At 40.7% G+C, this 140,094-nt stretch overlaps 1 protein-coding gene across 4 annotated transcripts; it reads left to right on the forward strand.

Moving 5' to 3' along the window:
• Positions 1–207: 207 nt before the first annotated feature.
• On the forward strand, positions 208–95,483 carry SEPTIN14 (septin 14). 4 transcript variants are annotated; one of them, XM_082714383.1, is made up of 11 exons: positions 208–251; positions 8,895–9,002; positions 9,710–9,778; positions 18,216–18,336; positions 18,715–18,910; positions 31,928–32,114; positions 34,987–35,148; positions 53,109–53,205; positions 58,973–59,141; positions 63,001–63,133; positions 92,110–95,483. In XM_082714383.1, the coding sequence occupies exons 3-11, from the start codon at positions 9,725–9,727 to the stop codon at positions 92,287–92,289; spliced, it is 1,299 nt and encodes a 432-aa protein (XP_082570509.1). In that variant the 5' UTR covers positions 208–251; positions 8,895–9,002; positions 9,710–9,724; the 3' UTR covers positions 92,290–95,483. The 4 variants fall into 4 exon arrangements, with proteins under 4 accessions (XP_082570509.1, XP_082570511.1, XP_082570512.1 ...); XM_082714385.1 differs by having other exon boundaries at positions 34,987–35,130; XM_082714384.1 differs by lacking the exon at positions 208–251 and adding an exon at positions 1,129–1,145.
• The last annotated feature ends 44,611 nt before the right edge of the window (positions 95,484–140,094 follow it).

Genomic DNA, 140,094 nt, shown 5'->3' on the forward strand with positions numbered 1-140,094 from the left:
CCCCCTCCAATTTCCCCCAGTTCCCTTTTCCTCTCCGTTGGGGAGATGGAGAGGAGAAGATAACTTAATAATTTTTTTTTTTTATTAAACTTGTTTAGAGGAGAGGAAGGTGGTAGAGGAGTAGGAGAACCCTAGGCTCCCCTTGACCCACAAACACAACTAGATAACTATCAAATCATTCTGATACCTCAGAAATTGACCTGAAGACAAACTCCACAGCTAAGGGGAGAGAAAAGGCAACATCAAAGAAGGTAGGAAGTACAGAGATATGGTTTAAGGGTGAAACAGATTGTAGGTGCTGAGAAGGGGAGGGAGCCATGGTCATGGAGAAGGGCAACAGAGAAGGGAACACACACAAGGAGAATGTTTCCCAAAGCTATTGGTTTAGAAGGTGAGAGGGGCTGAATTTCATGAGTTCTTGTAACCAGTGGAGCTTAAATTCTAGTTTATTTTATTTTTTAAAATTAAAATTTAATTTAACATGTGCTGTATTATTAATTTCAGAGGTAGAATTCAGTGATTCATCAGTTGCATACACTGCCCAGTGTTCATTACTTCAATACCCTCCTTAATGCCCATCACTCAGTTACCCCACCAGCCTCCCCTCCAGCAACACTTTTTGTTCCCTATAGTTAAGAGTCTTTCATGGTTTGCCTCCCTTTCTGCTTTCCTCTTATTTTATTTCTCCTTCCCTTCCCCTATATTCATCTGTTTTGTTCCTTAAATTCCACATATGAGTGAAATCATATAGTATTTGTCTTTCTTTCTTTGACTTATTTTGCTTAGCATAATCCCCTCAAGTTCCATCCACAACATTGCAAATGGCAAGATGGAGCTGGTTGGTGCCGTTCCCTACTCCACCCCCTAAGCATAAACCCAGAGCCCTTTATTATTGTATGGTGTCCTCCTTTGTCTCTTTTAACACTCTTTGTTTTAAAATCAATTTTGTCTGATGTAAGTACTGCTACTATGACTTTCTTTTGACATCCTTTTGCATGGTAAATATTTCTCTGTTTCCACCTGCAGGTGTCTTTAGGTCTATAATGAGTCTTCTGTAGGCAGCATATACATGGGTCTTATTTTTTTTAATCCATTCAGTCATCCTACGTCTTTTGTTTGGGGCATTTAGTCCATTTGCATTCAAAGTAAGTATTGATAAGTATGAGTTTATTGCTATTTTATTGCTTGTTTTGTAGTTATGAAGTTTTTCTGTGATCCTTTCTTCTCTTTTTCTCTTTCATCATTTGCTGGTTTCTTTTAGTGATATATTTGGTTTCTTTCTTTTTCTTTGCATATCTTAGTGATTTTTGATTTGTGGTTACCATTAGGTTTGTATATACCACCTTATGCATATTAAGTTGATTGTGGTTTAAGTTTGAACCCACTCTCATTCCTCTCCTCCCCATGTTTTAGGTATATGGTGTCATATTTTATGTACTTTTATTTTATGAGTTCCTTGACTGATTTTGTACAGAAACGTTCATCTTTATTGTTTTTGTGTTTCCTATTTTTATGCTGCCACTTTTTCTTTCTCCTGAAAGACTTTTGTTTATCTGGGAAACTCTTTAAGTCTCCTTCTGTTCTGAATGATAGCCTTGTTGAATAGAGCATTCTTGGCTGCAGATTTTCCCCATTCAGCACTTTGAATGTATCATGCTACTTCCTTCTGGCTTGCAAATATTCTGTTGAAAAAAATCCACTGATAGCCTTATGAGGTTTCCCTTGTATGCAACTGTCTTTCATATTGTTGCTTTTAATTTTTTCTTCTTTCACTACATTTTGCTATTTTATTTTATTTTATTTTTTATTTTTTTAAAATATTTTATTTATTTATTTGACAGAGAGAGATCACAAGTAGGCAGAGAGGCAGGCAGAGAGAGAGAGAGAGGAGGAAGCAGGCTCCCCGCCGAGCAGAGAGCCCGACGCGGGACTCGATCCCAGGACCCTGAGATTATGACCCGAGCCGAAGGCAGCGGCTTAACCCACTGAGCCACCCAGGCACCCTATTTTATTTTTTATTATGTTCAGATAGCCAGCATATAGCACATCATATCTTTTTGATGTAATTTTCAATGATTCATCAGTTGCATATAACATCCAATGTTCATCACAGCACATGCCTATTTTAATTACAATATATCTTGTGGATATGTTTGTGTTGAATTTGTTGGGTCATCTCTGAGCCTCCTAGATCTAGATATTCGTTTCCTACCCCAGATTAGGAAAGCTTTCGGCTGTTATTTTTTCAAGTAAAACTTCTTCCCTCTTTTGTCTCTCTTTTCTTTCTGGGATCCCCATAATGTGAATATTATTATGCTTCTTGGAGTCACTGAGTTCCCTAACTTTATTCTCATTTTGCATAATTCTTCTTTCTCTCTTTTGTTCAGCTTCATTACTGTGTCTTCTAGTTTATTATTTTTTCTCTCTGCTTCCTCTAGCCTATTTATTCCACCAAGTGTATTTTTTAGAAGATTTTATTTATTTATTTGAGAGAAAGAGAGAGAGAGAGAGCAAGAGACAGCACAAGTAGGGGGAGAAGGAGAAGCAGACTCCCCATTGAGCAGGGAGCCTGACGTGGGGCTTGATCTCAGGACCCTGGGATCATGATCCCTGAGACAAAGACAGCTGCTTAGCTGACTGAGCCACCCAGGTACCCCAAGTGTATTTTTTAAAAAATTATTTATTTATTTTGGGAGAGAGAGAGAAAGAAAGTGAATGGATGAGGGGAGAAGCAGAAGGAGAAAATCTTTATGCAGACTTCCCACTGAACAGAGCCCAATGTGGGCTAGTCCCTACAACACATGAGATCATGACCTGAGCTGAAACCAAGAGTTAGACACTTAACTGACTCAGCCATCCAGGTACCCTGCTGTCAAGTGTATTTTTTTAAAGATTTTATTTATTTGAAGAGAGAGAGTGAGAGAGCACAAGCATACACACAAACAGGGAGAGGGACAGAAGGAGAAACAGGCTCCCCACTGATCAGGGAGCACAGTGCAGGGCTCAATCCTGAGACCCTGGGATCATGACCTGGGCTGAAGGCAGACACTTAACTGACTGAGCCACCCAGGTACCTCATCATCAAATGTATTTTTAATTTCATTTATTGTGTCCTTCATCTTTGATGGTTCTTTTTTTTTTTTTTAATGTTTTCTATTTCTTTGTTAAGGATATCACTGAGGTATTCCAGTCTTTCCTTAAGTCCAGTGACTATGTTTATGATAATTACTTTAAATTCTCTATCAGTCATGTTACTTGTATCTGTTTTGCTTAGGTCTCTTGCTGTAGTTGTCCTGTTCTTTCATTTGTGTCATGTTACTCCTCATTTCACCTTCCTCTCTATGTCTGTTTCTCTGTGTTAAGAAAGTCAGCTAAGTCTGTTGCTCTTGAAAGCAGTGGGTGGGATGTGCATTTTTAACTAGGGGGTGCTGGTCCTCCTCCCCCAGGGATACTGCAAAACATGCATAGGTGAGGGGTGCAGTTATAACAAGGTGTATACATCCTCTGTGGCAGGTTGGAAGATACAGTATTGTCAAGGTTTGCACAGATTCTCTGGGGGAGAGGATCCACAGCTCCCAAGTCTGAAACAGGTCTGTTGGTAGAGGCTAGAGCATGGAGTAAGCAAGTTTGGTAGTGAATTCTGGAGCCTTGCTGGTTCTGGAAGATGGCTGTGTGTTTTTGATGAGGAGTAGGGGAGGGAAGTGCCAACTTTTAGCTCCTTTATTCTTGGAGAAGCCCCTCAGTGAACTCTGAGATTAGTCTTCCTCCTGCATATCTGTGGGCTGTTTGTTGTGCTGTTTCCTTAAGGTAAGGGGTTCAGCCTCCTATCATCCTTCAGGCTGTCTCAGAACCAATTCTACTGATTTTGAAAGTTCCAGGCCTTAAGTCCTGATGGTTCTGAGCACGAGAAATTTGGCCCCTCTTATTTTCAAAGCCAGATGCTATGGGGATTTTTCTCCCCTTTGTAGGCTCCCTGGTGTGCTAGTAGTTTTTTCTCTCTTCTCTTGCCCATAGCTCCCTCCCTCTGGTGGTCAGATCTATTGGTATTTGTGTTCTCACCTAGTGCTCACCCTTCCCACTTTCTCTCTCTCTCTTTTTTCTTCTACATTTAGTTGTGGAATTTGTTCAGTCAGTGTTTGGGTCCTTTTTCTGTGTTGTTTGCTCTGATGCAAGAGTTATCTAGTCATATCCATGGGTTGAGGTGGGTTTAGAGTCCTCTTACTTTGCCATCTTCCTTGTAAGCTCCTAAACAATATTTTCTCAAACAAAGGAAATTTGTTGAGAATTGTAGTTTTTCAAACCTCTTAAATGTTTGGCTTAATTAAAGAAAGCTGGTTAAAATTTTTTTTAAAAAGACAAACATAAACATCTTCTGTTCATAAATTGGAAAACTTAATATTGTTAAGATGTAAGTATTATTCAAAATGACCTCCAGATTCAGTGTAATCCTATCAGAATTCTAAAATGTTTCCCAAGGGGTGCCTGGATGGCTCAGTGGATTAAGCCTCTGCCTTCGGCTCAGGTCATGGTCTCAGGGTCCTGGGATCAAGCAGGGAGCCTGCTTCCCTCTCACTCTCTCTGCCTACTTGTGATCTCTCTCTGTCAAATAAATAAATAAAATCTTAAAAAAATGTTTCCCAAAATAAGAAAGGTTGTTCTAAAATTCATGAAGAGTCTTCAGGGGTCCTATAAAGGCAAAAAATCTTGAAAATAGGGAAAGGTTGGAAGCCTCACACTTTCTGATATCAAAACTTATTACAAAGCTACAGTAATCAAACAGTGTGTCATTGGCATAAAGACGAATATATAGACCCATGAGATAGAAGAGGAAGCCCAGAAATAACCACTCACATATATAATCAAGTGATTTTTCAACTACAGTCCCAAGCATACTCAATGAGGAAAGAATGGATTTTTTCAACAAATAGTGTTGGGAAATATGGATGTTCGTATCCCAAAGAATAAAGTTTGACCCTAATCTTTCACCATATACAAAACTAACTCAAAATGGATCAAAGATCTAAATGTGAGAGCTAAAATTATAAAACTTTTAGAAGAAACCATAGGAGTACAACTTCATAACATGCTCTTGGCCATGATTTCTTGCAGTTGACATCAAAAGAACAGACAACAAAAGAAAAAAAAATAAATTGGATTTCATGAATATTTAATACTTCTGTAGATCAAAGGACACTAGTATAGAGTGAAAAGACAATTAACAAAATACAAGAAATTATTTGCAAATCATTATATATCTGATAAGATATAAATATCCAGAATATAAAATCTCCTACAAGTCAACAACAAATAAGAGACAACCACATTAAAAAGTGGGCAAAAGGCTTGAATAGACCTTTCTTCAAACAAGGTATACAAATAGTCAATAAGCATATGAAGAGGTATTCAACATCACCAATTATTAGGGAAATGCAAATCAAAACTACAAGATGCTACTTCACACCTACTAGAAAGGCTACTTCATACCTACTAGGAGGGCTACTACTACTAGGAAGGCTACAAAATGCAAATGTTGGGAATGATGTGGAGAAAAGGAAGCATTTGTGCATTACTAGTGGGAATGTAAAACTGTACACTTGCTGTGGAAAACAGTTAAGCAGTTTCTTAAAAAATTAAACAGACTCACAATCTGATCCAGAAATTCTACTCCTGGGCATATACCCACACAAAATTGAAATCAGGGTCTCAAATAAATATTTGCATTGCAACATTATTTACAATAGCCAAAAAGTGGAAGAGACCTGGTGTCCATTGCCAGATGAATGGATAAGCAAAATGGGGTATATGCATATGATGGAATATCATTCAGCCTTTAAAAGGGTGAAAATTTTATGGAATAAACACCGGTGTTATATGCAACTGATAAATCACTAAATTCTACCCATGAAAGTAATAATACACTATAGGTTAACTAAATTGAATTTAAATAAAAAACTTAAAAAAGGAAGAAAATTCTGACACATGCTACAACGTGGATAAATCTTGAAGATATTATGCTAAATGAAATAATTCAGTTACAAAAGGGCAAATACTATATAATTCCACTTATATGGAATACCTAGAGTATCCAAGTTCTGACATTCACAGTAAGGACAAAGATTGCCAGGGACTGAGGGGAGGGTGAAGGGGATGGTCAGTTGCTATTTAATGAGTATAATCACTTTGAGAAAAGAAGGAGTTCTGGAGATACAATGTGAATTTACTGAAATCTGTTGAAATTAATAGGGTAAATTTTACATCATAATGTAACTATATTCTCACTTAATATAAAAAGCAAAAATTTAAAAGACAGTTCAATGACCATATCTGCTTCTACATTCAATCTCTTGATGTGTTGCCTTGGTTGGTATTTCTGAAGAAAATCTGGTTTCATACACATATGTAGATGGAGAAAAAGGAATCCTTAAGTAATTTTCTCACATAATTGTTAATGTTTTCCTTTGATACTCCACCAAAATGTGATAAGCTAAGTTGCAATGTAGAATCTCAAACAATATTAAAGAACTTTTTGTTTTATTACACTAAAATCTGTTGTTCTATCTCACTCTCCAAATGGATCTTGAACTCATGTATAACTTTGTAATGTAATGCATTGGTCATTTGGAAAATATCTGTTTACATTATTCAACCCAGTGTTTCTTGGCTGAGGGTGATTTTACCCTTTAGGAAATATTTGGCAATATCTGGAAACAGGTTTGGTTGTCACACTCTAGGCTTGTTGCTGTCATCTACTAAGTACAGGCCAGAGATGCTGCTAAACATCTTATAGCCCTTTCACGACAAAGAATCATACAGCCTCAAATGTCAATAGTAGGGAACCTTAGTCTATTTAATGCTGACATACTTCATTATACAACATAAAAATTTTGTATTTGTTTATATCACCACTAATCTTTTAGGGCAAGTTTGTAAGCATTAGGAATCTGTCAGGAAAATGTTGGTGGATAGGAGTTCTCTAGAAACCAAAAGACTAAAATTTTACCATTTGCAACATATTATTTCCAGTTATTTTCCTTCATGTTACAAAGCACATTTTATTCGTTTTCAAGAAACTGTCCTAGAAATAACAAAGCCTGAAAACTAATGTTGTCAGTTGTTTTTTCAATGGAAATTGGTGTTCCTTGACAAAAGGAGTTATTATTTCTCACAATCACATAACTTATTTTACCTAAGACATCCATCACACTTGCATAGTATAAATATTTATGGGTACTCACCTTCTTTTTCTTTTTGCATGAATGTGTGAAGTGACTAACACAATGACTAATCATACAATTTGGTGCCACTGCCAGATTAAAGCAGCACCAGTTTTACCTACCACTGTTTCTGAACCATCAGTGCAAATGTCAGCACATTGGAAAAAGCAAATTACCTTCATATTATTAGAAAAAATTTTGTTCTTTTTAAAAAAAATTTTATTTATTTATTTGACAGAGAGAGATCACAAGCAGGCAGAGAGGCAGAGAGAGAGAGAGAGAGAGAAACAGGCTCCCCACTGAGCAGAAAGCCCAATGTGGGACTTGATCCCAGGGCCCCAAGATCATGACCTGAGCCGAAGGCAGCAGCCCAACACACTGAGCCACCCAGGTGCCCCTACAAAAAATTTTGTTCTTATGGATTCCTTGAAAAAGTATCAGTGATCTCCTGAGTCACAGGGAACGTACTTTGGGAATTTTTGCTCAAGACTTATGTGACATAAGTAAACTCCAATTTGTTTAAGGCACAGTTAATTAGGTTTTAAAATACTAGATAACTTGTATCTCTAGTTTTCAAGACATCTTTTACAGGCTTGCTAAAAAGTCAGCAGTTAGAGATACTCTCTCTGAAAATATTTTTCTCTTTTTTTACAGCTTTGTTAAGATGTAATTGACACATAAAAACTGTATATATTTTAGATATACAATGTGATATTTTGATATACCTATACATTGTGAAGTGATTATCCCAATAAATCTACCATCACCTCACATAGGTAGACCATTGTATGCATGTGTGTGTGTGTGGGGGGTGGACAAACACTTAAGATCTACTCTTTTAGCAGTTTTAGCAAATTTCAAGTATGCAATGCAGTGTTATTAACTATAGTTACCATGGTATTTAGTAGATCTCCAAGTTACCATGGTATTTAGTAGATCTCCAGAACTTTTTCATCTGCATAACTAAAACTCAAAGCTCTTGAATTTACAGTAATATTTCAATTCTGAGAGGATAGGTAGAAGAAGTTAAGAAATAATTTTTTTCGTGGTTTAGATGTTTATTGTTGATTGTAATTATTTTTTTTAAAGATTTTATTTATTTTTTTATTTGATAGAGAGAGATTACAAGTAGGCAGAGAGAGAGAGGAGGAAGCAGGCTTCCCGCTGAGCAGAGAGCCCGATGTGGGACTCGATCCCAGGACCCTGAGATCATGACCTGAGCCGAAGGCAGCGGCTTAACCCACTGAGCCACCCAGGCGCCCTTGTTGATTGTAATTAAATACTAGAAATCACTGCAATGCCCATCATTAAAGTTCTGCTAAATAATATAGAACTTTCATATATACTAGACTAGAGTAAACCATACCATAAAACAGAACACTATCTTTATTAGAGAACATTATTTGTTACAAAGGAAAAAAAATTGAGGTCAGTATATACACAAAAGAGGAATAATCCTCGGGATGTATCAAGTGAAGAAACCATGGTACAGAGCCATTCTTTCATTCTGCTTGCTTTTCTTTTTGGTATACTTGTGTATAATATTTCCTTTTAAATCATGCCTCATTTCTCATATCTTTGTGCTGTACTCAAAAGTAGGGCGGCATGTTCTTCTCAGGCAGTTCTGTTTAGAAATCAGCACAACACGCTCTTTTTGTATCTTTCCTCCCTTTACCACAGTGTTGCAAACACAGCGACTATTTGGTCCATAACTGGGGACAGTAGAAAGAACACCAGCTTTGGATCTGTTTAGACCTATGTCTCCTGCATAATTGAAATCTTGGGCAAGTAAGTTACTTGAATTTTTCTGAATCTGAATTTTCTCTCTTGGCATATGGCAACAAAAATATGTATATATCTATCTACTATGAGGACTAAAGGAGCTGAAGCACATAAGCGCTCAGCACAATACTAGGTGCATAAAGAGCATCATAAATGACAATTATTAATTTAATTAAATGTCTAAGGGACTTGTTTAGATTTTATAAGCTCTTCTTTTCCAATTCTCCTTGAATAAGTACACTGTAACACCCTAGTCTTCCCTGGTAAGCTATTTTTGAAAGTTAAGTAATTCTGTGTTTTCCTGATTCTTTTAAGCACTTTTTAAAGCAAAGTTACCTATTTCCCACCCACATTGTACTTTATTTTATTTTGTTATTCTAACCCTAACCACATAGTACCTTAAAGAAGAATGTTCTCTGTTGTCTTGATTTCAGAAGAGAGTTTACTTTCTTTAGATGATTTTGCATGTTTATGATTTAATGTATCTGTATACATTGTAAGTTAAATATTACATATTATTTATTATATAGAAACCTGTCTAGAAAAACAGCCACAATTTAAAATAGGTCAGTTGTGTGGACTGAAAGCCAAAACCTGGGATAATGTCCTATTAGACTTCCTTATTGATCTAAATTATATTATAGGAATATAGCCTTCTAAAGTAATTTAATTTTAAAGTAATTTTAATACAATTTTTATTTCTTCATTTTCAGCTCTTTCAGCCTGGAATGGCAGAAAAACCAATGTGCATGCCCACACAAATACCCCATGATGAAGATATAGTTGAGTATATCTTTCAAACAGAACTTTCCATTTTGTACTTTAATGAGATTGAATAAATTTGAAATATTGACTCAGTAAAATGATATAGACATAGATGATAAAGGCTCATGTTTGTTATGTTTGCACATGAATTAACTTTTATATTGCTTGGAGTTAAATACCAATAATGGTTTGAATAACCATTGCCTGTTTCTTGAGTTTACAGACCTTTTCAGTAGTGCAAAAGAGTATTCCTATTTAACACCAAAGAATAACAAATTAAAACTCCAGAACTTCCTATTAGGTGAGAAGAATAGCCTTACTTTGATGCAGGTATTTGTGGAACTTTATGTGCTGATAATAAGTAACTTTTAAATGAATTATTCTAGGAAATTTTGGGGTAAATCCTTGCTTATTTCTTTGCTCAGTGGGAGATTGAACCAAGTTTCATTTTAAGATGATCTCTGTACTAGGGATAATATATAATAATTCACATAAAAATTTAACTAAAAAAGAAGAATAGTATGCTTGATGGGTGAAAACTCAGTTTTGAATTCTTTTTGAGCAGAATTTCAAATATATACATGAATATTGATCTATGTTAAATAATGTTCGTTTGTCTTTTTTAAAAATTTAAATTCAGTTAGTTAAGGTTTTTGATATAATGTTCAATGATTCATAAGTTCAGTATAACACCCAGTGCTCATCATATCATGTGTTCTCTTTAATGCCCACCACCCAGTTACCTCATCCCCCTACCCATCTCCCTTTCTGCAACCCTCAGTTTGTTTCCTGGAGTCAAGAGTATCATATGGTTTGTCTCCTTCTCTGATTTCTTCCCTTTCTCCCCACCCCCATTGTCTTAACAACTAATGGCTCTCTTCTTGGTGTTTTCTCTTCCTCTAAACATGCAGGTTTTTCTATATCCAAACTACAATATTTTTCTTTTCCTTCTCACTGGTACTCCTTTGGAGTGAATGTCTTTTTTTTTTTTTAAAGATATTTATTTATTTATTTGACAGAGATCACAAGCAGGCAGAGAGACAGGCAGAGAGAGAGGAGGAAGCAGGACCCCGCGGAGCAGAGAGCCCGATGTGGGGCTCGATCCCAGGACTCTGGGATCATGACCTGAGCCGAAAGCAGAGGCTTTAACCCACTGAGCCACCCAGGTGCCCTGGAGTGAATGTCTTTTTTTAAAAATTTTTTTATTTTTTATAAACATATATTTTTATCCCCAGGGGTACAGGTCTGTGAATCACCAGGTTTACACACTTCACAGCACTCACCAAAGCACATACCCTCCCCAATGTCCATAATCCCACCCCCTTCTTCCAAACCCTCTCCCCCCAGCAACCCTCAGTTTGTTTTGTGAGATTAAGAGTCACTTATGGTTTGTCTCCCTCCCAATCCCATCTTCTTTCATTTATTCTTCTCCTACCCACTTAAGCCCCCATGTTGCATCACCACTTCCTCATATCAGGGAGATCATATGATAGTTGTCTTTCTCTGCTTGACTTATTTCGCTAAGCATGATATGCTCTAGTTCCATCCATGTTGTCGCAAATGGCAAGATTTCATTTCTTTTGATGGCTGCATAGTATTCCATTGTGTATATATACCACATCTTCTTGATCCATTCATCTGTGGATGGACATCTAGGTTCTTTCCATAGTTTGGCTATTGTGGACATTGCTGCTATAAACATTCGGGTGCATGTGCCCCTTTGGATCACTACGTTTGTATCTTTAGGGTAAATACCCAATAGTGCAATTGCTGGGTCATAGGGCAGTTCTATTTTCAACATTTTGAGGAACCTCCATGCTGTTTTCCAGAGTGGCTGCACCAGCTTGCATTCCCACCAACAGTGTAGGAGGGTTCCCCTTTCTCCGCATCCTCGCCAGCATCTGTCATTTCCTGATCTTCGACAAAGCAGGAAAGAATGTCCAATGGAGTGAATGTCTTAATTTGATTTTATTTCTATATCAGTCACACTTTTAAAATCACACTTGATCCACCTTTCATCTTCACTGCTTTTTAAATCACTGTCAAAGTTTTGTTTCAGAAACTAAAGCACTGACTAATGTCCATTCCATATTTTCTTTGATCCCCCCTTTGCATTAAACCATGGTGAACACCCCTTTGTTTACATGATATTAAAATAATAAGATTTTAGAAATAGAAGGGATCTGAAAGGCCAATAGTCAAACTTAAATCTGATATATAAATGCTTGCTATGTATCTTTTAGCAAGTAATCTTACAGGGTCTTTTTTTTGAATCCTTTTACAATTGGCAACTAGTTTATTCTCTCATTTGAATAATTATCATGCTCAAACAATAAGAAAGAGAAGACACTTCTCTCATTCTAGCTTTTTTTTTTTTTAACCTCCTCCTCTTCCTTCTTCTCCTTCTTTCTTCTTCCCAATTCCATATAATGCTGTTTTTAATATACTTCTACATACTTTTTAATGTATATTTCTGAATACTGTGCTAGAAATTGAACTGTTGGGTTAGAAAATATACACAATACAAAATTTGATAGTAATTATCAAATCACTCCATAAAGATATTTTGTCAGTTTGTACTACAACCATCAATACATGAGGATGCCTAGTTTTTTTTTTTTTAATTTTTTGGAATTGGAATTGGATTTTTTTTTTTTAGATTTTTAAAAATTTATTTATTTGACACAGAGAGAGAGATATCACAAGGAGGCAGAGAAGCAGGCAGAGAGAGGGGGAAGCAGGCTCACTGTCGAGCAGAGAGCCTGATGTGGGGCTTGATCCCAGGACCCTAAGATCATGACCTGAGCTGAAAGCAGAGGCTTAACCCACTGAGCCACCCAGGCAACCCTCCCATATTGGAATTTAAAGCTTGAGTAGACTCACTTAATTAAGTGTAATTAAGATGCAGTGTTATATTAGTGTAATTAAGATGCAGTGTAATTAAGATGCAGTATTATCCCTAAAGATACAAATGTAGTGATTCGAAGGGGCACCTGCACCCAAATGTTTATAGCAGCAATGTCCACAATAACCAAAGAACCTAGATGTCTATCAACAGATGAATGGATAAAGAAGAGGTCATATATATGTGTGTGTGTGTGTGTGTGTGTGTGTGTGTGTATACATATGCATACACACACACAATGGAATACTATGCAGCCATTAAAAGAAAGGAAATCTTGCCATTTGCGACGAGGTGGATGGAACTAGAGGGTATCATGCTTAGCGAAATAAGTCCATCAGAGAAAGACAATTATCATATGATCTCCCTGATATAAGGAAGTTGAGAGGCAACATGGGGGGTAGGAAAGGAATAAATGAAACAAGATGGGATCAGGAGGGAGACAAACCATAAGAGACTCTTAATCTCACAAAACAAACTGAGGGTTGCCAGGGCAGGAGGTAGGGAGAGGTAGGGAGGTAGGGAGAGGGCGGTTGGGTTATGGACATTGGGGAAGGCATGCACTATGGTGAGTCCTGTGAAGTGTGTAAACCTGGCAATTCATAGACCTATACCCCTGGGGCTAATAATACATTATATGTTATTAAAAAGATTTTTTTAAAAAAGAATAAAAGATACAGTGTTATATTAGTTTCAGATAAACAATATGATTTAAAAATTCAATACATTACTCACTACTCATAATGATAAATGTACTCTTAGTCTCTTTTATCTATTTCCCTATACCCCCCCATCTTTTTTCTGAGAAACACGTTTCTTCACTGAATTTAAGAGTCTATTTTTTTGTTTGTCCTTTTCTCTTTGTGTGCTTTGTATCTTAAATTCTAAATATAAGAAAAACAATATGGTACATGTTTTTCTCTAAGTGACTTATTTCACCTAGCTTTATACCATCTAGGTCCATCCATGCTGTTGCAAATGACAACACTTCATTCTTTTTCATGGTTAAGTAATATTCCATTGCATATACATATACCACATATTTTCTCCTCCAAATTATTATTTAAATTCCAGTTAGTTAACATACAGTGTAATATTAGTCTCACATGTAGAATTTAGTGATTCAGGAATACAACACTTGGTGCTCATCAAAACAAGTGAGCTCCTTAGTCCCCATCACCTATTTACCACATCCTTCTGTCCAATTCCCTCTGGTAATAATCAGTTTCTTCTCTATAGTTAAGAGTCTGTTTTTTGGTTTTCCTCTCTTTTTACCCCCTTATGTTCATTTTTTTTTAAAGATTTTATTTATTTATTTGACAGAGAGAGATCACAAGTAGGCAGAGAGGCAGGTAGAGAGAGAGAGGAGGAAGCAGGCTCCCTGCTGAGCAGAGAGCCCGACGCGGGACTCGATCCCAGGACCCTGAGATCATGACCCGAGCCGAAGGCAGTGGCCTAACCCACTGAGCCACCCAGGCGCCCCCCCTTATGTTCATTTTTTAATTAAATTCTACTTATGGGTGAAATGTGGTATTTGTCTTTCTCTGAACTGACTTATTTCACTTAGTATAACACACTTTCCATGTCATTGCAAATTGCAAGATTTCATTCTCTTTAATGGTTGAGTAATGTTCCATTGTGTATACCACTTTTTTATCCATTCATCAGTTGGTGGACACTTGTGCTCTTTCTATTATTTGACTATTGTTGATAGCGTTGCTCTAAACACTGGGAGAGGTATAGCCCTTCAAATCAGTATTTTGGTACTCTTTGTGTAACTACCTAGCAGTGTAATTGTTGGGTCATAGGGTAGCTCTATTTTTAATTTTTTGAGAACTCCCATAAAGTTTACCAGAGTGATTTCACCAGTTTACATTCTACCAACAGTGTAAGAGGGTTTTCCTTTCTCCACACCCTCACCTTTTGTTTCCTATGTTCTTAATTTTAGCCATTCTGCTAGGTGTGAGGTGGTATCTCATTGTAGTTTTGATTTGTATTTGCCTATTGATGAGTGATGTTGAACATTTTTTCACATGCCTGTTGGTCATCTGGATGTCTTCTTCGGAAAAATTCTATTCATGTCTTCTGCCTAATTTTAACTGGATTGTTTGTATTTCAGGTATGAGTTTTTAAGTTCCTTATACATTTTGTACCCTTCATCAGCTATGTCATTTGCAATTATCTTCTCTTATTCCACATGTGGCCTTTTCATTTTGTTGATTATTTCCTTTGCTGTGCAGAAGCTTTTTATTTAGATGAAGCCCAATAGTTTATTTTTGCTTTTGTTTCTCTTGCCTCATATCTAGAAAGAAGCTGCTACCTACTGTTAAAGAGGTCACTGCCTGTGTTCTCCTCTAGGATCTTTAAAAAAATATTTTAAATCAATATATAATCTGTTGTTTGTTTCAGGGTACAGGTCTGTGGTTCATCAGTCTTACCCAAGACACAGTGCTCAGCGCAACACATATCTTCCCCAGTGTCCATCACCCTGCAACCCCATCCCCCCATTTACTTACCCGCCAATAACCCTCAGTTTGTTTCCTAAGATTGAGAGCCTCTTAAGTTTGTCTCCCTCTCTGGTTTCACATAGTTTTATTTCTTCTCTTCCCTTATGATTCTCTTGTTTCCTAAATTATGCACATTAGTGATATCATATGATAATTGTCTTTCTCTGATTGACTTATTTTACTTGGCATAATAATCTGCAAAGGAGACATCCAAGTGGCCAACAGACACATGAAAGAGTGCTCAACATCATTTGTCATCAGGGAAATACAAATCAAAACCACAATGAGATACACCTTATACTTGTCAGAATAGCTGAAATTAACAAGTCAGGAAATGACAGGTGTTGGCAAGGATGCAGAGAAAGGGGAACCCTCCTACGTCATTGGGAATGTAAGCTGGTGTAGTCACTCTGGAAAAGAGTATGGAGTTTCCTCAAAAAGTTTAAAATAGAGCTACCCTATGACCCAGCAATTGCACTACTGGGTATTTTCCCTAAAGATACAAATGTAGTGATCCGAAGGGAAACATGCACCCGAATGTTTATAGCAGCAATGTCCACAATAGCCAAACTATGGAAAGAGCCCAGATGTGTCCATTGACAGATGAATGAAGATGTGTTTTATATATATATATACATATATATAAAATACTATATATAATATATAGTGTGTGTGGGTGTGTGTGTGTATATATATATATACACACACACACACATATATATATATATATATATATATATATATATATATCGGACTATTAGCCATCAAAAAATTGAAATGTTGCCATTTGCAATGACATGTTCTATAGTTTTCTGACTACAAATCCTTTGCCTCTTTGGTTAGATTTTTTAAAAAAGATTTTATTTATTTGACAGACACAGATCACAAGTAGGCAGAGAGGCAGGCAGAGAGAGAGCTGCTCCCTGCTGAGCAGAGAGCCTAATGAGGGGCTTGATCCCAGGACTTTAGGGTCATGACCTGAGCTGAAGGTAGAGGCTTTAACCCACTGAGCCACCTAGTTTTATTCCTAGGTATCTTAGTGTTTTTGTTGCAATTATAAATTGTATCAACTCCTTAATTTCTCTTTTTTCTGTCTGATTGTTGGTGTATAGAAATGCATTCTGTGCATTGATTTTATATCCTGTCACATTCCTGAACTCCTGTATGAGTTCTAGTAATTTTGGGGTGGAGTCCTTTGGGTTTTCCACATAAAGTATCATGTCATCTGCAAAGAGTAAGAGTTTGACTTCTAAGCTACTATTTCTTTAAATAAAATTTCTGCCCCTTTTCCTCTCTTTTCTTCTTCTGGGACTCCTGTAATATGCATGTTACTAGATTTGATGGAGTTACTGAATTCCATAAGTCTATTCTTGTGTTATACTTTCTCTATGCTGTTCAGCTTCTTTAATTTCTGTTACTTTGTCTTTTCTGTCACTAATTCATTCCTCTGCTTCTTCCAGCCTGCTGTTCATTGCATCAGTCCTGTTTCCAATCTCATTTACTCCACTCTCCATTTCTGACTGATTCTTTTAAAACTCTTTTCTCTCTGCAGTAAGGGTCTCACTGATCTCTTCTATTCCTTTTTTTTTTTTTTTTTAAGCCCAGAGAGTATTTTTGTGATTGTTGCTTTAAATTCTCCATCACATATGTTACTTATATCTGCTTTGCTTCAATCTCTTGTTGTAACCTTATCTTGTTCTTCATTTTGGATTAATTCCTCTATTTGGCATTTTGTTTAAGTCTTTGTCTTCTTTTTTGTGTTAAAAAGCCCCATTATTTTTCTTGTTCCTGATACTCTCAGGACCCCTGTATGGATTTATGAGGCAGAGTGTCCAGGGTCTGATGCTTCAATGAGTGTTTCTGATTTGTGCTGCATGCACTCACTGTTGCTCTATTTTTCATACCAGTGGTCTGCAGAGGCTATTCTTGCCTGCATTGGTCAGGGCACAGTCTCTGGACAGAATGATTTTAACTAGTTGTGCTCTGGTCTGCTTGGTAAATGAGACCTGATACTATTTCCACTACAACTGAAGCCCTACACAACTCTCTGGTCAGGAGACATGGTGTGGGCAGGGATTTGTGCTGGTCTTTTAGAAGTAGGGCCTGTCACACTGTGCTTGAGGAAAGCTTGATTGAGAAGGGTAGTCTACCAGAGTTCAAGGGATGGGGCTTTGTGTAAGAAAGTTAGGCAGCCAGTGTTGGCACTGTGCTGTTTCCAGCAACTCTGTGTTTATGCTGTGGGCAGATGAGGGAAAAGTCGCCAGAGAGCTCTTTTTTCCCCAGAGATATATTTGTGAACAATGCTTCTTTGGTGTGTGCCTGGAGAAGAGGGAATAATCTCCCCCCATGTGCCCCAGGCAGTCATCAGTGCCCTGTTTCCATGGGATCTGCCCCTGGGTTGTTTGCCTGCCTTCTTTCCAGGAGCAGCACCATGCCCTTGGAGGTCTATCCCAGACAAGGCAGCTTACCTTTAAAACTGCAGGCTTTAAGCCCTGCTGGTTGTAAGAAATCATGAAACTCAGTCCTTCTAGTTTTCCAAGCCCATATCTTTTGCAAAACTTTCTCCTTGTGTGTGCTCCTGTGTGCTCCCCTCTCTCAGCATTCTCTGCAACTTTGGCTCTAATCATATTCCAGCTCCCATTATCTTTTTTCTCCCCTTTATCACTTCTCCACACTTTCTATCTTCTTTGATGAGGCTTCTTTTCTCCCTTTAGTGTGGAGTTGTTCTGTCATTGTTCATGATTTCTGGGGGTATTTAGAATGATTTTTATAGTTATCTATTTGTGTTGGTGAGACAAGATGAGCCTAGGGTCTTCCTACTTTACCACCCTCTTCTTCTTCCTCCTCCAGATTTACTATTTTGTAAGGTGAAAGCAAAATTTATGTGTCTGGACAAAGACTTATTTGCTTATGAATTTACTTCATTTGAATGTTGTCTAAGTTATGATAACCAAATGATAATTCTAATTTCCTTAACATATTAAAATTATATTTTCAAATGATATTACTAATTCTAATTAAAATATTTTATTTTTATTTTTTAAGCCCAAAGGAGATACTGTCCGTTGTTTAACAATGCTTGGTCATTTTGGTTTTGAATGTTTGCCTCATCAGTTGGTGAATCGATCTATCCAACAAGGATTCTCTTTTAATATTCTCTGTGTGGGTAAGTGTCTGACTCTTCATCTGAATTATTAATTAGTTTTCTTTAATGTTCATTTCAACTTATCTTAAGTAGTATAACACTGGTGCTGTTAATTCAAGACCATGTCTGTTGATCTGTGTTTGTTTTCATCATGTTAGTCATACTACCTTGACTTTTTTTTCTTTAAATGTTTCATTGCTCTTCAAAATTGGATTATCTTTGTGTATATATTTTCTATATTATATTAATGACTGAGAGGGTTAAGAGAAGCAAGTATACTTTAAAAGAAATTATAGTCATTGAAATATTTGAGACCCTTTAAACCACTTTAGGGGTTAAGAGTGCTATTTCCTCTCAGCCATCTTTTGTCCCTAGATAATGCATCTATGTTTGTTACAGGGGAAACTGGGATTGGAAAATCAACACTCATTGACACATTATTCAATACTAATTTGAAAGACAAAAAATCCTCACATTTTTACTCAAATGTTGGACTTAAAATTCAGACATATGAACTTCAAGAAAGTAATGTTCAATTGAAATTAACTGTTGTGAAGACAGTGGGATATGGTGATCAAATAAACAAAGAAGCCAGGTTAGTGTTTTCTTATTTTATAAAAGATTTTCTTATTTCAAGAAATTTAGTTTCTTTGTTAATACTTCCTCTGGCTATCTCTCTCCCATCTGCCTCTATCTTCACAGAGCCCTCTTTGTTCCTCTTGCATCTCTTAAGGGCATTTGTTATTTGATATAAGATGTCTCTAGGTTATCCAGGATGATTGTATTTGTACAAACACTCTTTATTTTCAATAAAATTAAATTTACTGGTTTTATGGAATAGAACTCAGACACATCTTTTTGGGTCTCACCATTGAATCCACTGTTCCTAATTTATAAGATAAGATTGATTCTTAAATAATTTCTAAAATGGATCTTTATCATTTATTTACTTGTCTTTGGGATGTCTGGGTAGCTCAGTCAGGTAAGCATCTGTCTTCAGCTCAAATCATGATCCCTGGGATCAAGCCCCATATTGGGCTCCCTGCTCAGTGGAAAACCTGCTTTTCCCTCTCCCTTTGCCCCTCCGTCCCGGCTTGTGCTCTCACCTTCTCTCTCTCTCATAAATAAACAAATAAATAAATAAATAAAGTGAGTTAATAAAATCTTTAAATTTACTTGCTGGATTACTTATTTTCTATCACTTATCCAGCTTATAAATAAATTTATTTTGGTAAAAATTGAAATGCACCAGATGAAATGAAAACCCACTTAGCCAAACATAGGTACTTTGGGCCCTTTCTTTTTCCAACAACAGACACTTCTGTAGGTTTAGTAAGTGTCCTCTCAGACCTCTTGTTGTCATACAACTACTGAATTTTTGTAATAATTAAGATATGTTTGAAATAATACAGAACAAACTTATTTAAACTATATTATGTGTAATTAAAAATGCATACACCTTTATGAACAGGTTAGTAGATAATTCTGAAACATCCTAAACAAAAACAAGAACAAAACCCCCCAAACATTCTATGTAAACACCTTTCTATGCAAATTATGACCTCAGGCATTTTTCTTGATCACAAACTCTCATCAAACTACTAGAAGAATATAAAATGTTTTCCAGTGTCTGAGAAGGAGGAATTAAGAGTTACTGTTCAATGGATATAACATTTTAATTATGCAAGATGAACAAGTTCTTGAGATCTGTTGGACAATAGAAGATTTAACAGTCTTTGTTATGCAAGTAGACCTCCTGTTAATTGTTCTTACCACAATTAAAAAAAAAAAACCCTACAGGATGCTGCAAAAGTATTGCTTAGAGGGCAATTTATAGCATAAAATACTTATATTAGGAAAAAAAAACCAATCCCAAGTATTGTAATTTCCATGTTAATGATGAGGGAGCATGAGGCTGGCTGAAGACAAAGCAAAAGCTGGTGCCTTGCACCCCCCTCTCCATCCGCTCCCCCTCAGTCATATGTGTAGCATCCCTCAGGCAGCCCTGACTGCCATGAACAATAAGCAAATAGTTAACTAGCAGAGCTCACAGTCCTGCTAGACAGGAGTCTCCCTTGGCTTACAACTGTCCTAAATCTCACTAACAAAGATGATTGATAGCAGGATTGTGACATCCCACCAGAAAGTCTCCCAACTATCTTAATGTTAATGGCTGGTCTAAAGACAACATTGATCCAGCCACCAGGGCAAGGCCTCGGGTAGGCCTGGGACATCCTCGCACCTTGGAGGCCCTCTTTAGCATGTGAAAACTCCATTGAAACCTCCCTTCCCCTCACCTTCCCCCAACCACAGGGTACATAACCTGCCATCCCTCACAACCCAGGGCAGCAGCTCTTCCTGCCCATGGGTCCTGTCCCCGTGCTTTAATAAACCACCATTTTGCACCAAAGATGTCTCAAGAATTCTTTCTTGGTCATCGGCTCTGGACCTCAGCCCACCGAACCTCACCTAGGTTCTAGAACTTCATCATTAAGAAACTAGACAAATAAAAACAAATTTACCCTAAAGCAAGAAAAAGAAAGGAAAAATTATACTACAGCAGAAATTGATGAAAAGAGGAAAAAAGGTCAGAAAATCATTTAAATCAGCAAATTAACTTTGCTGGTTATTTACAAAGATTGATAAGAGTGAAAAACTTTAACCAGACTGAGCAAGCAAAAGAAATGAGGAGTCAAATATCACTAATCTCAGGAATGAAAAAGCATACATTATTACTGGTTTTATAAAAATTAAAAAGATAAGAACACAACAAATAATTCAATGCCTATAAAGTCAGCAGTTTACTTTTTATCTTTTTTTTAATTTTTAGGGTGCAAGCTGCTTGGATTTGAATTTAACTTTTTTATTATGTTCACTTAACCAGTGTATAATAAAGTCAACAATTTAGATGCTTTTCATAAAAGGCCTTTATTGTGTTGAGATAAATTATTTCTATACCTAGTTTCATGAGTTTTTTTTTTTAAATTCATGAAAGGGTGTTGAATTTTATCAAATACTTATCTGCAACTATTGGTTATTTGATTTTTATTTTGCAACGTGGCATTTATAAATCAATTTGCTTATGTTGAATGATCCTTGCATTCTGAAGATAAATCTCTTTTTGTCTTCATGTATGATGCTTTTAATTTGATGCTGATTCATTTGCAAAGTATTTCATTGAAGACTTTGCATCTGTGTTCAATAGGGATATGGCGTGTCATTTCTTCTCATTAGTATTAGTATTAGTATTAGTATCAGGATAATTCTGACCATTCAAATGAGTTTAAAATTATCCCTTTAAATTTGTGGAAGAGTTTAAGTATTGGTGTTAATTCTTCCTTAAGTGTTTATTAGAATTCAATATTGAAGCAATATCGTCCTGAGTTTCTCTATGTTGGTAGATTAAAAAAAATATATATATTTTTTCTTTATTTGGCAGAGATCACAAGTAGGCAGAGAGGCAGGCAGAGAGAAGAGAGAGAGAGGAGGAAGCAGGCTCCCCACCAAGCAGATTGTCTGATGCAGGGCTTGATCCCAGGACCTTGAGATCATGACCTGAGCCAAAGGCAGAGGCTTAACCCACTGAGGCACTATGTTGGTAGATTTTTGATTACGTATTTAACCTCATTATTTGTACAAGAACACCTCATTTTACTACTCTTCACTTAATTGTTCTTATCAAATATGTTTTTTTATGTTTCTTTTTAAAAAATTTCTTTTCAGTGTTCCAGAATTTATTATTTATGCACTACACCCAGTGCTCCATGCAATACATGCCCTCCATAATACCCACCACCAGGCTCACCCAACCCCTCTCCCCCCTCCCCTCCAAAATCCTCAGTTTGTTTCTGAGTCCACAGTATCTCATGGTTTGCCTCCCCCTCCTATTCCCCCCAACTCACTTCTCTCCATCTCCCCATGTCCTCCATGTTATTCCTTATGCTCCACAAACAAGCAAAACCATATGATAATTGACTCTCTCTGCTTGACTTTTCACTCATTATAAATCTCCTCCAGTCCCATCCATGCTGATACAAAAGTTGAGTATTCATCCTTTCTGATGGAGGCATAATACTCCATAGAATATAAGGACCATATCTTCTTTACCCATTTGTCTGTTGAAGGGCATCTTGGTTCTTTCCACAGTTTGGCAACTGTGGCCCTTGCTGCTATGAACACTGGGGTACAGATGGCCCTTCTTTTCACTCCATCTGTATCTTTGGGGTAAATACCCAATAGTGCAATTACAGGGTCATAGGGAATCTCTATTTTTAATTTCTTAGGAAATCTCACACTGTTTTCCAAAGTGGCTGCACCAACTTGCATTCCCACCAACAGTGTAAGAGGATTCCCCTTTCTCCATATCCTCTCAAACACTTGTTTACTGCCTTGTTAATTTTGGCCATTCTCACTGGTGTAACAGTGGTTTTGATTTGAATGTAGTTTTGATTTGAATCTCCCTGATGGCTAGTGATGATGAACATTTTTTCATGTGTTTGTTAGCCATTCATATGTCTTCTTTGGAGAAGTGTCTGTTCATGCCTTCTGCCCATTTTTTTGACATGATTACCTGTTTTTATGGGTGTTGCATTTGAGGAATTCTTTACAGATCTTGGATATCAGCCCTTTGTTTGTAGTGTCATTTGCGAATATCTCCTATCTTCTCCCATTCCGTGGGTTGCCTCTTTCTTTTGTGTACTGTTTCCTCTGCTGTGCAGAAGCTTTTGATCTTTTTTTTTTAGTATATATAATTATTTTTATTTAGAAAAAATTTTACAGTTACAGAAAAGTCGCAAAGATAGTTCAGAAAGGTCTTCTATGCGTCTCACCTAGTTTCATTTACTACCATATCTTTTTTAAAATATATATATGTATGTTTTTAAATTATTTATTTATTTATTTATTTAATTTTTTATAGACATATAATATATTTTTATCCCCAGGGGTACAGGTCTGTGAATCACCAGGTTTACACACTTCATAGCACTCACCATTGCACATACCCTCCCCAGTGTCCATAACCCCACCCCCTTCTCCCAAACCCCCTCCCCCCAGCAACCCTCAGTTTGTTTTGTGAGATTAAGAGTTACTTATGGTTTGACTCCCTCCCAATCCCATCTTGTTTCATTTATTCTTCTCCTACCCCCTTAACCCCCCATATTCCATCTCCACTTCCTCATATCAGGGAGATCATAGGATAGTTGTCTTTCTCCGACTGACTTATTTCGCTAAGCATGATACCCTCTAGTTCCATCCACGTCATCGCAAATGGCAAGATTTCATTTATTTTGATGGCTGCATGGTATTCCATTGTGTATATATACTACATCTTCTTTATCCATTCATCTGTGGATGGACATCTAGGTTCTTTCCATAGTTTGGCTATTGTAGACATTGCTGCTGTAAACATTCGAGTGCATGTGCCCCTTCAGATCACTACCTTTGTATCTTTAGGGTAAATACCCAGTAGTGCAATTGCTGGGTCATACGGTAGTTATATTTTCAACATTTTGAGGAACCTCCATGCTGTTTTCCAGAGTGGTTGCACCAGCTTGCATTCCCACCAACAGTGTAGGAGGGTTCCACTTTCTCCGCATCCTCGCCAGCATCTGTCATTTCCTGACTTGTTAATTTTGGCCATTCTGACTGGTGTGAGGTGATATCTCATTGTAGTTTTGATTTGTATTTCCCTGATGTCAAGTGATATGAAGCACTTTTTCATGTGTCTGTTGGCCATCTGGATGTCTTCTTTGCAGAAATGTCTGTTCATGTCTTCTGCCCATTTCTTGATTGGATTATTTGTTCTTTGGGTGTTGAAACTCAACACCTAAGTTCTTTATAGATTTTGGACACTAGCCCTTTATCTGATATGTCGTTTGAAAATACCTTCTCCCATTCTGTCAGTTGTCTTTTGGTTTTGTGAACTGTTTCCTTTGCTGTGCAAAAGTTTTTGATCTTGATGAAATCCCAATAGTTCATTTTTGCCCTTGCTTCCCTTGCCTTTGGCGATGTTCCTAGGAAGATGTTGCTGTGGCTGAGGTTGAAGAGGTTGCTGCCTGTGTTCTCCTCAAGGATTTTGATGGATTCCTTTCTCACATTGAGGTCCTTCATCCATTTTGAGTGTATTTTTGTGTGTGGTGTAAGGAAATGGTCCAATTTCATTTTTCTGCATGTGGATGTCCAATTTTCCCAGCACCATTTATTGAAGAGGCTGTCTTTTTTCCATTGGACATTCTTTCCTGCTTTGTCAAAGATTAGTTGACCATAGAGTTGAGGGTCTATTTCTGGGCCCTCTATTCTGTTCTATTGATCTATGTGTCTGTTTTTGTACCAGTGCCATACTGTCTTGATGATGAAAGCTTTGTAATAGAGCTTGAAGTCTGGAATTGTGATGCCACCAACTTTGATTTTCTTTTTCAATATTCCTTTGGCTATTCGAGGTCTTTCCTGGTTCGATATAAATTTTAAGATTATTTGTTCCATTTCTTTGAAAAAAAAAAAAAGGATGGTAGTTTCATAGGAATTGCATTAAATGTATAGATTGCTTTAGGTAGTATAGACATTTTCACAATACTTATTCTTCCAATCCAGGAGCATGGAACATTTTCCCATTTCTTTGTGTCTTCCTCAATTTCTTTCATGAGTACTTTATTGTTTTCTGAGTAGATTCTTTGCCTCTTTGGTTAGGTTTATTCCTAGGTATCTTATGGTTTTGGGTGCAATTATAAATGGAATTGACTCTCTAATTTCTCATTCTTCTGTCTTGTTGGTGTATAGAAATGCAACAGATTTCTGTGCATTGATTTTATATCCTGACACTTTACTGAATTCCTGTACCAGTTCTAGCAGATTTGGAGTGGAGTCTTTTGGGTTTTCCACATGAAGTATCATATCATCTGCAAACAGTGATAGTTTGACTTCTTCTTTGCTGATTCAGGTGCCTTTAATTTCTTTTTGTTGTCGGATGACTGAGGCTAGGTCTTTTAGTAATGTGTTGAAAAGCAGTGATGATAATGGACATCCCTGCCTTGTTCCTGATCTTAGCGGCAAAGCTCTCAGTTTTTCTCCATTGAGAATGATATTCGAGGTGGGTTTTTCATAGATGGCTTTAATGATATTTAGGTATGTGCCCTCTGTCAGTACACTTTGAAGAGTTTTGATCAAGAAAGGATGTTGTACTTTATCAAATGCTTTTTTCAGCTTCTGTTGAGAGTATCATATGGTTCTTGTTTTTTCTTTTATTAATATATTGTTTCATATTGACTGATTTGCAGATATTGAACCAACCTTGCAGCCCAGCAATAAATCCCACTTCGTCGTGGTGAATAATCCTTTTAATGTACTATTGGATCCTGTTGGCTAGTATTTTGTGAGAACTTTCTCATCTCTGTTCATCAAGAATATTGGTCTATAATTCTCTTTCTTGATGGGGTCTTTGTCTGGTTTTGGGATCAAGGTGATGCTGGCCTCATAAAATGAGTTGACAGTTTTCTTTCCATTTCTATATTTTGGAACATTTTCAGGAGAATAGAAATTAATTCTTCTTTAAATACTTGGTAGAATTCCCCTGGGAAGCCGTCTGGCCCTGGGCTCTTATTTTTTGGGAGATTTTTGATGACTGCTTCAACCTCCTTACTGGTTATGGGTCTGTTCAGGTTTTCTATTTCTTCCTGGTTCAGTTGTGGTAGTTAATATATCTCTGGAAATGCATCTATTTCTTCCAGATTGTCAAATTTGCTGGTGTATAGTTGCTCATAATATGTTCTTATAATTGTTTGTATTTCTTCAGTATTCATTGTGATCTCTCCTCTTTCATTCATGATTTTATTTATTTGGGTCCTTTCTCTTTTCCTTTTGATAAGCCTGGCCAGGGGTTTATCAATCTTATTAATTCTTTCAAAGAATCAGATCCTAGTTTCGTTGATTTGTTCTATTGTTTTTTTGGATTCTATTTCATTGATTTCTGCTCTGGTCTTTATTATTTCTCTTCTCCTGCTGGGTTTAGGCTTTCTTTGTTGTTCTTTCTCTACTCCTTTAGGTATAGGTTTAGGTTGTGTATTTGAGACCTTTCTTGTTTCTTGAGAAAGGCTTGTATTGCTATATATTTTCCTCTCAGGACTGCCTTTGCTGTGTCCCATAGATTTTGAAAGTTGTGTTTTCATTATCATTTGTTTCCATGAATTTTTTCAATTCTTCTTTAATTTCCTGGTGGACCCATTCATTCTTTAGTAGGATGCTCTATAGCCTCCATGTATTTGGGTTCTTTCCAAATTTCTTCTTGTGATTGAGTTCTAGCTTCAGAGCATTGTGGTCTGAAAATATGCAGGGAATGATCCCTATCTTTTGGTACTGGTTGAGACCCAGTTTGTGACCCAGGATATGATCTATTCTGGAGAATGTTCCATGGCACTAGAAAAGAATGTGTATTCTGTTGCTTTGGGATGGAATGTTCTGAATGTATCTGTGATGTCCATCTGGTCCAGTGTGTTATTTAAGGCCTTTATGTCCTAGTTTATCTTTTGCTTGGATGATCTGTCCATTTCAGTGAGGGGCGTGTTAAAGTCCCCTACCATAATTGTATTATTGTCAATGTGTTTCTTTGATTTTGTTATAATGCTTATATGGTTGGCTGCTCCCATGTTAGGGGCATAGATATTTAAAATTGTTAGATCTTTTTGTCAGACAGACCCCTTAGGTATGATATAGTGTCTTTCATCATCTCTTACTATAGTCTTTGGCTTAAAATCTAATTGATCTAAGGATTGCCACCTCAGCTTTCTTTTGATGTCCATTAACATGGTAAATTGTTTTCCACACCCTTATTTTAAATCTGTAGGTGTATAAATGAGTTTAAAATGAGTTACTTGGGGCACCTGGGTGGCTCAGTGGGTTAAAGCCTCTGCCTTCAGCTCAGGTCATGGTCCCAGGGTCCTGAGATTGAGCCCCGCATCAGGCTCTCTGCTCCGCAGGGAGCCTGCTTCCCCCTCTCTCTCTGCCTGCCTCTCTGCCTACTTGTGATCTCTCCTGTGTCAAATAAATAAATAAAATCTTTTAAAAAATAGAATGAGTTTCTTGTAGACCGCATATTGATGGGTTTTGGTTTTTTATCCATTCTGATACCCTGTGCCTTTTGATTGGGGCATTTAGCCCATTTACATTCAGGGCAAGTATTGAAAGATATGAATTTAGTGCCATTGTATTGCCTGTAAGGTGACTATTACTGTATATTGTCTCTGTTCCTTTCTAATCTACCACTTTTAGGCTCTCTCTGCTTAGAGGACCCCTTTCCATATTTCCTGTAGAGCTGGTTTGGTGTTTTCAAACTCTTTCAGTTTTTGCTTGTCATGGAAACTTTTTATCTCTCCTTCTAGTTTCAATGATAACCTAGCTGGACATAGTATACCTGGCTGCATGTTTTTCTCATTTAGTGTTCTGAATATGCCAGTTCTTTCTGGTCTGCAAGGTCTCTGTGGATAAGTCTGCTGCCAATCTAATATTTCTTCCAAACTTCTTTTCTGGACCTGCTTCAGGATTTTCTCTTATCGCTTATCTTTCAAATTTTCCCCTCACAGTCCAGTAGTTTTTTGTCTCCCTTTTGCTCAGCTTCTTTATTCTCTGTCTTTGGTCTTTTATATCATTAATTCTCTCTTCTGTCTCATATCCTAGCAGTAAAAGCCTCCATTTTTTCATTGCACCTCATTAATAGCTTTTTTGATTTCAGCTCAGTACGTTTTATTCTTTTATTTCTCCAGAAATGGCTTTTATTTCTCCAGATAGTGTTTCTCTAAAATCCTCCATGCCTTTTTTGAGCCCAGCTAGCACCTTGGGAATCATCATTTTGAACTCTAGATCTGACATATTACCAACGTCCATATTGATTAGGTCCCTAGTCTTCGGTACTGCTTCTTGTTCTTTTATTCGTGGTGAGTTTTTCTGCCTTGTCATTTTATCCAGATAAGAATATATGATAGGGATTGCATTAAATGTGTAGATTGCTTTAGGTAGCATAGATATTCTCACAATATGTGTTCTTCCAATCCAGGAACATGGAACATTTTCCCATTTCTTTGCATTTTCCCCAATTTCTTTCATGAGTTCTTTATAGTTTTCTGAGTATAGATTCTTTGCCTCTTTGGTTAGGTTAATCCTAGGTATCTTATGGTTTTGGGTGCAATTGTAAATAGGAGTGACTCCTTAATTTCTCTTTCTTCTGTCTTGTTGTTGGTGTATAGAAATGCAACTGATTTCTGTGCATTGATTTTCTATCCTGACACTTGACTGAATTCCTGTACAAGTTCTAGCAGTTTTGGAATGGAGTCTTTTGGGTTTTCCACTGATAGTATCATGTCATCTGCAAAGAGTGATAATTTGATTTCTTCTTTGCCAATTTGGATGCCTTTAATTTCTTTTTATTGTCTGATTGCTGAGGCTAGGACTTCTAGTACTATTTTGGAAAACAGTGTGAAGGTTCCCTAAAAAGTTGAAAATAGAGCTACCCTATGACCCAGCAATCACAGTACTGGGTATTTACCCTAAAGATACAAACAAAGTGATCCAAAGGGGCATGTGCACCCGAATGTTTATAGCAGCAATGTCCACAATAACCAAACTATGGAAGAAGCCTAGCTGTCCATCAGCAGATGAATGGATAAAGAAGAGGTGGTATAGATATACAATAGAATACTATGCAGCCATCAAAAGAAATGGAATCTTTCCATTTGTGATGACATGGATGGAACTAGAGGGTATTATGCTTAGTGAAATAAGTCAGCTGGAGAAAGACAGCTATCATATGATCTCCCTGTTATGAGGAAGTGTAGATGGAACATGGGGGGTTTGGGGATAGGAAAAGAATAAATGAAACAAGATGGGATCGGGAGGGAGAGAAACCATAAGTGGCTCTTAATCTCACAAAACAAACTGAGGGTTGTGGGGGGAAGGGGGGACGGGAGTGGGGATGGGGTTATGGACATTGGGGAGTGTATGGGCTATGGTGAGTGCTGTGAAGTGTGTAAACCTGGCAACTCACAGACCTGTACCCCTGGGGATAAAAATACATTATATGTTTATTAAAAAAATAAAAAAATTAATAATTTATTAAAAAGTACACTTTGCTAAAAGAAGTTAAAGGAAAAAAAAGAATATATGAACAAGAGAATAAAATACTAAAATGGTGGCAAAGACTCCAGAAAAATATGTGTTAACCAAATCAGAAGAGACCCCAAATTGTGGGGAGAAGAAAGGGGGTAAAAAGAAGTTAAAAAATAAAAAAAAAAGAAAAAGAAAAAAGAAAAAATACATATTAGACTGCTGAATAGGACAGAGCTGCCCACTTGATTTTGGGAGCATTTTGCTCTCTTAGAAGAAACTACCTCCCAAAATTTTAAATAAAGAAACACACACACACACACACACACTTTTATTTATTTATATTTATACAAAAATAAGTGTAAACATGAGGAAATGATGGAATGTGACTGTAAAGATGAAAATTTTAAAAAATTCTAAAAAAAAAAGATTTGATATGATAAGTTGGTTGGGAAAAGAAAAAACCAAGAAAGTGGAGATAATTTACTCAGGCTGGAGACTAGAACAAACCCTGTGCTAGATTTAGGGTATATTTTGATCAATTAGAAATTGTATCCCTAAATTTTTTAGAAGAAAAAACCCTATATGTATATAAAAGATAGAGTTAGATACAATGAAGGATAAAATATGACTATAATAACAAAGGTTCAAAATGATTTTTTTAAAGAAAGTTATTGTTAAGATTAGCGAATTAAAAAATGTTAAAAGAAGAAAGGGTAAAGGTTAAAAAATTATAATAAGAAAAAAAATTAATTAACTTTGCAAGACTAAAGAATCAAGGGGAAAAAGCCATGAGTTCCATGATTTGCTTTCCCCTCCTCTGGAATTCTGCTGTTTTCTCTGATCAGTGATCTTGTTCTTGGCTGGATTTCTTGCTGGTCTTCTCAAGGAGGGACCTGCTATAGTGATTCTTAAGTGTCTTTCCCCAGGAAGAATTGCTTGCCCTTGCCAAGGGATGGGCTAAGTAACTTGCTCCGGTTGGGTCTTGGGAGCTTTTGTTCCCTGAACTCTTTCTGTAGAGCTCTGGAGGATGGGAATGAAGATGGTGGCTGCCCTGTCTCCAGCCCAGAGGAGCCGAGAGCTCAGAGTCCCCTCCTCAGTGCGTCATTGGAGAAAAGCGTTCAATCACTTCCATCTCCCTGGTCTCCAGCAGTGCTCTGAGCTCACCCAGCCTGTGACTGAGCTTTTCTGTCTCTGGCACACAGCCCCATTTGGAGTCTCCAAACCTAGCAGATCCCTATTGCTCTTCCAGGGGATCTTCCTGGATCTGCCATTTGTGGGGTCCCTGCTCAAAGGGCAGTGGTCCAACTGTGCCACGGATCACAGTTTAAGGTAACCCTGAGTTGAGAGCTCACTCCTCTGCTCCATCTTTGTATCTGACTTCCCCCCTCTAATACCTGCAAGCTCTGCTACACTCAGACACCCCTGATCCTGATCCTTCTGTGACGCCACGGGACCTGAGACCACCATGTCCCCACAAGGGCTCCACCCCCGCTTAGCCTCTGGAGTGATGTTCCTCAGTGGAGCAGACTTCTAAAAGTTCTGATTTTGTGCTCTGTTACTTCACCACTTGCCAGAAGCTGGCCCCTTCCCCTGCAGACTATCTTCCTCTCACTTTAGATTCACTTCTTGACAGGTCCTACCTTTCAGAAAGTGGTTGATTTTCTGTTTCTAGAATTGTTGCTCTTCTCTTTGATCCCCTGTTGGATTTGTAGGTGTTTGGAATGGTTTGATAAAGATCTAGCTGAACTCCTGCTACCTGATGTCATCTCAGCCTGCTACTGAGATGCCATCTCAGTAGCAGTCAAGCCTGCCATCTTGACTCCTCCCCCCAACCCTCTGGTTTTTAAAACCAAAAAGACGTGGGGATTTGTCTTCCTTGTGTGAGCTCCCTCGTGCAAGGACCTATTTCTTTCCCCTCTCTGCACATGCAGCTCTCTCCCTTCTGTGAGCACTTTTCCTCCACCTTTCTGACCTTCCTAAACTTTCAGATACAGATTCTTCCCCTTCTCCCTCTCCCTCTCCTTTTCCTTTTTCTCCTCCCTGCCTTCTCCTCCCCCCTTCTCCTCCTGTTACTCCTCCTCCTCCTCCTCTTCCTTCTTCTTTTTAAGATTTTATTTATTCCTCTGAGAGAGAGGACAAGCAGAGGGAGGGACAGAGGGAGAGAGAGAGAGGAATAAGCAGTTTTCCTACAAAGCAGGGACCCAATTTTGGGGCTCCATTCCAGAACCCTGGGATCATGACCTGAACCGAAGACTTAACCTACTGAGCCACTCAGGCACCCCAGATGTAGCTTCTCTATATTTAGTTGTGGAATTTGTTTTTCCAGTCTTTGGATCTCTCTCTGATTTGTTGACTTGGATGTGGATGATTTCTATTTGTGAACATGGGATGGGGTGAGCACAGTGTCCTACTCCACCATCATCCCAAGCTCCCCCATATTAATAATTTATTAAATGGTGAAAAGACAGACTATAGGTGTTATTAATCTGTCATTTTAATCTGTTGAAATAATTTTTTTCAGCTATCAACCTGTAGTTGACTATGTAGATGCTCAATTTGAGGCCTATCTTCAAGAAGAATTGAAAATTAAACGTTCCTTCATTGACTACCATGATTCCCGTATACATGTGTGTCTTTACTTCATTTCACCTACAGGACATTCCCTGAAGTCCCTTGATCTATTAACTATGAAGAACATTGACAGTAAGGTGTGTTAGATAAATCCATCAACCTACCAAGATTTGATAATTATTTTGTGATAATATATAACTTGAAGGTATTTACATAGAAGAACTTGTTAATTTTAATATGTTAAAATATATTTTTCTTTTCTTTTTTTAAAAAATGTTTTTATTTATTTATTTGACAGAGATCACAAGTAGGCAGAGAGGCAGGCAGTGGGGGGGGTGGGGGGTGGAGCAGGCTCGCCATGGAGCAAAGAGCCCAATGCGGGGCTCAATCCCAGGACCTTGAGATCATGACCTGAGCTGAAGGCAGAGGCTTAACCCACTGAACCATCCAGGCAACCTCTGTTTCCTATTCTTATAAACACACCAGTCACATTGGATTGGGGCCTATTCTAATGACCTTATTTTCACTTGATCACCTCTCTAAAGAGTCTTTTCTGAGTTACTTGGGGTTAGGGCCTCAACATATGCACTGGGGAGGGATGATACATTGAGCAGGTACTAGCATTTGATAAATTTCAACCTTAGCTTTCCAGAAACATTTAATTAGGTGTGTATTAGGAAAATAAGATAAAGTTAAAAAATTTTAAAATAGGGCACCTGGGTGGCTCAGTGGGTTAAGCTGCTGCCTTCGGCTTGGGTCGAAGTCCCACATCGGGCTCTCTGCTCAGCGGGGAGCCTGCTTCCCTCTCTCTCTCTGTCTTTTTTTATTATTAATATATTTATTTTCAGCATAACAGTATTCATTATTTTTTCACCACACCCAGTGCTCCATGCAATCCGTGCCCTCTATAATAACCACCACCTGGTGCCCCAACCTCCCACCCCCCCTTTCTGCCTACCTCTCTGCCTACTTGTGATCTCTCTGTCAAGTAAATAAATAAAAATATTTTAAAAAAAGATTTAAAAAATTTTAAAATAAAAATTTACAGGTTTTTTTTTATGATTAAAATCATAGAGGTTGTGGCAGCTTTTCCGTATTTTTGAAATTGATTTCATTCTACAGTACTATAAAACAATCCCATTAACATTTACCTGTTACTCCTGATTGTGTGAATCATAAAGTTTTCATGATCCTGGTTAGTGGTCCTATCACAGAGGATTCAGGATTTAATATGTATGTATATATTTTTTCCAGTAGAGGATAAATACATGTGAAAGAAACTTTTATGTCATGAGTTTTTTTTCTACACTTTATTAGGTTGAGGAGAGAAAAAGTTGTAAAATTTTTATCAAAGAAGTCCTGACTTGTGCTATGTATTGTTCAAACTGGAAAGAAATTTTGTACCTAATCTTTTTTTTAAACATCTTAATTTTATTTTTTCTAATGTTTCAAGATTCATTGTTTATGCACCACACCCAGTGCTCCATGCAATATGTGCCCTCCTAATACCCACCAACAGGCTCACCTATCCTGTACCTAATCTTATATGTCACCATGTTGTTGAAAGAAGTTAGATTTCTAGTTAAAATCAAGAGATGGCTCAATTTCTTGATCATTAGGATATTCAATCACTAGGAACACATAGTTTTATTTTTAATTTTATGGGTAGCTGTTATCATCAAAAAATTTCCAGATATAGAAAATTACTTTTTTTTTTTTTTTTACAGGAACATTACATAGAAGGGTGAGCAATGGTGTGTGTGTGTGTGTGTCTGCTGTCTTCTCTTCTAGGTTGCTCAATTCTCTTTGCAATAAGTGACTTTCATCCCTCAAATATGAACACTTAAGGGATTATTAACATGGAAATTTCTACTTGTTATGTGTTAAGGTTTTGCTATCATTAGAAGATAGCTTTCTCAGCAATATGACCCAAAATATTTATGTTAAACTTGAACCTATCTTAGTAGTTGTCTGCTTTTTACTGTAGAAGGTTCTATTTAAGATTCTAAAATTTGAATATCAGTGTTATAGTGAGGCCCTAGATTTGTACAAGGATTTTTTAAAAATGCACTTTGAAGAATCTAAAATAAAAACAATATACCTAGAACTGACTTTTATGCACACTTACAATATCACAGAACTTGACATTATATATCTATGATTTGATAAGATACTTTTACAATAAAAACAGATATTTTATAATTTTGTGTATTTTTAATTTCTACAAAGTTTAATTATTAAAATGTAACTGCATGGAGACAGGAGTGATCATATTGCAGAACTACAAAGAATAGTTTATGAATAAAATTTCAACCTCAAATATGCAATATAGAAATAATACCTTTTTAAAAATATCAAATGATATTTGTGAGCAAGATTTATATATATATATATATATATATATATATATACACACACACACACACACACACACACACACACACATACACACACATTCAGTCTTCAAGGTATGGTAACAAAAAAGGTATATTATTTTTAGGTGGCCTTTGAAAACCACAAACAAATATATCTACAAAGACATGGATTTATGGAGAAGGTGATGAAAATGAAAGAGAATTAACTTAGTATAAATTAATATTATTGTATAGTATTAATTATAGTAATAATGTAATGTATAGTATTAATGTATAGTATTGATGCAAGTTACTCCTGACTTTGAGCACTCAGTTTAAGAAATCAAATTCAATATGAATTAATTTGACTCTCTTATTCTACTATGTACATTTTAATAACTCTAAATGTATGGAAAGTTTAAGATAGTTTGAGAAAATAAATTTGGAACTTCTAAACCTGAATTCTGATAAAAGATTAATATTCAAAAGTACTAATGATTTTGGACAGCCATTTTGTGACAAAGGTATGGTAGTAGCCAGTGATTATCTAGTTATAAAAATTTTACTGTGAGAGATTATGAGGTTTTGACGTAAAAACTCCAGGAATAACAACAAATCCTTGATGGTGAGATTTTGTTTGGCTCTTTATTTACAGGTGAACATTGTACCATTGATTGCCAAAGCAGATACAATTTCTAAAAATGATTTACAGAAATTCAAGTGTAAAATAATGAGTGAATTGGTTAGCAATGGCATCCAGATATATCAGTTTCCAACACATGATGAAACTACTGCTCAGGTGAACTCCTCAATGAATGTAAGATTTTATTTTATTTTTTTAAAATTTTTATTGTGTTATGTTAGTAACCATACAATACATCATTAGGTTTTGATGTAGTGTTCCAAGATTCATTGTTTATATATAACACCCAGTTCTCCTTGTAATACGTGCCTTCCTTAATACACCACCAGATTCACCCATCCCTTCTCTGCCCCCTCCAAAACCCTCAGTTTGTTGGAGTCCACAGTCTCTCATGGTTCATCTCCCCCTCCGATTTCCCCTAATTCACTTTTCCTTTCCTTCTCCTAATGTCCTCCATGTTATTCCTTATTTTCTATAAGTAAGTGAAACCACGTGATCCTTGGCTTTCTCCGCTTGGCTTATTTCTCTCAACATAATCTCCTCCAGCCCCATCCATGTTGATGCAAAAGTTGGGTATTCATCTTTTCTGATGGATGAGAAATAGTCCATTATATATATGGACCACATCTTCCTTATATTCATCAGTTGAAGGGCATCTCAGATCTTTCCACAGTTTGGCTACTGTGGACATTGCTGCTATAAACATTGGGGTGCATGTGGCCCTTCTTTTCACTACATCTGTATCTTCAGGGTAAATACCCAGTAGTGCAATTCCAGGGTTACAGGGTAGCTCTATCTTTAATTTTTTGAGGAATCTCTACACTGTTTTCCAAAGTGGCTGCACCAACTTGCATTCTCACCAACAGTGTAAAAGGGTCCCCTTTTCTCCATATCCTCTCCAACATTTGTTGTTTCTTGCCTTGTCAATTTTGCCATTCTAACTGATGTAAAGTGGTATCTCAATGTGGTTTCGATTTGAATTTCTGGCCAATGATGATCAACATTTTTTCATGTGCCTGTTAGCCCTTTGCATGTGTTCATTAGACAAGTGTCTGTTCATTTCTTCTGCCCAGTTTTGACCTATCTGTATTTTGTGTGTTTAGTTTGAGAAATTCTTTATCGATCTTGGAAATCAGCCCTTTGTCTGTAGTGTCATTTGCAAATATCTTTTCCCATTCTGGGGTTGCCTCTTTGTTTTGCCAACTGTTTCCTTTGCTGTGTGGAAGCCTTTCATCTTGATGAAGTCCCAAAAATTTATTTTCACTTTTGTTTCCCTTGCCTTTGGAGATGTGTCTTGAAAGAAGTTGCTGTGACTGATGTCAATGAGGTTACTGCCTATGTTCTCCTCTAGGATTTTGATGGATTCCTGTCTCACATTGAGGTCTTTCATCCATTTTGAGTTTATCTTTGTGTATGGTGTAAGAGAATGGTTGAGTTTCATTCTTCTGTACATAGTTTTCCAATTTTCCAAGCATCATTTATTGAAGCAACTATATTTTTTCCATTCCATATTTTTTCCTGCTTTGTTGAGTATTAGTTGACCATAGAGTTGAGAGTCCATAACTGGACTCTATACTCTTCCATTGGTCTATGTGTCTGTTTTTGTGTCAATACCATGATGTCTTGGTGGTAAACTTTGTAATATAGCTTGAAATAAGGCAACATGATGCCCCCATCCTTGTTTTTCTATTTTAACATTTTTTGGCAATTCAGAGTCTTTTCTGTTCCATACAAATTTTAGGATTGTTTGTTCCAGCACTTTGAAAAATGCCAATGGTATTTTGATCAGGATGGCATTGAAATTATAGATTGCTCTGGGTAGTATAGACATTTTAACCATGTTTCTTCTTCCAGTCCATGAGCATGGAATGTTTTTCCATCTTTTTGTGTCTTCTTCAATTTCTTTATTGAGTGTTCTGTAATTCCTCGAGTATAGATCCTTTACCTCTTTGGCTAGGTTTATTCCAAGGTATCTTATGGTTTTTGGTGCTATGTAAATAAAATTGAATCTCCAATTTCTCTTTCTACAATTACATTCTTAGTATATAAGAAAGCAACTGATTTCTATGCATTGATTTTATATCCTGCAACATTACTGAATTGCTGTATAAGTTCTAGTAATTTTGGGGTGGAGTCTTTTGTGTTTTCTACATAAACTATTATGTCATCTGCGAAAAGAGAGAGTTAGACTTCTTCTTTGCCAATTTGAGTACCTTTTATTTCATTTTGTTGTCTGATTGCTGATTGCTGTTGCTAGAAGCACTATGTTGAACTATAGTGGCAATAGTGGGCATCCTTGTGTTCCAGATCTCAATGGAAAGGCTCTCAGGTTTGCCTTATTAAGAATGATGTTCTCTGTGGGTTTTTCATAGATGGATTTTATGAAGTCGCGGAATGTTCCCTCTATCCCCATACTCTGAAAATTTTTAATCAGGAAAGGATGCTATGTTTTGTCAAATGCTTTTTCTGCATCAATTGAGAGGACCATGTTGTTGTTCTTTCCTCTTATTGATTTGTTCTATCACATAGATTGATTTGAAAATGTTGAAATACCCTTGCCTCCCAGGGATAAATTTGGTTGTGGTGGATAATTTTTTTAATGTAGAGTAGAACCCTATTACCTAGGATCTTGTTGAGAATCTTGGCATACATATTGGTCAGGGATATTGTTCTGGAATTATCCTTTTTGATGGGGGTTTTTGCCTGGTTTGGGATCAAGGTAAGACTGGCTTCATAGAAAGAGTTTGGAAGTTTTCCTTCTGTTTCTATTTTTTGAAACAACTTCAGAAGAATAGGTTTTATTTCTCCCTTTGATGTTTGGCAGGCTTCCTCAGGGAATCCATCAGGTCCTGGCCTCTTGTTTTTTGGGAGGTTTTTGATCACTTCTTCAATCTCCTTGCTAGATATTGGTCTATTCAGGTTGTCAAGTCTTCCTGTTTCAGTCTTGGGAGTTTATAGGTTTCCAGGAATGCATCCATTTCTTCTAGGTTGATTAAGTTATTGTCATATAGGTGTTGATAATAATTTCTGATTATTGTTTCTATTTCCTTAGTGTTAGTCGCGATCCCCCCTTTCAATCATGATTTTATTATTCTGGGTCCTTTCTCTTTTCTTTTGGATTAGTCTGGTCAGTGGTTTATCACCTATTAATTCTTTTAAGGATCCACCTTCTAGTTCCCTTGATGTGTTCTACTGTATATTTGGTTTCTAACTGATTGATCTCTGCTCTAATCTTAATTATTTCCCTTCTTGTGCATGGGTTAGGTTTAATTTGTTGTTGATTCTCCCATTCTTTCAGGTGTAAAGACAGTTTGTATATTCAGGATTTTTCTTTTTCTCTTTTGTCTGTCTGTCTTTCTTTCTTTCTTTCTTTCTTTTTTTTCTTTCTTTCTTTCAGCTTGGATGGCTATGTATTTCCCCCTTAGGACTGCCTTTGCCCTATTCCATAGGTTTTGGAATGAAGTGTTTTCATTCTCATTGGTTTCCAGGATTTGTTTAAGTTCTTCTTTGGTTTCCTGGGTGATCCAAACATTCTTGAGCAGAATAGTTTTTAGCTTCCAAGTGTTTGAATTTCTTACAAACTTTTTCTTGTGATTGAATTCCAGTTTCAAAGCATTGTGGTCTGAGAATATGCAGGGAATAATTTCTATCTTTTGGTACTGGTTGAGCCCTGATCTGTGACCCAGTATGTGGTCTATTCTGGAGAAAGTTCCATGTGAGCTAGAGAAGAATGAGTATTCTGTTGTTTTAGGGTGGAATGTTCTGCATATATCTATGAGGTCCATCTGGTCCAATGTGTCATTCAAAGCTATTGGTTTTTTGTTGTTGTTGTTTGTTTGTTTGTTTTTGGTTCTCTGCTTGGTTGATTTGTCTATTGCTGAGAATGGTGTGTTAAGATGCTCTACAATTAACATATTCTTATCAATATGCCTCTTTATTTTGGTTAACTGTTGGCTTATGTAGTTGGCTGCTCCCATATTGGGAGCATAGATATTTACAATTGTTAGATCCTCTTGTTGGATAGATCCTTTAAGCATGATGTTGTGTCCTTGTGTATCTCTGACTACAGTCTTTAGCTTAAAATCTTATTTGTCTGATCTGAAAATCACTACCCCAGATTTCTTTTTGCAGTCCATTGACATGAAAGATGGTTCTCCGTCCTTTCACTTTCAGTCTGGATGTATCTTTAGGTTCAAAATGTGTCTTTTGTAGACAGCATATGGATGGGTCATGTCTTTTCATCCAATCTTCAACCCTGTGCCATTTCATGGGATCAATTAGGCTTTTCACATTGATTATGAAAGGTATGATTTTATTGTCATCATGTTATGTGAAGTCCTTGTTTCTACAGATTGTCTCCATATATCTCTGTTCTGTATCACTCTTGGGGTCTTTATGCTTTTATAGAACCCTCCTGAATATTTCTTGCAGGGCTAGGTTAATGGCCACATATTCTTTCAGTTTTTGCCAGTCTTGGAAGCTCTTTATCTCTCCATCATTCTAAATGACAGCCTTGCTGGATCAAGTATTCTTGGTTGCATGTTCTTCTCATTTAGGACCCTGAGTGAGTCTTGCCTTTCTGGCTTTCCAGGTCTCTGTGGACTGGGCTGACATTATTCCGATGTTCCTCCTCCTATGCCCAACAATCTCTTCCCCCTAGCTACCCTTAAGATGGTTTTCCTGGTTTTAAGATTCGTGAGTTTCACTATTACATGCCTGGAGGTTGGTCTGCTTTCCTCGATCTTGGGGACTGATATTCTCTCTGCCTCTAGGATGTGAATGCTTGTTTCATTCTCCAGACTAGGGAAGTTCTCAGCTAGGATTTGCTCAACTGTATCATCTAGTCCTCTCTCTCTCTCCAGCCCCTCGGGGATCTCAATAATTCTGACATTGGAATGTTTCATGGCATAATTTATTTCTCTAATTCTGTTGTCATAGCTTCTAATCTGCTTGTTCCTGCCCTCCTCCTACTCCTTTTCTATCAGTTTGTCTTTTAGATCACTAATTCCTTTTTCTACCTCATTTGCCCTAGCTGTTCAAGTGTCTAGATTAGATTGGGTCTCACTAATAACATTTTAAGGTTCTGCTAGATCAGCTCTCACTTCTGCCCTTAGAGAATCTATGTTGCCACTAATTGTTTTCTCCAACCATCTTCTGGTTACCCTGAATTCTATTTCTGGATAGCCACCTTGGATTCTATTTCTGATACCGTGCTTATAGCCATATCCTTTAGTTCTGTGGCAGATATCACAGTCTGAATTTTTCCTGTGTTGGGGGTTTCTCCTCCTAGGCATTCTGGTGAGGAGTGGTTGAGGGAATGTACAGAGACCAAACTGTTGACCACAACCCAAGCAAGATCCACCTGTTTTATAGAGACCTTAGGGTTGTCGGCCTCTTGTTCTTCTGGCTTGTTATTTGGAGGAGGCGCCTGCTGTGCTGTTACTCAGGCAATGCTGTTTGGGCAGAGTTCCCATGTTCCTTGTTGGAGGAGGGTTGGTCAGGAAAAATCAGTTTTGGGGGGCTTGCTTTCTGGTGGCTTTTCCTGGTGGCTTTCTCTGTCTCTACAAAGCACATACAACACAGAATTGACTGTATTCAAACTTCTGTCTCAGAACAGAGAGATTGTATTCTGTTCTCCAGAGAGCGCTCTAAGCCATACTGACTTTGTTTTTGTCTATGCTGCTAAAAACCTCAGCATCCTGGGTTATATGCCACACAGATGCACTCCCAGTCCTTGCTTCCATGTCCAGACACATCTTTGTCCTTTATGCTTCTAAAACCACCAAATCCTCCCCCAGTTCATTTGCATGCCCCTACAGCTCCAGGTTTCAGTCTGAGGGGCTGCCCTAAGTCCTTTCCATGCCACTACTGCTCTGTGAGCCTGTGCCTGGGCCCCAGTGAGGGACACTTGTGCTCCTGTGTTATTTCAACTTCCCCATAACATGGCTTACACAGACTTGTATCTCCCTGTGTCATACCGTGAAACCAGCTTCCAGAGATAGTCTGTTGGTATAGATCTGGATAATATTCTTACATCTCAAAATGTTCAGGGGTTGTTCAGAATTGTCTGGTAGATATCCAGCTCAATTCAAGGGGCTGGTTGAAATACAGTCCCCTACTTCTCCACCATCTTGCTTGCAAAAAATAAATAAGCAAACACACACACACACACACACACACACACACACACACACACACACACCCCAAAGAGACTTTAAATCTATTGTAGGAAATCTCTTTTCTCTCTTTCCCTTCAATCCCCTCCCCTTCAACTCTTCCTTCCTTCCTTCCTTCCTTCTGTTCTCTCTCCCTCCCTCCCTCCCTCCTCTTTTTCCTTCCTTCTTTCCTTCCTTTCTTTCTACCTTCCTTTCTTTCTTTCCTTTCTTCTCCTTCCTCCTCCACCTCCTCCTCCTCCTTCTTCTTATTCTTCTTTCTTCCCTTCTTTCCTTCCTTCCTTCTTTCTACTTCCTTCCCCCCTTTCTTTCTTGCTTCTCTTCTCCTCTGCTACCTGTCAGATCGCCTCCTCAACAACCCCAGGCAACCACTAATCGATTTCTGTCTGTAGTTGATTGCTCTCTGTTATGGACATATAATATGAAGAGAATTAATGATATTTGGTCTTTTCATGTACTTATTTTATATTAGCATATCTTTCCAGGAGAAATATTTGTTTATATCCATTTTATAAGGATCAGGAAAATGGAAATAAAGATCCATTTTTTTCTTTTTTTTAAATTTCTTTTCAATGAATTCCCGAATTCATTGTTTATGCACCACACCCAGTGCTCCATAATACCCCCCACTAGGCTCACCCAACTTCCCACCTCCCTCCCCTCCAAAACCCTCAAGTTTTTTTCTCAGTGTCCACAGTTTCTCATGGCTGATCCCTCCCTCCAATTTCCCAACTCCCTTCTCTCCAGCTCCCCATGTCCTCCATGTTATTCCTTATGCTCCACAAATAAGCGAAACCATAGTTGATTGACACTCTCTGCTTGACTTATTTCACTCAATGTAATCTATTTCAGTACTCTAACCCCCCATCTCCCTCCAACAATCCTGTTTTTTCCCTATAGTTAGGAGTCTTATAGTTCATTTCCATCTCTGATTTCATCTTATTTCATTTTTCCTTCCCTTCCCCTCTGTTCATGTTTTGTTTCTTAAATTCCACATGAGTGAAATCATATGCTATTTGTCTTTCTCTGACTGACTTATTTCACTTAACATAATACCCTCTATTTCCCTCCACGTCATTGCAAATGTTAAGATTCCATTTTTAGATGCCTGAGTAATATTCCATTATATATATATCACATCTTCTCTATTCATCCATCATTCAATGGACATTCAATAGACATTTGGACTCTTTCCATAATTTGGCTATTGTTGATAATGCTTCTACAAACATCAGTACTTTTGTATCCTTTGGGTAAATACCTAGTATTGCAATTATCGGATTTTAAGGCAGTTTTATTTTTAACTTTTTAGGGAAACTCTGTAGAGTTCTCCAGAATGACCGCACCTGTTTGCATTTCCAACAACTGTGCAAGAAGATTCCCCTTTTTTCACATCTTTTCCAACACCTCTTGTTTCTTGTGTTGTCAATTTTAGCCATTCTGGCAAGTGTGAGGAGGTATATCATTGTGGTTTTGAATTGCATTTCCTTGATGATAAGTTATGTTGACCATCTTTTCATGTGCCTGTTAGTCATTCGTATGTTCTTGGGGAAAGTGTCTATTTAGGTCTTCTGCCCATTTCTTAACTAGATTATTATTTTTGTTATTGTTGTTGATTTGATAAGTCTTTTATAGGCTTTGGATGCTAACCCTTTATCAGATACAAAATATGCAAATATCTACTCCCATTCCATTGGTTACCTTTCAGTTTTGTTGATGGTTTCCTTTGCTCTTCAGAGGCTTTTTATCTTGGTGAAGTTTCAATAATTCACTTTTGCTTTTGTTTACTTTGCTTCAGGTTATATGTCTAATAAAAAGTTGCAAGGTTGGGGCACCTGGGTGGCTCAGTGGGTTAAAACCTCTGCCTTTGGCTCAGGTCATGATCCCAGAGTCCTGGGATCAAGCCCCACATCGGGCTTTCTGCTCAGCAGGGGGCCTGCTTACTCCTCTCTCTCTGCCTGCCTCTCTGCCTACTTCTGATCTCTGTCTGTCAAATAAATAAATAAAATCTTTAAAAAAAAGTTTCAAGGTTGAGGTCAGAGGGGTTTTAGCTTGTGTTCTCCTCTAGGATTTTGAAAGATTCCTATATCACATGTAGGTCTTTCATCCCTTTTGAGTTTATTTTTGTTTTATGATGTAAGCAAGGGGTCCAATTTCATCCTTTAGCATGTTGCTCCCCAGTTTCCCCAACACCATTGTTGAAGAGACTGTCTTTTTCCCTTTGGATGTTCTTTCCTGATTTATTGAAGATTAGTTGACCATAGATTTGAGAGTTCATTCATGGGTTTTCTGTTCTGTTCCATTGATCTATGTGGCTGTTTTTGTTTCAGTACCATACTGTCTTTTTGTTTTTAGATTTTACTTCTTTATTTGACAGAGAGAGAATACAAGCAAGGGGAACTGCAGACGGAGAAGGTGGAACAAGCTCCTCACTAGGCATGGTGCCTGATGCAGGGCTTGAACTCAGGACTTTGGCATCATGACTTAAACTGAAGGCATACACTTAACAGACTAAGTCACCCAGGTGCTCCTGTACCTTAATATCTTGATGGCTACAGCTTTGTAACATAGTTTGAAACCCAGAATAGTGATGCCTCCAGTTTTGTTTTTCTTTTTCACAATTCTTTGGCTATTTGGGGTATTTTCTGGTTCCATACAAATTATAGGATCATTTGTTCTAGCTCTGTGAAAACTGCTGATAGTATTTTGATAGGGATTGAATAGCATAGATTGCTTTGGTTAGTATAGACATTTTAACAGTGTTTGTTGTTCAAAACCATTAGCACAGAATTTGTTCCATTTATTTGTGTCCTCTTCAATTTCTTTCATAAGTGTTCTATTGTTTTCAGAGTGTAGACTTTTTGCTTCTTCAGTTATATATGTTCCTAGGTATCTTATTGTTTCTGGTGCAATTGAAAATGGGATCGATTCCTTGGTTTCTTTATCTGCTGCTTCATTATAGGTGTACAGAGGCATAACAGATTTTAGAAGAAGATGGCAGAGGAGTAGTGGACCCTGGTTTTGTCTGGCCCCTGGAATTCAGCTAGATACCTATAAAATCTTTATGAACATCTATGAACTCAACTGGAGCTCTAAGAAAAGAATTGCTGAAATTCTCTGAATAGAAAAGCAACTATTTTTGCAAAGAATCCTAGGCCATGTATCTGAAGATTAAACCATGGGGGTAGGGGGAGGGAACCTCCATAAGCTGGCTACTGCAAAGTGATATAGCAGTGGAGTGCAAAATCAAAACTTCTAGACATCTGCTTCAGTGATGGGTGTTCTGGTCTGAAAGGCACTCAGGTGGCAAAGCAGGCAGAATCCTAAGTGGAATAGCATAGTCTCAGGATCCCTGGCGTCACAAAAAGAAAAGGGGTACCTGAGGGTTGCAGAGTTTCCAAACACTGGAACAGGGAAGCCAGCTGCAAACAGAGAGGCCAGAAATGGGCTTTCAACTTTGTGTTGCCATAAACAATGAAGCTTGGTCTGGTCAGGCAACCACTCTCCAAGCAAGGGCCCAGCAAGAGGCAGAACTGTGGCAAGACCTTTCTCTAACCCCTGCGAGGAGTGGTGCAGTGCATACCACTGGAGACTCTAAAGTCTGGAGACTCAAAATGGGGTTAGGAGCCCAAGGTAAAGATGCTTGGTCACAGCCTGGGTGAATACAAATGGAAACCAGGGAGACAAGAGTGACTGACTGGTTTTCTGTGAGGACTTATTGAAGAATGGGGGGTGCAGTATTTAAGATCTGGGGCTGGAGATTGAGAGACTGCCATTTTGATATTTATCCTCTAAAAGTGCAGAAATCTTTCAGGGAACAAAAGCCACATAGAACAATCTAGAGGCATTCACACTGAACCCAGCCTCCTAACAAGGACGGTGCAATTCTGAGGAGGCAGACACCTGAGAACCAGTACAACAAATGCCTCCCCTGGAAGATCAGCTGGAACATCCTAATACCAAGAGGTTTTTTTTAAATTGGAAAAAATGTTTTTATTTTTATAATTAAATATTTTTTATTATGTTCAATTAAGCAATATAGTATATCAAAGTTTTTAATGTAACGTTCAGTGATTCTTTAGTCGCGTATAATACCCAGTGCTCATCACAACACATGCCCTCATTAATACACATCACTGGGCTATCCCCTCTCCTCACCCCTCCCTTCTGTAAGCCTCAGTTTATTTCCCAGAGTCCAGAGTTGCTCATAGTTTTTTCTCCTTTCTTATTTCTTCCCACTCAGTTTTCTCTTCCTTCCCCTGTGGGCCTCTACACTATTACTTATGTTCCACATATGAGTGAAACCATATGATAATTGTCTTTCTCTGCTTGACTTATTTCATGTAACTTAATCTCCTCCGGTTCCATCCATGTTGATGCAAATGGAGGGTATTCGTCCTTTCTGATGGCTGAGTAATATTCCATGGTATATATGTGCCACATCTTCTTTATCTATTCCTCAATTGAAAAGCCTGTCAGTTCCTTCCATAGTTGGGCTATTGTGGACATTGTTGCCATGAACATTGGGATGCATGTTCCCCTTCTTTACACTACATCTCTGTATGTGGGGTAAATACCTAGTAGTGCAGTTGGTGGGTTGTAGGGTAGTTCTATTTTCAATGTCTTGAGGAAACTTCATACTGTTTTCCAGAGTGACTATACCAGCTTAAATTCCCACCCACAGTGTAATAAGGTTCCCCTTGCTCCACATCTTCCTCAACACTTGTTGTTTCCTGTCTTGTTAATTGCCATTCTAACTGGTGTAAACTTATATCTCATTGTGGTTTTGGTTTGAATTTCCCTGATGTCTAGTGATGTTAAACATTTTTTCATGCATCTGCTAGTCATTTGTATGTCTTTGGAGAAGTGTATCTTCAGTCTTTTGCCCATTTCTTGACTGGATTATTCGGGTTTTGGGTGTTGAGTTTGAGAAATTCCTTATAGATCTTGGATACCAGCCCTATCTTAATTCGCAATATCTGCTCCCTTTTGTGGGTTCCCTCTTAGTTTTGTTGACCATTTCCTTTGCTGTGCAAGAGCTTTTTATCTTGATGAAGTCCCAAAAGTTCATTTTCGCATTCACTTCCCTTGCCTTTAGAGACATGTCTGAAAGAAGTTGCTGTGGTCAGTGTTGAAGAGATTACTGCCTATGTTCTTCTCTAGGATTTTGACGGATTCATCCCACATTGAGATCTTTCATCCATTTTGAGTTTTCTCTTTGTGTGTATGATGCAAGGGAATGGTCAAGTTTCATTCTTCTGTACATAGCTGTCGAATTTTCTCAGAACCATTTATTCAAGAGACTTTTTTCCATTGGATATTCTTTCCAGATTTATTGAAGATTAGTTGACCATAGACTTGAGGGACCATTTCTGGAGACTCTATTCTGTTCCTTTAATCTATGTGTCTGTTTTTGTGACAGTACCATGCTATCTTGATGATCACAGCACTATTATATAGCTTGAAGTCAAGCGTCATGATGCCCCCAAATTTAGCTTTCTTTTTCAACAATTCCCTGGCAATTCAGGGTCTTTTCTGGTTCCATACAAATTTTAGGATTGTTTGTTCCAACTCTGTGAAAATTCGGCAAATGTATTTTGATAGTGATTGCATTAAAAGCATAGATTGCTGTGGACAGCATAGAAATTTTCACAATGTTTATTCTTCTAATCCATGAGAATGAAATCTTTTTCCATCTCTTTGTGTCTTCCTCAAATACTTTCACAAGTGTTCTGTAGTTTCTAGAGTACAGATCCTTTACATCTTTGGTTAGGTTTATTCCTAGGTATCTTGAGGTTGTTATTGTAAATGGGATTGATTCTTAAATTTCTCTTTCTTCAGTTGCATGTTTAGTGTATAGAAATGCACTGATTTCTGTGCATTGATTTTGTATCCTGCCACACTGCTGAATTATTGTGTGAGCTCTAGTGGAGTTTTTTGGGTTTTCCACAGAAAGTATCATGTCATCTGCAGAGAGAGAGTTTGACTTCTTCTTTGCCAATTTGACTGTTTTTATTTCTTTTTGTTGTCTGATTGCTTAGACTAGGACTTCTAGTACTATGTTGAACAATAGTGGTGAGAATGGGCATCCCTGTCATGTTCCTGACCTTAAGAGAAATGCTCTCATTTTTTCCCCCATTGAGAATGATATTCACTGTGGGGTTATCATGGATGACTTTTATGATAGTAAAGTGTATTTCCTCTATCCCTACACTTTGAAGAGTTTTAATCAAGAAAGAATGCTGTATTTTGTCAAATGATTTTTCTGTGTCAGTTGAGAGAATCCTATGGTTCTTGTTTTTATTAATTTGGTCTATTATGTTGATTGACTTGCAAATGTTGAACTGCCTTTGCATCCCAGGGATAAATCTCACATGGTTGTGGTGAATAATCCTTTTAATATACTGTTGGACCCTATTGACTAGGACCTTGGTGAGTATTTTGGTGTCCATGTTCATCAGGGATATTGGTCCGTGTTTCTCCTTTTTGATGGGGCCTTTGCCTTGTTTGGGAATCAAATTAATGCTGGCCTCATAGAATAAGTTTGGAAGTTTTCCTTCCATACCTATTTTTTGGAACATAATGTCAATAGAATAGGTATGATTTCTTCTTTAAATGTTTGGTGGAATTCTCCTGGGAAGACATCTGGCTCTGGACTCTTGGTTTGAGGAGGTTTTTGATTACTGTCTCAACTTCCTTGCTGGTTACTGGTATGTTCAGATGTTCTACCTTTCCTGTTTCAGTCTTGGTAGTTTATAAGTTTGCAGGAATGCATCCATTTTTTCCCAGATTGCCTAGTTTGTTGGCATATAGCTGCTGGTAATAAGTTCTAATAATTGTCTCTATTTTTTTGGTATTATTCATGATTTCTCCCCTTTCATTCATGATTTTATTTATTTGGTTCCTTTCTCTTTTCTTTTTGATAAATCTAGCTAGTTTTATCAATCTTAGTAATTCTTTCAACAAACCAGCTTTTAGTTTCGTTTATCTCTTCTACTGTTCTTCTAGTTTCTATTTCATTGATTTCTGCTTTAATCTTTATTAATTTCTCTTCTCCTGCTTGGTTTAGCCTTTATTTGCTGTTCTTTATCCAGATCCTTAAGGTTAGCTTGTGCATTTGGGAATTTTCTTTTTCTTTTTCTTTTTTTTTTTTTTGAGAGTGGCATGGATGGCTATGTGCTTCCCTCTAAGGACAACCTTTCGAGTATCCCATAGGTTCTGAATTATTGTGTTTTCATTTTCACTGGTTTGCATGAATTGTTTAAATTCATATTTAATTTCCTGGTTGACCCATTTATTCTTTAGCGGGATGATTTTTAACCTCCAAGTGTTTGCATAACTTCCAAATTTTTCCTTGTGGTTGAGTTCCAGTTTCAAAGCATTGTAGTCTGAAAATTTATAGGAAATAACCCCCACCTTTTGGTACTGTTGCAACAAGATTCATCAGCCAGTATGTGATATGTTTTGGAGAAAGATCTGTGTGTATTCGAGAAGAATAAGTGTTCTGTTGTTTTGTGGAATGCTCTGTATATATCTACAACGTCCATCTGGTCCAATGTGTCCTTCAAAACTCTTGTCTCTTTGTTGATCTTCTGCTTAGATGATTTGTCTATTGCTGTGAGTGGAGTGTTGATGTCTCCTACTATTAATGTATTATTATCAATATTATTCATTGTTTTGGTTGACAATTGGCTTATGTAGTTGGCTGCTTCCATGTTGGGGGCATAGATATTTACAGTTGTTAGATTTTCTTGTCGGATAGCCTCTTTAAGTATGATATAGTGTCCCTCTACATCTCTTACTACACTATTTGGTTTATTTTATTTTATTTTTTGCCCTTTTCCCCCCTTATTGTGTTATGTTAGTCACCATTCACTATTTGGTTTAAAATATAATTCATCTGATATGAGAATTACTACACCAGTTTTGGTTTGTTTTGTTTTTGAAGTCTCCTGGCATGATTAATGGTTCTCCATCCCATCACTTTCAGTCTGGAGGTGTCTTTAGGTTCAAGATGAGTCTCTTGAATTCAGGATATGGATGGTTCCTGTTTTTTCATCGAATTTGAAACTCTGTGTCTCTTGGTGGGAGCATTTGGCTCATTTACTTTTAGAGTAACTATTGAAAGATATCAATTTAGTGACATCCTATTGCCTTTAAAGCCCCTGTTTCTATAGATTGTCTCTGTAAATTTCTAGTCTATATTATTCTTGGGGTCTTTCTTTTTTTCATAGAACCCCCATTAATATTTCTTGCAGGGCTGCCTTGGTGGTCACATATTTTTTCAGTTTCTGTTGGTCTCAGAAACTCCTTGTCTCCGTCCATTCCAAATGACAGCTTTGCTGGATAAAGTATCCTTGGATGCATTTTCCTCTCATTTAATACTCTGAATAATTTGTCAGCCCTTTCTGGCTTGCCAGGTCTCTGTAGTAAGGTCTGACATTATTCTGTTGTTCCTCTCTCTGAGAGTAAGAAATCTCCTCCCCCTAGCTGCTTTCAGGATAGCTTCTCTTTCTCTAAGAGTTGCAAGCTTCACTGTTATATGTCAGGGTGTTGTTCTATTACTGTTGGCTTTGGAGGAGTCCTCTCTGCTTCTTAGACACGAATGCTTGTTTGGAGATCAGGGGAGTTCTCAACTACGATTTACTTAATTATACTTCTTGATCTCTCTCTCTCTACCCCCTCAGGGATCCCAGTAATTCTGACATTGGGACTTTTTGTGGTGTCATTGATCTCTCTAAGTCTATTTCCATGGGCTACTAGTGCCTATTCCTATATTCCTCAGCTTCCTTCTTTTCTGTCAACTCATCTTCTAGATCTTTAATTTGTTCTTCTGCCTCATTTACTGTAGCTGTTAGCGTATCCAGTTTAGAGGACATCTCATTCATAGCATTTCTAAATTCATCCTGATTAGATCTCATTTCTCCACTTAGAGATTCTATATCATCACTAATGCTTTTTTCAAGCTTAGCTATTGACTTCATGATTGCTAATCTGAAGTCTATCTCTGACATCTTGCTTAAATCCATTTCCATTAAATCTATGTCAGAGGACATTGTCTCTGGTTCTTTCCTTTGTTGGGAGTTCCTCCTCCTAGTCATTCTGTTGAGGGATGTTTGAGGAAATGAACAGAGTCCAAAATGTCAACCATGCCCCAAGCAAAATGCACCTTAGAAATAATGTGAAATAGTCAAAAGCTACTACAGATATTCCACCAAAGCCAAGATGGTCCAAATCAATAAAAAAGAAAGAAAAAAAGAAAAAAGAAAAAAAAGAAGGAGGAGGCCTGGAGAGAGATTATAATTTCTCAGGGTGGACACATCAGGGTGATTTGTCAGTTCCTCCTTGATTTTCAGTTTGTGTTTTAGAAGACACTATATTCCAAAATTGCAAAAGACACTATATTCCAAAATTCACTTTAGAAGTGTTTTTTCTTATAGAAAAAAATTTAAATTTATTTTTTATTTTCAGCATAACAGTATTCATTATTTTTGCACCACACCCACCATTCATTATTTTTGCACCACGGTTTCCTCCATGCAATCCGTGCCCTCTATAATACCCACCACCTGGTACCCTGACCTCCCACTCCCCGCCCCTTCAAAACCCTCAGATTGTTTTTCAGAGTCCATGGTCTCTCATGGTTCACCTCCCCTTCCAATTTCCCCCAACTCCCTTCTCCTCTCTATCTCCCCGTGTCCTCCATGCTATTTGTTAAGCTCCACACATAAGTGAAACCATATGATAATTGACTCTCTCTGATTGACTTATTTCACTCAGCATAATCTCTTCCAGTCCCATCCATGTTGATACAAAAGTTGGGTATTCATCGTTTCTGATGGAGGCATAATATTCCATTGTATATATGGACCATATCTTCTTTATCCATTCGTTTGTTGAAGGGCATCTCTTTCCACAGTTTGGCAACTGTGACCATTGCTTCTATGAATGGTGGGGGTAGAGATGGCCCTTCTTTTCACTACATCTGGGGTAAATATCTAGCAGTGCAATTTCAGGTCATAGGGTAGTTCTATTTTTAATTTCTTAAGAAATCTCTACACTGTTTTCTAAAGTAGCTGCACCAACTTGCATTCCTACCAACAGTATATGAGGGTTCCCCTTTCCCTACATCCTCTCCAACACTTGTTTACTGTCTTAATTTTTGTTATTCTAACTGGTGTAAGGTGCTATCTCAATGTGGTTTTGATTTGAATCTCCCTGATGGCTAATGATGGTGAACATTTTTTCATGGGTTTGTTAGCCATTTGTATGTCTTCATTGGAGAAGTGTCTGTTCATGTCTTCTGCCCATTCTTGGATGTGATTATTGTTTGACTTATCTGTTTCTTTCTCTTATACCATGCACAAAGATAAATTCAAAATGGATAAAAGACCTCAACGTGAGGCAGGAATCTATCAAAATCCTAGAGGACAACATAGGCAGTAACCTCTTTGACATCAGCCACAGCAACTTCTTTCAAGACATGTCTCCAATGACAAAGGAAACAAAAGCAAAAGTGAACTTTGGGACTTCATCAAGATAAAAAGCTTCTTCACAGCAAAGGAAATAGTCCAAAAAATGAAGAGGCAACCCACGGAATGGGAGAAGATATTCACAAATGACACTACAGACAAAAGGCTGATATAAAAGATCTATAAAGAACTCCTCAAACTCAACACACACAAAACAGATAATCACGTCAAAAAATGGGGAGAAGACATGAACAGACATTTCACAAAGAACGTATACAAGTGGCTACTAGACATGAAAAACTTTTCATCATCACTAACCATCAGGGAGATTCAAATCAAAACCACATTGAGATATCACCTTACACCAGTTAGAATGACAAAAATCAACAAGACAGTAAACAACAAGTGTTGGAGAGGATGTGGATAAAGGGGAACCCTCTTACACTGTTGGTGGGAATGCAAGTTGGTGCAGCCACTTTGGAAAACAGTGTGGAGATTCCTTAAGAAGTTAAAAATAGATCTTCCCTATGACCCTACAATTGCCTTGCTGTGTATTTACCCCAAAGATACAGATGGAGTGAAAAGAAGGGCCATCTCTACCCCAATGTTCACAAAATTTTTATTTATTCTTCTGCGTTATATTTTCTTTAGATTTTGTCTTAAAGATTTTGACCTTTCTAATTTTACCTCTAGGAATTCATAGGTAATACTTATTTTAAACCAAAATTGATTAATAAAGTAAATACTGTTAATTATTTAATACTTGACATGATGTTTAATGATTTTTATATTTGACATTTCTTGTATATCAGCCCTTCTATTAAGGCAATCTATGTAATTCTGACAAATCATGAATTTATCTTGCATATTTCTGCCATCTTTACATTTGGCTCAAAAGCTTATTTTACTGATGATTATTCTTATTACTTTGCTTATCATCTCCCCCAATCTCCCTTTGGTTTCACATTAATTTTCAGATCCCTCTGACTCTCACTTCCCAGAGTGACCTTTTAATTTTATTTAGAATTCACTAGACATATATAGTATATTTATTAATATACTCTGTATATCCATTAACTAATTATTATAGTTTTTTCTTAATACTTTCCATTTTAACTTGTATACTGGGGTTAAAAGTTGTTTGCATATTATTTCCTCCACATACTTGTGTTTCATGGTAGGAAAATGTGGAAAAAATTGTGTCTAATAAAAATATTTATTTGTATTCCCCACAGCGGAATCCCTTGCTTTAGGCTCTACTCAGTAGGTAGTTTTCATTTGTGTGCATGGCTGGATGATAATGCTTGCAAAAATTAATTTGCACATATTTACTACCAAGTCTTAAAATTCAAGACTGGGTAATGCCTTGTTTGAATAAACTTACTATGATATTCTTGTCTCTATTGATTTCCATAACAGAAAAAAAAAAAAAAACAGAGTAGGTCATATTGTTATAAGGGAACATAACTGAAATTTTTCTTACTTTTAGGGACAACTACCTTTTGCTGTAGTAGGGAGTATGGATGAAGTTAAAGTTGGAAAAAGAATGGTCAGAGGCCGTCAGTACCCTTGGGGAGTTTTACAAGGTAAATGCTATGAAAGTGAGCAGGTTTGCTCTGGAAAGTGTGTGTGTGTGTGTGTGTGTGTGTGTGTGTGTTCTCATAGTCTTAAAATATTTTAACTTGAATCAATATTGGTAGTTGTTGTTAAAGAATAAATGAAGGGTTACTCATGAAGAGCACAAATCTTTTCCATATAAGTGAATTCTTATTTTGACTATAATTCATTCTCATAAGAGTTTCCTAGGTGGTACTTTAGAAAAATATTCACAGATTTTTGTTAGAACCTCCTCATTTACCCCAGTCTGACATATGCATGCTATCTCTCTATGCATACAGAATTGCATTAAGAATGTTGGAAAGTGACTTGAACAAAAGAACTTTGAACAAAATTGAATCATAAATATCAGTGTTTAAAACCTATTGCATAAATAAATTACTGCTTAATTTATAAAGCATTTTTGAGAGGTTACTAGACAAAAAGGATGGTAAACTATTTTTAAAATAAAGACAGGTAATTTACCTTTGGAAACATTATGCTTAAATATTTATTAAATATTATTATTAATTATCTAACATTTAAATATTTAATTTAATTAATATTTAATTTAATTTAATATTATTTAGCTATCTAAAAATTTATTAAATGTTATTATTAGCTATCTAACATTGTGATGGTTGAAATAGTATAAAAGGCAGTCATTTATTCTCTGGTTTATATAGTTGTAATATAAATTATTGGGGATTAGATTATCTCCACTTATACTAGTTTCCAAAATATTGTCTTATTAATAGGTATATTAAAAATTAAATATATGAAACATACTTAAAAACAATATACCTCAATGAATATTAAGTTTGGTTACAGGGGTGCCTGGGTGGCTCAGTGGGTTGGGCCGCTGCCTTCAGTTCAGGTCATGATCTCAGGGTCCTGGGATCGAGTCCCGCATTGGGCTCTCTTCTCTATCTCTCTCTCTGGCTGCCTCTCCGTCTACTTGTGATTTCTCTCTGTCAAATTAATAAATAAAATCTTTAAAAAAAAAGTTTGGTTACAATATCATGCACAATAAAATATATATAATGCTCAGTAGTCTGGATATGACAAACACAGGAGAGTGCCATGTAAATTTATTGATTGATTTTAAATATTGCTAATTTTGTTTCATGAATATGGGATATAAATACTGTTTGAGAACTAAATCATGCATAGTTTTTAATGCCCTCATGGTAACAGGATTTACATTAATGAAATTATTTACTTTAGTGAAATTAGATAACAGTCTTTGTTAGTGCTCTATGAAATACCTTGGGGGCAGTTTGTAAAATGCTAACAATAATTAACAAACTACACTGTACACTAATATGAATGTTAATTCAATTCCTTATTTATTCATTGGCTAATAAATATAAAGCAAATGTCCTTATCCAAAAATAAATTCTGCCTATAATAGATATATACCATATAATCATAGTTACAGTCCCAAAGAATTATATCTATTAATTATAAAAATCTCTTAGCTGTTTTTTTTAGCCTTTTTTCTTTTTTTAAAAATTTCTTTTCAGTGTAACAGTATTCATTGTTTTTTGCACCACACCCAGTGCTCCATGCAATACGTGCCCTCTCTAATACCCACCAGCTGGTTCCCCCAACCTCCCACCCCATGACCCTTCAAAACCCTCAGGCTGTTTTTCAGAGTTCATAGTCTCTCATGGTTCACCTCCCCTTCCAATTTCCCCCAACTCCCTTCTCCTCTCCATCTTCCTTTGTCCTCCATGCTATTTGTTATGCTCCACAAATAAGTGAAGTCATATGATAATTGACTTTCTCTGCTTGACTGATTTCACTCAGCATAATCTCTTCCACTCCTGTCCATGTTGCTACAAAAGTTGGGTATTCATCCTTTCTGATGGAGGCATAATACTCCATAGTGTATATGGACCACATCTTCCTTATCCATTCATCCGTTGAAGGGCTTGGTTCTTTCCACAGTTTGGTGACCGTGGCCATTGCTGCTATAAACATTGGGGTACAGATGGCCCTTCTTTTCACTCCATCTGTATCTTTGGGGTAAATACACAGCAAGGCAATTGTAGGGTCATAGGGAAGCTCTATTTTTAATTTCTTGAGGAATCTCCACACTGTTCTCCAAAGTGGCTGCACCAACTTGCATTCCCACCGATAGTGTAAGACAGTTCCCCTTTCTCCACATCCCCTCCAACACATGTTGTTTCCTGTCTTGCTAATTTTGGCCATTCTAACTGGTGTAAGGTGGTATCTCAATGTGGTTTTAATTTGAATCTCCCTGATGATGAACATTTTTTCATGCGTCTGATAGCCATTTGTATGTCTTCATTGGAGAAGTGTCTGTTTATGACTTCTGCCCATTTTTTGATATGATTGTCTGTTTTGTGTGTGTTGAGTTTCAGGAGTTCTTTATAGATCCTGGATATCAATTTTTTGTCTGTACTGTCATTTGCAAATATCTTCTCCCATTCCGTGGGTTGCCTCTTTGTTTTCTTGACTGTTTCCTTTGCTGTGCAGAAGCTTTTGATCTTGATGAAGTCCCAAAAGTTCATCTTCTCTTTTGTTTCCTTTGCCTTTGGAGACATATCTTGAAAGAAGTTGCTGTGGCTGATATCGAAGAGGTTACTGCCTATGTTCTCCTCTAGGATTCTGATGGATTCCTGTCTCATGTTGAGGTCTTTTATCCATTTTGAGTTTCTCTTTGTGTATGGTGTAAGAGAATGGTCGAGTTTCATTCTTCTCCATATAGCTGTTCAGTTTTCCCAGCACCATTTATTGAAGAGACTGTCTTTTTTCCACTGTATATTTTTTCCTGTTTTGTCAAAGATATTTGACCATAGAGTTGATGGTCCATATCTGGGCTCTCTACTCTGTTCCACTGGTTTATGTGTCTGTTTTTATGCCAGCACCATGCTGTCTTGGTGATCACAGCTTTGTAGTAAAGTTTGAAATCAGGTAACATGATGCCCCCAGTTTTACTTTTGTTTTTCAACATTTCCTTAGTGATTCGGGGTCTCTTCTGATTCCAATAGATTCTTGGATTATTTGCTCTAGCTCTTTGAAAACTACTGGTGGAATTTGGATCGGAATGGCATTGAAAGTATAGATTGCTCTAGGCAGTATAGATATTTTAACAATGTTTATTCTTCTGATCTAAGAGCATGGAATGATCTTCCATCTTTTTGGGTCTTCAATTTCTTTCATGAGTGTCCTGTAGTTCCTTGAGTACAGATCCTTTACCTCTTTGGTTAGGTTTATTCCCAGGTATCTTATGTTTCTTGGTGCTATTGTAAATGGAATCGATTCTCTAATTTCCCTTTCTGTATTTTCATTGTTAGTGTATAAGAAAGCCACTGATTTCTGTACATTGACTTTGTATCCTGCCACATTGCTGAATTGCTGTATGAGTTCTATAGTTATGGGGGTGGAGTCTTTTGGGTTTTCCATATAAAGAATCATGTCATCTGCGAAGAGAGAGAGTTTGACTTCTTCATTGCCAATTTGGATACCTTTTATTTCTCTTTGTTGTCTGATTGCTGTTGCTAGGACTTCTAATACTATGTTGAACAAGAGTGGTGAGAGTGGGCATCCTTGTCGTGTTCCTGATCTCAACAGGAAGGCTGCAAGCTTTTTCCCATTGAGGATGATATTTGCTGTGGGTCTTTCATAGATAGATTTTATGAAGTTCAGGAATGTTCCCTCTATCCCTATACTTTGAAACATTTTAATCAGGAACGGATGCTGGATTTTGTCGAATGCTTTTTCTGCATCAATTGAGAGGACCATGTGGTTCTTCTCTCTTCTCTTATTAATTTGTTCTATCACATTGATTGATTTGTGAATGATGAACCATCCTTGTAGCCCAGGAATAAATCCCACCTGGTCATGGTGGATAATCTTTTAAATGTGCTGTTGGATCCTGTTTGCTAGGATCTTGTTGAGAATCTTAGCATCCGTATTCATCAGTGATATTGGTCTGAAATTCTCCTTTTTGGTAGGGTCTTTGCCTGGTTTGGGAATCAAGGAAATGCTGGCTTCATAGAAAGAGTCTGGAAATTTTCCTTTTGCTTCAATTTTTTGAAACAGCTTCAGGAGAATAGGTGTTATTTCTTCTTTGAAAGTTTGGTAGAATTCCCCAGGGAATCCATCAGGTCCTGGGCTCTTGTTTTTTGGAAGGTTTTTGATCACTGCTTCAATCTCATTACTAGATATCAGTCTATTCAGATTGTCAATTTCTTCCTGGTTCAATTTTGGAAGCTTATAGTTTTCCAGGAATGCATCCATTTCATCTAGGTTGCTTAGCTTATTGGCATATAACTGTTGATAATAACTTCTGATGATTGTTTCTACTTCCTTGGTGTTAGTTGTGATCTCTCCCTTTTCATTCATAATTTTATGAATTTTGGCTTTCTCTCTTTTATTTTGGATTAGTGTGGCCAATGGTTTATCAATCTTATTGATTCTTTAAAAAAACCAGCTTCTAGTTTCATTGAGAAACGTATCAGTCTGCTCTCCTTTGGGTGCTGCAGAGCCCATATAAATTCCCCCTTGGCAGCTGGTAGAGCAGGTTCCGAGTTGCAGTCCCTGGGGATGCAGGATCTTCTGCTTGTACCCAAAACCATGGCAGCAGCGGCTGTCTGGGAAGCTCCAGACCACCCGAGAGGTTCCAAGCAGCGATCACACACTGAGATTTTCCTGCTGGTCCTGGGCTGGGAGTGCCTGGTCTTTCTGGGTCTAAGAGCACCGGGCTTGCACGCACCTCTCTCAGGGGAGGCTGCAGGTCGCACACGTGTCTCAGGCTCCAGTAGCAGTACACAGGTCTGAGAGCACCAGGCTGGGCCTTCACCACACCTCTCTCAGGGGAGGGTGAGGGGCTTGTCTCAGGCTCTGTAACACAGCTCTGCATTCTGCCATCTGGTGAGGCTCCCAGCCCCTCACAGGAGCTGGACCCCACATGTTCTCAGGCATGCTGGCAGCTCAGGGACCAAGACCTGGTTTCTCCACCACACTCTCTCTGGCTCAGCACCAAGGGAGGCTGTCCTGAGTCTGGGGACTTAAGCCCCTGTCCCTAGCCACCCCAATTCCCACAATTCCCCCCCCCCCCACCGCGATCCTTTGCTCTTTCTGAGTGCTTTCAACTAGTCTCCAAGTTAATGCTGGTCCCCAGATGCAAGGCACTTTCATATTAGGGGTATTACTTTCCAAACGGTCGTCTCTGGTGGCTCCCTCCCCCTTTTGTTTATCTTCCGGTATCAGTCCGACATTCCCACTCTGCTTTACCTGCCCACTGGCATCTTCTGCCTCTGTAGAGATCCAGACATGTATAATTCTTTTTTTTTTTTAAAGATTTTATTTATTTATTTGAAAGACGGAGATCACAAGTAGGCAGAGAGGCAGGCAGAGAGAGAGAGAGAGAGGGAAGCAGGCTTCCTGCGGAGCAGGGAGCCCGATGCGGGGCTCGATCCCAGGACCCTGAGATCATGACCCAAGCCAAAGGCAGCAGCCCAAACCACTGAGCCACCCAGGCGCCCCTGGACATGTATAATTCTGATCTCTGGCTGATTTCATGGGTGATCTGAGTTCTTTGGTAGGTAATCAGCTCACTTTGGGGTACAAGTTGAAAAGGCACCTCCTCCTACTTCCCTGCCATCTTTTCTCCCTCTTACTGTTATTTTAATTGTGCTTTTCATGCATACTTTCACTCAAGAATACTTATTGGGTGTCAAGGATTGGTAATGAATGTTGGTGTTTTCTTATTTTTCTGCCTAGTGGAAAATGAAAATCACTGTGATTTTGTCAAGCTCCGGGATATGCTTCTTTGTATAAATATGGAAGATCTGAAAGAACAAACCCACATTCAGCATTATGAACGCTATAGGTGCTGCAGACTGAAGAAAATGGGCTTTATTGATGTGGGTCCAGACAACAAGCCACTTAGGTGAGTGGAGAAGATCCTGTCAGAACAAGTTAATGGGTGATTTAGAAATCCCTAACAACCATGAGATTCAATCATTTGGAATGAGAATAACTGTACATTTCACATTCTGGGTCATCTTGAATTATATGTTTATTAATCACCATAGATGGATAGAGTTATTAGCAGCAATGTAATTCAAGGGACCATTTATATGCTCAAAATGAGTATTCACTATGAATATATGTTGAAATGTGTTTCCAAAAAATATTATTTTGTTTTTATTTTTGTATTTTATATGAAATAGATGTTCATGAAGGAGATTTTCAAAATTGGCAAAGATTAATAAAGATTGGCAAAGGATATTGAGAAGGATGGCAAAGGGCATTGAATGTTGGATGAAGGAAAGAGGAAAAGCAACAGAAATATTGTAGAAGCCAAGTGAAAATAGTTTAAGAGCAGGTGTATTTAGTTATATTTAAGAGGAATAGGATTTGTGCTGCAAAGGATGACAGTGTGGTATGATCCAGGTATATTGATTTTTTAGGTACTTTGAAGACAAACAAAACTGAACTGACTGTCTTTGAATTAAATTTTGAAAGATGTCTGACTTAATTTTTATACTTTTATTTTGGGAGAAGAGATGGACTTTTTAATAAAGATGTGAAAACCAGAATTTTTCTCTCAAAGTCAATTTTTAAAAATGAAGTATAGTTGATACCCAATATTACATTATTCTCAAGTGTACACATAATTATTTGAAAACTTTATACATTATGCTATGCTCACAAGTGTAGCCACCATTTGTCACCATACAACACTATTATGATACCACTGACTATATTTCCTATTCATCCCATGACTTTTTTTTTTTAAAGATTTTATTTATTTATTTGACAGAGAGAGATTACAAGTAGGCAGAGAGGCAGGCAGAGAGAGAGAGGAGGAAGCAGGCTCCCTGCTGAGCAGAGAGCCTGATGCGGGACTCGATCCCAGGACCCTGAGATCATGACCTGAGCCGAAGGCAGCGGCTTAACCCACTGAGCCACCCAGGCGCCCTCATCCCATGACTTTTTATACCATAACCAGAGGCCTGTACCCCCACTCCCTTTTACCTATTTTTGCCAATCTCCCATTACCCTTCCCCTTGGCAATCACCAGTTTGTTCTCTGTATTTATTCTTTTGTTTCTCCTTTTCTTATTTGTTTATTTATTAATTTGTTTTGTTTTTTAGTTTCTACATATAAATGAAATTATATGGTATTTTTCTTTCTGTGTCTGACATTTCCCTTAACATAGTACTCTTAGGTCCATTCATGTCACAAATAGCAAGATTATTTTTTTTAAGGTTGAGTAATATTCTTTACACACACATACACACATACATACCCACACCACATTTTATTTATCCATTCTCCTATTGATGGAAAATTAGTTTGCCTCCATATCTTGGCTATGGTAAATAATGCTGAAATAAACACAAAAATTCATACATTTCACCTATCTTTTTAAATTAATGTTTCACTTTCTTTGGATAAATAACCAGTAGTGGAATTCCTGGAACATATGGTATTTGTATTTTTAATATTTTAAGGAATCTCTGTACTCTTTTTCCACAGTGGCTATACCAATTTACATTCTAGCCAACAGTGCATGAGGGTTCCCTATTGCCACATCTTTACCAACATTTTTAAATGTTTGTCTTTTTGATTCTAACAATTCTGACAGTTGTAAGGTGATATCTCATTGTGATCTGATTTGCATCTCCCTAATGATAATAATGTTGAGCATTTTTTCATGCTTTCTGGCCATCAGTATATTTTCATTGGAAAAAAGTTTATTCATGTTCTTTGCCCATTTTTTATAAGTTTATTATTTTTTTTAGTGTTGAGTCATATAAAATCTCTATATATTTTGGTTATTAACCTTTTTTAAAAAAAATTAAATTTATTTATTTTCAGTATAACAGTATTCATTATTTTTTCACCACACCCAGTGCTCCATGCAATCCGTGCCCTCTATAATACCCACCACCTGGTACCCCAACCTCCCACTCCCCCACCTCTTCAACCCCCTCAGATTGTTTTTCAGAGTCCATAGTCTCTCATGATTCACCTCCCCTTCCAATTTCCCCCAGCTCCCTTCTCCTAAGTCCCCATGTCCTCCATGCTATTTGTTATGCTCCACAAATAGGTGAAACCATATGATAATAGACTCTCTCTGCTTGACTGATTTCACTCAGCATAATCTCTTCCTGTCCCGTCCATGTTGGGTATTCATCCTTTCTGATGGAGGCATAATACTCCATAGTGTATATGGACCACATTTTCCTTATCCATTCATCCGTTGAAGGACATCTTGGTTCTTTCCATAGTTTGGCGACCGTGGTCATTGCTGCTATAAACATTGGGGTACAGATGGCCCTTCTTTTCACTCCATCTGTATCTTTGGGGGTAAATACCCAGCAGTGCAATCGCAGGGTCATAAGGAAGCCTTATTTTTAATTTATTGAGAAATCTCCACACTGTTCTCCAAAGTGGCTGCACCAACTTGCATTCCCACCAACAGTGTAAGGCGGTTCCCCTCTCTCCACATCCCCTCCAAAACATGTTCATCATCACTAGCCCTCAGGGAGATTCAAATTAAAACCACATTGAGATATTACCTTATACCAGTTAGAATGGCCAAAATTAACAAGACAGGTTATTAACCTTTTATCAGATATATCATTTGCAAATGATTTTTTCCCATCCAGTAGGTTGCCTTTTTGTTTTGTTGATGGTTTCCTCCACTGTACAAAAACCTTTTATTTTGGTGTAGCCACAATAGTTTATGTTTGCTTTTGTTTCTTTTGCCTGAGGAGTCATAGCTAGAAAATGTTGGTAAAAAAATGTTAGCCAACGTCCAGGAGATTACTGCTTATTTTTTCTCCTGGGATTTTTATGGTTTCAGGTTTCACATTTTGGTATTTAATTAATTTTGAGGCTCTTTTGTGTATGGTATAAGAAACTGGTCTAGTTTCATGCTCTTGCATGTAGCTGTTCAGTTTTCCAGTACCAGCTATTGAAGGGACTATCTTTCACCCATTGTATATTATTGCCTCACTTGTCATATATTAATTGACCATATAACTATATTATGTTATATAAAGATGTTATATATATAATATATAATAATATATTATATTGTCATATATTAATTGACCATATAAACCTGGGTCTGTTTTTGGCCTCTCTACAATGTTCCATTTATCTATGTATCTATTTTTGTGCTACTACTGTACTATTTTGATTATTTTAGTGATGATTGTGATAGTGATGATGATGACGCCTAGCTTAATTTTATTTTTATTTTTAAAAGACTTTTAAAATTTATTTGTCAGTGAGTGAGAGGCAGAGAGAGGAAAATTGGGGGGGTGATAGGCTGAGAGAGAAGCAGACTCCCTGCTGAGCAAGGAGTCCAATGTGGCACTTAGTCTCAGAACCCTAAGATCATGACCTGAGCCAAAGGCAGATGCTTAACTGACTGTCCCACCCAGGCATCCCTGCCCAGATTTATTTTAAATAAGAACCTTGTAAAGTAGAGGTTTCCCCAAATTTTATTATCAAAAGATGTGAAAAAGTATGATATATTGAAAAATGATAACAAGAAATCACTAATACAGCTGTTTTAAACTTCTACTCTTCTTCAGACATACAATCTATATATTCTTCAATACTAAAACTCCCTTTTTTTACATCTCATGACATAAAAATTTCTATTTCTATACATGAAGAAAATGTTGTTAAATGTCCTTACATGGGACTTAACATACAATATATATTTTTACAGCTTTATTTATATTACAATTTTAATATGATAGTAATAAATTATTTTTTTGTAGTTTTCAAGAGATCTATGAAGCCAAAAGACAGAAGTTCTATGATCACTGTCAGAGGGAAGAAGAAGAACTGAAACAAAAGTTTATGCAGCGAGTAAAGGAGAAAGAAACAACATTTAAAGAATCTGAAAAAGAGGCAAGTATGCTAATCTGGTATAATTTGTATTCATTTTTAGGTGTATTAATATCAAGCATTTATTTGATGATTTTAGAGAATATTTTCTATTTTTCAAAAGATATTTATGATATGATTATCTGTTTTGTATGTGTTGAGTTTGAGAAGTTCTTTATAGATCTTGGATATCAACCTTTTGTCTGTATTGTCATTTGCAAATATCTTCTCCCATTCTGTGGGTTGCCTCTTTGTTTTCTTGACTGTTTCCTTTATTGTGCAGGAGCTTTTGATCTTGATGAAGTCCCAAAAGTTCATTTTCTCTTTCGTTTCCTTTGCCTTTGGAGACATATCTTGAAAGAAGTTGCTGTGGCTGATATCAAAGAGGTTACTGCCTATGTTCTCCTCTAGGATTCTGATCGATTCCTGTCTCACGTTGAGGTCTTTTACCCATTTTGAGTTTCTCTTTGTGTACAGTGTAAGAGAATGGTCGCATTTCATTCTTCTACATATAGCTGTCCAATTTTGCCAGCACCATTTGTTGAAGAGACTGTCTTTTCAAAAGATGGGCAGAAGATATGAACAGACACTTCTCCAATGAAGACATACAAATGGCTATCAGACACATGAAAAAATGTTCATCATCACTAATCATCAGGGAGATTCAAATTAAAACCACATTGAGATACCACCTTACACCAGTTAGAATGGCCAAAATTAGCAAGACAGGAAACAAAGTGTGTTGGAGGAGATGTGGAGAAAGGGGAACCCTCTTACACTGTTGGTGGGAATGCAAGTTGGTGCAGCCACTTTGGAGAACAGTGTGGAGATTCCTCAAGAAATTAAAAATAGAGCTTCCCTATGACCCTGCGATTGCACTGCCGGGTATTTACCACAAAGATACAGATGGAGTGAAAAGAAGGGCCATCTGTACCCCAATGTTTATAGCAGCAATGGCCACGGTCGCCAAACTGTGGAAAGAACCAAGATGCCCTTCAATGGATGAATGGATAAGGAAAATGTGGTCCATATACACTATGGAGTATTATGCCTCCATCAGAAAGGATGAATACCCAACTTTTGTAGCAACATGGACGGGACAGGAAGAGATTATGCTGAGTGAAATCAGTCAAGCAGAGAGAGTCAATTATATGACTTCACTTATTTGTGGAGCATAACAAATAGCATGGAGGACAAAGGAAGATGGAGAGGAGAAGGGAGTTGGGGGAAATTGGAAGGGGAGGTGAACCATGAGAGACTATGGACTCTGAAAAACAGCCTGAGTGTTTTGTAGGGGCGGGGGGTGGGAGTTTGGGGGAACCAGGTGGTGGGTGTTAAGTAGGACACATATTGCATGGAGCACTGGGTGTGGTGCAAAAACAATGAATACTGTTACACTGAAAAGAAATTAAAAAGGAAAAGATAGCTATTTATGATACAGGTTTGAACACAAGCTTTAAAAATTAGAGTCAGCAATTTTATTTTTTTCTAGAATATCTAATTCGCTTTTTTAAAAAGTGAAAACAGTTTTGTAAGACCTATTTACCTTTGTCTTATCTTATAATTTGTATTTTCAAGCATAAATTTTAATTTATAACAAATTCAAGCTACTGACTTCTGTGAAGAGTCATTACTCTCTAACACTGCTGCTGCATTAGAAAATTTTCTTCCCTTTTATAAGTAAGTGGATAAATATTCACTAATATAAGACCTCAAGAACTTTTAGTTGATGAATCATGTGAGTTTTTTTCATTTCTTTATGTTTCCAAAGAAATGGAAAAAAGACTACTTATATAATTTTGATTATTTGCATCAACGCTTTTTTTTTTTTTTTTTTTTTTAAAGATTTTATTTATTTATTTGACAGAGCGAGATCACAAGTAGGCAAAGAGGCAGGCAGAGAGAGAGGAGGAAGCAGGCTCCCTGCTGAGCAGAGAGCCCGATGCGGGACTCGATCCCAGGACCCTGAGATCATGACCCGAGCCGAAGGCAGCGGCTTAACCCACTGAGCCACCCAGGCGCCCTGCATCAACGCTTTTTTAACAAAAATATATTTGAAATCAAAAATATCGTTCTCTCAAGTGAATGTGGTTTTAACTTAAGAATTTAGTTTAAGGGCGCCTGGGTGGTTCAGTGGGTTAAGCCTCTTCCTTTGGCTCAGGTCATGGTCTCAGGGTCCTGGGATCGAGCCCTGCATTGGGCTCTCTGCTCAGCAGGGAGCCTGCTTCTCTTCTTCTCTCTCTCTGTCTGCCTCTCTGCCTACTTGTGATCTCTGTCAAATAAATAAATAAAATCTTTAAAAAAAAAGAATTTAGTTTAAAGCAGAAATAGGTCAATTGAACTTTTTCAATAGAAGCAAGATAGTGATTAGGTGCTGTATACCAGATGTCTCAATCATGGTTAATTGAACTCTAAGTAATAAAAATTCTATTATCTTAAAGATAAAGGTAAAGTTTAGAAGTACTCAAGGGTTTCCTATGGAATCTAAGAACAGACAGTATAGTTGGATCTTAGGATAACTTAAACCCAGAGTACAAAGTGACCAAAAACCAAATCAATAATTTAAATCCTCTATTTTTTCCCCCTACCTTATTTGTGTACATCTGTTTTCTCCAGTTCTTCAGTTATATGTTCCTTCAAGAAGAACCAAACAAAAATTGGTTGTGCAAACTGAGGAGTTGCCAAAATTCTTAACAGAGATTAATGAATGGCTATAGGAAAAAATTCTGGCAGAAATAAAATATCCAGGACTGTAAAAGCATCCATACAGAACAAAGTGACAGGTAGCAGGCCCTCTAGGCTTTCTTCAGAAAAGGAACAACTTAATCACTGAAAACAGAATAAGCAGACAGAAACTAGGATTAGCTGACATGGAAAGTGGAGGCTCATAGAGGTAAAATAAGCTTTTAAGCACATCTAGCAGATAGATTAATCAGAATTCAAAATTACAACTTTATAATTTTAAATACTTAAAAATTGATGTTTGTACATCTACACATTACTAAAGATTAGTTCATCTTTTCATTTTTAAAAAAATTAAAAATTTTAATTTCAGTTAGTTTACATACAGTGTTATATTAATTTCAAGTATACAATATAGTAATTCAACACTTCCATATGCCATGCTGGGCTCATCATGTCAACTACAGTCCTTAATTTCCATCAGTCCTTTCCCTCTAGTAACCATCAGTTTGCGCTCTATAATTAAAAGTCTCTTTCTCTTTCTTTCTTTCCTTCTTTCCTTCTTTCTTTCTTTCTTTCTTTCTTTCTTTCTTTCTTTCTTTCTTTCTTTCTTTCTTTTTGTTGTTAGTTAACACAGAGTACAATACTGGTTTCTGGAGTAGAATTCAGTGATTTGTTACTTACATAAATCATCCAGAATTCATTACAAGTGCTCTCTTTAATAGCCATCACCCATCTGGCTTAACCCCCAACCGCCTCCCTCCATTAACCTTCAGTTTGTTCTCTATCACTAAAAGTCACTTATGGCTTATTTCCCTCACTCCCTTTTTTCTTTCCACCCCCTCCCATATGTTCATATGATTTCTTTATTAGATTGCATATATGAGAGAGATCATATGGTACTAGTCTTTTTCTGAGTGACTTATTTCACTTAGCATAATACATCCTTGCTTTATCCATGTTGTTGCTAATGGCAAGATTTCATTCTTTTTGATGGGTGAGTAGTACTGTATTGTATATACATACCACTTCTTCTTTATCCATTATCAATGGATGGACATTTGGGCTATCTTTGATTTTTGCTATTGTTAAATATGCAGCTGCAAACATCAGGTATATGTAAACCTTTGAGCCTATATTTCATGTTCTTTGGGTAAATGCCTAGTTAGTGCAATTGCTGTAGGGTAGTTACATTTTTTACTTTTTGAGGAACCTCCATACTGTTTTGCAGAGTGGCTGCACCAGTTTGCATTCCCACTAGCAACACAATAAGTTTCCCCTCTCTCTCCATCCTCACCAACACCTCTTGTTTCCTGTGCTGTTGATTTTCATCATTCTCACAATTGTGAGGTGATATCTCATTGTAGTTTTGATTGTTTTTTCCTGATGATGAGTGATGTTGAGCATCTTTTCATATGTCTGTTGGCCATCCCATATGTTTTCTTTGGAAAAATGTCTACTCATGTCTTTTGCACATTTTATAACTGGATTATTTGTGGTTTTTGGTGGGGGGGGGTGTTGAGTTTTATAAGTTGGTCACTTATTTTGGATACTAACACTTCGATTAGATAAGTCATTGGCAAATATCTTCTCCCATTCTATCAGTTGCCTTTTAGTCTTGTTATTTCTTCACTGTATAAAGCTTTTTATCTTGATAAGTGCAAATAGTTTATTTTGCTTTTGTTTCCCTGGCCTCAAGAGACATAACTAGAAATAAGTTGCTATGGCTGATGTCAGAGGTTACTGCCTGTATTCTTCACTAGGATTTTAATGGTTTTCTATGTCATACTGAGATTTTTCATCCATGTTGAGTTTATTTTTGTGTATGGTGTAAGAAAGTGTTCAAGTTTCACTATTTTTTATGTTGCCATTAAATTTTCTCATTGTTTTTATATTTAGTCATTCTGAATGGTGTGAGATAGTATCTCACTGTGGTTTTGATTTGTATTCTCTCTCTATCTCCCTCTTTTTAGGTTTGAGGAATTATTTTTTATGTTCAGTTAGCCAACATGTAGTACATCATTAGTTTTTGATGTAGTGTTAAACGACTCACTAGTCAAATATAAAACCCAGTGCTCATCACAACACATGCCCTCCTTAGTACGCATCACCTGGCTACCCCATCCTCCCACCCTCTCCCTTCTGCAACACTCAGTTTATTTCCTGGAGTCCAGAGTCTCTCATGGTTTGTCTCCCTCTCTGATTTCTTCCCATTCAGTTTTCCCTCCCTTCCCCTGTGGTCCTCCACACTATTCCTTATGTTCACCTCTGAGTGAAACCCTATGATTATTGTCTTTCTCTGCTTGACCTATTTCAGCTAACATAATCCTCTTCAGTTCCATCCATGTCCATGCAAATGGTGAGTACTTATCCTTTCTGATGGCTGAGTAGTATTCCATTGTATATATGCACCACATCTTCTTTATCCTTTCATCTGTTGAAGGGCATGTCAGTTCATTTTACAGTTGGGCTATTGTGAACATTGCTGCTATGGACATTGGGGTGCATATGGCCTTTATTTCCTACATCTATATCTTTGGGGTTACTACCTAGTAGTGCAGTTGCTGGGTCATAGGATAGCTCTATTTTTAATGTCTTGAGGAACCTCTACACTGTTTTTCAGAGTGGCTATAACAGCTTACATCCATACCAACAGTGCCTCTCCAAAACTTGTTTTCTGTCATGTTAATTTTTGTGATTCTAACTGCTATAAGATGATATCTCATTGTGTTTTTGATTTGTATTTTCCTGATGGCTAATGATATTGAACATTTTTTCATGCATCTCTTAGTCATTTGTATCTCTTCTTTGCAGAAGTGTTTCTTCATGTCTTCTGCCCATTTTTTGATGGGATTATTTCTTTTGTGAGTGTTGAGTTTGAGAAGCTCTTTATAGATCTTGAATATCAGCCCTTTATCTGAAATGTTATTTACAAATATCTTCTCCCTTTCAGTGGATTGCCTCTTAGTTTTGTTGACTGTTTCCTCTGCTGTGCAAAAGCTTTTGATCTTGATGAAGTCCCAAACGTTCATTTTTGCTTTTCTTTCCCTTTCCTTTAGAGACATGTCTTTTTTTTTTTTAAGATTTTATTTATTTATTTGACAGAGAGAGATCACAAGTAGGCAGAGAGGCAGGCAGAGAGAGAAGAGGAAGCAGGCTCCCTGCCGAGCAGAGAGCCCGATGCGGGACTCGATCCCAGGACCTGAGATCATGACCTGAGCCGAAGGCAGCGGCTTAACCCACTGAGCCACCCAGGTGCCCCTAAAGACATGTCTTGAAAGAAGTTGTTATATCCAGTGTCAAGGAGGTTACTGCCTATGTTCTCCTCTAGGATTTTGACAGATTTCTGTCTCACATTGAGGTCTTTCATTCATTTTCAGTTTATCTTTGTGTATGTTGTAAGAGAATGGTCTAGTTTCATTCTTTTGCATATGGTTGTTCAGTTTTCCTAATACCATTTATTGAAGAGACTGTCGTTTTTCCATTGGCTATTCTTTCTTTCTTTCTTTGTCCAAGATTACTTGACCATAGGGTTGAGGGTCCATTTCTGGGCTCTCTCTTCTGTTCCATTGATCTACATGTCTGTTTTTGTGCCACTGCCATGCTGTCTTGATGATTGCAGCTTTGTAATATAGCTTGAAGTGAGGCATTGTCATGCCTTGGTTTTCTTTTCCAATAATCCCTGGAGATTCAGGGTCTTTTCTGGTTCCATACAAATTTTAGGATTGTTTATCCTAGCTCTGTGAAAAATGCTAATGGTATTTTGATAGTGATCACATTGAATGTATAGATTAACTTGGGTAGCATAGACAATTTAACAATGTTTATTCTTCCAATTCATGAGTATGGAATGTTTTCCCATCTTTTTGTGTCTTCTTCAATTTCTCTCACAAGTGTTATGTAGTTTCTAGAGTACAGATCCTTTACCTCTTTGGTTAGGTTTATTCCTAGATAACTTATGGTTTTGGTGGTATTGTAAAAGGGATCGATTTTTTAATTTCTCCTTCTTCAGTTACATTGTTAGTGTATAGAAATGCAGTGGGTTTCTGTACATTGATTTTGTATCCTGTCACATTGCTGAATTGCTCTATGAGTTCTAATAATTTGGGGATGGAGTCTTTTGGATTTTCCACATGAAGTATCATGTCATCTGCAAAGAGAGAGACTTTGACTTCTTCTTTATCAATTTGAATAAATTTTGTTGTTTTTGTTGTTGTTGTTGTCTGATTGCTTTTGCTTGGAATTCTAGTACTATGTTGAACAATAGTGGTGAAAGGGGGCATCCTTGTCATGTTCTTCATCTTAAGGGAAAGGATCTCAGCTTTTCCCCATTGAGAATGATATTTACTGTGGGTTTTCCATAGAGGGATTTTATAAGTTGAGGAATGTTACTTCTATCCCTATTCTCTGAAGAGTTTTAATCAGGAATGGATGCTATATTTTTTTAAATGCTTTTTTTTTTTTGCATCAACTGAGAAACTCATTTATGTGTTTTATCACATTGATTGATTTTCTAATATTGAATATTTTCTAATATTGAACAACCCTTACATCCCAGGGATAAATCCCACCTTGTTGTGATGGATAAATCCTTTTAATGTACTGTTGGATCTTATTAGTGAATATCTTATTGAGAATCTTGGCATCCATATTTACCAGGGATATTGTTCTGAAATTCTCATTTTTGATGGGATCTTTGCCTGGTTTGGGGGTCAAGGTAATACTGGCTTCATAAAAATCCAGTTTTTATTCTGTTTCTATTTTTGAAACAGTTTCAGGAGAATAGGTATTATTTCTTCTTTGAATATTTGGTAGAATTCTCCAGGCAATCCATCAGGTCCTGGATTCTTGTTTTTGGGGGAGATTTTTGATCACTGCTTCAATCTCATTGCAGGTTATTGGCCTATTCAGGTTGTTTATTTCTTCTTGTTTTAGTCATTGAATTTTATAGGTTTCCAGGAATGTATCAATTTCTAGATTGATTAACTTACTGACATATAACTCTTGATAATAGTTTCTGATGATTGTTTCTATTTCCTCAGTGTTAGTCATGATCTTCCCCTTTTATCCATAATTTTATTATTTTGAGTCCTCTTTTTTTTCTTTTGGATAAGTCTGGCTATTGGTTTATTGATCTTATTCTTTCGAAGAAACAGTTTCTAGTTTCATTAATGTGTTTTACTGTATCTCTGGTTCCTAATTCATTGATCTCTGCTCTAATCTTATTTCTCTTCTCATGCATGGGGTAGATCTAATTTGTTGTTGATTCCTTCATGGTGTAAATAAGTATGTGCATTCGGGATTTCTCTGTTTTTTTGAGTGAGGCTTGAATGGCTATGTGTTTCCACCTTAGGACCTCCTTTGCCGTATCCCATAGATTTTGGACTGATGTGTCTTCATTCTCATTGGTTTCCATTAATTGATTAAGTTCATCTTTGATTTCCTGGTTGACCCAAACATTCTTGAGCAGGCTGGTTTTTAGGTTCTAAGTGTTTGAATTTCTTCCAAACCTTTTCTTGTGGTTGAGTTCCAGTTTCAAAGCATTGTTGTCTGAGAATAAGCAGGGAATAATCTCAGTGTTTTGGTATTGGCTGAACCCTGATTTGTGACCTAGTATGTGGTCTATTCTGGAGAAAGTTCCATTTGCACTTGAGAAGAATGAGTATTCTTTTGTTTTAGGGTGGCATGTTCTGTATGTTTATATGAGGTCCATCTGGTCCAATGTGTTGTTCAAAGCTCTTGTTTCTATGTTGATTTTCTGTTTAGTTGATCTGTCTATTGCTGAGAGTGGAGTGTTAAGGTCACCTACAATAACGTATTCTTGTATTATTGTATTTGTGAATTTTATGATTACATGATTGGGTGTTGATCTGCCTTCATTGATCTTTGGGCATATCCTCTCTGCCTCTAGGACAGGATTGCTTCATTGCCCAGATTAGGGAAGTTATCAGCTAGAATTTGCTCAGCTATATCATCTAGTCCTCCCCCCCCCCCCCCAGGGATCCCAATAATTCTGACAGAACATTTCATGGCATCTTTTATTTCTCTAATTCTGTTTTCAAGGATTCTAAGTTGTTTGCTCCAGGCCTCCTCCTGCTCCTTCTTTTCTATTAGTTTGTCTTCAAGATCACTAATTAATTCTTCTACCTCATTTACCCTAACTGTTAGAGAATTTAGATTAAATTGTATCTTATTGATAGCATTTTTAAATTCTGCCACATCTTCTCTCACTTCTGTCCTTAATGACTCTATTTTGCCATTAATACTTTTCTCAAGCCTGACTATTGTCTTCCTAGCTGCTACCCTGAAGTCTATTTCTGATATCTTGCTTAGATCCATATCCATCAGATCTGCTGGAGATACCATTGTCTCTGGGCCTTTTCTCTGTTGGAAATTCCTCCTTTTTATCATTCTATTGAGTTGTGGTTGAGGGCTGTACAGGTGAAAATAACAACCACCCTCCAGGCAATGGGCACCCTGGGAAGTTTTGGAGTAATCAGAAGTCACGACCAAAAAGAAAGAAAGAAAAAGAGATTTAGCCAAAATGAGCCCCAAGAGTAAGATTTATAAAGTAAAAAAACATAACAAACAAACAAAAGTCCAAGAAAAGAAAAAGGAAAAAAAACCGAACAGAACAAACAAAACCCCCAGACCAAACGAACCCCAAGAGTAAGATTTATAAAGTATGAAAACAAAAGGAAACAGAGAAACAAAAAGACCAACAAAAGAAAAAATCCAAAATAAAAAGGTGGAGGGATGGTTATAATCCCTTGATGTGGGTGAGAAAGTGTATTTCAGTTCTTCCTGGGTGTATCTTGTTATCTTTGTTAGAGAACACAACTTTTCAGAGATACAGGGAAATTAAAGCTGGTGTATATATAAAGGTAATATTGAATAGAGAAAAAAGCTTATATCTATCTATCTATATCTATAAGAAAGAAAAAGAAAGGAAAAAGTCTATGTATGAAAAAGTTCAAGTTAAAATGATACTATGTAATACGTTGTATTAAACACCTAGGTGAAATGGTAGTTGGGTGGGGAGGTTAGGTGAGCCTGGCGGTGGGTATTAAGGAGGGCACATATTGCATGGAGCACTGGATGTGATACATAAACAATGAATCTTGGGACACTGAAATAGTAAAATAAAATTAAAAATATAAAATGGTAAGTAGGTAAAAAAAACAAAAGAACAAGAATCATGAGAAAGAATTAAAAAGTGAGCTAGCAAGCGAGTGAGAGAGAAAAGTTATATTTGAGAAATATACAGGCTGGGAGGTAATACCAGGAGCTTAATATACTGTTTCCCCTTGGTGCTGGGGTTTTATAGTTTTATGGGGACCCTATGGTGGTTTATTTTTTTAATTTATTTTTATTTCTTTTCAGTGTTCCAGAATTAATTCTTTATGCACCACACCCAGTGCTCTATGCAATATGTGCCCTCCATAACACCCACCACCAGGCTCATCCACCCCCCAACCCCTACCCTTCCAAAACCCTCAGTTTGTTTCTCTGAGTCCACAGTCTCTTATGGTTTGTCTCCCCTTCCAGTTTCCCCCAACTCACTTCTCTCCATTTCCCCAGGTCCTCCATGTTATTAATTATGCTCCACAATCAAGCAAAACCATATGATAATTGACTCTCTTATTGACTTATTTCACTTAGCATAATCTTTTCCAGTCCCACCCATGTTGATACAAAAGTTGGGTATTCATCCTTTCTGATGGAGGCATAACACTCTATAGTATATATGGACTGTATCTTCTTTATCCATTCATCCATTGAAGGGCATCTTGGTTCTTTACACAGTTTGGCAACTGTGGCCCTTGCTGCTATGAACACTGGGGTACAGATGGCCCTTCTTTTCACTCCATCTGTATCTTTGGGGTAAATACCCAGCAGTGCAATTGCAGGGTCATAGGTCTATTTTTAATTTCTTAAGGAATCTCCACACTGTTTTCCAAAGTGGCTGCACCAACTTGCATTCCCACCAACAGTGTAAGAGGGTTCCACTTTCTTCACATCCTCTCCAACACATGTTTTTTACTGTCTTGTTAATTTTTGCCATTGATATATAACTGGTATAAGGTCATATATCAATGTGGTTTTGATTTGAATCTCCCTGATGGCTAGTGATGATGAACTTTTTCTTATGGGTCTGGTAGCCATTTGTATATCTTCTTTGGAGAAGTGTTTGTTCATGTCTTCTGCCCATTTTTTTTTTTTTTTGGTTGTGATTATCTGTTTTGTGTGTGTTGAGTTTGAGAAGATCTTTATAGATCTTGATTATCAGCGCTTTGTCTGTAGTGTCATTTGCAAATATCTTCTCCCATTCCGTGGGTTGCCTTTTTGTTTTGTTGACTGTTTCCTTTGCTGTGCAGAAGCTTTTGATCTTGATGAAGTCCCAAAAGTTCATTTTCTCTTTTGTTTCCCTTGCCTTTGGTGACATATCTTGAAAGAAGTTTCTGTGCCTATGTTCTCCTCTAGGATTTTGATGGATTCTTGACTCACATTGAGGTCTTTTATCCATTTTGAGTTTATCTTTGTGTATGGTGTAAGAGAATGGTCAAGTTTCATTCTTCTATACATAGCTGTCCAATTTTTCCAGCAACATTTATTGAAGAGACTGTCTTTTTTTCACTGGATATTTTTTCCTGCTTTGTCAAAGATTATTTGACCACTGAGTTGCAGGTCCATATCTGGGCTCTCTACTCTGTTCCACTGGTCTATGTGTCTGTTTTTATGCCAGTACCATGCTGTCTTGGTGATCACAGCTTTGTAGTAAAGCTTATAATCAGGCAATGTGATGCCCCAAGTTTTGTTTTTCTCTTTCAACATTTCCTTAGAAATTTGTGGTCTCCTCTGGTTCCATACAAATTTTAGGATTGTTTGTTCCAGCTCTTTAAAACATGTTAGTGGAATTTTGATCAGCATGGCATTGGAAGTATTGATTGCTCTAGGCAGTATAGACATTTTAACAATGTTTATTCTTCTGATCCAAGAACATGAAATGGTCTTCCATCTTTTTGTGTCTTCTTCAATTTCTTTCATGAGAGTTCTGTAGTTCCTCGAGTACAGATCCTTTACCTCTTTGGTTAGGTTTATTCCCAGGTATCCTATGGTTCTTGGTGCTATGGTAAATGGAATAGATTCTCTAATTTCCCTTTCTGTATTTTCATTGTTAGTGTATAAGAAAGCCACTGATTTCTGTACATTGATTTTGTATCCTGCCACATTGCTGAATTGCTGTATGAGTTCTATAGTTATGGGGGTGGAGTCTTTTGGGTTTTCCATATAAAGTATCATGTCATCTGCGAAGAGAGTTTGACTTCTTCTTTGCCAAATTGAATATCTTTTATTTCTTTTCGTTGTCTGATTGCTGTTGCTAGGACTTCCAGTACTATGTTTAACCACAGTGGTGAGAGTGAACATCCTTGTCGTGTTCCTGTCAGTTTTTCCCCTTTGAGAATGATATTCACTGTGGGTTTTTCATAGATAGATTTTACAAAGTTGAGGAATGTTCCCTCTATCCCTATACTCTGAAGTGTTTTAATCAGGAATGGATGCTGTATTTTGTCAAATGCTTTTTCTGCATCAATTGAGATGACCATGTGGTTCTTATCTCTTCTATTATTGGTTTGTTCTATCACATTAATTGATTTGAGAATGTTGAACCACCCTTGCATCCCAGGGATAAATCCCACCTGGTCATGGTGGGTAATGTTTTTAATGTTGTGTTGGATCCTATTAGCTAGGATCTTGTTGAGAATCTTAGCATCCATATTCATCAGGGATATTGGTCTGAAATTTTCCTTTTTGATGGAGTCTTTGCTTGGTTTGGGGTCAGGGTAATGTTGGCTTCATTGAAAGGGTCTGCAAGTTTTCCTTCTGTTTCTATTTTTTTAAAAACAGCTTCAGAAGAATTGGTATTATTTCTTCTTTTAATGTTTGGCAGACTTCCCCAGAGAATCTGTCAGGTCCTGGGCTCTTAGTTTTTGGGAGGTTTTGATCACTGCTTCAATCTCATTATTAGATATTGGTCTATTCACGTTGTCAATTTATTCCTGTTTCAGTCTTGGAAGTTTATAAGTTTCCAGGTGTGCATCCATTTCTCCTAGCTTGCTTAACTTATTGACATATAACTGTTGATAATAATTTCTGATGATTGTTTCTATTTCCTTGGTGTTAGTCATGATCTCTGCCCTTTAATCATAATTTTATTAATTTGGGTCCTCTCTCTTTTCTTTTGGATTACTTTGGCCAGTGGTTTATTGATTTATTGATCTTATTGATTCTTTCAAAGAACAGATTCTAGTTTTGTTGTTGTGTTCTACTGTATCTCTGGTGTCTATCTCATTGATCTCTGCTCTAATCTTGATTATTCCCTTCTATGTGTGGGGTTGGCTTATTTTGTTGTTAATTTTCCAGTTCTTTTTTTTTAAATTTTTTATAAACATATATTTTTATCCCCAGGAGTACAGGTCTGTGAATCACCAGGTTTACACACTTCACAGCACTCACCAAAGCACATACCCTCCCCAATGTCCATAATCCCACCCCCTTCTCCCAAACCCCCTCCCCCCAGCAACCCTCAGTTTGTTTTGTGAGATTAAGAGTCACTTATGGTTTGTCTCCCTCCCAATTCCATCTTGTTTCATTGATTCTTCTTCTACCCACTTAAGCCCCCATGTTGCATCACCACTTCCTCATATCAGGGAGATCATATGATAGTTGTCTTTCTCTGCTTGACTTATTTTGCTAAGCATGATTCGCTCTAGTTCCATCCATGTTGTCACAAATGGCAAGATTTCATTTCTTTTGATGGCTGCATAGTATTCCATTGTGTATATATACCACATCTTCTTTAGCCATTCATCTGTGGATGGACATCTAGGTTCTTTCCATAGTTTGGCTATTGTGGACATTGCTGCTATAAACATTCGGGTGCATGTGCCCCTTTGGATCACTACATTTGTATCTTTAGGGTAAATACCCAGTAGTGAAATTGCTGGGTCATAGGGTAGTTCTATTTTCAACATTTTAAGGAACCTCCATGATGTTTTCCAGAGTGGCTGCACCAGCTTGCATTCCCACCAACAGTGTAGGAGGGTTCCCCTTTCTCCGCATCCTCGCCAGCATCTGTCATTTCCTGACTTGTTGATTTTAGCCATTCGGACTGGTGTGAGGTGATATCTCATTGTGATTTTGATTTGTATTTCCCTGATGCCGAGTGATATGGAGCACTTTTTCATGTGTCTGTTGGCCATCTGGATGTCTTCTTTGCAGAAATGTCTGTTCATGTCTTCTGCCCATTTCTTGATTAGATTATTTGTTCTTTGGGTGTTGAGTTTGCTAAGTTCTTTTTAGATTTTGGACACTAGTCCTTTATCTGATATGTCGTTTGCAAATATCTTCTCCCATTTTGACAGTTGTCTTTTGATTTTGTTAACTGTTTCCTTTGCTGTGCAAAAGCTTTTGATCTTGATGAAATCCCAATAGTTCATTTTTGCCCTTGCTTCCCTTGCCTTTGGCGATGTTCCTAGGAAGATGTTGCTGTGGCTGAGGTTGAAGAGGTTGCTGGCTGTGTTCTCCTCAAGGATTTTGATGTATTTCTTTCTTACATTGAGGTCCTTCATCCATTTTGAGTCTATTTTCGTGTGTGGTGTAAGGAAATGGTCCAATTTCATTTTTCTGCATGTGGCTGTCCAATTTTCCCACCACCATTTATTGAAGAGGCTGTCTTTTTTCCATTGGACATTCTTTCCTGCTTTGTCAAAGATTAGTTGACCATAGAGTTGAGGGTCTATTTCTGGGCCCTCTATTCTGTTCTATTGATCTATGTGTCTGTTTTTGTGCCAGTACCATGCTGTCTTGATGATGACAGCTTTGTAATAGAGCTTGAAGTCCGGAATTGTGATGCCATCAACGTTGGCTTTCTTTTTCAATATCCCTTTGGCTATTCGAGGTCTTTTCTGGTTCCATATAAATTTTAGAATTATTTGTTCCATTTCTTTGAAAAAGATGGATGGTACTTTGATAGGAATTGCATTAAATGTGTAGATTGCTTTAGGTAGCATAGACATTTTCACAATATTTATTCTTCCAATCCAGGAGCATGGAACATTTTTCCATTTCTTTGTGTCTTCCTCAATTTATTTCATGAGTACTTTATAGTTTTCTGAGTATAGATTCTGTGCCTCTTTGGTTAGGTTTATTCCTAGGTATCTTATGGTTTTGGGTGCAATTGTAAATGGGATTGACTCCTTAATTTCTCTTTCTTCTGTCTTGTTGTTGGCGTAGAGAAATGCAACTGATTTCTGTGCATTGATTTTATATCCTGATACTTTACTGAATTCCTGTACCAGTTCTAGCAGATTTGGAGTGGAGTCTTTTGGGTTTTCCACATATAGTATCATATCATCTGCGAAGAGTGATAATTTGACTTCTTCTTTGCCGATTTGGATGCCTTTAATTTCCTTTTGTTGTCTGATTGCTGAGGCTAGGACCTCTAGTACTATGTTGAATAGCAGTGGTGATAATGGACATCCCTGCCATGTTCCTGACCTTAGTGGAAAAGCGTTCATTTTTTCTCCATTGAGAATGATATTTGCAGTGGGTTTTTCATAGATGGCTTTGATGATATTGAGGTATGTGCCCTCTATCCTACACTTTGAAGAGTTTTGATCAGGAAGGGATGCTGTACTTTGTCAAATGCTTTTTCAGCATCTATTGAGAGTATCATATGGTTCTTGTTCTTTCTTTTATTGATGTGTTGTATCACATTGACTGATTTGCGGATGTTGAACCAACCTTGCAGCCCTGGAATAAATCCCACTTGGTCGTGGTGAATAATCCTTTTAATGTACTGTTGAATCCTATTGGTTAGTATTTTGGTGAGAATTTTTGCATCTGTGTTCATTAAGGATATTGGTCTATAGCTCTCTTTTTTTGATGGGATCCTTGTCTGGTTTTGGGATCAAGGTGATGCTGGCCTCCTAAAATGAGTTTGGAAGTTTTCCTCCATTTCTATTTTTTGGAACAGTTTCAGGAGAATAGGAATTAGTTCTTCTTTAAATGTTTGGTAGAATTCCCCCGGGAAGCCATCTGGCCCTGGGCTTTTGTTTGTTTGGAGATTTTTAATGACTGTTTCAATCTCCTTACTGGTTATGGGTCTGTTCAGGCTTTCTATTTCTTCCTGGTTCAGTTGTGGTAGTTTATATGTTTCTAGGAATGCATCCATTTCTTCCAGATTGTCAAATTTGTTGGTGTAGAGTTGCTCATAGTATGTTCTTATAATAGTTTGTATTTCTTTGGTGTTAGTTGTGATCTCTCCTCTTTTATTCATGATTTTATTTATTTGGGTCCTTTCTCTTTTCTTTTTGATAAGTCGGGCTAGGGGTTTATCAATTTTATTAATTCTTTCAAAGAACCAGCTCCTAGTTTCATTGATTTGTTCTATTGTTTTTTTGGTTTCTATTTCATTGATTTCTGCTCTGATCTTTATGATTTCTCTTCTCCTGCTGGGCTTAGGGTTTCTTTCTTGTTCTTTCTCCAGCTCCTTTAGGTGTAGGGTTAGGTTGTGTACCTGAGACCTTTCTTGTTTCTTGAGAAAGGCTTGTACCGCTATATATTTTCCTCTCAGGACTACCTTTGTTGTGTCCCACAGATTTTGAACCGTTGTATTTTCATTATCATTTGTTTCCATGATTTTTTTCAATTCTTCTTTAATTTCCCGGTTGACCCATTCATTCTTTAGAAGGATAATATTTAGTCTTCATGTATTTGGGTTCTTTCCAAACTTCCTTTTGTGGTTGAGTTCTAGCTTTAGAGCATTGTGGTCTGAAAATATGCAGGGAATGATCACAATCTTTTGATACCGGTTGAGTCCTGATTTAGGACCAAGGATGTGATCTATTCTGGAGAATGTTCCATGTGCACTAGAGAAGAATGTGTATTCTGTTGCTTTGGGATGAAATGTTCTGAATATATCTGTGATGTCCATCTGGTCCAGTGTGTCATTTAAGGCCTTTATTTCCTTGCTGATCTTTTGCTCGGATGATCTGTCCATTTCAGTGAGGGGAGTGTTCAAGTCCCCTACTATTACTGTATTATTGTTGATGTGTTTCTTTGATTTTGTTATTAATTGGTTTATATAGTTGGCTGCTCCCACGTTGGGGGCATAGATATTTAAAATTGTTAGATCTTCTTGTTGGACAGACTCTTTGAGTATGATATAGTGTCCTTCCTCATCTCTTATTATAGTCTTTGGCTTAAAATCTAATTGATCTGATATAAGGATTGCCACTCCCGCTTTCTTCTGATGTCCATTAGCATGGTAAATTCTTTTCCACCCCCTCACTTTAAATATGGAGGTGTCTTAGGGCTTAAAATGAGTTTCTTGGAGGCAACATATAGATGGGTTTTTTTTTTTATCCATTCTGATACCCTGTGTCTTTTGACAGGGGCATTTAGCCCATTAACATTCAGGGTAACTATTGAGAGATATGAATTTAGTGCCATTGTATTGCCTGTAAGGTGACTGTTACTGTATATGGTCTCTGTTCCTTTCTGATCTACCACTTGTAGGCTCTCTCTTTGCTTAGAGGACCCCTTTCAATATTTTCTGTAGAGCTGGTTTGGTCTTTGCAAATTCTTTCAGTTGTTGTTTGTCCTGGAAGCTTTTAATCTCTCCTTCTATTTTCAATGATAGCCTAGCTGGATATAGTACTCTTGGCTGCATGTTTTTCTCGTTTAGTGCTCTGAAAATATCATGCCAGCTCTTTCTGGCCTGCCAGGTCTCTGTGGATAAGTCTGCTGCCAATCTAATAATTTTACCATTGTATGTTACAGACTTCTTTTCCCGGGCTGCTTTCAGGATTTTCTCTTTGTCACTGAGACTTGTAAATTTTACTATTAGGTGACGGGGTGTGGGCCTATTCTTATTGATTTTGAAGGGCGTTCTCTGAACCTCCTGAATTTTGATGCTCGTTCCCTTTGCCATATTGGGAAATTCTCCCCAATAATTCTCTCCAGTATACCTTCTGCTCCCCTCTCTCTTTCTTCTTCTTCTGGAATCCCAATTATTCTAATGTTGTTTTGTCTTATGGTGTCACTTATCTCTCGAATTCTCCCCTCGTGGTCCAGTAGCTGTTTGTCCCTCTTTTGCTCAGCTTCTTTATTCTCTGTCATTTGGTCTTCTATATTACTAATTCTTTCTTCTGCCTCATTTATCCTAGCAGTGAGAGCCTCCATTTTTGATTGCACCTCATTAATAGCTTTTTTGATTTCAACTTGGTTAGATTTTAGTTCTTTTATTTCTCCAGAAAGGGCTTTTATATGTCCCGAGAGGGTTTCTCTAATATCTTCCATGCCTTTTTCGAGCCCGGCTAGAACCTTGAGAATTGTCATTCTGAACTCTAGATCTGACATATTACCAATGTCTGTATTGATTAGGTCCCTAGCCTTCGGTACTGCCTCTTGTTCTTTTTTTTGTGGTGAATTTTTCCATCTTGTCATTTTTGTCCAGATAAGAGTATATGAAGGAGCAAGTGAAATACTAAAAGGGTGGCAACAACCCCAAGAAAATATGCTTTAACCAAATCAGAAGAGATCCCAAATCGTGAGGGGGGAGAAAGTGGATAAAAAGAGGTTCAAAAAGGAAGAAAGAAAAAAAAAAAAAGAAAGAAAAGAATTAAAAAAAAAAGAAAACGAATAAAGAAAAATATAAAAAAGAAAAATATATATATTAGATAAACTAGTTAAAAAAGTTAAAAAAGAAAAGGGTAAAAGTTAAAAAAAATTTTTTTACCAGAAGACGAGGAAAAAAAAAAAAGAAAAAGAATAAAATTAAATTAACTGCAAGACTAAAAAAAATAACAGGGTGTAAGCCATGAGTTCCGTGCTTTGCTTTCTCCTCTTCTGGAATTCTGCTGCTCTCCTTGGTAGGTGAACTTGGTCTTGGCTGGATTTCTTGTTGATCTTCTGGGGGAGGGGCCTGGTGTAGTGATTCTCAAGTGTCTTTGCCCCAGGCAGAATTGCACCGCCCTTACCAGGGGCCGGGCTGGGCTGAGTAATCCGCTCGGGTTTACTTTCAGGAGCTTTTGTTCCCTGAGCGCTTTCCATAGAGTGCTGGAGGACAGGAATACAAATGGCGGCCTCCTGGTCTCCCGGAGGAGCCGAGAGCCCAGGGCCCCACTCCTCAGTGCGCCCTCAGAGAACAGTGCCCAGTTACTCCTGTCTGCCTGACCTCCGGCCACGGTCCGAGCTCACCGAGCCTGTGGCTGGTTCAAGGTAACCCCAAGCTGCGAGCTTACTATCAGCTCTGTCTCTGTAGCCGGCTTTCCTGTTCCAATACCCGCAAGCTCTGCGACCCTCAGACACCCCCCATCCTTCTGTGACCCTGCGGGACCTGAAGCCACGCTGACCCTGCATGGGCTTCGCCCCAGTTTAGCCTCTGGAGCGATGTCCCTCAGCGGAACAGACTTTTAAAAGTCCTGATTTTGTGCTCCGTTGCTCCGCCGCTTGCCGGGAGCCGGCCCCTCCCCCCGGGGTCTATCTTCCTGTCGCTTTGGATTCACGTCTCCACCGGTCCTACCTTTCAGAAAGTGGTTGTTTTTCTGTTTCCAGAATTGCTGTTCTTCTTCTCTTTGATCTGCCGATGGATTTGCAGGTGTTTGCAATCTTTAGATAAGCTATCTAGCTTATCTCCTGCTAGTTGAAGTAGTCTCAGCCTGCTACTTCTCCGCCATCTTGACTCCTCCTAATTTTCCAGTTCTTTAAGGTGTAAAGAAAACTGGTGTATTCTGGATTTATCAGTTTTTTTTTGAGTGAGGCTTTGATGGCTGTGTATTTCCCCCTTAGGACTGCCTTTGCCATATCCCATAGGTTTTGGATCAATATGTCTCTTCATTCTCATTGGTTTCCATGAATTGTTAAAGTTCGTCTTTGATTTTCTGGTTGATCCAGACATTCTTAGGCAGGATGGTCGTTAGCTTCCAAGTGTTTGAATTACTTCCAAACTTTTTCTTGTGGTTGAGTTCCAGTTTCAAAGCATTTTGGTCTGAGAATATGCAGGGAGTAATCTCAATCTTTTGGTATCATATGAGCTCTGATTTGTGACCCAGTATGTAGTGTTCTGGACAAGTTCCTTGTGCGCTCAAGAAGAATGAGTATTCTGTTGTTTTAGGGTGGCATGTTCTGTATATATCTATGAAGTACATCTGGTCTAATGTGTCATTCAAAGCTGTTTCTTTACTGATTTTCAGCTTGGATGATCTGTTACCAAAAGCGGTATGTTAAGATCCCCTACATTAATGTATTCATATCAATATGACTCTTTATTTTGATTAACAGTTGGCTTAAGTAGTTAGCTGCTCCCATGTTGGGAGCATTATATTTACAATTGTTAGATCTTCTCAGTGGATAGACCCTTTAAGGGTCTAGCTCTCATTTCTGCCCTTAGAGATTCTATGTTGTCACTAATGGTTTTCTCCAGCCTAGCCATTGCCTGAATAATTGTTACCCTGAATTCCCTTTCTGACCTACTGTTTAGGTCCATATCTGATAGTTCTGTGGGAGAGGGCACAGTCTCTGAATTTTTCCCCTCTTGGGTGTTCCTCCTCCTAGTCATTTTGGTGAGAGGTGGTTGAGGGGATGTATGGCTGAATATATCAATCATGATCCAGGCAAGGTGCACCCTGGAAAGTTTTGGAGCAATCAGAAGAGAGAAAAAGAAAAAAAGAGAGAAAGAGAAAAAAAAAAAGAGAAACCCAGCCAAAATGAGCCCCCAAAGTAAGATATATAAACAAAAACAGACAAACAAAAAGACCACCAAAAGTAAATGACAAGAATCCAGTCAAAATGAACTGCAAGAATAAGATTTATATAATACCAGAACAAAACAGATACACAGAAACACTGACAGAAGAAAAAGCTGGGTGATTATAAATCCTTGATGTGGGTGAGGAAGGTTATTTTGTCTCTTTCTTGGTATATTTTGTTATTTTTGTTAAAGGAATCAACTTTCCAGAGATAAAGGGAGATTAAAACTGGTTTATATATAGGGGTAGTATTGAATAGGGAAAAGGTATTATCTTGAAGCTTGTTATCTATATGTATTTAAAAGAAAAAGAAAAAGGAAAAAAAAGCCACAGGTACATATATGGAAAAAGTTCAAGTTAAAACATTATGGAGTATGTTGTATTAAGCTTCTAGTTGTACTGGTATGTAGGTTAAAGAAATTAAAAGAACAAGAATCATGAGAACGAATTTTTAAAAAGGTTGTATCTATGAAATATACAGGTTTTAGGGCAATACCAGGAGCTTAATATATTGTTTTCTCCTGATGTTGGGATTTTACAGTTTTATGGGCCTCTGTAGTGGTTGTCCTCTCATTCTTTTGGCTTGCTTTCTAGGGGAAGGTCCTGCCTCATTGTTTTTCTTTTTCTTTTTTTTTTTTAAATTTTATTATTATTTTTAAAATTTTCAATAACAGTATTCATTATTTTTTCACCACACCCAGTGCTCCATGCAATCCGTGCCCTCTACAATACCCACTACCTGATACCCCAACCTCCCACCCCCTGCCACTTCAAACCTCTCAGATTGTTTTTCAGAGTCCATAGTCTCATGGTTCACCTCCTCTTCCAATTTCCCCCAACTTCCTTCTCCTCTCTAAGTCCCCATGTCCTCCATGCTATTTGTTATGCTCCACAAATAAGTGAAACCATATGATAATTGACTCTCTCTGCTTGACTTATTTCACTCAGCATAATCTCCTCCAGTCCCATCCATGTTGCTACAAAAGTTGGGTATTCATCCTTTCTGATGGAGGCATAATACTCCATAGTATATATGGACCACATCTTCCTTATCCATTCATCCGTTGAAGGGCTTCTTGGTTCTTTCCACAGTTTGGCGACCGTGGCCATTGCTGCTATAAACATTGGGGTACAGATGGCCCTTTTTTTCACTCCATCTGTATCTTTGGGGTAAATACCCAACAGTGCAATTGCAGGATCATAGGGAAGTTCTATTTTTAATTTCTTGAGGAATGCCTCATTGTTTTTCAGTCAGTCTTGCTTGGGTTGAGTCCTCCTGCCCCCTATCAAGAGCTTGGTCTCTGTGAAACCTGTGTTTCAGGCTTTTGTTCTCTGGAGGTTTTTTATTCTTTGGTGGCTTTTTGTGGCTTTTTGGCCTTTTGGAGGTTTAGTGTAAAGCAAACTACACCCAGACCTCCATCTCAGAGAGAAGCCTCAGTCTGATTCACTCTGGGTGGTCCAGAACACACAGACCTCTCCCCTCTGCAAACTCCACTGAGCTGTGTGGCCTCCCACAGGCAGTGTATGTCCCCAATCACCGTCTCAGGGTTTGCCTGAAGTGCCCACTTCTCTCTGCACCCCTGCACCACTAAAACTGTGAGCAGTATTGGTCCAGGGAGCCCACTTCTGCTGGCTGCCTTTGCTGGGACTGCTATCTGGGGACTAGGCCCATGCCACCAGATATGCTCAGTCATGGGGCTGCAGCAGCTAAGAGATCCAGACTAGAGATCAAGCTGAGTTCCTTCAGGCATAGGCTGGGAGTATCCAGCATCTGGAAACCTGGCTGGTCCTAGAGACTGCCAGCTAGCACCCACATCAAGGTCTCTCAGGCATGGGATGTGGAGGGGAGTGCAGTCAGAACCTAGTCATGCAGTGTGTGTAGAGCGCAAAAGGGTGTGGTTCTAGAGAATGCCCACGACTCCCTCAAATGTGGACAGGGGTGGTCCCAGCTGAGCAGTGGTACAAGCAGTGCACAGCCAGGGGCTCAAGGGCCAGGAACTGGAGGCTCTGCTGCACTCTCTCCTTCATGAGTGGTTGCTGGTGGTGGCTGCCCTGGGTTCATGGGCTTAGGCCTGTGCCCATGACCACCCAATTCCACCAGTTGCACCTTAAGGTTTTTTGCTCTTTTTAAGTGCTTTTAACCAGACACATGAGCATGGGTGTTTTTCCACTCCATGCTTAAAAATGGTCATTTTTAATTTCTTTCATCAGTATTTTATCATTTTCAGAGTATAGATCTTTCACCTCTTTTGTTAGACTTACTCCTAGATATCTTATTATTTTGGTGCAATTATAAATCAGATTTTTTAAAAAAAATTCTCCTTCTGATGTTTCATTATTGGTGTGTAGACATGCAGCATATTTGTGTACATTGATTTTGTATCCTGCAAATGTACTAAATTCTCTCATTAGCTTTAGCAGTTTTGGGGGGATCTTTCAGGTTTTCCATATAGAGTATAATGTCTTCTGCAAATACTGAAAGTTTTACTTCTTGCTTGCTGTCTTGGATGCCATTTATTTCTTTTTTTGTTGTCTGATTGCTATGGCTAGAACTTCTGGTACTATATTAAATAACTGGTGAGAGTGGATATCCCTGTTTGTTCCTGACTATAGAGGGAAAGCTCTGTTTTCTCCCTTAAGGATTATATTAGTGGTAAGTTTTAAATATATGGGCTTTATTATGTTGAATTACATTCCTTCTAATCCTACTTTGTTGGTTTTTTTTTTTTTTTAATGAATTGATGTACTTTTTCATTTGCTTTTTCTGCCTCTATGGAAAAGATCATATGGTTCTTATCCTTTCTTTTACTACTATAGTGCATCACATTGATTGATTTGTATAGGACCTTTGCAGCTCAGGAATAAATCCCACTTGATTGTGGTGAATGACATTCTTAATGTATTGTTGGATTTGGTTTGCCAGTATTTTACTGATAATTTTTGCATCTGTGTTCATAAAGGATATTTGCTTTTAGTTCTCTTTTTTATTAGAGTCCTTATCTGTTGTGGTATCAGGGTAATGCTGGTTTCATAGAATGAATTTGGAATTTTTTCTTCCTCTTCTCTGTTTTGGAATAGTCTGAGAAGACAAGATATTAACTCTTCTTTAAGTGTTTGGTAAAATTTGCCTGGGAAATCATCTGGTCCTGGAAGTCTGTTTGTTGGGAGTTTTCTGATTATTGATTCAATTTCTTTGCAGGCTATTGGTCTGTTCAGGTTTTCTATTTCTTCCTGTTTCAGTTTTGATATCCAAATGGACTTTATCCATTTCTTCTCAATTATCCAATTTGTTGGCATATAGTTTTTCATAATATTCTCTTATAATTGTTCATGTTCCTACAGTTCTTATTTCTCCTGTATCATTTGTGATTTTATTTATCCAGGTCCTTTCTCTATACTTTTTGATAAGTCTGGCTTGGGGTTTATCAATAGTATTAATTTTTTCAAAGAACTAGATCTTAATGTCATTGATCTGTTCTACTGTTTTTGTTTCTCTATCATTTATTTCTGCTCTAATCTTCATTATCTCCTTCCTCCTGCTGGCTTTAGGAATAATTTTTGTTCTTTTTCTACCTTCCTTATGTGTGAGGTTATGTTCCTTATTTGAGATTTTCCTTATTTGCTTGTTGAAGTAGGCCCATATTACTCTATCCTTCCTTGTTAGGACCACTCTAAGTGCATCCAAAGGTTTTTGATGGTTGTGTTTTCATTATCATTTGTTTCCATGTATTTTTAAAATTTCCTCTTTGTTTCCTGTTTTATCCATTCATTGTTTAATAGAAAGTTGCTTAACCTCAATGTATTCATGGTCTTTCCAGATTTTTTCTTGGTGATTGATTTCTAGTTTCATAATATTGTGGTTAGAAAAGGTGCATGGTCCGGTTTCAGTCTTTTTGTACTTGTTCAGCCATGATTTGTGACCTAATAAGTGATCTATTTTGGAGAATGTCTCATGTGCAGTAGAAAAGAACATGTATTCTGCTGTTTTAGGATAAAATTCTCTGAATATATCTGTGAAGTCCATCTGGCCCAGTGTGTCATTCAAAGTCCTTGTTTCCTTGTTGACTTTCTGTTTAGATGATATGTCCATTGCTGTAAGAGTGGTGTTAAAGTCTTCTACTATTGTAATATTATCAGTGAGTTCTGTTATGTTTGTTATTAATTGACTTATATATTTGGCTGCTCCTAAGTTAGGGGCATAAATATTTTACAATTAATAAATCTTTTTGGGTAGATCTCTTTATTATGATATATGTCCTTCTTCATCTCTTATTATTGTCTTTGGTTTAAAAAATTTTAAAATTTTTATTTATTTATTATTTTTATTAAGAGCTTTTATTTACTTATTTGAGAGAGTGAGTTAGAGAGAGAGAGAGCACAACAACAGGGACAGAGGGAGAGGGAGAAGCAGACTCCTCTGCTGAGCAGGGAGCCTGATGCAGGGCTTGATCCCAGGACCCTGGGATCATGACTTGAGCCAAAGACAGAGGCTTAACAGACTGAACCACCCAGGTGTCCCAACAGTCCTTGGTTTAAAATTTAGTTTGTCTCCTATGAGGATGGCTTCTCCAGGTTTCTTTTGATGTCCATTAGCATGATAAATGATTCTCCACCCCTTCAGTTTCAATCTGGAGGTGACTTTGGGTCTAAAATGAGTCTCTTATAAATAGCATGGTCTTTTGTTTTTTATTCATTCTGATACCCTATGCCTTTTGATTGGAGCATTTAGTCCATTCACATTCAAAGTAATTACTGAAAGACATGAATTTAGTGCCATTGTATTACCTGTAAAGTTGCTGATTCAAAACTCTACACTTCAGAGACCCTGGAAAGGCAGACTCACACTGATTGTCTGGGGAGGTTTTCCTGATGTTGTGGCTAGTGCTGCCTTGTAGCAGAAGATAGTGGCAGGATCATGCAGCACTTTGGAGCTTATGGTGAATTGCAAAACACATGGCACTGAGGTTTGTAGCTCTCAGCTGGTGTCTGTTCCTGTGCTGGTGGGTCAGATCCTTCGATGGTGCCCTCAGGGTCCATTGCCTGTGGGGAGGCCCTGTCACCTCTCCCATATGCACTCAAGTTCTCAAGCTGTGACTGGAGTTGGCTTGTTACAGAAAGCAGTGTATGAGATTTTATGGTAAACTGCAATACACAGCCAGAACTGTCATCGTCTGTACCTCTCAGCCAGCATCTTTGTTCCTATACTGGTAGGCAGGACCATTTAATGACACCCACAGGGAACTTTGCCCACAGAGAAGCCATGTCACTTCTCCCAAATGCACTCCAGGCAGGGGAACTGCTTCTCAAGGGGGAGCTGAGGCTTCCAGCTGCTGGGGCTAAGCTCTGCTCCCACACAAGGATACCACTTAGTTCCCCAAGCATGAAACGGTGTGTCGCAAACTTCCCATACCTCAGAATCTGTGTTCTGCTGTCTACAGAAAACTGGTGGTAATGTAAGCCTCTCTTTCCCCCCCATGAACGGTTTTGAGCAATAGCTTTCTTGTGCATATTTTCACTGTGTGAAAGACACCTGTCTGCTTTTTCACTTTTTTCTCCTCCATCTCTCTTTTTCCATGCTTTTTCTCTCTCTCTCCTCTTCTCTCTTGCTATCCCCTCTTCAGTCAGAGCTCCCTTTCTTGGGGAGCACCCTCTGATCTTTTCTCCCATGGATCAACTCTCCACAGTTCCTACCTTTTGTGGGTGTTTAAAATAATCCAATCTCGGGGTGACTGGGTGGCTCAGTGGATTAAACCACTGCCTTTGACTCAGGTCATGATCTCAGGGTCCTGGGATCAAGCCCCTACATCAGGCTCTCTGCTCAGCAGGGAGCCCTCTTCCCCCTCTCTCTCTGTCTGCCTCTCTGCCTATTTGTGATCTCTCTGTCAAATAAATGAATAAATTCTTAAAGAAAAAGAGAATAATCCAATCTTTATCTGGCTGTGTTCCAATGACAAGGCAGGCTTAAGGTTACCCCACTCCTCTGCCATCTTACCTCTTTTCCTTTTTTTTTTTTTTTTTTAAGTCTTTTATCTCTGTGGTAAGGATCTCATTGATGTCTTCTATTCTTTTCTGAAGCCCAGTGAGTATCCTTATGACTGGTCCTTTAAATTCTCCATTAGGCATGTTACCTATATCTTTTTTCTTCACTCTATGACTTGATTTTACTTTGTTCTTTCATTTGGGATAAATCCTTTTGTTTTGGTATTTTGACCAAGTCTCTACCTTCTTCTCTGTGTTAGAAGGTCCAGTTATGTCTCTTGCTCCTGAAAGTAATGGTCTTATGAAGAAAAGACCATGTAGTGCCCAGGCCTGGCCTTCAGAGAGTGTCTCCAGCATGTCCTGTGTGGACTCTGCTGTTGTGTTTTGGATAATCTATCCATGAGGCCATTCCTCTACAGGGGCACTCCTTGCCAAGAGTGGGCAGTGTTTGGTCTCTGGACTGAATGTGGTGAGGTTTAACTAGATGTGCTCTGGTCTGCTTTTGTGAAATGAGACCTGGCACCATTTCCTTCATAACTAAGGCCCTGAAGTACTCAGTGGGGAGACGTTGGTATGGGTGGAAGTTTGTGCTGGTGTTCTGAGGGAGAGGCCCACTACATTGAGGGAAGCTTGACTAAGAAGAGCAGTCCTTCCAGAATGCAGAGGGGTGAGCTTGGTATAAGGAACTTAGGAAGCCAGTGTCAGTGCTGTATCTGTTCCAGCACGTGGCTCTGTGTTTATGCTGAGGAACTTAGGAAGGTCCCAGACAGCTCCTTTGTTCCTGGAGAGAAGGAACAAACCATTTCCCAAGGCAAATGGTCCCAGACAGCTCCTTTGTTCCTGGAGAGAAGTCTCAGTGAATGCTGCCTCTCAGGTATGCACTCTGAGAAGAATAAATAATCTTTCACCTATGTGCCCCAGGTGTTCTCCAGATTGCTGTTTCCAAGCAATATGCCCCTGGGTTGTCTGTATATCTTCTCTCCAGGAGCAGGGCAGTGCCCTCAGGGCTCTATCCCAACAAAGCCTGCTGACCTTTAAAACTCCAGGCTTTAAGCCTGACAGTTTGCAAGAACTCACAAAGCTCAGTCACTCTTACTTTCCAAACCAATGGCTTTGGGGAAATGTTCTCATGGTGTGTTCCCCTGTGTAGTCCTCTGTCTCATGCCATTTCTGTGTGACAACAGCTCTCTGCCCTTCACAGCACCTGTGATCCATTTCTCCCCAAAATCACATCTCCACACTTAAAATGTGGCCTCCTCTCTCCCTTTAGTTGTGGAGTTTGTTCTGTCACTCTTGAGGTTGATTTTCGGCATGTTTAGATAGTTATTTAGGTGTGTTTCTGGGATGAGGTGAACCTCAGGTCCTCCTATTCCACTGCTATTTTCCTTCCAAGACTCACCTTTCCATGTTTAGGGGAAACTTTTTTTTTTCGTTCTGATTTTGCCCTCATTTATAGATACCAGACTATCTTATCCCCAGCTTTTCTAATTGTGTATAGATATTCATTTCCCTCTCAGGGATGAAAATATAATTCTAAGAGATATCCAACTTCAGCAGAGGAAAAAGTAATCTTTGTTTTTATACCATGGATCTCAAACTTTGCTGCACGTTAAAATCACCTAGGAATTTTTAAAAGCTGTGATGCTCAGGTTTCCACTCCAGATAGTGTGATGCAACTGATCTGTGTACAACCTGTGCACTGGGAGATTTGCAAGCTTACTGAATGATTCTAATGGGCATCTAGAGTTAAGAACCCCTAGTATTAACAATGTTCTATGGTCTTCATAGCCCTATAAATTAGTTAATTAATATTATGACAGTTTAGGCTCCTAGTCTGTTTTTCAAAAGGTTAAACTGAAAATGAGTCTGTACTTCATACTTTTACATCATAGTAACCATAACTTTAAAAATAATATGTCCTCTGATGCATACAAGCAATCCTTATGTTGAATAAATTCATGCTAAAGACCCAGCCCTTTCTGTAATGGAAAGTAAGGTGATATTATTTCCTTCCTATGGCTAACTGGGCTCATTTTAAGTACCACAGATTAAATGAGATCTCAGAAGCAAGTAAAAAGTAACTGAATGAGGTTTTTGTTTCTTCCTATAATTATGCTAAAGAATGCCTTTATCAATTAAATGTCAAGAAACATTTTATAATCCATGTCATATTTTAATGTATGTACTTTTAGTGGACAGGGATTTATCAAATTTTAGTCAAAGAGATTTATGGTAAAATGTAGAGTTAAAAATATTACCTCATTAGGAAAAATTTCTACAATTGAATATTTTCCATAACTTTGTGTTTTATTCCATTTGGCTCAATGCGGACACATTTAAAATTAAAAGAAATTGCATACCTGATTTTTTACTTTAAATATGAAACTTTGAAACTGTTATTAATATCAAACTCTACTCTGATGTAGTCTGTTTGATAACCAGTAGAAAAGACAAGCATGTTCCTGGGAATGTGCCACCTGGGAATAGAGTGCTTTTAGTCGTAACTGCACATTTGTTCCCCAGCTACAGGAAAAGTTTGAGCATCTTAAAAGAGTCCAGCAAGAAGAGACAATGAAACTTGAGGAGGAGAGAAGACAACTGGAAGAAGAAATAATAGATTTTTATAAAATGAAGGCTGTTTCTGAAACATTACAAACTCAAGTGTGTACCAATATAAAGAAGGAAAAAGAGCGTAAGAAGTAGTCTTCTCTTACACTTCTGTGTACTGTAGAACCTATCACTCTCAATTCTGTCTTCTGGTGAGATGATCTTTACAGTACTTAACTGTACTAGTTTTAAAATTTGTTTTATTATTGTATATGTTCACCAACTAGAATGTTAACTCCTCAAGAGCAGGTACCTTGACCATCTTGTTAGATTCTGTATCCTCAGTGTTTATAATAAAGACTAGCACAGAATTTCCACTCAGTAAGTATTTGCTAAAATGAAAAAAAAAATCAAAGGAATATATAGCACAGTGTAAATAGTGTTGATAAACTGTGAGATTTTTTTAAACTATACCTCTGGCTGTACTTCCAGTGCACATCTTAAAATATATCTGAATATAAGTAGGGGATTTGTTTAAAAAGAAAAAAAAGAAAGAACTTGGGGACTTGTTCATGAGCCATAGGTGTAAAATATGGTATAAAACAATCTAATATTGGGAGAGAAGAGTTAAGATGGTGAAGAAGTAGGGGGATTCTGGGTTTTTCTTATCCCTCAAACACAGTTGTATTGAGGCCAGATCACTTGGAACACCCAGGAAATTGATCTGAGAATTGGAAGAAGGATGTCCACAGTTGGAGGCAGGTGTGAGGTACATGGAAGTGATTTGGGGGAGAGAAAAGCTGCTGTGCTGCAGAATGGAGGGAACCCTTTCCACAGAGAGAAAAGGGAGATTGGGAGAGAAGTGTTGAGAGAGTGAGGTGTCAGGTTCTGGCAAGAAGAAAACCTGGGGGGAACTGAGTGGCACAGGTTTTTCCACCGTGTGTGGAACTCATGCTCAGGGATTTTGAAAACAACATTACTTTTGTAGGAGCAAAACTGTAGCATACACTCCTGGAGAGAAGGAGGGCTCTGGCCTGGGAGTGCACAAAGAGTGGTGTAGGGATCAATCACCAGGGTGGCTCTGGGAGAAATTGTTCACCATTCTGGGGTACATTTGGAGGAGGGTATATTGCCTCTCCAAGGACAATAGACCCTGCAGTCACCAGCAAATGGCCTTTCATAGTTAGGGGTCAAAGGTGAGGGCAGGGGATGGATAGCCCAGTTGCTGATTTTTGAGGTGAACGTACCATAGATTCTGAGCACTGCAAAGGCAGGAGACAGTTTTCTGGGGGCAAGAAGGACTAGTAAGAGTATAGCTGGCCTCTGATCCAGAGGAGGGAGTGGATACCAATGGTCGGCTCCTTTAAGATTTGGAGTTTTGAATCCCAGCTCTGCCAAATATACAATGCAGGAAAACTGAGTACTGTGTACCTTAACAGCCTTCCATCTCCTGTGAGCGCCTCCTGAACAGCAGGGTGTGTGAGATTCCCTTGTCTAGGAAAGAGAGATGGGGATGTCATCATTTTACTCCCACTATCAACACAGTCAGACATCAGAGAGCAACACAGTGGCCCCCAGTGGAGGTGGGAGTTGCTTACATCAACCTCCATAAGCCTCCCCACCCCATTCTTGGCAACTGTTTTGTTTTTTTAATTTAATTAATTTATTTATTTTAATTTCTTTTCAGTGTAACAGAATTCATTGTTTATGCACCACACCCAGTGCTCCATGCAATCCATGCCCTCCATAATACCCACTACCTGGCTCCCCCAACCTTCCACCCCTTTTGTTTTGTTTTTAACAAGGGCAGGATTGATTCTGAGCCAGCACAGCAGGCCTCTCTCCCAGAAGAGCAAAACAGGTAACAGGCCACATGCACTAAGTCTACTAATCATTGAGTGCTTCAAAGCATCCCCTTCAGTTCTGGTAGAAATAGGCTCAGGCCATATATATTTAAACTTATTCTTTTGTACTTTTTCTTTTTTCTTTGGAATTAGGCTTATAGTTTTTTTGTTTGTTTACTTGTTTGTTTCATTTCATTTTCTCTTTTTTCTTTGGATCAGGCTTCTTTTTTTCCTTTCCTTTTTTTCTTTAGAATCAGGGTAATAGTTTTTGTTGTTGTTATGTAATGTTAATCATCATAGAGTACATGATTAGTTTTTGATGTAGTGTTCAACAATTCATTATTTGTATATAACATCCAGTGCTCATTACAACATATACCCTCCTTAATACCCATCACTGGGCTACCCCATCTCCCCACCCCCCTCCCCTCTAAAGCTTTCAGTTTATTTCCCAGTCTGTCATGGCTTATCTGCCTCTCTGACTCCCTCCTTTCAGTTTTCCCTTCTTCCCCTTAATGTCCTCTGTGCGAGTCCTTATGTTCCACATGAGTAAAACCATATGATATTTGTCTTTATCTGCTTGATTTATGTCACTTTTAGCATAATCCCCTCTAGTTCCATCCATGTTGATGCAAATTGTGGGTACTCATCCTTTCTGATGGCTGAGTAATATTCTATTGTATAAAGGAACCATATCTTCTTTATCCATTTATTTGCTGAAGGGCATCTCAGTTCCTTCTATAGATGAGCTATTGTAGACATTGCTGCTATGAACATTGGGGTGCAGGAGACTTTCTTTTCACTGCATCTGTATAATTGGGGTAAATACCCAGTAGAGCAATTCTGGGGTCATAGGGTAGCTCTATTTTTAGCATCTTGAGGAACTTCCATCTGTTTTCTGGAGTGACTATACCAGCTTGAATTCCCACCAACAGTGTAAGAGGATTCCCCTTTCTCCACATGCTCAGTAGAATTTGTTGTTTCCTGCCTTGTTAACTTCTGTCATTCTAAGAGATGTAAGGTGGTATCTCAATATGGTTTTTTACAATTTTATTTTATTTTTTCAGTGTTCTAAGATGCATTGTTTATGCACCATACCCAGTGCTTCATGCAATATGTGCCATCCTTAACACCTAGCACCAGGCTCACCCAACCCCCCCACACTCCTCTGCTCCAAAACCCTCAGTTTGTTCCTCAGAGTCCACAGTTTCTCATAGTTTATCTCCCCCTCTGCCATCAGAAAGGATGAATACCCAACTTTTGTATCAACATACACAGAAGAATGAAGGAGATTATGCTGAGCGAAATAAGTCAAGTAGAGAGAGTCAATTATCAATATGGTTTTGATTTGAATTTCCCTGATGACTAGTGATGTTGAACATTTTTTGATGTGTCTCTTAGCCATTTGTATGTCTTCTTTGGAGAAGTGTCTGTTCATGTCTTCTGCCCGTTTTTTGATGTGATTATTTGTTTTTGGGGTGCTGAGTTTGAGAAGTTCTTTTTTTTTTTTTTTTGCAGTTTGAATTATGACTATTACTCAGAGAAGTTCTTTATAGATTGGAACTACCCGGAGAAGCTCTTTATAGACTTTGTATACACCCTTTATCTGTAATGTTATTTACAAATATCTTCTCCCAACCAGTGTTGTCTCTTAGTTTTGTTGACTGTTTCGTTTGTTAGGCAGAAGCTTTTTTTCTTGATGAAGTCCTAAAAGTTCATTTTTGGTTTTGCTTCCCTTGCCTTTGGAGACATGTCTAGCAAGAAGTTACTGCAGCTGAGTTTGAAGACGTTACTGCCTGTGTTCTCCTCTAGGGTTTTGATGGCTTTCTTTCTCACATTGAGATCTTTCATCCATTTTGAGTTTATCTTTGTATATGGTCTAAGAGAATGGTTGAGCTCATTCTTCTGTGTATAGCTGTCAAATTTCCCTAGCACCATTTATTGAAGAAACTGTCTTTTTCCCATTGAATATTTTTTCTTGCTTTGTTGAAGATTAGTTGACCATAGAGTTGAGGGTCCATTTCTGGACACTATACTCTGTTCTGCTGATCTATTTGTCTGTTTTTGTGCCAGTACATGCTGTCTTGGTGATTACAGCTTTGTAATAGAGCATAAAATCAGGCAATGTGATGCCCCCAGCTTTGGTTTCCTTTTCAACATTCCCTTGGCAATTCATAGTTTTTTCTGTTTCCATACAAATTTTAAAATTATTTTTTCCAGCTCTTTGAAAAAATGCCAATTTTATATTAATAGGGATGGTGTTGGAAATGTAGATTGCTTTGATAGCATAGACATTTAACCATGTTTATTCTTCCAACCCTTGAGCATGGAATACTTTTCCATCTTTTTCTGTCTTCCTCAATTTTTTCCCTAAGTGTTCTGTAGTTTCTATAGTACAGATCCTTTATCTTTTTAGTTAGGTTTATTCCTAGGTACATTATTGTTTTTGGTGTTATTGTAAATAACAATCAATTCCTTAAGGACAATAAGGAATTGACAATAAGGAATCGATTCCTTAATTTCTCTTTCTACAGTTACATTATTACTGTACAGAAAAGCAACTGATTTCTGTGCATTGATATTCTTTTTTTATCCTGCCACATTACTGAATTCTTGTTTGAATTCTAGTAACTTGGGGGGGGGTGAAAACTTTTAAGTTTTCCACATAGAGTATCATATTTCTGCAAAGAGAGAGAGAGTTGGACTACTTTTTTGCCAATTTGAATACTGTTTTTTCATTTTGTGTTCTGATTGCTGTTGCTAAGACTTCTAGTACTATATTGAACAATAGTGGTGAGAGTGGACATCCTGGTCATGTTCCTGATCTTATGGGAAAGGCTCTCAGCTTTTCCCAATTGAGAATGATATTTACTTTGGATTTTATGAAGTTGAGGAATGTTCCCTACATCCCTATACTCTGAAGAGTTTTAATCAGAGGAATGTTCCCTACATCCCTATACTCTGAAGAGTTTTAATCAGAAAGGATGCTGTATTTTGTCAAATGCTTTTTTTGGCATCAATTAATAGAACACCGTGGTTCTTGTCTTTTCTTTTATTAATGTGTTCTATCACATTATCACATTGATTGATTTGTGAATGTTGAACCACCCTTGCATCCCAGGAATAAATTACACCTGGTCATGATGGATAATCCTTTCATGTACTGTTGGATCCTATTGGCTAGGATCTTGAGTATTTTGGCATCTATGTTAACCTTGGATATTAGTATTTAATTCTCCCTTTTGATTGGGTCTTTGCCTGGTTTTGAGATCATGGTAATCCTGGCCTCATGGAGAAAGTATGGAAGTTTTCCTTCCACTTCTATTTTTTTTTTTTTATTTTCAGCCTAACTGTATTCATTGTTTTTGTACCACACCCAGTGCTCCATGCAATATGTGCCCTCCCTAATACCCACCACCACTTCTATTTTTTGAATGAGCTTCAGAAGAATAAGTATTATTTCTTCTTTAAATGTTTGGTAGAATTCCCCTGGGAAGCCATTTGGCCCAGGATTCTTGTTTTTTGGGAGGTTTTTGATACTCTTTCAATTTTGTTCCTGGTTATTGGTCTATTCAGATAGTCTATTTCTTCCTGTTTCAGTCTTGGTATTTTATAAGTTTCTGGGAAGGCATCCATTTGTTCCAGGTTGCTTAATTTATTGGCATATAGTTGTTGATCATAATTTCTAATAATTATTCCTATTTCCTTGGTGTTAGTCATGATCTCTCCCTTTTCATTCATGATTTGATTAATTTGAGTCCTTTCTCTTTTCTTTTGCATAAGTCTGGCTAGAAGTTTATCAATCTTCTTAATTTTTTCCAAAGAACCAGCTTCTAGTTCATTGATCTGCTCTACTGTTTTTGGTGTTTCTATTTCATTGGTCTTCTCTAATCTTTATTTTTTCTCTTCTCCTGCTTGGTTTAGATTTTATTTACTGTTCTTTCTCCAGCTCCTTTAGTTGTAAGGTTAGCTTGTATATTTGGGATTTTTCTACATTTTTGAGTGAGGCTTAGTTGGCTATATATTTCCTCCTTAGGACCACCTTTGCAGTATCACATAAGTTTTGTAATGATGTGTTTTCATTCTCATTGGTTTTGATGAATTGTTTAAGTTCTTCTTTGATTTCCTGGTTGACCCAATCATTCTTGAGCAGTATGCTCTTTAACTTTCAAGTGTTTTAATTTCTTCCTATTTTCCCCTTATGATTGAGCTCCTGTTTCAGGGCAGTTTCATTTGAAAATATGTCAAAAAATGGGCAGAAGACGTGAACAGACATTTCTCCAAAGAACACATACAAGTGGCTACCAGACACATGAAAAAACGTTCATCATCTTTAGCCATCAGGGAAATTCAAATCAAAACCACACTGAGATACCACCTTACACCAGTTAGAATGGCAAAGATTAACAACACAGGAAACAACATATGTTGAAGAGGATGTGAAGAAAGGAGAACCCTCTTACACTGTTGTTGGGAATGCAAGTTGGTGCAGCCACTTTGGAAAACAGTGTGGAGATTCTTCCAAAAATTAAAAATAGAGCTATCCTATGACCCTGCAATTGCACTACTGGGTATTTACCCCAAAGATACAGATGTAGTGAAAGGAAGGGCCATCTGTACCCCAATGGTCGTAGCAACAATGTCCACAATGGTCAAATTGTGGAAAGAGCCAAGATGCCCTTCAACAGATGAGTGGATAGAGAAGATGTAGCCCATATATAAAATGGAATATTACCCAGCCTTCAAAAAGGACGAATACCCAACTTTTGCAGCAACATGGGTGGGGTTGGAGGAGATTATGCTGAGTGAAATAAGTCAAGCAGAGAGTCAATTATCATACGGTTTCACTTACTTGTGGAACATAAGGAATAACATGGAGGACATTAGGAGAAGGAAAGGAAAAGTGAATTGGAGGAAATCCGAGGGGGGAGAAGAACCATGAGAGTCTGTGGACCCTGAGAAAAAAACTGAGGGTTTTAGAGGGGAGGGAGTGGGGGGATGGGTGAGCCTGGTGGTGGGTATTAAGGAGGGCATGTATTACATGGAACATTGGGTGTTGTACATAAACAATGAATCTTGGAACACAGCATTGAAAAACTAATGATGTATTTTATGTGACTAACATAACACAGTAATAAAAAGAAAAAAGAAAAGAATAAAATAAATAAGATAAAATAAAAATGTGATCCTTTCTAACAAAAAAAAAAAAAAAAAAAAAAAAAAAGGAAAGGAAAAAAAATGAAGACTGATCCAAAAAAAAAAGAAAAAACCAAAAAGGAGATGGAAAGAAAACCAAACAAGTCAGAAAGCATAAGCCTGATTCAAAGAGGAAGAGAGAGAGAGAGAGAGAGAGAGAGAAAAGAAAGAAAGAAAAGAATACAGCCTAGTCCTATTTCCACTGGAACTGAAGGGGATGCTGTGAGGCACTGTATGGGACTTATGGCATGCTGCCTGTGTTGCCCCTCTAGGGAAGAGGTCTGCTGGGCTGACTTTGAGTCAATCTTTCCCCCGTTTAAAAAAAAAAAATAAGCATTTGCCAAGCATGGGTGGCAGGGTTTAATGTAAGGGGCTTCTATCTTCAGTGGGGGTTGCTGTGTTGTTCTCTGCAGTCCAATTGTATTTGTAGCAATGGTAAAATAGTGCTACCCCAGTCTCTTGTCTATGGACAGGGGATTTCCTGTCTCCATTTCAGGAAGCCCTGCAAAAAGTTGAGGGCCATTAGCATGCCTGTCTGGACAGCTCTCCTGCTTTTATCTTTTGTACATGTCTGGGATTTAAAACTCCAAATCTTAAAGGACTTGGCACACCTTGGATCTGCTCCCTCCTTAGATGAGAGCCCTTCTGTGTTCTTATTAGGGCCCTTTGAACCACAAAAACTGTCTATGTCTGTGCAGTGTGCAGAATCTATGGTGTAGACAACAAAAAGCAACGACTAGGTTATCCACCCTCTGTGCATGCCTCTTTGCCCTGCCAATGGGAGCCAGTTTTCTGGTGCCTGCATGGTCTTTCATCCTTGGAGAGACAATATACCCTCTTCCAAATGTACTCCAGGAAGGGGAATGATCTCTCTCTGTGTGACCCAGGAGATCTCTACACCACCTTGTGTACACTGTTGGGCCAGAGCCATCCTTCTCTACAGGTGTACCTGCTATAGCTCTGTTCAGCCAAAACTTGTGTACTTCCAAAATCTCAGACTTTGAGCTACACTCACTGCAAAAAAACCTGTGTACCAAGTGAAGTAGCACACCACTGCACTTAGTACACCAGTATAAAATGTATTATAATATTCTGAAAACACTACTTGTAGAGAAAACCCAGGACTAAAACAGATGCTTAATTCCCCCAAATGTTTTCCACAGCTCCCCAGGTTCTTGTGTGAATCTTACATCACACTCTCTCAGCCACTCTCTCCCTATCTCTCTTTTTTCTCCCCATGGAAATTATTCCCTCCGCTTTGCAGGATGGCGGCTTTCTCTCCCCCAATTCACTTCCATACACCTTGTACCTGCCACACCATATCCCTCCAACCATGGAAATTCTTCTTCCAATGCTCAGACCAATTTCCTGGGTATTCCAAGTGATCTGATCTCTATACAGCCAAGTCCAAGGAACAAGGAACTCTATTCCCACTAGAAAAGTCAATTTAATACATTCTGTAAATGCCCAGGCATAAAAGGAAGGAATGCTAGTTGTATATGTGAGTACATATAGCGTTATTAAATGAAATATATGTTCACCACACTATGGTGTATGTTACATGGATTGTTTCAAAGTTTAAAGTAGTTTTCTAAGAGTGAGAATATATGATAACATAAAAGCAGTATGATTTCAGTAAAAAAATATGGTCTTCATGAATATGGCATGTAACACACTCTGTAAAGGCATTAATATGAAAGATTTTTAAAAAGATTTTATTTATTTATTTGACAGAGAGAGATCACAAGTAGTCAGAGAGGCAGGCAGAGTGAGAGGGGGGAAGCAGGCTCACCCCTGAGCAGAGAGCCTAATGTGGGACTCGATCCTAGGACCCTGGGATCATGACCTGAGCATAAGGCAGAGACTTTAATCCACTGAGGCACCCAGGTGCCCCAATATGAAAGATGTTTTAAAAATAATGTTTAAGGGCACCTGTGTGGCTCAGTTGGTTAAGCAACTGCCTTCGGCTCAGGTCATGATCCCGGACTTCCAGAATCGAGTCCCACATCGGGCTCCCACCTCCTTGGGGAGTCTGCTTCTCCCTCTGACCTTCTCCTCTCTCATGCTCTTTCTCACTCATTCTCTCTCAAATAAATAAATAAAATCTTTAAAAAAATAATATTTTTTAATATTTTATTGCAGTAAATGTAGGTCGTACACCACTATAAGGTGTACTATAATATTCTGAGAACACCAATTGTACAGAAACCCAGGAACTAAACAGCTGGTGAATTCTACCAAATGTTTAATGAAGAACTTCTCAAACCCTTACAAAAAATTTAAGAATAGAAGCACTTTCAAACTCTTTCTATGAGGCCAACATTATACTGTTATTAATCCAGATAAGGACTCCAGAAGTAAAAAAAAAATCTTTAGACCAATATTCTTGATGAATATAGGTACAAAAATTCTCAGAAAATATTAAGAAACCAAATTAAAAAAAATGTTAAAAAGATTATATACCATAACCAAGTAGCATTTATTCCTGAGGGGCTAGTATGGTTCAAAACATATAAATCAATAAATATGATATATCACATTAATAGAATTAAAGATAAAATCATATTATCTCAGTAGATGCAAAAATAAATTTGACAAAATATGAAATTCTTTCATAATAAAACCACCAAAAAATTGTGTAGAGAAGTAGAATACCTCAGCATAATAAAGGCCACATACAACAAAGTCACAGTTCACATTATAATCAATGGTAAAACACTGCAAACTTTTCTTCTAAAATCAGGAGTACAATGATGCCTAAAACTGCCTGATGAGGTTGAAGAAATTTGAACTCCTGAAATTTATCAAGGTTATGAAAATAAGGAATAGTCTCAGAATCAGGATGAAGAAAGATTCATATTTTTATGTAGTTGTTGTACTTGGTAATACTTGTATTGAAGTGTGTTTGTGGATTAGATTTTCAACATTGTTGTTAGCCTGATGTGTGAGTTGTATACTATCATTGAATTAAATTGTAACTAAACTGGGAAAAATACGTTGGAGAATTTTCTGTGAAGAACCAAATGTGCATCATTAACCACTGAATGAAGGGATATTAGATATTGCAAGTTTTCTGAGATTTGAAATTATTTGAAAACACTTTTATAAATGACCATTTTAATACTATGCCATGGTTATGCCATTAAGGAGCTCTAAAATCAAACTTTATTATAGAAGATAAACCTATTTAAACCCATAGGAAAGGGGCGCCTGGGTGGCTCAGTGGGTTAAAGCCTCTGCCTTCAGCTCAGGTCATGATCCCAGGGTCCTGGGATCGAGTCCCTCATTGGGCTCTCTGCTCAGGGGGGAGCCTGCTTCCCTTCCTCTCTCTCTGCCTGCCTCTCTACCTGCTTGTGATCTCTGCTGTCAAATAAATGAATAAATTCTTAAAAAAATAAACCCACAGGAAATAAGTGCCTAATCTAATTGACCTTGTAAAAGGTCAATTAAAAGTTTAATTAAAGTTAATTAAAGTTAGTTAGTGTGTATTATTTTTTTCAAGGTAGAGTTCAGTGATTCATTAGTTATATACAACACAAAATTTCATTCTATCAAGTGCCCTCATTAATGTCCATCACCCAATTACTATTTCTTCACCACACTTCCCATCTAGGAATTCTCAATTTGTTCCCTATAAGTGAGGGTCTCTTTTATTTGCCTCTCTATCTTATTTTATTTTTCCTTCCCTTCACCTATGTTCATCTGCTTTGTTTCTTAAGTTCCACATATGAGTGAAATTATGTGGTATTTTTCTTTCTCTGACAGACTTATTTAGCTTAATATAATACCCTCTGGTTCCATCCACATCATTGCAAATGGCAAAATTTCATTTTTTTGATGACTGAGTAATATTCCATCACACACACACACACACACACACACACACACACACACCCCACTTCTTTATCCATTTGTCAGTTGATGACCATCTAGGCTTTTTCAATATTTTGGCAATTGTGGACATTCCTGCTATAAACATTGGGGCTCAAACATTATGACTCAAAGAGGAAACAAACAACCAGACTGGAAGACAACCTATAGAATGGGAAAAGACATGGGCAACAATGGGCAACATTGTTTGTTGCCTCTTTGAGTCATAATTTTTCTATTCTTTGAATAAATACTTGATGGTGCAATTCCCGAGTCATAGGGTAGCTCTATTTTTAACTTTTTGAGGAACCTTCCAGAGTAGCTATACCAGTTTGCATTCCCACCAATGGTGTAAGAGGGTTCCTTTTTCTCTGCATCTTCACCGACATCTGTTGTTTCCTGAGGTGTTAATTTTAGACCTCCTGACAGGTGTGAAGTAATATCTCATTGTGGTTTTGTTTTTATAGTTCCATGGTGATGAGTGATGATGAACATTTTTTTCATGAGTCTCTAAGCCATTTGTATTTTCTTTGGAAAAGTGTCTATCCATGTGTTCTGCCAATTTCTTGACTGGACTTTTTGTTTTTTTGGGTGTTGAGTCTGATAAGTTCTTTATAGATTTTGAATACTAGACCTTTATCTGATATGTCATTTGTGAATATCTTTTCCCATTCTATGGGTTGTCTTCCAGTCTGGTTGTTTGTTTCCTTTGCTGGGCAGAAATTTTTACCCTGGTGAAATCCCAATAGTTCATTTTTACTTTTGTTTCCCTTGCCTCTGCAAACATGCCTAAGAAGTAGTTTTTCAGCCATCATCAAATAGGTTACTGCCTGTGTTCTCCTCTAGGATCTTGATAGATTCCTATCACACGTTTAGGTCTTTCATCCATTTTTAGTTTATTTTTGTGGTCCAGTTTCATTCTTCTACATGTGGCTGTCCAGGTTTCCCAACACCATTTGCTAAAGAGACTTGTTTCCGCCCCCACCCCTCCTCTTGGATATTCTTTCCTGCTTTGTTGAAGATTAATTGACCATGAGCTGAGAATGCATTTCTGGGTTTTCTATTCTGTTCCATTGATCTATGTTTCTGTTTTTGTGCCAGTACCATACTGTCTTGACTGCAGCTTTGTAATATTGCTTGATGTCTGGGACTGTGATGCCTTCAGCTTTGTATTTCTTTCTCAGCATTTCTTTGGCTATTCAGGGTCTTTTTGGGTTCCATACAAATTTTAGGATTTTTTCCCAGCTCTTTGAGAAATGCTGATGGTATTTTTTAAAATTTTTTATTTTTTATAAACATATATTTTTATCACCAGGGGTACAGGTCTGTGAATCACCAGGTTTACACACTTCACAGCACTCACCAAAGCACATACCCTCCCCAATGTCCATAATCCCACCCCCTTCTCCCAAACCCCCTCCCCCCAGCAACCCTCAGTTTGTTTTGTGAGATTAAGAGTCACTTATGGTTTGTCTCCCTCCCAATCCCATCTTGTTTCATTGATTCTTCTCCTACCCACTTAAGCCCCCATGTTGCATCACTACTTCCTCATATCAGGGAGATCATATGATAGTTGTCTTTCTCTGCTTGACTTATTTCGCTAAGCATGATACGCTCTAGTTCCATCCACGCTGTTGCAAATGGCAAGATTTCATTTCTTTTGATGGCTGCATAGTATTCCATTGTGTATATATACCACATCTTCTTGATCCATTCATCTGTTGATGGACATCTAGGTTCTTTCCATAGTTTGGTGCTGATGGTATTTTGATAGGGATTGCTTTGAATGTGTAGATTGCTTTGGGTAGTATAGACAATTTAACAATATTTGTTCTTCCAGTCCAAGACCATGAAATGTTTTTCCATTTCTTTGTTCCTTTCTCAATTTCGTTCTTAAGTGCTTTTTGGTTTTGAGAGCACAGTTCTTTTACCTGTTTGGTTCATTTTATTCTGAGGTATCTTATGGTTTTTCATACAATTGTAAATGGGATTGATTCCTTGATTTCTCATTCTCCTGTTTCATTGTTAGTGTATAGAAATGTATTGATTTTATATCTTGTGGCTTTGTTGAATTCCTGTAACAGTTATAGCAATTTTGGGGTAGAGTCTTTTCAGTTTTCTTTTTTTTAAAAAAATTAACATATAATGTATTATTTGCTCCAGGGTTCCAGGTCTGTGAATCAACAGGCTTATACAATTCACAGCACCTGCCATTTCACATACCCTCTCCAATGTCCATAACCAAGCCACCCTATTCCTAGCCTCAGTTTGTTTTGTAGGATTAAGAGTTTCTTTTTTTTTTTTTAAGATTTTATTTATTTATGTGTCAGACAGATTACAAGTAGACAGAGAGGCAAGCAGAGAGAGAGGGTTAGGGTTAAGGTTAGGGTTAGGGTTAGGGTTAGGGGTTAGGGTTAGTGTTAAGGTTAGGTGTAGTGTTAGGGTCAGGGCCAGGGTCAGGGTTAGGGTAAGTTTTAGGGTTAGGGTTAGGGTTTGGGGTTGGGGTTAGGGTTAGAATCAGGGTTAGGTTTAGGGTCAGGGTACTTGTTAGTGTCAGGGTCATGGTTAGGGTTAGGGTCAGGGTCGTGGTCAGTGTTACCGTCAGGGTTTCGGTCAGGGTCAGTGTCAGTTTTAAGGTCAAGTCCAGGGTCAGCGATAGGGTAAGTTTTAGATTTAGGGTTAAGGTTAGGTTTAGTTTTAGGGTTAAGGCCAGGGTCAGGGTTATTGTACGTTTTAGGATTAGGGTCAGGGTTAGGGTCAGGGTCAGTGTTAGGTCCAGGGTTAGGGTTAGGCTCAGGGTTAGGTTTAGGGACTGGGTCAGGATCAGAGTCAGTGTTCTGGTCAGGCCCAGGGTTAGGTTTTTGGTCAGAGTCACGGTTCAGTGTAGGTTTCAGTTTAGGGTCAGGGTCAGGGTTAGGGTCAGGGTCAGGGTTAGGGTCTTGGTTAGGGCTTGGGGTTAGGGTTTGGGTTAGTGTTAGGGTTGGGGTTAGGGTAGGGTTAGAGGGTTAGGGTCAGGGTTAGCGTTAGTGTAGGGTTTAGGGTTAGGTTGAGAATCAGGGTTAGGTGTTAGGGTCAGGGTCAGGGTTAGGTTTATGGTCAGCGTCATCGATGTTGCGGTCTGGGTGAGGGTGAGGCTCTCTGTCAGGGTCAGGGTCAGTGTTAGGGTCAGGGTTTGTTTCTTGGTTAGGGTCAGGGTCAGCTTCAGGGTATGGTTAGGGTTAGGGTCAGGCTCACAGTCATGGTCTGGGTCAGGGTTAGGCGTTTTTGTTAGGTTTAGGGTTAGGGTTCGGGTTTGGGTTCAGGTTTAGGATTTGAGGTTAGGGTTTAGGTTCGCATTGAGGTTCGGTGTTAGGGTTATGGTTTAGGGTTCGGATTCCGGTTCAGATTCGGCTTACTATTAGGGTTCTGGTTCGGGTTAAGATTAGGCCCTGAATGGTGTCTCGGGGCTGGTCCATCTGTCCTCCCAGTGCTGACCTTCCTTTTCCTTGGCCTGCTGTCATCCTGGATCCTCTCTACGTCCTCCTTAAACTGTTATGAATGTCCCCAGGAGTAGGGTGGCAGGAGTGGGGTTCAGGAGGGCCTGCAGCGATCCTGTGCCCCAGACAACACTGAGAAAGGACTGGGATGAGAATGCCCTCCATCTCCTTGGGCATGAACGCTGTTCCATTCCCTGCTGTCTCACCAGTGCTGTGCCCAATCCTACTGAAAACACATCCGTGGCCAACCGAGCCAGAGTTTCTGGGGGTGCGTCCCAGGCTGAGCCCTCCTAGGTGATAGGTGGACCTGTGGCCTGGGATGGGTGCCGCTCACGGTTGTCTCAGACAGGGGTGCCTGTCCACCTTCTCTCCAGGGGCCCTGCATCGGACCTCTGCTTCCTCACGTTCTCCCCAGGGCTGCTGGTCCCCAGACCAGACACCTGCCAGTCTGAGGGTGACCAGCACTGCCTCCCCAGGGTTTCCTTTGCCCGAGTCCTTCCCCGGGAGCTCCTGCATCTCCTGACTCATACTCCCTGTGTGCCTCTCCTCCCCCTTGAACTTGCACGTGTCTAGTCTCTGTCCCTGTCTCTGTCCCTGTGGTACCCAGAGACTTGGAGCATGGAGTGGAGCAGACCCATGGGAGACCTTTCTCTGGCCTAGGGTTGTGAGCAATGCTTTTGCCCTCCGCGGTGTGTCTTCCAGCTTTCTGCATTTCCCTGGTTTCTGTTTGGGCCACAGGAGGAAACAGCCGTGTCCTGTCTGGGGACCGACTGTGGTGTCCCAGCAGGAACAGGGGCCTTGGCCCCGAGATTGTGCCCAGAATTCCTAAAGGGGTCCCTAGGATGACATCTCCTCTGTAATCCATTGGGCGTCTCAACATCCAAGAAGGGAAATTCTATGTCAAACAGAGAGAAGAAACAAAAACCAAACCTAACCAAACCTAACCCAACCCCAAACAAGGGCCCTTTGAAAATAGGTGCAGACACAAAGGCACCTATTGAGGGATTCACTTCCAGAAACCTCCAGAACACGTGCAGGAACAGAAAGAGAAAGCAGCTTAGGGCTTGCGAGGGGCCAGGCTGGGGGAACAATGGGCAGGAGGGCTTAGGCTCAGGGTCCCCTCCTTTGGGGAAGGAGATAGCCTGCAATGATGTTCTGTGGCGTGGTGGCACAGTGTTGGGAATGCACTTCATGCTCATGACGTGTTCAAGGGAAAACAAGAACTTTTATTTAAAATAAATAATACACAGCATACAGGAGATGGACGGCCACGAGAACGGTGACTCCATACAGGAGAGGAAGAGCACAAGGAGGGGGGATGAAACATTCTGGGGGGGTGTCGGGGTCAGGGGATGGAACTGACGGCGTTTTTCTGGGAAGATCTCCCCGCAGAGTTGTGGGCTCTGGATGCGGGTCTGGGAGTCCGGCAGGAGAAGGTGTAGGGGCAGGGGTTGGGCTAGGGGCGGGGACAGGGTCAGCAGTAGTGGCCGGTGCAGGAACCAGAGCAGGAGCTGGGTCAGAGGCAGGAACAGGAGCCCAGGCAAGGGCAGGGAAAGGAGCAGGAGCAAATGAGAGGGACTGGGTCTGGGGCGGGAACAGGGGCCTAGGGAGGGCCCGGGGAAGGGGCAGAGGTCCTGGCAGGGCCAGGGGAAGGGATGGCAGCAGTTGAAGGGGAAGACGCAGGGGCAGCAGCTGGGTCTGGGGCAGGAACAGGGGCACCGGCAGGAAAAGTGGAGGCCTTCCTGGCAGGGGCAGGGGCAGGGGCAAGACCAGGGTTAGGACCTGGGTCTGGGGCAGGTGCAGGGGCAGTGGCCCTGGCAGGGAAAGGAGAAAGGACAGGGACAGGGGCAGGGGCTGACACAGGGGCAGGGGAAGGGGTAGGAACTGGGGCAAGTGCCTTGGTGATGAGTGGTTCAGGGTCAAGGGCAGGAGCTGGGTCCGGGGCGGGAACAGGGGCCTAGGCAGGGCCAGGGGAAGGGGCAGTGGTCCTGGCAGGGCCAGGGGAAGGGATGGCGGCAGTTGAAGGGGAAGACACAGGGACAGGGCCTGAGTCTGGGGCAGGAACAGGGGCGCAGGCAGGGAACGTGGAGGCCTTCCTGGCAGACGCAGGGGCAGGGCCAGGGCCAGGGGCAAGACCAGGGGTAGGACCTGGGTCTGGGGCAGGTGCAGGGGCAGTGGCCCTGGCATGGAAAAGAGAAAGGACAGGGGCAGGGACAGACGCAGGGGCAGGGGAAGGGGCAGGAGCAGGAGCTGAGGCAAGTGCCTTGGTGATGACTGGTGCATTGTCAAGGGCAGGAGCTGGGTCTGGGGCAGGAACATGGGCACCGGCAGGGAAAGTGAAGGCCTTCCTGGCAGAGGCAGGGTCAGGGTCAGGGTCAGGGTCAGGGGCAGGGGTAAGAACAGGGTTAGGATTTGGGTCTGGGGCAGGTGTAGGGGCAGGTGCAGGGGCAGGACCTGGGTCTTGGGCAGGTGCAGTGGCAGGTGCAGGGGCAGTGGCCCTGTCAGGGAAAGGAGAAGGGAGAGGAGCTGGGGCAAGGGCAGGGGTGATGGCCTGGGCCAGGTCAAGGGCAGGAGCTGGTCTGGGGCGGGAACAGGAGCCTAGGCAGGGCTAGGGGAAGGGGGAGTATTCCTGGCAGGGCCAGGGGAAGAGATGACGGCAGTTGGAGGGGAAGACGCAGGGACAGGGGCTGGGTCTGGGGCAGGAACAGGGGCACCGGCAGGGAAAGTGGAGGCCTTCCAGGCAGGGGCACGGGAAGGGGCAGGGGAAAGGGCAGGAACAGGGTTAGGACTTGGGTCTGGGGCCGGTGCAGGGGCAGGTGCCTGGGCAGTGGCCCTGGCAGGGAAAGGCGAAGGCATAGGGGCGGGGGAAGGTGCAGGGGCAGGAGCTGGGGCAAGGGCAGGGGTGATGGCCTGGGCAAGGTCAAGGGCAGGAGCTGGGTCTGCCAATGGAGGGGTCGGGGAAGGGGTGGGACCAAGGGAGGATCTGGGTCAAGGGCCAGAACAGGAGCACAGGCAGGGGCAGGGGAAGTGGGAGATGCTCTGGCAGGGGCAGGGGAAGGGGGAGCGGCAGGAGCAGGGGTGGGGGCAGGTTCAGGAGCCAGCTCTCCCCGGACAGCATCAGCATCTTCGTGGGCAGGCGCCCGGGCACCTGTGGGCTCCCGGTCTCCCGCCGAAGTGACTCCAGACACCATGTGCCCCTCCGGAGTGGCTGAAGTTGGGAGTGGGTCTAGCTCCTTGGCTGGAGAAGCTGGGAGAGGAGAGAAGGTCACCTGCGGGCCTGCCTCTCCCTGTGGCTTTGCAGAGACAGAGCCCAGCCCGGGGCCTCCCGGAGAAGCCGCAGTCACGAAGGAACCCTCCCGGGGACGTCTCCCCGACTGCAGTCCACCCCCTGGGTGCTCCGAGCCAAGTCGAGGCTCCTGGCCCCACACCGGCCCGTGGGGGCTTCTCCCTGTGGGGCCCAGCACCGACCCTCCCCACACAGCCACAGGCACCCCACCCCAGCTTTCTCACCCTTGGACTTGGCGTCCGTGGGCTCCGTGTCCAGGACCATAATCCAGTGGAGTACCGCGGGCAGTGGTCTGGGATGTAGCGGGGGCCTTCCCAGGACCGGGGACTCCGGGGTCGGGGAGGAGTGCGTGTCTTCCCGCCTCCTTCGGAGTTCATCCGTGGCCTGCCAAGGCAGAGACGGGGAGTGTGCAAGAGGCGTCAGAGACCTGCCCGGCCGTACCCACCGTGCTCCTGCCCAGTGCCCCTGCTTCTCCCAGATTCCACGCAGACCTGAGCGCACCTGGGTCAGTGATCCGTCCCTGAAGGGTCTCAGGATCAATCCTGGGCAGAAGGGTGCAGCCCCCACACTCCGTCCCACCTAGCCAGCCTTCACCTGGGGTGTGAACATGACCTGCCCACCAGGCATCTGACTCTTCATCAGCCTGCTCCTGCTCCGGGCGTCTCCACCCCCCATGAGCTCTCTTTACACACACACACACACACACACACACACACACACACACACATACAGACACACGGGGAGGAGACGTAGGCCTACACGGGTCGGTCAGAAGGTGTGGGGCTGTCTGACTTGAGCCTCCCGGTATCACCTTTTGATTCTTTTTGCCAAAGGGCCAGAGTCGTCGGGGAAGCCTGACACGACCTGCCCAGTGAGGGGACGTGTTTGGCGGGCGAGCTCTCCTCTGCCTGCATCCTCTGGGCTTCGGTAGGCAGCAGCAGAACATGTCGCTTCCTTTAGGATCTGCCCAGAAATGAGCTGGGCAGGGGTGTTTTCTCTGGAATGTGGGGGCCTGGATACGTGGGTTCCAAGTCCGTTGGGCTGTGTCGTCAGGGAAGTGAGGTCACCACTGCCTGGGGGCTCCTTACCCGACTTCCTGCTCCCACCAGAGCTCCCTGAGGGCGCCCCTCCCCCAGCTGCTCAAGGCTCCCCCTCCACCCCGAGCCCTGTCCATCCAGTGACCCCCACACAGCCTCCCCACAGCCCCTGGGAGGCCTGGGTGTAGCTGTTGTCCCCGCTGGGAGGGCCCAGAGATGGGTTCAGACCGGGCTCCTGCTCCTGCCCAGGTCTGTGAGCCCGCACACACCCTGTGGCTCTCAGGGCCTCCCCAGTCTCCCCGTCTGCACACTGGGGGTGTCCTGGCTTCTCCTGCTAGGGATGGCATCAGGGGTAGGACCCCTGCATACGTTCCATCCCCGCTCTCCCAGGAGGCTGGTGCACACACTTGGCCGGGCACAGGTGTGCCCGGGGCTGGGCGGGGGTTGGAACACGGCCCAGAGGGGCCTGGATCTGCTCTGGGATCCAGGCAAAGGCACCGTCCTCCTGCCTGTGTCCCATCCCCCGTGGCAAGGTTGCAGTGCATGGCTTCTGACCTTGGTGACACAGACTTCCCGGGGCTCCCATTAGGTGGAGGTCCAAGGGCCTCGTCTGCGCTCATGTGCTGGCCAGCCCCCACAGGGGACCCCGGGCATTCCCGAATCCGTCCTCCCAGGGTGGATGGCCCGTGGGACTGAGAAGGGGACACAATGTTTGGCTGCCATTTCCCAGCCGATGGAGGAAAGTCTGGGACTTCTCCTGGTTCCCTCTCTCCTGGGTTCAGTGTCTGTGTCTGTCTCTGTCTTTGTCTCTGTGCCTGCGTCTGTCTCTGTTCGTGGGTGTCTCCCAGGAGCCGGATCTGGGGGCTCCAGGGCTGAGGGGAGAAACCTCCAAAGTCTCCCTTGTCCCTGTTTCCCTCTCCTGGGCTGGTGCTTGGTTCCTTGCTAAGTAAAGCCTTCTCACCCGGAGCAGAGCTCTGACTCTGGAACCTCTTCCCAGTGGGGACCCTGAGGCCGCAACAAGGAGGGTCCTGCCCTGGGTCCCCAGACCAGGGGTCCAGTGCTCTGCCACATGCTTCAAGCCCACAAGGTCAGCCCCCCGAGCCCCCAGGTTGTCTTCTGCTCAGAAGGACCTCGAGGGAGTCCAAAGCATTTTCCCAAGACTGGGAGCACAGTGGGTCAGGGAGAGAGATTCAAGGCCAACAGGCTCTTCTACAAGCCTGTGGGAGACTAGGGACACCCTGTCTCTATGGCCCCACTGGTAGAAGAGGAAGGGGTGGCCTTCGGTGTTGTAGCCCTGTCCACACTGGGCGTGGGGGGTGCCTCTTCCTACTTCCAGTAGTCCAGGGTGGTGATGGACACCAGGCCCCAGACCCTGTCATCACCCAGTGCCCTGGCAAAGCCCCTGGGACCCTTGGGGACCCCTTGACTACCAGCCTGTCCTGTCTCCCCTCCCCATGCTTTGGATCTCGGCCCTTGCCAGGAGTCCTGATGCACCTGACCCCATGGCCCAGCTGTCTCTAACCTCTTTCTTCTTTCCCCCTTGTTACCCACCATTTTCCCAGGGTGTCTCCCCCTCTGACCCCTAGCTGGGCAGAGTGGGATGCACGCACACACACACACACACGCACGCTCAAACACATATGCCTCTAGCTGTCTGGGGATGCCCGAGGTCATGTCCCCCCATGGGATGGGGTGGGTAGCTCTCCCCAAGCATCTGAGGAGCTCTCACCCTCAAAGCAAACCTCATGGGAGGGTCAGGAATTGCCTAGGCCTGGAGGCAAGCACTGCCCCTTGGACTCGGTACCCGATTTTTGTCCTGGGCTAGTCGCTGCCTCTCTTGAGCCCAGGTTCCCAACTGTCCCTGAGGGTTGGACATGGAAATGCTTGAACCTGGCTGTTCCTCCAGGCGTAGGTGGAGGTGGAGGAAAGGTGCACCAGGCACACAGACCTCCATTCCGAGAGGGCCAGGTGTGCCCAGGAGACCTGCACACAGTACCTGCCCCCTGACCCAGCCTTGTGGTGGATGCGTACCCACCATGGCACTGTCCCCGACTGGTCCCCCATGTTCCCTCATCACTGCCAGGTGCTTTGTGGCCCCGAAGTCTGCTGAGCACCAGAACCATGCCTATCCTGGGAAGCAAGGCTCAGGGTGCAAGGCCAGATGGGTTGGACATCTGGGGATTCGAAAATCACTGAATTCCCCCCACCCAGCTGGTCTGAAAATCAGACTCCATTACAGGGTCCAGCTAAATGCGGGGTTGAGCCAGAGGACTTGGAGACATCAGTGGAGGCCTAGTCAGGACAGGGAGATCAGTCCGCCCCGTTCAGTTCTCCTCTCCTCCTTCTGCTTGTCTTCCCAGCTGTGCCCTGGGAAAGAGCTCTAGCCTGTCCCTGGATTTAGCCCTGGCTAGAGTCAGAGGGGTGGGAAGGAGGGCAGGCAGGAGGGGGTCACCACCAGGATGCCCAAGTGTGAGGGTGTTGTTACCGTAATGAGGGGCCCTGTGGACACGCATGGATTTCAGCCCTTTTTAGACGTGAGCTGTGGCCCCAGGACTCGGCCCCTGCCCCCTCTTTCACCTTCCATGAGGCCCGCATTTTCCCCATCCCAGTCCTCGTCTGCAGCCAGACCTCCCTCCAGCCCCAGGAAATTCTGCTGCTCCAGGAGGCTTGAAACTCATTACAAGCTGGAGCCGCGCCAGCCCTATGGGGCCTGATTTTAGGTCCTGGAGTCCCACAGTGAGGAGAGGTTATGTGGCACAAGAGCAGGGAGAGGGCAGAATGGACTCTCCCTGGGGGCCATGGCTCCCTGGTCTGCACAGACCCTGTTGTGTGCTGGCCCCTAGGGCACCCATACTCCAGCTCCCAGGCAGGCTCTGGGAGGGAAACCAGAGTGTGGCTTGTGCTAGCTCAGACTGTCACTCTATCCTATAGCTACAGCCTGTCCTGCCAGTTGGACTCCCTCTCCTAGTTGGTCAGCAACACCCTCAGAGCCAAGAACAGCCCATCATCCAGCTCAGGGGCTGGTGTGTGGCCGAGCAGGCAGGGGAGAGCTCGCCCTGGGCTCAGGGAATCCCTGGCTGGGCTAACGGTGGCTCGGGAGGGCTGGCCTTCCAGCCCCTCTGCTGAGCAGCCCTGTGACTGGAGTCATTTGCCTCCCCTCTCTGGGCCTCACTCTCTGCCTCTGTGCAATGCAGTGATCCCGAATGGTCAATCGCTCCCGTGGCAGGAACATATGGGATGCTGGTGATTGACCTGTTGTGGGCACAGAGTCTGGATTGCAGAGTGCTGCGGGGGATGGTGCACAGTGTTGCCAGTGAGCACCCCTCCTCCCAAAGCCATTCAGCCCTTCTACGCAGCTGCCAAGCCCCTTGGAGACCACACTCCTGACACCAGGTCCCTATGTGTGGCTCTTCCTCATCAGTGGGACAGGGTGGAGCCCTGGAACATGGGGTCATCTCTTCACTCTGAGGGCAGGAGAGCAAGGAAGACTTCCCCTGGGGTCCCCCAAGGCCATGTAAGAGGGGAGGTGGCTGCCCCCAAGCAGTACATTGAAATTCTGCTTCTGTTAGAACCTGAGAACTGGGGTTTGGTTCTTTCACTTGCTGGGCTGACAAGACACACACGCTCTCCATGACTCCTTCTTGAATGAAGAGCTCTCGCAGGGTCCTGGGCGTCCTGGACTTGGGAAGGGGGAGGGGCCAGTCCTCTCTCTGGCTCCTGAAGAAGACCGTCATCTCAAAGACAGGATTGTTTCTAGTCATGATCCTGGGCCAGAATGGGAGACAGCCCCATAAGGCTCCTGACTCTGGGGCTGAGGGGGCCTTTCTCAGGTGCAGCAATGCCCACCGAAAGTGGGGGTTTCAGAAAGAACATATGCCTGGACCAGGTCCTGCCCCAGGGTGGTGGCTGCCTTCTCCAGCTCTGGAGAAAGAGGGACATCCTCTGCTTCTCTGGGCGTGGGGTCCTCTGACCCATGAGCAGGCACTGGAAGTTTTCCAGTCTGACTCTGGAAGTGCACCAGTGGGTCAGTCACTATCCACACATGAACACAGACAACATGCTAAAGAAGTGCCAGAGGTGATCCTGTGCCAATGGCCTGTGGTCGGCGGGGCTGGCAGCTTCAGTGCCCTCCAGCGGACCCCCTTTCCCTGGATGGGAATCCCCCTGGAGTCTCTGTCTTCAGCGTTCTCTTCCTGCTGGTTTCAGGACCAAGGGTGAGACTGGTGTGGCTTAGAAGGCTCCACACCTGCCTCCCTCCTTTTGCACACATCACTGCTACCCAGGAAGCAGGGGCTGCTGCTCCCACACTGCCCCACACAAGGCTGACTTAAGGCATTCATTCCCTCCATGCCCAGCTGCTCTGGCTCTGTCACACACACAGTGGGCACAGCTTCCTTACTAGGCCAGGAGTCCCAGCAGAGCTCTCCTTTCACAGGATCAAGGTTCATATTCTTTTTTTTTTTTAATATTTTTATTTATTTGACAGAGAGAGATCACAAGTAGGCAGAGAAGCAGGCAGAGACAGAGAGGAGGAAGCAGGCTCCCTGCTGAGCAGAGATCCCGATGTAGGACTTGATCCCAGGACCCTGAGATCATGACCCCAGCTGAAGGCAGAGGCTTTAACCCACTGAGCCACCCAGGCGCCCCCAAGGTTCATATTCTTAGCCAGAGAAGGAAGCCCCATCTGTCCTCTGCTAGAGAAGGTGAATTCCTGGGTCAGGTGGACCTCAGGTGCCTGAGTACAGGGGGTCTCCTGCAGTTCCCCTGGAGAGAAGGGTGACGGACACCCCTGTCTGGGAGAATGGTGAGCAGCACCCTTCCTAGGCCACAGGTGCACCCGTCACCTGGCAGTGCTTATACTTCGACTCACTCCTGGAAGTTCTGGCACAGTTTTTCATAAATGTATTTTTTAAAAAGATTAATTTATTTATTTGACAGACAGATCACTAGTAGGTAGAGGGGCAGTTGGGGGTGTGGGGAGAAGTAGGCTTCCTGCTGAGCAGAGAGCCCGATATGGGGCTTGATCCCAGGACTCTGGGACCATGACCTGAGCTGAAGGCAGAGGCTTTAACCCACTGAGCCACGCAGGTGCCCCTCATAGAAGTATTTTCAACAGAGTTCAACACAGCGGTGGTGGAGATAGCAGCGGAGTAAACAACGCCAGTGCCTATGGAGGTGGATGGTGGCTCAGTTAAGCCACGGAGTCTTGATTTTGGCTCAGGATGTGGGATCGAGCCCAGTGCAGGGTCTGTGTTCGGTGTAGTTTGGGCTCATGATTCTCTCTTCCCCTCCTGCCTCTCCCACCAGTCTCATGCCCCACACTCTCTCTCCGAAATAAATGAGTAAAATATAAAAATGGCATCGTCCAGAATGTACTTTTAAAAAATTATAAAGAATTGAACATTGATTTTGCCATTTTTAACATTTTCAGTATAAAGTTGGCAGTGTTAAGTGTGTTTACACTGCTGTGAAACAGATCTTGAGAACGTTTCATCTTATAATCTGAACATTACATCTTACAAATCTGAACTTCTGTTCCCATTGTTGTTTTTCATGTAGAAAGCACATTTATTTATTTATTATTCTCAGTTAGCCACATGTAGTACATTAGATTTCAATGTAGTGTTCAATGATTCGTTAGTTGTGTATAACACCCAGAGCTCATCACAACACGTGCCCTTCTTAATACCCATCACCGTGGCACCCCATTCCCCTCCCTTCTGTAAGCCTCAGTTTGGTTTCCAGAATCCAGAGTCTCTCATGTTTGTCTCCCTCTCTGATTTCTTCCCACTCAGTTTTCCCTCCTTCCCCTGTGGTCCTCCATGTTATTCCTTACGTTACTCGTATGAGTAAAACTGTATGATAGTTGTCTTTCTCTGGTTGACTTACTTTACTCCAGTTCTGTGACTTAATCCCCTCCAGTTCTACCCATGTTGATGCAAATGGTGGGTATTCATCCTTTCTGATGGCGGGGTGATGTTCCATCGTATATATGGACCATATATTCTTTATCCGTTCGTCTGTTGAAGGGCATCTCGACTCCTTCCACAGTTTGGCCATTGTGGACATCGCTGCTATGAATATTGGTGTGCACATGTCCCTTATTTTCATTACACCTGTATGTTTCCGGTAAATACCCAGTAGTGCAATTGGTCGGTTGTAGGGTAGCTCTGTTTTTAATGTCTGAGATACCTCCATACTGTTTTCCAAGGTGGCTGTACCAGCTGACACTCCCACCAGGAGTGTAAGAGGGTTCCCCTTTCTCCACATTCTTGCCAACATTTGTGGTTTCCTGTCTTGTTAATTTTTGCCATTCTAACTGGTGTTAGAATGTGGTGACACCTCATTGTGGTTTTGACTTGAATTTCCCTGATGGCTAGTGATGTGGAGCACCTTTTCATGTGTCTTTTGGCCATTTGTATGTCTTCTTTGGAGAAGTGTCTGTTCATGTCTTCTGTCCATTTCTTGACTTCATTATTTGTTTTTTTTGGGTGTTGAATTTGATAAGTTCTTTATAGAACTTGGATACGAGCCCTTTATCTGTAATGTCATTTGCAAATATCTTCTCTCATTCCATGGGTTGTCTCTTAGTTTTGTTGACTGTTTCCTTTGTTGTGCAGAAGCTTTTCATCTTGATGATGTCCCCAAAATTTATTTCTTTTTTTGTTTCCCTTGACAAGTCTTTTTCTTTTTAAGATTTTTATTTTTTATTAGACAGAGAAAGACACAGGGAGAGAGGGAACACAAGCAAGGGAAGTGGGAAAGGGAGAGGCAGGCCTCCTGCTGAACAGGGAATCTTATGTGGGGCTTGAACCCAGGAATCTGGGATCATGACCTGAGCTGAAGGCAGACGTTTAATGACCGAGCCACCCAGGTGCCCCTAGAGATGTGTCTTTAAAGAAGTTGCTGTGGCTGAGGTCAAAGAGGCTACTGCCTATGTTCTCCTCTAGGATTTTGATGGATTCCTGTCTCACATTGTGGTCTTTCATCCATTTTGATTTTATCTTTGTGTATGGTGTAAAAGAATGGTCCAGTTTCATTCTTCGGCATGTGGATGTCCAATTTTCCCAGCACAGTTTATTTAAGAGACTGTTCTTTTTCCACTGGATATTCATTCCTGATTTGCCAAAGATGGGTTGACTATAGAAGTGAGGATCCATTTTTGGGTTCTCTACTCTGTCCCATTGATTTATGTTCTGTTTTTGTGCCAATACCATGCTGTCTTGATGCTTACAGCTTTGTAATACAGCTTGACGTCGGGCATCGTGATGTGATGATCCCAGATTTGGTTTTCTTTTTCAACCTTTCCCTTGTTATGTGGAGTCTTTTATGGTTCCTGTTTGTTCCAGCTCTTTGAAAAATGCCAATGGTATTTTGCTAGGGATGACATTGAACGTGTAGATTGCCCTGGGCAGCATAGATATTTTGACAATGTTTATTCTTCCAACCCATGAACATGGAATCTTTTTCCATTTCTTTGTGTCTTCCTCAATTACTTTCATAAGTGTTCTATAGTTTCTAGAGTATATAGCCTTTACCTCTTTGGTTAGGTTTATTCCTAGGTATCTTATGGTTTTTGGCGCTGTTGTAAATGGAATTGATTCCCTAATTTCTCCTTCTACAGTTACATTTTTAGTGTATAGAAAAGCAACTGATTTCTGTGCATTGATTTTGTATTCTGCCACATTACTGAAATGCTGTATGAGTTCTAGTAATATGGGGGTGGGGTCTTCTGGGTTTTCTACATATAGTGTCATGTCATCTGTGAAGAGAGAGAGTTTGACTTTTTTTTGTCAGTTTGAATGCTTTCTATTTCTTGTTGTTTTATGATTGCTGATGCTAGGACTTCTAGTACTATGTTGAAAAATAGTGGCAAGAATGGGGCATCTTTGTTGTGTTCCTGAGCTTAAGGGAAAAGCTCTCCGCTTTTCCCCATTGGGAATGACATGTGCCATGGACTTTTCATAGGTGTTTTTTATGAAATTGAGGAATGTTCCTCTATCCCTACACTCTGAAGAGTTTTAATTGGGAATATATATTCCATCACAAATGGGCTCATCCTAGAAGGGTGTTTTGAAGGTCTAAGAAGCACTATCCACTCCATGGGTTAGACCAGAAAATGAAGTTCTTTCCACTTGGAGCATTATTATTTGGGTCTTAAGATTGTCTTGGAAATGTGGGAAACCATTGCATTTCCTGAAGCCCAAGCCTCAGAAGGTCTGAGAACAGTTGACCTTGTCAGGAGCCAGGCACAACTCCTCAGGAAGTGTTGGTGCAGGAAGGGAAGGGGCAAGGCTCTGAGGGTGGTCTGCAGCTAGAGGAATCCGGGGAAGGGGCCCTGTTTGTGGGGGCCCTGCCCCAAACTCCGCCAATGCCTGTGCGGCCCAGCCAGCTGCAGCCAGCTGTACAGGTGTGAAGGGCCTCCAGGACCCCCTGCAGTTACAGGGAGGCACCGGTATAAGTTCTGGTGCTTGGATGCAGGCAGGTGTAGCCACCAATGGGCTTGGGGCACCACCCTCCCTGACCAGTCACCATGTGGGGGTGGAGCTACCTCTCTGTGGGTGGGCCCCCAGCTGCCCCTGGGTACAGCAGTGAGGCAGGAGAAAGCGAGATTGACCTGTGGGGGTTCCCTGGTGGGTGAGTACACGCTGTGGGCTGGGGTGGGGACCCGGGTGGTAGGTTGAGCTCCATGTGGGAAGTGGGGGTACTGGAAGGGGGTATGGAATGAGCTAATCCTGGGAACTCAGATGAGTTCTCCTTTTTCCCTCGAAAGTCCCTTCTGCCCTATATCCGTTAATTGGCCATACCCCCCAGATCCTTGAACTCTAGGACGCCCACTCACCCCTGGTTTTGTGGGATGAATTGTGGACATTTCAGGTTTCCCAGTATTCCCCTGGAAGACTGGGATGTCAGGATGGCACACAGTCCCCACGTCAGTGGGTTGCACCCCAGTCCCTGACACAGTGCAGGTAATGGACCTTGAGCAGCACCTCCAGCTCAGCAGGGTCCCCCTGTTCAGGCACAAGTGTGGCAGCACCAAGCCTCAGAGCCATCCCCCAACTTCAGCATTGTGCCCTGTGTCCCTTGGAGATGGTGGTAAAGGCCCGCAAGGATCATGCAGGTGCGTCCTCCAGGTTCCTGTCTCCCGCCCCAGGCACAGGTGTAGATGCCCCAGAGGCATCTCCTAATTTTAGCATTGTTCCCTGTGTCCCTCATGGATGGTGGCAATAGGCTGTCAGGATTGTGCAGAAGGGTCCTCCAGGTCCCTGTTCCCCCAGGCACAGGTGTGGTGGCAACAATCCTCAGAGTAGTCCCCCAACTTCAGCACTGTGCCTCATGCCCTGGGGTTGATGGTCATAGCTGGTCAGGATCCTGCAGGAGTGTCCCCAGTTGGGGGCCTGGAAGCTGGATTAAAAATATATATGTATTAGACTGGTGACTAGAATAGGGCCACCCATTTAATTTTGGGAGTATCTTGGTCTCTTAGAAGAAACTGCCTTTCTAAATTTTAAAGAATGAAGAACATATTTAAGGGTAAACACAACGAAGGGATGGAACATGCCCATAAGGGTGAAAAAAATTTTTTTTAATTTCTAAAAAAAGAGTTGATATAGTAAGTTGGTTGGGAGAATAAAGAAAAAGAAAGTGGAGAGAATTTGCTTGGGCTGGAGGCTAGAACAAGCCTGGAGCTAGATTTAGGGTATATTTTGATCTATTAGAAGAAGTTGTACCCCAAATTTTTTTAGAAGAAAAAAACCCTATGTGTAAAAAAAAAAAAATAAAGTTAGATACAATGAAGAATAAAATATGACTATAATAACAAAGGTTCAAAAAGATTATGATTGGGGCGCCTGGGTGGCTCAGTGGGTTAAAGCCTCTGCCTTTGGCTCAGGTCATGATCCCAGGGTCCTGGGATCGAGTCCTGCATTGGGCTCTCTGCTTGGCAGGGAGCCTGCTTCCTCCTCTTTCTCTCTGCCTACTTGTGATCTCTATCTGTCAAATAAATAAATAAAATCTTTAAAAAAAAGATTATGATTATCTTTTTTTAATGAAAGGTATTGTTAAGATAAACTAGTTAAAAACCGTTAAAAGAGGAAAGGGTAAAAGTTAAAAAAAATAGCAGAAGAAAAAAAATTTAAAAAGATTAATTAACTGCAAGACTAAAGAATCATGGGGAGAAAGCCATGAATTCCGTGCTTTGCTTTCTCCTCCTCTGGAATTCTGCTGTTCACCTTGTAAGTGAACTTGGTCTTGGCTGGATTTTTTGTTGATCTTCTGGGGTGGGGCTGTTGTAGTGATTCTCAAGTGTCTTTGCCCGAGGCAGAATTGCACCGCCCTTAGGGGGGGCCAGGCTAAGTCATTCGCTTGGGTTTGCTTTCAGGAGCTTTTGTTCCCTGAACGCTTTCCGTAGAGTTCCGGAGGACGGGGACGAAGATGGCGGCCTCCTGGTCTCCAGCCTGGAGGAGCCGAGAGCCCGGGGCCCCACTCCTCAGTGCACCCTCAGAGAAAAGCGCTCAATCACTCCCGTCTCCCTGGTCTCCAGCCATGCTCCGAGCTCACCCAGCCTGCGACTGGTCCAAGGTAACCCCGAGCTGCGAGCTCACTGTCGGCTCCGTCTCTGTAGCCGGCTTCCCCGCTCTAATACCTGCGAGCTCTGCGACACTCAGACATCCCGATCCTTCTGTGACCCCGTGGGACCTGGGGCCACGCTGACCCCGCGTGGGCTTCACCTCGGTTAAGCCTCTGGAGCTATGTCCCTCAGTGGAGCAGACTTTTAAAAGTCCCGATTTTGTGCTCCATAGACCGCGGCCCCTCCCCCCGCGGTCTATCTTCCTGTGCTTTGGATTCGCTTCTCCGCAGGTCCTTCCTTTCAGAAAGTGGTCGATTTTCTGTTTCTAGAATTGTTGCTTTTCTTCTCTTTGATCTCCTGTTGGGTTTGTAGGTGTTCGCAATGGTTTGACAAGCTATCTAGCTGGTCTCCTGCTGCCGATGTCGTCTCAGCCTGTTACTTCTCTGCCATCTTGCGCATGTGTGTGTTTTTTAAAAGATTTTATTTGACACAGAGGGAGAGACATCACAAGTAGGCAGAGCAGTAGGCAGAGAGAGGGGAAGCAGGTTCCCTGCTGAGCAGAGAGCCTGATGCGGGGCTCGATCCCAGGATGCTGAGATATGACCTAAGCTGAAGGCAGAGGCTTAACCCACTGGGACACCCAGGTGCTCCACACATCTAGTGTTTTATTCTATCCTTTTCCTTACTTCTCTGAAGGGAAAAGGAAGTGGTGACTGGAGCCTGGTTTCTGATTTGAAGAAATGGGAGATAAGAGATTTGACAGAGCAGTGTTCATGTTGACACGGTCCTCAGTGCACAGTAAACAAAGGTTTGAAGCTTGGACTTGGAAGTGTTGGTGTACAGGGAGGATGTTGTCCAAGTTTCCAGCACACAGAGTCACTTGGCTGGTCTTTCTACTCGGACCAGTTCCTGCCTTTATAAGGGCAGCTTGAAAGTGGCTTGAAACCCTAGGTCACTTGAGGAATGATCGGATGGGACACCTGGGTGGGCCAGTGTAGACAAACTCAGGGAATTCCAGAGCTAATGATGATTACATTTCTGAGGCTGGAGTTTGCTTCTCTGTGAGTAGCATTGAGCTGGGGTAGAAAGCAGTCTCTGGATCTTATGACTCATCATGTGAGCAGGTCTGAGCCTGGAAGCATTGTCAGATCAGATATCTGGGAGATTGTGAGGCCATGGTGGTGGGCCACTACTCTTGAGGGCAGGCCATCCTGCTCCAGGGACAGGGCTCTGCTTCTTGGCCAGCCCTACTGCTGCAGATGTACCACGAAAGCTACTTTCTCTTTGGTTCTCATGCCATTGGCTCAGCAGGGTGGTTGGTGGGAAGCAGTCCACAGGCAACCTTATTGATCCTGCCTGGGTGCCCCTTGCTTTCTCAGACGAGGTGCAGCAGGTGTCCTCTGCTGGTGCCTATGAATTCAACGAGCAGAAGAACTTCTTCCAAAGCCACACCCCTGAGAAATCCTCCACTTTCCTGTGCTATGTGGAAGAGGCCAGTTTTCATTTGGAACTGAAATCTCAGCTCCTGTTATTAGGTTCCAAGGCCACACAGCACACCAGACTCCAGGAAACTCTAGTTCCGCTTGGGGCCTGGTGTGCAAGGCTGAGGCCAAACCTGGGCAGCCTGCTGCTGCTGCTGCTGCTGCAGGGTCCTTCCTGAAAACTGTGCACCAAAGTCTGGTTTGTGACAATATCCCAGGAAAGAGGGATAGGTGCAGCACTCTGCCTGACCACAGGAGGATGCTGGACGTCCGTCACAGGTAGCTGGTGTAGGGAGGAGAGCTGTCTGTTTCCCAGGATGTGGGCCAGAGGGAGATTGGGGCCCTGGGATGCTTTCCTGCTCAGTTTTCTCAGGTGAGCTCATCAGGCAAGGGGAGGAAGTGTGTGTGCTCACCTGTAATCGAGGAAGGTGTCTGGTTTCAGGTTTCATGTGCAAGTGGATTCACCTTATGGCTCATTTCCCTGATGGTGTGGAGGGTGCATTATGTGGACTCCTTGGCCCAGGCATCCTGACTGTGCAAGAACTCTGGTCACCTTTTCCCCCAGGGCTCTGGAGTTGGAAATTAGAATGAGTCAGAAGTGAAACCCTCCATGTAGGCCTCTGTTTCTCCCTTGCCAAGATGGACTGGTGACTGTGATAATTGCTCTGGAAATATAAAGCAGGAGGCATGGCCGGGGTGATGAAAGGGAGGTGGGGTGGTGGTCAGTGTTCACATGGGGGAAGGTGGTATTTCACTAGGAAGGTGATACTTGAATCAAGATCTAAAGAAGGTGACTGATATCACATCAAGAGCCTTCTAAATGGAAGGAAAAGCATGTGCAAAAGCCCTGGGACAGGAGCATACCAGGTATGTCCAGGAGCAGCAAGAAAGCCCTGTGGCCACACGAGACAGCTTAGGATGTGACCTCCAGGAGGTGACAGTAGGGTGACAGAAAGCCATTATAGGGCTTTGACCCCATGGGACTTTGTTTCACTGGGCCATCCTGGCTACAGTGTTGAGAACACAACACACAGGGTTGAGGATAGACAAGGGAGGTCAATCATGAAGCTTTTCTAGGAACTCAGGCAAGAGAGAGGTTCTAGTGTGGACCATACAGGTGGCCGTGGAAGGAGTGGTTAATCCTATTCTGGGTACATTTTGAAGACGAAGTTCACAGGATTTGCTGATGGCCTGGATATTGGGAATGGGAGAAAGGAGGAATTGAGAGAACTCCCAGCTCTTGTTGGTTGCCCCAAGTGAGGGGAAGGAGGAGGTTTCTGGGAGTAGGAGGGAGTCTGTGTTCCACATGCCGAGGAAGGTGCCTTTCACAGTGGACCTGCCGATGTTCATGTCTGGGAGAACTCTGAACTTCTACCCCATCAGCAACTTTCAAGTACAAGTCTCCCCCACTTTTTCAAAGTTCATAGTAAGACACTTGGCTCTTTTGAAAGATCTACATTTTCACCCAGCTTCAGTAGCAGGAAGAAATCTGAAGAGGATTTCCTTCTTATGAAAAAAGTCAAAGAGTGGACATTGCGTTCAGCATCTCTTTTGTGGGGAACCGCTACAGAGGCAGCATGCACCCCAACCTGGGCACTGCTCTCTGTATCCAGCCACCAGTGCTTTGAATTGTGTCTGTGAACATCTGTTGTGCTTTATCTCCATTTATCTTGGGTATCCATTAGGAAGTTGTGTCCTGAGGCCGAAGAAAGGCCAAAGAGAAGAAATTTTTAGAGTCCGATCATACTCACTAATTTTTCTGTACGTTTTAATGGTAATTCCTTCTGTACACAATTTCTGCTGTGAAAGGTTTCCTAGGAAAAATGTACTTTCAAAGAACAGGGGAACCTGGACCCCTCCCGCAGGGTTAGCTTTAGTCTCCCAGTGACACAGAACGTTCCATGACCTGCAGATTTTATCACTCAAACATTGCACAGGGTTAGCTTTAGTCTCCCAGTGACACAGAACGTTCCATGACCTGCAGATTTTATCACGCAAACATTGCGCCTCTGACCACCTCCATCTGTTTCCCACCCCCAGCTTCCCTGAATCTGGAAACCACCAATTTGTTTCCAGTATGTATGTGTTCATTATGTTTTTGTGTCCATGTGGACTGGACATGAGAGCATCTGGTTTGTCGTTCTGTGTCTACGTTCCTTAGCATAATGCTCTCAAGGTTTGTTTCCATGTCTGGTTATTGTGAACGATGCTCCAGTGAACTTGGGAGTGCATCTCTCTTTTTGAGGGAGTGTTTTTTTGTTTTCAAAAAAATATTTGATAGAGCAGTTACTGGGTCTCATGATAGTTGTGTTTATTATTTTCAGGAACCTCCCTACTGTTTGCCACTGTGGCTGCAGCAATGTACATTCTCACCAACAGCCCACTGGGTCCCCTCATCTACACATGCTTGACCACACCTGGTGTCTGTCTCTGGGACAATTGCTGTTCCAACAGTTGTGACAGCTGACTCCTGTTTTGACTTACAGTTCCCTGATGACGATTAGTGATGCTGAACAACTTTTTCTGTGTCTGTTGGCCACATGTATGTTATCATTGGAAAGTATCTAGTCACATATTCTTCCCATTTTTATTTAGTTTTTGTTTAGATTTGTATGTGTGTTTTGTGTCTTTTGGATATTAGCCTCTTCTCACATGTATGATTTACAGATGATTTTGTCACTGGCTGGGTTGCCTTTTAAGTTTTTGTTGGTTTCTTTTGCCGTGAAGAAGATTTCAGTTTGATGTTGTTCCACTTGTTTATTTTTGCTTTTGTTGCCTTTGCTTTTGGTGTCTGATCTGAAGACTTTGCCAAAACCAATGTCAAGAAACTTACTACTGTGTTTTCTTCTTGGAGGTTTATGGATTCAGGTCTCATGTTCAAGTCATTCATCCATTTAAAATTTCTGTGTGCGGTGTTGTGATCTGGTTACATTCTTCTGCATTTAGTGTCCAGTTTTCTCTGTATCATTCACTGAAGAGACAGTCTTCTCCGCATTGTACATTTTCTGCTCCTGTATAGTAAGTTAAGACCATATATGTGTGGGTTAGTTTCTGAGCTTTCTATTTTGTTCTATTCTATTCTGTGTATTTGTGTTTATGCCAGTACCATACGGTTTTGATGATTATAACATTGTATTCTAGTTTGAAATCTGGGAGTGTGGCGACTGCAGCTTTCTATCCCGAGATTGCTTTGGGTATTTGGCATCTTTTGTGAATCCATTTGAATTTTAGAACTGTCTTCTATTTCTTTGAATAATGTCATTGGGATTCAGATAGGGATTTCATCACATCTCTAGATTGCTTTGGCTATGATGAACATGTTAATGTCCAGTTAATGAGCATGGCATATGCTTCTGTTTATTTGCATCATCTTCCATTTCTTTGACCCATGCATTTCTCCCCACCCCAATGCACACATGCACTTCCTTTATTTTCCACCATGTGTTCAGTGTTCCAGGTCTTTCTTTCTTTCTTTCTTTCTTTTTTTTTTTTTTTAAAGATTTTATTTATTTATTTGACAGAGAGAGATCACAAGTAGGCATAGAGGCAGGCAGAGAGAGAGAGAAGAGGAAGCAGGCTCCCTGCTGAGCAGAGAGCCTGATGCGGGACTCGATCCCAGGACCCTGAGATCATGACCTGAGCCGAAGGCAGCGGCTTAACCCACTGAGCCACCCAGGCGCCCGTACCAGGTCTTTCTTATTCTTGCTTACTCTTATTCCTAGATATTTTTTCTCCATGTAATTGTAAATGGCATTGCTTTCTTAGTTTCTCTTTGTGAAAGTTTGTCTTCAGTATATAGAAACACAACAAGTTGGGGCACCTGGGTGGTTCCACTGTGAAGCATCTGCTTTCAGGTCAGGTCATGATTCTGGGGTCCTGGGATGAAGCCCCTAATTGGGCTCCCTGCTCAGTGGGGAGCCTGTATTTCTCTCTCCCTCTGTTGCTCCCCCTGCTTGTGCTCATGCTTCCTCTGTCAAATAAATTAATAAAATAAAAGAAGAAATGCAACAGGTCTCTGTATGTCAACTTTGTATCCTGCAGTTTTACTGAATTTGTTTTTTTGTAACAGTTTCTTTGGTGGAATCATTAGGGATTTTTATACCCAGATGGTTTAGAGTTTTATCATAAATGCATATTTAATCTTGTGAGAAGTTCTTTCTGCATCTATTTTAACAATCATGTGATTTTATCTTTTATTTGGTTGAGGTGGTGTATCCCATTGGTGGATGTGCAGACGTCGAATCGTCCTTGCATCACTGGATTCAATCCCACTGGACCATGTTGTTGTTCTTCTGACGTATTTTTTTTTTAATATAATTTTTTATTTTTTATAAACATATATTTTTATCCCCAGGGGTACAGGTCTGTGAATCACCAGGTTTACACACTTCACAGCACTCACCAAAACACATACCCTCCCCAATGTCCATAATACCACCCCCTTCTCCCAAACCCCCTCCCCCCAGAAACCCTCAGTTTGTTTTGTGAGATTAAGAGTCACTTATGGTTTGTCTCCCTCCCAATCCCATCTTCTTTCATTTATTCTTCTCGTACCCACTTAAGCCCCCATGTTGCATCACTACTTCCTCATATCAGGGAGATCATATGATAGTTGTCTTTCTCCGCTGGACTTATTTCGCTAAGCATGATACGCTCTAGTTCCATCCATGTTGTCGCAAATGGCAAGATTTCATTTCTTTTGATGGCTGCATAGTATTCCATTGTGTATATATACCACATCTTCTTGATCCATTCATCTGTTGATGGACATCTAGGTTCTTTCCATAGTTTGGCTATTGTGGACATTGCTGCTATAAACATTCGGGTGCACGTGCCCCTTTGGATCACTACGTTTGTATCTTTAGGGTAAATACCCAATAGTGCAATTGCTGGGTCATAGGGCAGTTCTATTTTCAACATTTTGAGGAACCTCCATGCTGTTTTCCAGAGAGGTTGCACCAGCTTGCATTCCCACCAACAGTGTAGGAGGGTTCCCCTTTCTCCGCATCCTCGCCAGCATCTGTCATTTCCTGACTTGTTGATTTTAGCCATTCTGACTGGTGTGAGGTGATATCTCATTGTGGTTTTGATTTGTATTTCCCTGATGCCAAGTGATATGGAGCACTTTTTCATGTGTCTGTTGGCCATCTGGATGTCTTCTTTGCAGAAATGTCTGTTCATGTCCTCTGCCCATTTCTTGATTGGATTATTTGTTCTTTGGGTGTTGAGTTTGCTAAGTTCTTTATAGATTCTGGACACTAGTCCTTTATCTGATATGTCGTTTGCAAATATCTTCTCCCATTCTGTCAGTTGTCTTTTGATTTTGTTAACTGTTTCCTTTGCTGTGCAAAAGCTTTTGATCTTGATGAAATCCCAATAGTTCATTTTTTCCCTTGCTTCCCTTGCCTTTTGCGTTGTTCCTAGGAAGATGTTGCTGCGGCTGAGGTCGAAGAGGTTGCTGCCTGTGTTCTCCTCAAGGATTTTGATGGATTCCTTTCGCACATTCTGACATATTTTTGAATTCAGTTTGCTGATTAATTTTTTGAGGATTTTGACATCTATGTTCATGAGGGATATTGGCATTTCCTTTTCTTGTATGTTTCTGGAATTCTTTTCTTGAACTGTTTTGGTAGCAGGATAATGCTTAGTTCCTAAAATGGGTTTGAACGGATGCCCTCCTCTCCTATTTTTTAAAGAGTTTGAGAAGGATTTGTATTAATTCTTCTACTGTCTGCTGAACACCTTAGTGAAACTTTCCGGTCTTGGACATCTGTTTCTTGGGAGATTTTTGATTATCAAATCAATCTTTTTTACTCGTGATCAGTCTGTTCAGATTTTTCCCTTTCTTGGTTCTGTCTTTCTAGGTTGTTGGGAGGGACTTACCCATTTCTTCTAGGCTGTCCAGTGTGTTGGCCTCTACTTGCTCATAGTACTCGGATGATCCTTTGTATTTTTGTGGTATTCATCATCATGGATCATCTTTCATTCCTTTTTTAAAAGTTCGTTATTTTTTAAAATTTAAATTCAATTAGGCAAAGTTATAATACATCGTTAGTGTTTGATGTAATGTTCAATGATTCATTATTCATGATTCAATTAGTTCCCTGATTTATAGAGTACAACAGCCAGTGCTTTTCACCAATACATGCCCTCTTTCATGCCCATCACCCAGTTATCCCATCCCCCACCCGCTTCCTTTTCTGCAACCCTCTATTTGTTTCCCAGAGTCCAGAGTCTCATATGGTTTTTCTCCCTCTCAGATATCTTCCCATTCAGGTTTCCCACCCTGTCCCTATGATCCTCTGTGTTATTCCTTATATTCCATATACGAGTAAAACCGTATGATAACTGTCTTTCTCTGCTTGACTTATTTCACTTAGCATAATCCCCTCCAGTTCCAGCCATGTCCATGCAAATGGTAAGTATTCATCGTTTCTGATGGCTGAGTAATATTCCATTGTCTATATGAACCATATCTCCCTTAAAAAAAAGATTTTATTTATTTATTTGACAGAGAGAGAGAGAGACAGAGATCACAAGTAGGCAGAGAGGCAGGCAGAGAGAGAGGGGGAAGCAGGCTCCCCACTGAGCAGAGAGCCTATGCAGGGCTCGATCCCAGGAACCTGAGATCATGACCTGAGCCGAAGGCAGAGCCTTAACCCACTGAGTCACCCAGGCTACCAGCTTTTATTTTCATTGATCTTTTGTCTTTTTAGTCTCCATTGGATTATTTCCACATTCCTTTTGTTATTTACCTATTCCTACTGATTTGGGGATTTGCTTTTCTCCCCCCTCCTTTTTTCCCATGGATGTGTATTGGAGAGCCTTCTTCTGGATTGACAAGATCTGAATTTCTATGACTTTCCCCCTTAGAACTATTTTTATTGCATCCCATAAGTTTTTGTAGGTTCTCCTTTTTGTCTCAGGGTACCTCTAAAGTTTCTTGATTTCTTCTTTGACAGTTGGTTGTTTAGTAGCATATTGTTCAATCTCCCCATATTTTTGACAGTCCCATTTTCTTTTTGTGAATGATGGCCAGTTTCATACCATTGTGGTTGGACAAGGTCTGAACTAGAAGGTGAAGGGATCATTCAGATTAAATATTTGTTTCCTGGTTTTTTTTTTTTTTTTTTTTTTTTTTTTTTGTCTGAGGGAAGAGCATGAGTTCTGTGGGGACAGAGGGAGGTTTTGTGAGACTGGAGTCGGGGTGGTGGTTAACCCTCATTAGAAGTACTGACTACCATGCAGGCTGTGCATCACTGTTCACAATTTAGTCCTGGTGGACGTGTACTTCATTAGAAGCATTTTATATGAGGTGCAGGGGTGCCCTTCTCTAACTGAAAGGTGCCATGTGAGTTCATGGCATGGCCCCAGGTCAGCAACCAGGATGTATGGTATTGTGGGGGATCAGAACTAGGCTTTCTGTTGAAAGTGACTTAAACAGGGCATGGTGAGCTTCATGACAATAGCTGAGGTCCTGAGTGACCCACTGGGTGTTGGTGGTGGGTGGGGTAGCAGGGCCTGTGGATCTGTCTCATCATGTCCTGTGGAATTCAGGGACACCCTCTTGTCCATTGAGTTGTGTGGAGTCAGGTAGACAGCAGTCCCTGGCCAGGCACAAGGGTCACACTAGAGTGCCACTAGAAGGGCAGTGTGTGGGGAGAGCCACTATTTGACTTCCATGAAAGCTGACTGGGATCTGGGGACTGTGATTCCTACAAGCAACACGGGGAGAGGAGGGATGTGGTGGTGCATACTTCCCGGGGTTGTGGTCAGGACTAATCAGGAGCTCACGAGGTCAGTCATGCCTGGCCAGAAGGCACCCAGTCACTGTAGCTGTGGACACTGTGCCCATGGTACTTTTTTGCCGGCGGTCTCCCATGCTGTTGCCTCCTACTTTTCATCATCTTCATGGTCATGACCCTCTACTCTTGCCCTCTTGTCCATGACCTTCAGGGTATTGCTTTCCCACCATTTGGTCCTCCTCTTCTGCTCTGTGAAACCTGATGCCAGGGTAGCCTTCTAAAGAGGCAGCCCTTGTCAGTACCCTCATGGAACACTTCCATGGATCCCCTGTGAGGTGAGGATAATACCTTGCCCTGAAAGGGGGCTACAGGTCCCCAATCAAGAGAGCCATCTCCCTTTTCAGCCTGGCCTGCCCTCCCCTCAGTCTTCCTCAGGGATGTTCTCCCCAATTCCTGAGCTTACAGCTCTGAAGTTAAAAAATGAATATTGTTTTCAATTTCTCATCACCCTGGTTCAACCATGCCACCTCTTTTGAACCTGTTAGTGGGTTTTCAGCAGTCCTGTAGGGCTGTCTGCTCAAGGATGGGATGACCTCAGAGGGGAAGCCTTCCTTCTCAATTCCCTCAACATGTCCCTGAGCCCTGGAGCCAGCTTTCCCACTGATGGTTGCAGGACCTGAGCCAGCCCATCCTGAGACCAGGATGCGCCATCTGTGTAGACTGATGTGGCCAGGAGTGGTGGGCAGCTGGCATGGACCAGTGCAGGGGCAGATACTTTCTTTTTATCACTCTCTACCCCCTCTTCTTCCCAGAGTTAGCTCAGAGCCGCCTCCAAGCCCCGTATCTCGAGAGGCCTTGATTTGTGCTCCTGCCTTCAGCTGGTGACCTTGGTGTTTCACATTGCTTCTGCCTCCTGTACCGGCACTCATGGCATTTACTCCATCAGGGGAGGGATTGTACCCTGGTCTGTACTTGGTTTTCTGTCGGAGGCAGGCCCCTGGCCAGGGCGGCTTCCGCCATTAAAACATGGCGCCTGGCTACTTGCCAGGTTAGGATTTCCTCGTGAGACTAAGCGGAACGCCCAAAGAGGAAGTAAACAGCATTGGTTGCTAGCGAAGTTGTTCATTTAGGTGCACAGCCTGATTCGCTCCCTCCTGTACCCTGCTCACTGATTGGTCATGTAAGTGTATATAAGTGTGTAGACTTGCGGAAATAAAGAGAGAGAAGATGCATCCAAACTGGGGCTTCTTGTCGTCCTTGCGGGCCGAGGGCGATAGTTTTCTTCCTGTCCTGCACTGAGCCCATCCACATTTGCATCTTCCATGTATGTGCTTGGAAGCAAACCCATCCACAGGGAAACTATTAGCCAAATGGATCCAGGTGAAGACTACCGAATTAGATATCCAGGATGTATAACAAACCTGCTCTGAAGCCTATCTCACACTCTGTGACTATCTCATACTAAACCAGTAACAGTATTAGCTTTCTGGATATGAAGTGGTATCTGTCTCTACTTACACTCTTGAATGCATAGGTGCTGAGACTGGACAGAAAGGGACCATGGCTCCCATGGGCTAGGTTTAACAGGCAAAGTAGAAGAATTCAACAGATAATCACGTCAAAAAATGGGCAGAAGACATGAACAGACACTTCTCCAAAGAAGATATACAAATGGCTAACAGACACATTAGCCATCAGGGAGATTCAAATCAAAGCCACTTTGGGATACCACTTTATACCAATTAGAATGGCCAAAATTAACAAGACAGTAAACAAGTGTTGGAGAGGATGCAGAGAAAGGGGAACCCTCTTACACTGTTGGTGGGAATGTAAGTCTGTGCAGTCACTTTGGAAATAAGTGTTCAGATTCCTTAAGAAATTAAAAATAGAGCTACCCTGTGACCTTGCAGTTGTGCTACTGGGTATTTACCCCAAAGATACAGATGTAGTGAACAGAAGGGCCATCCATACCCCAATGTTCATAGCAACAATGGCCACAGTCGCCAATCTGTGGAAAAAGCTGAGATGCTTTCAACAGATTGATGGATAAAGAAGATATGGTCCACATATACAAGGGAATGTTATGCCTCCAACAGAAAGGACGAATACCCAACTTTTGTATCAACATGGATGGGACTGGAGGACATTAAGCTGAGTGAAATAAGTCAAGAAGAGAGAGTCAATTATGTGGTTTCACTCACTTGTGGAGGATAAGGAATAGCATGGAGGCCCTTAGGAGAAGGAAAGGAAAAGTGAATTGGGGGAAAACGGAGGGGGAGATGAAGCATGCGAGACTGTGGACTCTGAGAAACAAACCGAAGGTTTTGGAAGGGAAGTGGTGGGGGTTTAGGGGAACCTGGTGATGGGTATTATGAAGGGCACATATTACATGGAACACTGGGTGTGGTGCATAAACAATGAATCTTGGAACACTGAAAAAATAAAATAAAAAATAGTATAAGAATTCAATATAATTTGAATTCCAGGCATAGAGTGAATAATTAATGTAGAGTAAATACTCCCAAGTAGGGCTTAGGAACATTATGTAGCAACAGCTCTTTCAGATAGGTTATTGGAAGAAAAATCTTTTTCTAAAAATTATTTATTTTAATTCCAGTTGAGTTAACCCAGTGTTGTATTAGTTTCAGGTGTACAGTCGTGTGATTCAGTAATTCCATATATTACTCAGTGCTCATCAGGAGAAGTGGACTCTCAGTCCCCTTCCTCTGTTTCACTAACCCTCCAGTCATCTCCCATCTGGTAACCATCAGTTTGTACTCTATTGTACTCTATCTTTCTCCTTTATTTATGTATGTTTGTTTCTTAAATTCTACACCAGAGGGACATCCTATAGTACTGTCTTTCTCTGACTGACTGATTTCACTTAGGATAATACTTTCTAGCTCCACCCATGTGGCTGCAAATGGCAAGATTTTATTCTTTTTATGGCTGAATAATAGTCTACTGTCTTTGTGTGTGTATGTGTGTACGCATCTATCATCTCATTTATCGCTTTATCAACAGACACTTGGGTTGCCTTCATATTGTGATCTTGTAAATAATGTTGCAAGAAACATAGGGGTGCATGCATCCTTTTGAGTTACTGTTTTCAAATTTATTGGGTAAATACCCAGTAGTGTGATTGCTGGATCCTAGGGTAGCTCTATTTTCCACATCTTGAGGAACCTCCATACTGTTTTCCAGAGTGGCTGAACTAGGTTCATTCCCACCAACAGAGCATGAGAGTTCCTCTTTATTTACATCCTTCCAACATCTGTTGTTTCTTGTGCTGTATGTGAGCCATTCTTACAGTATGAGGTAATATCTTATTGTACTTTTGGTTTGCATCTTCTTGATGATGGGTGGTGGTGAACATCTTTTCTGTTGGCCATCTGTATTCCTTGGAGACATGTCTGTTTGTATCTTCTGCCCATTTTTCAACTGGACAATTTGGTTTTTTGGGTGTTAAGTAGTATCAGTTTTATATATTTTAGGCAGTATCTCTTTGTTGAATAGGATATCTTCTCCCTTTCCATAGGTCATCTTATTATTACTGTTTCATTGTTTTACCACTGTGTGGAAACTTTTTATTTTCATATAGTCCCAACAGTTTATTCTTGCTTTTGTTTCCTTTGCCTCAGGAGACAGTCTATAAAAATATTGCTATTCCATGTCAAGAAGTTGCTGTCTGTGCTGTCTTGTAGGGTTTTATGGTTTTAGGTCTCCCACTGAGGTCATGAAACTGTTTTGAGTTTATTTGTCTGTATGGTGTCAGAAAGTAGTCCAATTTCTTTCTTTTGTGCATAGATGTCCAGTTTCTCCAACACTATTTATTACAGAGATTGTCCTTTCCCCTTTTGATATTCTTACCTGCTTTGTGGAAGATTAGTTGGCCTCATAATTGTGGGTTTATTCCCTTGGTCGTTGTATTTTTGTGCCAGTACCACACTGTTAGGATGACTACAGCTTTGTAGTAGAAATTGAAATCTGGCTCTTCCAGCTTTCTTTTTAGTCTCAACATTGTGTTAGCTATTCAGTATCTTTTGTGGTTCCATACAAATTTTTAGGAGTGTTTATTCGAGCTCTCTCTGTTTAATTTAAATTCATTTAGCCAACTTATAGTACGCCATTCATTTCCGATGTAGTGGTCAGTAATATATCGGTTGTGTCTAACCCCCGGTGCACATTGCATCGTAAGCTCTCCTTCATGCCCATCACCCAGTGATCTCCTCCAGCAACCCTCAGCTTGTCTCTGTAGTTAAGAGTCTCTCATGGTTTTCCTCCCTCTCTGATGACTTCCCATTCAGTTTTTCCTCCCTTCCCCTAAGATCCTCTGTGCGGTTTCTTATAGTTCATATACGAGTGAAACCATATGATAATTGTCTTTCTCTGATAGACTTATTTCCCTCAGCATAATTCCGTCTAGTTCCATCCAGGTCGATGTGATGGTAAGTATTCATCCTCTCTGATGGCTGAATACTATTCCATTGTAGATATGAACCACATCTTTATGCTTTCATCTGCCCGTGAACATCTGGGCTCTTTCTGTAGTTTGGCTATAGTGGATATTCCTGCTAGAAACCTTGGTGAGAAGGTGTAACCATTTTTCACTAAATCTGTATCTTCAGGGTAAATACCTAGTCGTGCAATTGCCAGTTCGTAGAGTAGCTCTATTTTTAACTTCTTCAGGAAACTCAATACCATTTTACAGAGTGGCTGTATGAGCTTGCATTCCCACCAAAAGCGCAAGAGGGCTACTCTTTCACTGCATCCTTGCCAACAGTTGTTGCTCCCTGTCTGGATAAATTCAAACATGCCGAATGTTGTAAGCTGGTATCTAATTGTGGTTTTGATGTGCGTTGTCCTCATGGCCACTGATGTTGAGCACTTTTTCGTGTGTCTGTCGGTCACTCGAATGTCCTCTTTGTGGAAAGGTGTGTTCATGTATATACCCATGTTTTAAGCTGGGATGGGGGTAGGCCCAGGAGCATGGAAGGTGTGATCTGCTTAGGTACGGAGACCTTCACAAGCTCTGAATTGAAGTGTAGAGATAAGGAGGGTATGAGTCTCCATATTATGGTCAGTATGGTATTAAAGTAGAAGTAAGCAGGGATCAGTTCAAGATTTCATTCAGATTTCTCCTGCTCTAAATCTTTTCTGGAGTTCTGAAAAGGCATGATTTTTGACCTTGCTGTGGGGTGAGTCCTCTGCTTCCCGCAGGTGTCCTATTCCCTGGGATTTAGAGCCAGACCAGTGGGAGTGGTTCTTGAAAAAGCCAACCCAAGGTTAAGGTTAGGGCCTAGTGGCATGGTATGCCCTATCTTCCATCAGTATGGTGAACTTCCCAGGGGGCTGAATTGAGGGCATGGGTCAACGGGAGTGTCAGGCTTAGGCTTTGTGTCCAGGGGGCCGCTGAATGGGGGGTGGATTCAAGGGGGCATGCAGATAACTCCTACTCTGAATCTGTTGCTGAGTTCAAAGTGGCGTGGTGTCCTTCTGGGAGGCATGCTGAGGCCTCTGGCATGGCTCAGATGTTCTAGGCTTTGGGGATTTGGAGCCAGGACTCTGGGGAGGGAAGCTTTAGAATCCAACCTAGAGTTAGGGTTAGGGCCTAGAGGCATGGCAGGCCTGATTTGCCAGTGCTGAGGTGACACTTCCAAGGGCTTGAGTGGAAGGCAAGGGTTAGGGTGAGTATCAGGCTCTGTGTCCAGAGGAGGATGCTGAAGGTGTGGTGGGTTAAGTGGGCATACATATTTCCCCCTCTCTGAATCTTTTCTGGAACAACAAATGGCATGGATGCCTTTTGGGTGGCAGGAGATGTCCACTGGTATCGTTCCTGTGTATGCAGTCCCTTGGGAGTCAGGTGTCTGGGGACAGACCTTTAAGAACACCACAGACTGTTAGGGTCTGCTGGTGCTGAGGGGAGCACCCTAGGGGCTTGAGTTGAGGCCGTGGGTCAGGCTGAATGTCTGTTTCCAGGTTCGTACTCAGGTTCCAGTGAAGGTGGGGGTGGCCTCTGGTGGGCATGTTGACTTCTCCTGCCACGAAGTTTTCGCAGTTCCAAATGGCACGCTTAGCTTTTGGGTGGCGGGCGATGCCACGGAATGACTCAAGTGTCCCCAGTCTGGAGGGCTTGAGGGCCAGGACTCTGTTGACAGAAGCCTGAAAACCCAAGCTAGAGAAAGGGTTAGAGTGTAGGGGCACAAAGGTCAGATCTTCCTGCGCAGAGGCAAGGGCCCTGGGGTGCTGAGTTGAGGGCGTGAGTCAGGCAGAGTGTCAGGCTCCAGGACTGTATCCATGAGGCGGCTGAAGGTGGATGGTGGTCTCATGTGGTATGCGGAGTTCTCCCACTCTGAAGCCTTTATGGAGTTGCAAATGACACAGTTCTTTCTGGGTGGCGAGCAGAATCCTCTGGTATGCTTTAGGTGTCCCAATCTGCAGGGATTGGGGGCAGGCCTGTGGGGATGGAAGACTTAAAACTTAACATAGGGTCAGGGTTAGGGCCTAGGGTCCTGCCAGGGTTAGGGTTAGGGTTAGGGTTAGGGTTAGGGTTAGGGTTAGGGTTAGGGTTAGGGTTAGGGTTAGGGTTAGGGTTAGGGGTTAGGGTTAGGGTTAGGGTTAGGGTTAGGGTTAGGGTTAGGGTTAGGGTTAGGGTTAGGGTTAGGGTTAGGGTTAGGGTTAGGGTTAGGGTTAGGGTTAGGGTTAGGGTTAGGGTTAGGGTTAGGGTTAGGGTTAGGGTTAGGGTTAGGGTTAGGGTTAGGGTTAGGGTTAGGGTTAGGGTTAGGGTTAGGGTTAGGGTTAGGGTTAGGGTTAGGGTTAGGGTTAGGGTTAGGGTTAGGGTTAGGGTTAGGGTTAGGGTTAGGGTTAGGGTTAGGGTTAGGGTTAGGGTTAGGGTTAGGGTTAGGGTTAGGGGTTAGGGGTTAGGGGTTAGGGGTTAGGGTTAGGGTTAGGGTTAGGGTTAGGGTTAGGGTTAGGGTTAGGGTTAGGGTTAGGGTTAGGGTTAGGGTTAGGGTTAGGGTTAGGGTTAGGGTTAGGGTTAGGGTTAGGGTTAGGGTTAGGGTTAGGGTTAGGGTTAGGGTTAGGGTTAGGGTTAGGGTTAGGGTTAGGGTTAGGGTTAGGGTTAGGGTTAGGGTTAGGGTTAGGGTTAGGGTTAGGGTTAGGGTTAGGGTTAGGGTTAGGGTTAGGGTTAGGGTTAGGGTTAGGGTTAGGGTTAGGGTTAGGGTTAGGGTTAGGGTTAGGGTTAGGGTTAGGGTTAGGGTTAGGGTTAGGGTTAGGGTTAGGGTTAGGGTTAGGGTTAGGGTTAGGGTTAGGGTTAGGGTTAGGGTTAGGGTTAGGGTTAGGGTTAGGGTTAGGGTTAGGGTTAGGGTTAGGGTTAGGGTTAGGGTTAGGGTTAGGGTTAGGGTTAGGGTTAGGGTTAGGGTTAGGGTTAGGGTTAGGGTTAGGGTTAGGGTTAGGGTTAGGGTTAGGGGTTAGGGTTAGGGTTAGGGTTAGGGTTAGGGTTAGGGTTAGGGTTAGGGTTAGGGTTAGGGTTAGGGTTAGGGTTAGGGTTAGGGTTAGGGTTAGGGTTAGGGTTAGGGTTAGGGTTAGGGTTAGGGTTAGGGTTAGGGTTAGGGTTAGGGTTAGGGTTAGGGTTAGGGTTAGGGTTAGGGTTAGGGTTAGGGTTAGGGTTAGGGTTAGGGTTAGGGTTAGGGTTAGGGTTAGGGTTAGGGTTAGGGTTAGGGTTAGGGTTAGGGTTAGGGTTAGGGTTAGGGTTAGGGTTAGGGTTAGGGTTAGGGTTAGGGTTAGGGTTAGGGTTAGGGTTAGGGTTAGGGTTAGGGGTTAGGGTTAGGGTTAGGGTTAGGGTTAGGGTTAGGGTTAGGGTTAGGGTTAGGGTTAGGGTTAGGGTTAGGGTTAGGGTTAGGGTTAGGGTTAGGGTTAGGGTTAGGGTTAGGGTTAGGGTTAGGGTTAGGGTTAGGGTTAGGGTTAGGGTTAGGGTTAGGGTTAGGGTTAGGGTTAGGGTTAGGGTTAGGGTTAGGGTTAGGGTTAGGGTTAGGGTTAGGGTTAGGGTTAGGGTTAGGGTTAGGGTTAGGGTTAGGGTTAGGGTTAGGGTTAGGGTTAGGGTTAGGGTTAGGGTTAGGGTTAGGGTTAGGGTTAGGGTTAGGGTTAGGGTTAGGGTTAGGGTTAGGGTTAGGGTTAGGGTTAGGGTTAGGGTTAGGGTTAGGGTTAGGGTTAGGGTTAGGGTTAGGGTTAGGGTTAGGGTTAGGGTTAGGGTTAGGGTTAGGGTTAGGGTTAGGGTTAGGGTTAGGGTAGGGTTAGGGTTAGGGTTAGGGTTAGGGTTAGGGTTAGGGTTAGGGTTAGGGTTAGGGTTAGGGTTAGGGTTAGGGTTAGGGTTAGGGTTAGGGTTAGGGTTAGGGTTAGGGTTAGGGTTAGGGTTAGGGTTAGGGTTAGGGTTAGGTTAGGGTTAGGGTTAGGGTTAGGGTTAGGGTTAGGGTTAGGGTTAGGGTTAGGGTTAGGGTTAGGGTTAGGGTTAGGGTTAGGGTTAGGGTTAGGGTTAGGGTTAGGGTTAGGGTTAGGGTTAGGGTTAGGGTTAGGGTTAGGGTTAGGGTTAGGGTTAGGGTTAGGGTTAGGGTTAGGGTTAGGGTTAGGGTTAGGGTTAGGGTTAGGGTTAGGGTTAGGGTTAGGGTTAGGGTTAGGGTTAGGGTTAGGGTTAGGGTTAGGGTTAGGGTTAGGGTTAGGGTTAGGGTTAGGGTTAGGGTTAGGGTTAGGGTTAGGGTTAGGGTTAGGGTTAGGGTTAGGGTTAGGGTTAGGGTTAGGGTTAGGGTTAGGGTTAGGGTTAGGGTTAGGGTTAGGGTTAGGGTTAGGGTTAGGGTTAGGGTTAGGGTTAGGGTTAGGGTTAGGGTTAGGGTTAGGGTTAGGGTTAGGGTTAGGGTTAGGGTTAGGGTTAGGGTTAGGGTTAGGGTTAGGGTTAGGGTTAGGGTTAGGGTTAGGTTAGGGTTAGGGTTAGGGTTAGGGTTAGGGTTAGGGTTAGGGTTAGGGTTAGGGTTAGGGTTAGGGTTAGGGTTAGGGTTAGGGTTAGGGTTAGGGTTAGGGTTAGGGTTAGGGTTAGGGTTAGGGTTAGGGTTAGGGTTAGGGTTAGGGTTAGGGTTAGGGTTAGGGTTAGGGTTAGGGTTAGGGTTAGGGTTAGGGTTAGGGTTAGGGTTAGGGTTAGGGTTAGGGTTAGGGTTAGGGTTAGGGTTAGGGTTAGGGTTAGGGTTAGGGTTAGGGTTAGGGTTAGGGTTAGGGTTAGGGTTAGGGTTAGGGTTAGGGTTAGGGTTAGGGTTAGGGTTAGGGTTAGGGTTAGGGTTAGGGTTAGGGTTAGGGTTAGGGTTAGGGTTAGGGTTAGGGTTAGGGTTAGGGTTAGGGTTAGGGTTAGGGTTAGGGTTAGGGTTAGGGTTAGGGTTAGGGTTAGGGTTAGGGGTTAGGGTTAGGGTAACCTAG

This window comes from Mustela nivalis (assembly GCF_964662115.1).
Source record: "Mustela nivalis genome assembly, chromosome: 19".
NCBI classification, from domain to species: domain Eukaryota; kingdom Metazoa; phylum Chordata; class Mammalia; order Carnivora; family Mustelidae; genus Mustela; species Mustela nivalis.

Excerpts from the sequence above, each read along its gene's own strand:
- SEPTIN14 (XM_082714383.1), top strand. The coding sequence starts at position 9,725 with ATGGCAGAAAAACCAATGTGCATGCCCACACAAATACCCCATGATGAA. Across the intron at positions 53,206-58,972 it reads CCCTTGGGGAGTTTTACAAG|TGGAAAATGAAAATCACTGT; the intron begins GTAAATGCTATG and ends TTTTCTGCCTAG. Across the intron at positions 63,134-92,109 it reads TTAAAGAATCTGAAAAAGAG|CTACAGGAAAAGTTTGAGCA; the intron begins GCAAGTATGCTA and ends TTTGTTCCCCAG.